This window comes from Pelecanus crispus, chromosome 14 (genome assembly GCF_030463565.1).
Source record: "Pelecanus crispus isolate bPelCri1 chromosome 14, bPelCri1.pri, whole genome shotgun sequence".
NCBI classification, from domain to species: domain Eukaryota; kingdom Metazoa; phylum Chordata; class Aves; order Pelecaniformes; family Pelecanidae; genus Pelecanus; species Pelecanus crispus.
Window position 1 is genome coordinate 18,036,970 of NC_134656.1, and position 121,896 is coordinate 18,158,865.

The following is a 121,896-nucleotide window of genomic DNA, read 5'->3' on the forward strand; positions in this document are numbered from 1 at the left end:
AGCCCCTTCCCCGGAGTCCTGGCAAGCCATGGGGTCCCCTCCATGCTCAGGGAGCTCTCCCCGTCACCTCCTCGCCCTGAGGACTCGCTCCAAGACACTTAACTAAGTGCCCCACTTGGCAGACAGCGAGGGTTTTTGCAGGCTAGCCCCAGAACAGAGCTCACACAGCACAAGCAACTTCCAGGCCCGCAGGCTGAGCCCTGGCACCCGGTGTTGCAGCACTAAGGTGTCTGTGCGTGTCCCCGGCAGCCTCCTGCCGACACAGCCACGGGGACAGCACCGGGACGGGATCCAGCAGCACCATCTCCCCCGGCAGGAGAGCAGGACGTTGGCAGCTTTCATCCGCACCCCTCCAGGAGCCACTGCATCTCACCAGGGCAGCTCTGGCCACCTCCAGAGCCCAGGGCAGGGCCAAGGCCCAGAAGGGACTACATGGGCATCTGTAGCCCCCTGCCCGTACCCCAGGGCAGGGCCAAGGCCCAGAAGGGACTACATGGGCATCTGTAGCCCCCTGCCCGTACCCCAGGGCAGGGCCAAAGCCCAGAAGGGACTACATGGGCATCTGTAGCCCCCTGCCCGTACCCCAGGGCAGGGCCAAAGCCCAGAAGAGACTACATGGGCATCTGTAGCCCCCTGCCCGTACCCCAGGGCAGGGCCAAAGCCCAGAAGAGACTACATGGGCATCTGTAGCCCCCTGCCCGTACCCCAGGGCAGGGCCAAAGCCCAGAAGAGACTACATGGGCATCTGTAGCCCCCTGCCCGTACCCCAGGGCAGGGCCAAAGCCCAGAAGAGACTACATGGGCATCTGTAGCCCCCTGCCCGTACCCCAGCAGAGCCAGGGCCCCACAGCAGAGCACACAGGCGGCATCACTGAGACCCAAGAGATGTCAGGAAAGGAGAAAGGCTCAGACGTTGTCTGCAAGGCAGCAGTTCAGCACCACTTCTGGCAAGCACAAGCCAAGATAAATACCTTGCTACAAGTTCCTCAGCACCGGGCTAGCCCAGGATGGATGTCTCTTACCACGTGGCCTATAAGAGCTTGCTCCTATCACTCTGCTCTGGGTTTTCAGGGCTTTTTTTTTTGTTAAAATGAAACAAACATCATACATTGTGGATCCCACACATTTAGTGGCCTAGGTCCCAGCATGCTCACTACCTTCCGTGCGGTGGTAACACAGGCAGCTGGTAACAAGAGGATGCCAGGAAGCTGGGTGCCGCAGCGAGCAGGGGCCCAACCCTGCCGCCTCTCCAGAGCCCAGGCAAGGGCTGCTGGACCCTGCTGCCATCAGCCTTGGCGGCTCGGTCCCGCAGCTCTGGCCTCCGCTGCCATCAGCTGCTGCTTTGGCACCATGCCGCCTGTTACTTCACAGGCACCGAGTACTCGGGCCAGGGTAGGATTCAGAGCAGGTGGCCCTGGGCCAGCAGGACAATGCCTGCAGGCAGGGAAGGGCGGCCGGTGCTACGAGCAAGCCGCACAAGGCAATGAGCTTTAGACCAGCCATGCCCTGCTTCACGAGCCTCATCTCTAGCAGCAGGAAGCCAGACGCAGGCTCTTCACCGGGACGGCGAGCAGGCAGCCGGTGCATGCCGCAGGGCCAGCGCTCCCGGGAGAGGCTGTACAGAGCAGGGATGTTCCTGGGCTCCCCATCAGAAAGGAGAGCCGGGATCCTGCTGCCAAAGCAGCCCTCTGCCTGCAGCCTGCTGTTCTCCTTCCCGGGGCACCTCTGGACCAGGCTGGGGCTGGGTAGGCTGCCCATTCCTAAGTAGCCATTTTTCCCAGGGAGCACACAAGGACTCACCTGCACGCTCATGGCTCACGAACAATTTTTACCAGGTTAAAGGTAGTATCAAGGAAGGACTTCTGCAGTTCCCCGAGTGTGGCAGGCTGCAGACCACCCCGGCTTTAGGGCTTTGCAAGAGGCACGGCAGAAGCCCAGCCGCTGGGCTGGCCAAGCCACGGCCGGCAGCACTGGCAGACGGCAATGGAGGAGCTCTGGGCCAGCCCTCTGGCACACTCTGAATGAGCACTGGGACGACAGGGGACAAGGGCACAGGTTCAAGAAAGGACATGGGAGAGCAGAGCAGGGAGGTTTCTCCATGGCCAAAGCAGAGCGGTCACTTCTCGGCACACACCTTTGTTTCTACTCAGTCACACCCACGGGTGACCTGTGGGAGACCACAGCCGAACCCAGGGAGGTGGCCTGCACGGCGCCCGCTCCGTTACGGGCAGGACGCAGCTAACAGGCCACGTCCCCCCTCCTCTAGGCAGCAAGGGCTGCCCACAGCCGCAAACGGAGCCGCGCTGGCCCTTGGCAGGGAAAGCACCCAGGAGTCCTCGCCGCAAGCCACAGCCCAGGACAGACTGTGCCCCAAAAGCGCTCGGCGCAGGCCACAGCCGGCAAGGGATAGGCAGGAACCGAGTGGGCAGACCTTCCTCTCACCCAGCTCCCTCCCAAAGAGCCAGGAGGAAACATCTACAGGTCTTCCTTCTGTCTGTCCCCACATAGAGCAGCTTGAACATGCCAATCATAGAACCACAGAATTGTTTAGGTTGGAAAAGACCTTTAAGATCATCCAGTCCAACCATTAACCTAACATGATTCTATGACTCTCTACGCTCTGTCCTCTTGTTCCAGCTGGCGACAGGCACACACCACTATCACCCTCACCGTACACCCGTGTACTTCCATAGCACTGAAGCCAGTGTGTGCATCTGTCTTGATAAAACAAGGCAGGGATACCAGTTAGACCCAGAGGAGACAGTTTAACAGAGATACCTACTCTGACCACGTCCAAGGTCCTTCAAGTGCAAGGAGAGGCCCAGCAAAGTCACTGCAGGTGCCAGGAGAGCGCGCTTGGTCTCCTGTCCGCACACAGAGCTGGCCGCAGCGAGAGGCCGCCCCGGCAGCGTGGCAGCAGCCCAGGTCCTGGCGGTGCCCTGCTGCAGCTCCCAGGATGACGTGCCTCCCTGGTTTGCGGAAGGCTGCGTTCGACTCTGTGCTGGCCAGGGACCAGAGTCACTGCGGCCAGTTGTGAATCCAGACACCAGCGAACCTGGGGCATTTAGCATATCATATTGTCCATGATCCTGTGGAGCGAGCATGTCCTGCCATCACCTCTTAGGGGACAAGCTGGAGAGGAGGAAAGGGACACGTTCATGTCTGGACGGTGCCGTGGTCTGCTTTTGCCTGCTGCATCCAGAGCATCTCACCTGGCCTCAGAGCCAGGAACTTGTCCAGAATCCTGAAGGGAAACACGCCGCCTGCTAGGGAGCACCACCACACTGGCATGCAGATATATACATTGAGAACCCCATTTAACTAGCCACTTCCATGCCAATTAAGTATTTGCAGATTAAAGAGAAACTCTAATCTCAAATGAGACAGCCCAATTTTCTAAATGAGCTTATGGTTTTCATATGGAGATCAACACGTTCTCACTAGCACATCATGGCAAGCGCTCCAGGCTGCTAGATTCAGCTTTATTGTCACTGTCACAAGCGGGGAGTTTTTATTCTCCGTGCTCAAGTGTTTATGCCTTTTTAACCCAAGACAATCGATGCACGTCCCACACCAGCGCTGCCAGCCTGCAACACCCCCAGCAGAAGGAGGACACCAGCGCTTTCAGCTGCCACAGCCAAAGGCAAGTCCTCCTTCATGAGGTCGTGGTACCACCTGCTCTGAAACGCCCCGGCGCCGGGCACTGCACACGAGCGGCGAGCACACCAACATGGCACACCGCGCTGGCAGGCTGACCACGCGCTCGGGAGCTGTCTTGTTGCATTTCAAGAGACAAGCAAAGCAGTGCTGAAAGCTGTGTTTTGTCCCTCTACACGAGCAGACCAACTCACTGTGGCCTCTACAAAGCATCTGCTGCCAGCAACGATGTTTTCAGTTACACAATTTGGGGCACATCAGGTTACTATCCTCCCCTCTTGGATTTATTTTTGTTGTTCTGAAAGCGCAAGACATCCCTACACCAGACCGAGTCCACATCATGCCAGTATTTCCCGTTGCTCCTGCCTGGGCTCCTCCAGGAGTTGCAGCATCTGTGCACAAGCCAAAAACATTATCAGAAATTCCACATCTGTGCCAACACTAACCCAAGACCAAGCAGTGACCACATGCTCTTCCCCTTCTACCAGCTTCCCACAAGAGTGGCCAAGCTCTCCTCTGCAGCTGGAGGACTGATTTTCCCAGTCCAGAGGCTGAGGCTCGCTAACAGGCGGCTCTGTGCTCCCAGAATCCTGCGGACACGCACAGCGCTCCTGCCACGCAGCCCCGAACACCAGTCCTACAAGCACAAATACAGACAAGCGCTCTGAAAGCAACCACAGCTCACTGTGGGGAGCGCTCACCTGTCTCATTTGCACACACAGCTCTTCCAGCACACGTCCCCGCAGAGCGGTTCAACTCTGTTTTCCCTCAGAAATGGGAGAAGGTCTTCTCAAGATGATCTTCAGGTGGAGGTGAAAAAGGGGCATTGAAAATGAGCTGAGAGCAAAGGCAAGGAGAAGCCGCAGTGGCCCTGACTAGTCAACCTGTAAAGAGACAGATCTTCTCTGGGACTAGAGGAGAACTTTTACCATGCATTTCAGAAACATGCTAGCCAAGTTTGGGGGAGGAGGTCAACATCTGAAGGAAAAGGAATAAAGGTCTACAGCCGTAACAGGGATATACACAAAGGCATGTGTGAGCTCGTCCGTCTTGGCCTGGATTAGCCACAGTGCTTGCAGGGCAACCGAGCTGGAGCCTGTGAAGTGCAGAGCCTTGGCCGTGGTGTGCCGCCCAGTACCCAGTGCAGCACGTTAACTCACTCACGTTAACTCACTCACGTTAGCAGAGACAAAGGAAAACAACATTTTGAGACCACAGCACTCAGGAGAGGCTGTGTGCTAGGACTGCCTTTCAGCACTATCACGGGCAGCCCCGAGCAGCCCCAGGGACTGCCTAGGACAAAACCATCACAGATGGGCCGTCGCTGAGGACGCTCTTCAAGATCATACCTGATGAAAGACAGACTGCCGTTGCCTACATCCTGTTGCGTGTCAGAAGGAGAGGAGGGTCCTGGCACAAAAGCCAAAGCACCTTTCCAAACTTTCCACTATACAACACGTCTCCACACCAGAGCATCCAGTTTCTTGCTTGTTCAACACCACCTGCTGAAAATCTAGCTCTGAGCAAACAAAATGCACACTTGTGTGCTCACCCTCAAGTGCAATTCGTGACTGATGCATGAGCTGGGTAACATAAGCAGAGCACCAAGACTCCATTTGTACATGCAGCTGCTCCACCACCGCTAGACTAGGGAACACACGCTCCTGCACCCGGCCTGCAGAGAGCCACCGAGGAGAATGAGGACGAAGCAGAGCCAGGAGATGTCCTGGAGCAGCAGATACACCCTTCTGTACATGGTGGGAGCAGGTACCAAGTGTACAGCACCCAAGGAGTAGCTGGATTCATCCCTGAGCACAGCAGAAAAGGTACTAATGCGAACCCCAAGCGCAGGATCCTGACAAGCCGGACTCACAGCTGGCAGGACTAGCTTGCTTAAGAGAGCCAGCCCCACCAGCTCCTCAGCATCCCACTCTGCCCAGCTGCCTGCAGTGCCTTCCTACCACTGTTCTGGGCACCCCACAGGTCCCTCCCAGCTCCCCACGGTAGAGTGCACTTCTGCAAACACAGTGGCGAGCTGAGGGTGTTCAGGGCACCCTCTGCACGGTCTCCCACGTGCCAGGCAAGGACCTTACAGCTACACAGGCAACACATCCTTCCTGGCTCGTAAAAAGCTCTGAAGCACGGAAATGAAGCGGTAGGCGCTCAGACAATACCTTGACAGGATCAAACCACCGCGGAGAGGCAAGTTCACACGGCTGCAGTTCTCCCCACACCCTCCTCCACTGTTTTAAACCACCACGTTCCCTTGAAATTTGCTGCCCAGCTGATGCTCCAGCCCGGGCGCGCATTCCCTCTCCCCAGACATCTTCCAACAGCCAAGCTACGGCACCGTTCAACATCAAAGCTCCTGTCGGGACTGCCCATATGTCACACAGCATGACCCTGCTCCGCCATGCTTTGGAGAGCCTCCTCTTGCAGCTCTCCCCCGAGCTCCCGTGAGGGCCAGCGCTGGAACGGGAAGCTTGGCTTTCTGCACCTATCTCGCTTCTCTATTCCTATTATTTTATACTATATTTATATCCTGTACAGGGGGCTAAAAAAAGCGGGCAGGCAGCCCCACACTGCAAAACCAGGAGGAATGCCGCACGCGGCCGGACCCTGGCTCTCTGCCCCTGCTCTGCATGCTTGGGGCTGTGCGTTGAGGAAGGCCAGCCTGAAGTCAGAGAGGACTGAAGCTGAAAATAATACGGCACTCGCGCTTTCTGCACTCACCCCAGGAAAATCCAAGACAAAACTCTGCTTGGGGTGACCAGCAATTTCACAGCACATCCGACGCCTGCAAGAGCTGGCATGACTGAGAGCAAATGGGGCAAATTCAGGAGGCTGGGGAAAGCCTGGAGAAGTCTGTGCCAGACGGCCAGCAAGGAAGAGCTCCTCTCCAGATCTGTCTGTCCAGCACAGGGGACGCTGGGACCCTGCCCAGCGTGCCACCGCACCTCACTTCAGAGCGCGTTGCCCAGAGCAGGTCCCCAGGCAGTCCCCAGCAGCCAGGCCCACCAGGAACAGCTTCCAGCCTTTCTTCTCCAACCGTGCTGAGCTATCCCCCAGCAAGAAAGTATCCCCGGCTCTTTTGCAAAGCCCCCGGAAGCGCATCCCCGGCCACGCTGCCCGCCCAGAGCAGGGGCCAGCCCAGGAGAACATTTCACAGCCCCTCTGCGAGTCTGCCTTAACCGGAGGGGTTAGTGCAAGGTCGGGCTGACCCGGCAGACTTTGTTCTCAGGCCCACATCCACCCACAGAGCTGAACATGCCCTAAATATCACTGTTATCCTCCAATCTGAGATGTCCTTGGGCCAACAGCAGGGCTGGGCGACAGGCACCTGTGGCAGAACCCTCCGAGCGCGCCCCAGTGTCCCCACGGGCACCCGGCTGCAGCGTCTCCCGCACGGGCACTGCGATGGCACGTGCGGCCCGCGGAGAAACTCTGCAGCACCGCCGCGACCAAGTCACAAGTCACAGTGTGCAAGTCACAGTGCTGGAAGCAGGAAATCTAGAAGACAAACTGCCACAGGACACCAAAGAATTCCTAGTATGTGGTTTGCAAAAATAGTTACAATGCTAGCCTGCCCGCAACTGGTAAACAGCGTTAAAACAAGCAGCTCTTCAGGGTCCCCCTTTACCCACCAAACGGATCTCAGATAACCTCAGATATATCCCACAGCGGTCTCAAAGTCACCACTCAAACAAGTCCCCCAATTTAACGGGATAAGCGTATTTTTGGTCAGGTTTTGAAACTTTACAGACAACAAAGTCTAACACAATGTTCTCTAATATTAATTTCATTTACATACTGCATAGCTAGCGGTCTGTAACCACAGCAAGCAGCATTGTTCTCCTGCCTCAGTCCGTCTGGGAAGCCGCACGCTGCAACACACACCTCCCCAGCCCTCAGGCTGGGAGCAACCGGGAGGGAAATCCTGAAGCAGCGGCTAGGGGTGCACGAAGCTCCCAGACAGACACTAACCATGCGTCAGCCCCCATAACCTTGCTTCCAAAACTGATAGCATTTAATATTACCGCAGAAGAATAAATAATTTCTAATACGCATCTCATCACCTTGTGTGAGGGCGACGGCAAGCTCCGTGTGAAGTTCGCTCATGCATCCAGCTCATTTTGGGAGCTGCAGGTCTTCGGGCGAGCCTGCGCACGTGGGAACATGCGCCGCAGGAGCGGGCCCCGCCATGGGAAGCCCAGCACCCAGGGCTGCTAACGGGGCACCGCTGGAGCGGGCGGCTCTCAGTCCGGGCTACTGCGTGCTCCATCCAGAAGCCAGCCCGGGTTCCGGGGGTGCGCAGCCCCCAACCCAGGACCCTGCCCGGGCCAGCTGTTCGCTCCGAGAATAGCTCGGATCAGCTGCAGAGGATCAAGTAATTGCCCCAGGGATGGGAAGCACCAACTATTTTCAGCTTTCTGGGAGCACTGCTGGGCTAGGGGAGAGCAATGGCGGGGGAGGCAGAGTGCTAGCCACCCAGCCCGGCAGGAGGGAGAGCCTGCAGCTTGTTAACGCTCTTTCGAGGTCTTGTTTCTCCCAAGAAAAGGAGAGGGTTTCAAAGAGGGTTTAAACCTCAGACTTGCTTTTTTGAAACAATTTTCCAGACTTGGACGCTGCATTTTCACATTAGGAAAATATAAAATACGCAGATTTTCCACCAGAGACACAATCCTGACATCTCCCACCCGCCCTCCCAGAGCAGCGGGGAGCGGCTCCTCCACAGGCCGAGGGCACGCAGCACCACTGCCCGCGCTCCGAGGGGACAGCCCGGGTCCGAGCTGGCCTCAGCGCTCGTGCCCCTCCTCACAGGCACTCAGCAACCTGTTGTTGGCTCCTTTTCCATGAAATCTTTGCAGGTCACCTTTAAAAGCCACACGAGAGCTCTAAAACTACTTTACAGGCTGCAAAAGTAGTTGTGCCCGTAAAGACGTTCTTTACGGCAGCGTGCGATGCCAGCTCTGGAGCACTACTGCTTCCTCGCCTGGGCAGCAGCAGCAGCATCTGCTCCCCACCCCACAGGCCAGCACCTCTCCAGGAGCCCGGGGTCTGGGATGCTCACGGGCCTTGGTGCGTTTCAACCACACCACCTCGCGTTATTTAAAGGACACCGATGGAAGCACGCAAAAGCCTGAAAATGCTACAGTGAAGGTGGTACAAGCACTATTAATTGACCTTCTGTGGGCAGCTGTTCCACGGGAAAAGCCTTGCCCACCAATGTTGCATGCTACCAGCAACGCCAGAATCCAAATCCAAAGCTTGGATCCAAAACTGGGAAGGAGCAGCCTGTCTGTGCGAGCATCTGCATCCTTCATCAGCCCTGCAGACAGGAGAAGGCACAGCTGCTGTCCCATCCCCTGAGAGCAAACGAGAAGGAAGGGGAAAAAGGGAAGCGAGTTAATGTTGCACAATCCCCGTCCGACCGCTCGACTTTGAAATAGCAGTTTTCTGACTTTTAAACAAAAAAAATCCAGAAATTTGCATGTAAAATTTTAAGGTACCAGGAAAGGAACCCCAGCTAATCTCAGCTCTGCTCTGCATTACCGGCAAGCCTGGGGAACAGGACCTCCGGGTGCACAGGCCAGACAGGGGGAGAGGGGCTGTAAAAGCACTGCCAAAGCCAAGTGGGAGCTGCCAAAACACCTGGCCTGGGAGAAGACTCATCTGGCAACCCTTGTCTGGGGTTCAGATGTAAAATTAAGGTTAAGGTTGAGAGAAAGACAAAAGCTGCAGTTCGAGAGGGGCTGGAAAGGGCTCACTAGGAGAAAGTGGGGGCTGCTAAAAGACCTGGGCTTGCAGAAACCTTCCACAAGGATGACCTTGACGCATGTTCAGCCACAAGATCAGGGTTGGGATAATGCTGAGACAAATGAAGTCCAGAGCTGCAGCTGGAGTGGGGCTGGGAAGGGGCTGCAAAAGTACCTGGCAGCTGCCAAGACACCTGGGCTGGGAGAAATCACTGGTCCAGGTAATCAGTAGGAGACTCCTCTACGGCTTCCCAGGAAAATCAGGGTTATGGCTAAGAAAACCCAGAGGGGCAGCGGGGCGAGGGAGGGCTCGCCCAAGCAAAGCGGGGGCTGCCAGAGGCCTCACCTGGGAGAAAGCCTTCATTGGGGAAATGGCTGGGGGGCTTGACTAAGGCCTAGCTGGAAAACTAGGGTTAGGGTTCAGAGAAAGTCTAGAGCTCACATGGGGCTGGAAAGGGACTGCCAAAAGGAAGAGGGGCTGCCAAGAGGTCTGGGCTGGGAAATGGCTCAGAGGCCTTCCCTACAGCTCAGCTGGAAAATAGCTCCTGGAGTCGGGGTCTGGACTGAAAGGAAAGGTTACGCTCACATCTGGGGTGGAGCTGGAAAGGGGCTGCCAAGAGACCTGGGGTGGGAGACACCTTTCGCCAGGAAATGGCTGGGGGCCCTTCCTTACGGCCCAGCAGGCAAACGAGGGTTCGGGTTGAGAAGCAGAAAGCCTGGTGTTACTGCTGGAGTGAAGCTGGAAAGGTGCTGTCAAGAGTCCCGGGCTGAGGGAAAGCTTTGGTGCGAGCAGTGGGTTAGGGGCCCTCCCTACAGTTCTTCACAAAAAATAAGAGTTAGGGTTGAGTGAAAGAGAGAGCTTACAGCTGAGCTTGGGCTGGGGCTTCAAAAGCCAAGCAGGGGCTACCAAGACAGCTGGGCTGGGTCAACGTTTTCATCTGGACAACGGCTGTGGAGCCTTTTCTGTTGAGCTACAAAGGGGCTGCCAAAGCCAAGTGGGGGCTGCCAAGAGACCTGGGCTTGGAGAATTCTTTCACCTGGGTTTCCGCATCTAAGGCTCAGATGGAAAGTGAGAACTAGGGTTAAGGCTGACAGAAAGCGAAAGCCTGGGGTTTCAGTTGGAACAGGGTTAGAAATAGGCTGCCAAAGATTATTGTAGGTTGCCAAGAGACCTTGGCTGGGAATCATCTTTTCTACAGCAGGTCTTGTCAAAAGGTTCAGCTATAAAATTAGGGTTAGGGTAACAACGATGGAAAGAGAAAGCCTAGAGATGCAATTGGAGCAGAGATGGAAATGGGCTGCCAAAGCAAAGCGGGGGCCTGCAAAGAGACTGGGACTTAGAGAAACCTTTGGTCTGGAAAATGGCTCAGCAGCCTTCTCTACAGCTTCCCCCAAAAAGGGAGAGTTAGGGTTGAGAGGAAGCCTGGAGCTGCAGACAGAGCAGGGCTGGAAAGGGGCTACCAAATGGAAGCAGTCAGGAGACCTGCACTAGGAGAAGTCTCTGGTCTGCAACACGGCTTCAGGGCCACGTCTACCCATTCTCAAGAAAATGAAGGCTAGGGATAGGACTGAAGGATGAGAGCTGCCACTGGAGTGGGGCTGGAAAGCAGCTGCCAAGACACTTGGGATGGGAGAAATTTTTACCTGTGCAATGCCTGGGGGTCCTTGTCTAAGGCTCAGCAGGAGAATGAAGACTAGGTTTGAGAGAAAGACAACTTCTCCATTTAAGGCAACACAAAGACAGACACGGTAACAGGCTTCTGCCCTCCTTCATTCAGGTGCAAAAGGAATAGAGCACAGTGACAAACAGCATCTTTTAAAATCAAATGTTTGTTTTCAGAGGCTGGTGCTTTGCTGAGGCTGGCTGAATTTTTACAAGGACAGGAAAAAGATCAAATTTTGCCTTTTTCTGTAACCTCTTCCTCAAAAACAACATCCGTTCTTGTTGAAACCTTACAAAAAAGCCAGCCTGAGGCACTGCAAAGATTTGCACTGCAAAACAGTGAGAGCTAGACCAGGATTATTCCAACTGCACAGAGGAGCTTCATCACAGAGAGTATCAACACCACCTAAGATTGAATTACATTAAAACGTATCTTGCGGGAACGAGCTGTAATTAGACTGGCCCACAAGTCTGACAGTCTCCACAGCCAATGAGCTGAAAACGGAGCATGTGTTAACAAGCAGAAGAGGACTGTGCCCACAGGTTACGTATTTCAAGAGCAGGCAATGGGATGAGTCTGCACCATCCAAGTTGCTCTCAGTTGACGTTCTACTTGCGTTTTAGGGGAGACTGCCGGTGAGCTCTCCCATCTGAAACTCCGCTTGATTTTGCAGTGCATCCCCCAAAAAAGGCTGGGCTAATACAAGTTCATTGATCACCAAGATACTTGGCAAAAAGGTGTCCTCCACATAATATAACACATATACAGGTGAGGTGCTGGAGCGTGTCCAGAGAAGAACAAGGAGCTGGTGAAGGGTCTGGAGCACAAGTCCAGCGAGGAGCGGCTGAGGGAGCTGGGGGTGTTCAGCCTGGAGAAGAAGAGGCTGAGGGGAAACCTTATCGTTCTCTACAACTCCCTGAGAGGAGGCTGTAGCGAGGTGGGTGTTGGTCTCTTTTCCTAAGTAACAGGACAAGAGGAAATAGCCTCAAGTTGCACCAGGGAAGGTTTAGATTGGATATTAGGAAAAATTTCTTCATGGAAAGGGTTATCAAGTATTGGAACAGGCTGCCCAGGGAAGTGGCTGAGTCCCCATCCCTGGAGGTACTCAAAAGACACGTAGATGTGGCACCTAGGGACATGGCTTAGCAGTAGTATTAGGTTTACAGTTGCACTCTGATCTTAAGGGTCTTTTCCAACCTAGTATGATTCTATGGTTCACAAAAACTGGGAACAGTCTCCAAAACCAGTGAGGCAGATGGCACGGTCAAGGGCTGCCCCTGTGTCTCCCCTGGGGACACATCCAGCCTTGCCTCAGCCCTTCCCTCTCCCCAACTCCTGCATGTGCTCCCAAGATACCCACACAACCACCAACAAGGACGGGCCCCACAGACGACTTTAGACATGCAAAGTACAATCTCGGTGCAGGCTGGCATTCCCCCACTGCAGACTTTCATCGATATCCCTTCAAGCGTTCTACATCCCAACAGGAACAGATGCTCCAACAGCCCTTCAGTCACGGACACACCAAGGCACTTTGAAAAGAAAGTTTTATTCACAGCCTTTATCCAAAGAGCAACTTTCATTTCCTGCAGGGAAATCACAGCTGCAGCGTGGCAAGGAAGGTGGGAGTCGGCAGCTCTGAACACAGTCCTGCTTTGGCTTTGCCTTCACTTCTGGCTCCGTTCCCCTGGCTACTATCTTCAAGCCCTGCCCTCCCCTCTTCTCTGGCCGCCCTGGTGCGCCCAGGCCCGCCGCCCCATCGCACGCCCCATCACACAGCCCTACCGTACCTGCCGCAGCTGCGGCTCAGAAGCTCCCCGGAGGCCAGCTCAGTCCCAGCCTGCGAGCAGCAGCGAGGCACCGGAGCTGCCCCGGGGCAGGCATGAGCACAGCCCTGCCTGTTCCCCCCAGGTCCTGTCCTCAGGCTTGTCGCCAGCAGTCAGAAGGGCTATAAACTCAGACAAAGCAGAGGCCTCGGCATCTGCAGAAACTGATGGCATTTGCCCAAGAAAGCTCCTTATTCAGCACGGCAGCACGGGTGGGAATTTGTTTTACTTTATTAGAGCACATCCCTGTAGTACAGTGCCATGTTCAGCTGCCTGCAAGAGGCAGGTGGCTTCCTTCTTCAAAGGAGAAAAAGAACAGATTTTATCTGTAGAAATAAGCTGCAACCAGGAAACAACATGTGCAGTTAAAACAAAACCCAACACCCAACCATCACGTCCTTAGAGACTGTCAATCCTCTTCAGAAGGATGAACAAAAGGGGCATGTGGCTTTCTCCAAGGGAAAAACGAAGCACAACAGGAGCTGGGATTCAAAGAGCAAGCAGTGCTCACAAGCCACCCCTTGAAGGACAAGGGGCACCCACAGGTGCATGTGGGCATGTCCACCTATGTGCCAGAAACACTGGTGATAATACACTCAGAAAAACCTGCACTCTTTCTTCTCACTTTTAAAGTAGGAATTCTGCACCGAAGCCCCTCCAAAGCTGCCGCAGCAAAGAGCGGAAGCAGGCAGCAGCCTTGGGTTACAGCCACAAGCACCACAAACAGTCACTTGTAAGTTGACATGTGCCACTACACAATACATTTCCATTCCGATTTTCAGACCACAGCCATGGCAAATATTCACTGACATAACTGAGCCACTCAGCACCCTGCACATGCATGCTACATCTCAATGAAGTGATAAAAATCCAGCAAAGAGATTGCATTTGCTTCTCAGCAGGTCTCTGGGATACTCGCGTCCCAGGCCAGAAGTGAGAGCCCCTGACACCTGCTCTGGAAGCAAAGCAAGCTGGCTCCAGCAGGAGCACAGTCTGCCTTGCACCGCGGCTGAGGTGAGGAGCTCCTCCAGCAGCTACTTTCATAGAATCATAGAATCGTTTAGGTTGGAAAAGACCTTTAAGATCATCCAGTCCAACCATTAACCTAACATTACCAAGTCCACACTAAACCAGTTAAGGATAGACTAGACTAAACCATGTCCCAGAGTGCCACGTCTACCCATTTTTTGAATGCTTCCTTTCGGTCCAAGGTAACAGCACCCTGCTAACCAGGAGCTCACAGTGACACTGCAGGCTCACAACACTATCTTAAATCACTCTGAAAACATCAGTTGGGGTCCATGCCTCAGCTGCCCACCCTCAACCAGGAGCTAAAAGCCAGCATTTAGAGATTAGCAGTTTTCCCAGCCACTTTACCTACATGGCAGACTGGAAGATGAACTCATTGTGTGATTCATCAAAGACATTCAAGAGGAACAGGAGTCCCACACTTCAGGCTGGAGGCCCCTCTGCTTGTTACAAACCAGAGAAGTACTCCGGAACAGCAAACCTGGCTCCACGCATTCTCGCTCATCCCCAGCCTAGCTGGCGCTGGCGCTGCTGGAGACGCACCCTGTCCGGGCTGAGCCTGTCTGCCAGCCGCGCTCCCCGCAGCCCGAGGGTCCCCTTCCCAGGCGCAGGAGCAGCACCAGGCACAGCACAGCAGGCTCAGGCTCCGGGGAGGTGCCACGGGCAAGGCCTCACTGCAGGCAGCTCCTTCAAGATAGAGGCATCAAGAAGTGTCCAACCTCCCCACCTGTCAGCAGACTTCTGGTGACGCTTCTTTCCAGATGAGGGGTGCAAGCCTTGCTCACTTCCTTAACACCATGTGGCCTTTCTCTCTCTTCCCTCCTATAGTTTTGATTACAGAAAGGATCCCTTGAAAATACAGATCCCAAACAGGCACAGCACTTCGCACGCTGCCCCAAAGGACAAGCAGGAAGGCAGGGAGATGGAGTAGAGAGGAGAATTGCATAGCCACACCATGAAATTACTGATTTTCAGACAAGCAGGTCTGCTCTGCTGAAGCGCCTCAGGAAGTGCTGCATCTCCTCAGTGTTTGGGCACAGCTTGAAGGAAAAGAGATTAGTCAGGGCGCCAGGTCCAAACCCGCTGCCCAGGCCTGCTGGCCAGTAGGTCGCAGACTGCAGCTAGCCCAGGTGGAGCCGAGGGGGCTCAGCACACCCTTGCTGCCCTGGTACCAGAAGATGTGCTAACCTGCCCTGAGAAAGGCTGGCAGAGGTCAAAGCACAGTCTGAGGAGAAGGTTCAGACCTCTCTAGAGCAGGAGCCAGCACGCCCAGAGCACAGAGCTGCAGGCAGCTCCCACAGCCACAGCACAAGGGCCCTGCTCAGCCCTTCCAAACACAAGGCAGCAACAACAGGCATGAAGCAATGGGGCAACCAAGAGCTTTCAGAAGACCGTCTTGTTTGCCCCACACCACCAACCCCTATGCCAGCGTCAGCAGCTGCCCTTGTGTGTAGGCACTATTTTGAGGTGACAGGCACATCCCCACTGCCTCACACAAGCTGCAGAAGCAGCTCTTTGGGGGGGGAGAGGTGCTGCTCCGGCCCTGGCAGCCTGAGAGCTGCTCTGCTCCCCACCACCTGCTGCCATCATGGCGGCAGCCCTTGGCTCAAACACGGAGGAGCAGTGCCTCACGCCTGACAGCAAACCTTGAGGAAAGGAGGGAGTAGTCAGTGGCCATTCCCTGCCATGCAGGGATGGCATCGAGCCACATCATTTTTGTATCATGTGAAACCTTTCAGGTCTTTGCAGAGCCAAGGCATTAATACTGCTGCTCCAGGAGGAACTCCCAGAGTCCTGGTACTTGGCACTGCTCAGAGGCACAGGAACAGCATCAGCATCTCCTGGCGTGCCCCATCCCACAGCCTGGGGAGCCCCTGGCATCAGCATACTGACCAGAAGCGTGTCAGGCCAAGCTGGATCAGTGTGCTGGGGGTAAGGGACCAGCCTTGGCAAGCAAACACAAGTCATTCCCAAAGGAGCAAGGGTGCCTGCATCTGCCTGAAGACGGCTGGGGGGAAATAAGTACTGGCCATTGCGTGCCAAGAGGTTTGCTGCATTGCCCTGCTACTCCTGCCCTAATCACTAGGAGCACTACGGAGTAGCAGACGACAGGCCAGGACGGATAGGCTCTGGCAGGCTCTCCCAGGCACGCTGGAGCAGAGGTCCCCAGGGCCTGGCAGCACGTGCCCGTCAGAGGGGCTCCAGAGCACTCCACCCTCAGCAGCTTCGCTGTCGGCAAGGCAGACAGCAAGCCCGAGGACAGCCAAGCATGGCCCAGGCATCAGCCACCCTCCCTGCCCGAGGCATCTACACCGCAGGTGAGCAGCAGGAGAGGACCCACAGGTCCGGCTGGGACAGACCGAGAGCAGAGCTCGGAGCCTGCACTGTCCTTCATCCGCTTGGCCCGACCAACACCCCTCTCCAAGGCACCAAAAAGCAGAAAGAGAGACATCTGCAGTCCCTTGGTGCTGTTCGGTTCTTGCTAACTTATCAATTTCTGTTTCCAGGCAGGGCTGCACAGACACATCTCAGCCGGCAGAGCTACCGGAGCTTGAAGCCTGAGTATCTGTGGTGCAATCCGGAGGGACTCGGGCAACTACATTCCTGTGGGCTGCATGGAGACAGGGCTCTGCAGAGACATTGCCCTGCCACCAGATTTAAAGAGGTGCTCCTGCTCACTCAGGGAGATCCAGGCAGGGGAGACGAGCACTGACAAGACAACTACCTGCAAAACACTGAAGAGGCAGAGCTAGGGGAGGGGGAAAGAGAAATATGGCACAAGAGTGACACTTCTCTCCCTGGCTCCTCCCAACCAGCTCTCAGCAAGCTCAGTTAGGGAGGGCTGCGCGGCCCAGCAAAGCCTCCTCCGCTGGGCAAAGCAGCAACCCGGCCGGCTGCTCCTCCACAACACGCTCAATCGCCCGAGAGCTTCTCTGTGGGATACTCTTTGAAGGAGGTACCCAGCCCCTGTCAGAAGCCACCCGTCTGCAGGCTGTCACGCAAGCAGCCTGGCAGCCCAGAGCCCGGCACTCTCCCCACAGCCTGCTGCAGCAGGATTTGTTTATGTGTCTGCAGCTGCTCCGTGCATTCACCATGGGAATCCAGGCTGAAACTCCAGCCGCGTCGAGCGGAGAAGCGGCCTCCCCGCCTCCCCTCTGCGCAGCCTCGCAGCTCGGCGAGCATGCGGAGCCCGGCAGGCAGAGTGCTGCAGGGGGCACGAGCCCCTGGAAACAGGCCTGCCGGAGCGGTGAGCCGCATTCCCAGCCCTCCGCAGTGCCTCCCCCACATCCTGCCTCCAGCCCTCCGCTGGGGGTAGAGAATGCAAATCTCGGGTTGTAATTTTTCCAAGTTAAAAATAACCCAGTAGTTTAGTAAGAGAGAAGCAGCAGCAGCGAGGCAGGGGGCTGGGGAGCCTGCGAGCTTGCTGCGAGGCAGCTATGGCATACATTTTTCCTTCCCAAGCAGAGGCTATGGAGAGGCAGCCTCCCAGCTCTGCGCACACAGCTACGGAAAGCAAGACCCCTTCAGCATCCCAGCTGCAGAGGCTTCACTGAGCAGCCAAATGCTCGTCGTCGTTTCAGAGCTGCCCTAACACTCCCTCCCTGCTCCCTGGCCCCAATGGGAAGGGGGCACAGGCCCCACTCCCCCAAGCCGGACGAAGGAAGAGAAAGGAGTGTACAAAGAGGTCTGGATAATCCAAAGTCAGGGAGCAAAGGCCCCTCAGGCAGGGGCACATGTCCAGGGCAGGCCGGGCAGAGCATCACACCAACAGCCAGCCCCAGGGCAGTGACAGCTGTGCTCCAAGCAATTTTGTTTTTAAAATAGTTTAATCTTTAAAAAAAAGAAGGGGGGGAGGGACTGTGTTCTCTGTGGGACCAGGGGAGCCGACAGATCTGCTGATAAGGACACCCAGTGCATGTGGCAATCCTGCCAGCCAAGCCATGCAGCCCCTTCCCAGGACACCCAACTCCACCACCCAGAGGAACAGGCAACGAGACTTTGATGCGCAGGCAAGAAATAGCCACAACCTCCCTGCCACTTGCTCCATGGGACAAGGAACACAGCAATGCTGCACAGCGTTCCCCCTCCAAAAAGCCTGCTCAGCACCAACGCTTCTGCTCCCGAGCCCTCCCAGGCAAGCTCTCAGCCCTACAGCGACAGCCATGGCAGAGGCCCCCGGGAGGCACCCGGACGGTGCCGCTCACCGCGCGCAGAGGATGCTCTGCTGGCACCCAGCAAGAGAGCAGACACAGGCTGGATGCAGCCCCCGGTAACGCAGCTTCAGTCAGCTGTGCTTCATGACTCTCATGACAAGCTCACGTGGCAAAAACGGCAATAGCTCCTTTTCAGAGAGTTTTCAAATGCAGCTCCTAACCCAAGACGGTAACCACAATGACCTTCAGTAGTTATTTCAAAGCTGCACAGTGCCACAGGGCTCAGAACCGAGGGCTCGCTTAGACTCCAGTGAGCACAGCAGCAGGCAAGGACCAACAGCAGAAAGCCACAGAATGGCTGGAAACACCTTTGGTTTTGTTCAGCAAAGGCACATCACGAAACGCAAAGCCATGCCCGGCCAGCCAGCGTGCACATGAAGACACAGCACTCCAGCTTGTTGCTAGAGATGGGGAAACCAGGTCTGAGCTCACCCTAAAATGTATTTCTCTGATCACCTTCATGGACAGTTCAAAATGAGGGGACACATCGCTCCCAAGCGGCCCTGGGGGTTGAGAACTGGCCGTCTGCAGAGCGGGGATGCACCCAGCGTTAGCTGCACCCCCTTTCCCACACCATCACCCTGCTGCCCTGGTGTGCAGGAGCTGCCAGGAGCGAGACAGGTTTCTCAAGCCTACGTCTGTTGTCTTCTGATCAGCAGGCCAAGAGTCTCACTCCAAACAGTTGTTCATAAGCTGTGGATTTTAATCCTGAGCATCAGCAAGGCAAAAAGCAGAGGAAAAATAAAACAAACGTCTACAGCGCAGTACCTATGCAGACAAGGAAGAGAGGAGGGAGGGAAGCCAAGCCTGCCCAGCCTCATCGCGGGCACCCAGCAGGCTGGGCTCCCGTGGGAGGCAGGCCCGTGACCACCCTCAGCGGTGCCGAGGGCCAGGATTTCATGGGTGAGGGTGGGCTGGCGCGTGGGTGAACACGTGCAGCACTCCCACGCGCGCAGGGGGCCCGCAGCGCTCGCTGCGGGGCGGCACCCCACCAGCACGATTCGCGTGCCCTATCACGAGCATCACGAGCTCAAGCTCCTGCCACAGCAAAGCCCATCACACCGATGTGGCGTTTTCCAGACCTCTGCTCCCCATTAAACACAAACATGCTCCAACGTGGCATTCAACCCAGGCCACCACACAGGCCAAATTAACTGCCCTGTCTGCCACATCTTAACAAGCCATTTCTCCATCACCAGCGCCAAGCTCTCCTTCCACTTATTCACCAGCCCTGGCATGTTGGCCAGCAAGCCAACAAGGAAGGACGTGAATGGGGTGTCCAGGGAACAGACTGTGCCAACGGCCATAAAGCCTTCCCGCTTCTCCCATCACGCTCCCAGCGCTTAAGTTCCTACTTCAAAATAAGGGAAAACGCAGTATCCGTATCCGTGTGCTGCAGCAGAGGCCCGAGTTGCGCCGGCCAATAAAGCCTATGGCAGACTGCCACTTCCAGCTTCCCGCACAGCTCTCCCACCCGCTGGTACCCCGCTGTGGGCAGGAGGCAGACAGCTCGCAGCCTCTCTCCTTGCCTGCCGGGAGCCAGAAGCATGCTCCTCATAACAGCAGTTCAACACAGCTGCAGGACCAGCTTGTTGGCAACCAAAAAGATGCCCGGTGGACAACTCTTCCTTAGCCTGGGACCATACACCCGCTCTGCTGCGCAAGGCAGGGAGCCTCGCGTACCAAGGGGAGTACGTGCTCGGGCTGCCAAGGAGACTGTGCAAAGCCTCGGGTCAGACTGATGACACAACCCTAGCAACATTTTAGATGGAAGCGGGCGAAGTAGCTCTGAGGACACGCTCTCGGTGCTAGAAGCGGGCTCTCTTCTCTGAAGTGCCTGGCTATTACCCCTGGGCAGAGATGGGATTGTGGGCTCAGCTCCTACTGGCTTCCTGGACCAGTGGTCATGAGGAGCCAGACTTCCCAGTAGCATAAGAAAAGCCTCTTCCCAATTACTGGGCCCGTGGGAGCACAGGGTTTATTGCCAGCTGCTTCAGAGGCTTCTTGCAACAGGGCAAACCACCCAGCTGCTCTCCAGCTATCAGGAGGGATATGGAGGTTTCAGCAGAAGCCAGCGCCCTGCGCACTCTGCACATTTTCCTGATGCCTTTTATTTCTCACACACAAGCACTCAGAATTTCTCTTAGCTGCCCAAGTCCATCCTCAAGGTCACTGGCCCTGTAAAGATGCCACCAGGCACATAATTTAGCCCACAGCACCTTTATTAGCACGAAAGGTGTACAAAAGCCAGCTCAACTGGTAGACCTTGACAGCTAGCCAATTCAAAGAACCTTTTATAAGGTTACTGCTTGAGAGCTACACACTGAAGAGCACCAAACTCAAGCTATCCCAAGGCAGACAGACAAAAAAATGAGATGGCATTCCTGAAGGCCTGAAGATCTTCCCCTCTTGCTGTTGTTAATATCCTGCACAGCAAACTCAAGCTGTCAGAAAACAGCTTTGCCACACTGCAGACAGCTCCTCAAAGGCAATCAGAGCCCTTTGTGCCTCTATTTTCCAACTGTAGAATGGGGATAAAAATCAGCCTTCACAGAGGGCTACCAAGAGGATGAACAAGCACTTGCAACGCACCTCAAGATTTGGCTGTAGACACATATGAAGAGTCTACCTGACACCAGAGCAGATTTCCTGCTGGGATGGCACAGCAACACCAGCCACAGCTCCCAATGGGGATGGAGACCCCACTGCGGAGTCCAGTCCTGCCAAAAATCATTCCTCCAGGCATTTCTGTCAGTCTTCTCCAGTTGAAACTCCCTGCTGTAGACCTGCACCGTGGATCACTTTTACCCCTGCCAACCACTGAGCTGGTGTCCCCACACCCGTTTGCTGCTGTTACCTGCTGGCTTTAAGTGATTCCCTGTTGCCCTCTTGCTGTAACCACAGTAAAATAAAAGGGTGAACCAGGCTTTGCTCCCTCCTGCCAACCTGCCCCTGCTTCATCTAGTGAACAGCCCATGGGAACGTGCCCTAAGAAACACATCCAAGCCAGGAGCTGAATGAAACATGGCCAAGCCACCAGCAGCTGGGCCACAAGAGCACAGTCAGCATTTTAAGCACTTCCAGGGCCTCGCAAGCAGGATGGACACCACTGCTTTGCCAAGTGCCTTCTCTGTGTACGGACGGAGCCGGGGCGGGGGGGGGGGGGGGGTGTAGTACATGAAGGGAGCTCAGGGCCAGCCTTGCTTTGCCCGCCATGGCCACATCTCATGCCACAGTTCTTGAGTGCAGGCACCGAAGGCTAATCCCAAGCTATGTCTTAGTGTGTGATGAGCGAGCAGCTCTCGTCCGGGCTAGGCAGCACTGCCGTCCTGGTCATAGGGGTCTCAAAACCCAGGTGACAAAGGAAGCTCAGCTCGGTCTGTGCTCTCTCACACCAAGTGAAGGTTGGAGGGGGAGTAGAAGGGACCTCCAGGAGCAAGAAGACATTTTGCTACACTGCTCACCCCCCACGTACAGGACATGTCCACCACCAGCTTACAGAGGTCACCTACCTGACGCTGCCCTGTTGGAGAGGGGCTCCTGCACAGGCGAAGGCTGCACCCGCCCTGTGAGTGCTGCAAACCCAGGCCTCCCCACCCCAGGAGAAGGCAGAAAGGTTGGCTGGCAGGACCCCTGCCTGTGGCACTGCCAGGCACTGGGGGGGCCAAGCTGTTCCTCAGCACCCAGGAAGGCGACATCCCAAACAACCACAGCCTGAGAGTTTACTGTATGCTGTGGTGAGGTCCCACAGCTCATGGCATCTGTTCTGCCCGTACACCCTAAGAGAAACTAGCAAACCTCAGCCCAAAATAGCAAGACAGAAATCTGCTGTTCTCCAGACCTGAGAACTTGCATATTATGGCAGCAGACCTGCTTCCCAAGCATCTAAAGAACAGGGAGAGAAAGCAAAACGTAGCAAACTCTCCTGGTGCAACACAAAGCAAGAGCACCCCTCACAAGTGGCACCGCTACCCCACAGCCCTCAGGTCCACATCCTTCCACGCACCTCCACCTCAACTGCTCTGCCCTGCAAGGACTGTAACTCCCTGATGTTTACCTCCAAGGGCTTCCAGTTTATTTTCAATTTAGCTCTCTGGGATACAAGTTCTCCACAATCTCAGCTGAAGCTACTTTGAAGAACAGTCTCCAGAGTGCAGATGCCATCTGTAAGGAGACATTCCTCTCAATCATCTCAATGCTTCCTTGCGTTTGTGTCTTTTACACCATCCCAAGAAACACTCCAGCATGGGAGGGGAGAGAAGTGCCAAAAAGAAATTCATTGATTCCTCATGTGCAAATGCTTGGAGTTCAGTAACACCAGGTTCAGCTTCCTCCTCAGCCACAGGCAATTCCTTAACACACTTGAGCAGCCTTTTTGAACAGCAAGCACCCAAAGTCCTGCCCGGACATGCTGCAAGTAAAATGCAACTGAAAGCATATTGAGAGGTAGCCCCTTCTTGTCCCAGCTCACAAAGCCCTTCAGCCAGAGGCCAGCTCAGGGAGCAGTGGGGAGAGCATCAGCCTCACCAGGCTGGAGGTCCACCCTTGCACAGGGAGGAAGCCCACCCCTCCTGTCAGAGCACGCCCAAGCTGCAACCACTAACGCTGACTGCGGAGCACCGTCTTTGCAGAGCCCCTTTTTCTAAGCAGAGCTAGGACCCCAGAGCACACCAAGCCCCTTCAAACAGCGCACAGGCAGAGCTGCTACGGGTGTCTCCCGGAGTCAAGCTGCGTTCATTCAGGGCACAGACACAGAAGACACCAACCATGTCCAGGACCCTCCTGGCCAACCAGCACCATCTTCATGGGGTCAGCTAGCCAGCAGGCAAGCATGTGGCATCAGCTGCACCAAACTACCAAGAGACTCTTGTCCCAGCCTGCCTGGCAGGCCTACAGACATTGGTCTCCTTTGACGTGTAGCAACACGAAGGCCAGGCAAGCAAACTCTGGACACAACAGCAGAGCACAGCTCCCGCAAACCCACGTCCTAGCCCACTCTTACTGCACGCACCTGTCAGAAGTCCATGCCAACATAGTTTCCACATCTCCTCTCCCTCTGTACCTGGATGAGCCACTCATTTGCTGACCCCTTCCTTCAGCAGATGTCTCTGGAGGAACCAGCATGCAACAAGGTCCAGAAATCCACTTCTGCTCCGTGTCAGACACCTCCATCTCCCAGCTCAGGGCAGCAGAAAGAGCAAGATGTAGAGCTGGATCCAGGGAAGGGTTTAGGAACACTGTCCAGAGCTCCTCAGCCCTAATGTCACTCTCCACTCAACAGAGCAGCCAGCAGAGCGCCTGTCCAGAAACCAAAGAGCAGCATCTACATATAACCACCTCTCCGCGCGCAGCGCTCCATGCCCTGTTAGGCATGGGCGCAGCTGTACCTATTCAAACGCACACAGCCTGCAGTCACACCTTGCCACAAGGCCCCTGGAGAGGCCACTCGCACTGAAATTACAACTACTAAAGCTTCAAAGAGCCTGTGCCCATAGTGAACCACTCCTTCCTTTGCCTTCTGGATTCAGGACCCTGGTCCTCACTCTCAAAGCACAATGTGGGACTGGCCCGACTCCAAAACAGCAATGTTATTCTCAGACAGAAATTCTCACCCTCTGGAGCAAGGAGGTGGAGCAGTCACTGTGACTGGCCCACAAATCTGTAACCACTTCTCTGAAGAAATCAGGGTAACCACAAACCTCAGCACCTTCACAGCAAGCGCAAGCCTTGCTTCAGTCAGCTTCCCCACAACATCACCGCACAGCGAACAAACAGAGCACAGTCTCTGCTGTCTGCGGTGGAGGAGAGAAACCTGCCTTTATGTATGCACAAAAGTGCATGCTGGGAAAAGCTCAGATACCCTGGTGAGGGGCACCCTACGGGGACTGAGAAAGATCACTGAGAAACAGGGCTCTGCTTGCCCTAAAGCAACTAGCAGAGAAGCATACAAATAAGAGCGGTACGCTGTGCATTCCCACAGCCCACTGCTCTCCCTCCCAGGCTAAGCGAGCGCAGGGTACAGCAAGGATGCACCACGCACATATAGAGAAGTCACCAAGAGAGAATGGCATGCTCTTCTCTGATCCTCAATTAACAGACACCTTAAGCTTCATTTTATCTGAAGCATGTTTTAAGTTCAACCAGAGCGGTTGAACTTAAATGAAACATTTAGGGTGTTAAAGGTGCTCGGTGCACAAGATCTAGAGAACTCGAGGCAGCAGCTCACACAAAAATAGCAGCTTTCACAGCACGTCTATAGCAAAGCACTGTTTATTCTTGTATCTAGAACTAACCTTAATTCTGCCTCAACGCACATATATAACAAGGCATTAATGTTTCTTAAAGAACCTATACTTGACCTACCTATATGTCAAAAAAGTGAAAGTCCCCCATAACTTTGCGTCACCCTTGTTCCTGCGTGCAGCACACTAGCACGTTGCTAAGACAGGAATTCACCCTCAAACGTAGCCATTGAGCATAAGTTACAGCGCAAAATGAAAACCAGAAGCACACAAGACAACTTGGTTATCTAATTACCTTCATGACTTCCGAAGAGAGGTTTAACAACTGGAAGTTTTTTGAAGGAAACTCAACTACGTCCCCATAACAAATGTCTATTTCTAGTGCAATACAGAGGGACCAGAATTCTCAGCAGTGGCTGCTAACGTGGAGGGCCTGGTAGCTGAAGTCCTTCAATTAGCTGAAGTCCTGCCTCTGCCTTCAAAGGAATGCGAAGGAGACACCTCCTGGGGGAAGGGGTGGGGGGGTCTTATATCCTAGGGAGTTTTAGCAGCCCTCAGGGCAGTAAGCGCTGCAGCCCCTACCCCGCCAGGCCCGCCGTGGCAGCCCAGGCACAGGGGCACCAGGCTGCATCCCCCAGCAAGCGTCTGCACAGGCTTTTGGCCAGGGGTCCCTCGCAGCACGCCTGTGCCCTTCCCACCTACGTTCCCGTGCAAGAGCTCCCGCGCTGCAGTTTAAACACATGCTTTAGGTCGACTTAAGATACTGAATGAAATAACCTTGCCCCTCCACCGCCTACCTGTCCTCCCTTGCAATAACATGCACATTAGCAGGGACGTGGAGCCAGTTCACGGGGCTGGGTTAACACCAGCCTGACCCCAGATATTGCCTCCATTTACTCTAATGCAAAGCAGGGTTTCATAGATCCCACACTTTATGGAAACATTTAGGAAACACAAATACTCTGCAACTTGACACTGACAAGCATAACATCCCCCTGCTTTCAGCACAATCACCCCAAAAGGAAGCAATGAGTTACCTGCATTCCAACCCAGACTTCCCATAACAACCGAGCCAAACAAGTGTCAGAAAGCTTCACCAGAGAGATCTAAACTTAATCTCACCAGTTAAAACACAATTTAAAAAAAAAAAAATCCCCAAAACAGCCAACCAGATATCACTACCTATACTAGTGCAACATTAGGGCTGCATAAAGTTAGGGCAAAGGCAGGACTGCAGAAGGCATGCTGTACCTCCTAGGACAGACGTTAATAATATCACCGTCAGACTGCTACTGAGCAGCATCCCTCACAGGGAAACCAGGGCTGGAAAATGTGATGTGCACCCCGTGGCCAAGCCAACATCCCATCGTCATGATAACACCCGCACTCCTTGATCCACACCCAACACACCTCTGCAGCTCATTTCCAGCGCCCACATGAAAAACAAAGAGGGACCGGGACTCGATTCCCACACTTCTCACTTTCCTTTCTGGACTGAAAAAGAGTGTTTCGCTCCTGTTAGAGCAGGATTTATACTCACTACAGGCTAGGAATCCCCCAGAGGCAACAGGCTGCAGCAGGGAAGCAGCGTGCATCCCAGCACCTCCTCGGCAGGGGGAAGGTCCTCGCGCAAAGGATGGGTCAAGTGCTCCGCTGACCTCCTCGGTGCCACCACCACCAAGGCCCCCAGCTCCTCTCTGTGCACTGAGCCCAAGGGCCGCGTAGGACAGGAGCCCTACACCCAGGCACCAAACTCTCCCAGCTTTTCGCTGGCTTCCCAAGGGAGGAGCCGAGTGTGCTTGGGCATTCCCCAGAGCACGGCGACAACCTTTCCCCAGATATCTGTCAGGGACCTGCCTCAAACATTAAAGCCTGGCCACAGCGTCCCAGGTATTTCCTACTTTTTAGGCTGACTGGACACATCTAACATAACAATGCTAAAAATTAATAGCCACATATTGGCAGATTGCTAGGCTGCATACCAGATTTTCCCATATAAGGGAAAGTTGAAGGCATTGTCCTATCACACAGAAAACATATTGCACCAGCCTGAGATATTAGAAAGCAAAATCAGAGTCTCCTCGTGTCACAAGCTGACACCCACAGCACCACGTTTTTCCCCTTTTGCCGACGGTTTGGTCAGCTTTCCCCAGCTCTGCCGTTTCCCCCGGGGCTCGTGCCTGAGGATCACTGAGGCTGGCTGGGACAGGCACGGCCCAGCACGGCATTTGCAGCACGCTGCTGCCCGGGGGCCCTGCGCTTCCTTAGAGGATTTTGGTGCCACCACCACCACGCTGGCAATGCAGGCACTGGCACTGCCACCGTTCCCAGGGTGAAGGGTAACTCTGTTTTCATGGTTTTTTAGGGTGCTGAGAACCCACCATACAAACCCTGCGCGCTGTCACCAACACTCTGCCCGCAGCAAACATTGCTACGCGACTACATACAGACCGTTCACCCTGACCACCTTCTCCCTCCTTTACACAGCTCTTTGGGTCCCAACAACAGCTCTGCCGCTGCTTTCGCAGACCAGGGTGAAGTCACCAACACCAGAGGCTGGCTCCACTGTCCCAAGCAGGAAACTGGGGATGAGAGAGGAGAAATGCCTTCACTGCTACTTACGGGAGCAATGACAACAAGCCCTTTCGGCTCCCCTGAAGCCCAGTAAGATATCCAACCACCGTGCTTGCCAGTGTCTCTTTAAGACAGTTTCAGAGAAACCTCCCTACGCATGCCTGCTTTTCAGACCCAACACACCGAGCCCACATTCCCGCACCAAGGGCTCACTCGCAGCGCAAGGCTGACCAACCCTCTCCCCTCCTTCGCAAGGGCAAGCTTCTCCTGCGCGCTGATGTGCGCGACACCAGCTCTTATCTCTGCAAACCCGAGACAGGCCAGGACACCGCAGCTTCGTGCAAAAAACAAAGGCCCGCTCTGGCGGCCGAGCTCTCAGCCTTGCCATCTCGCAAAAACAAGTTCACTTGCTTGTGCAAACCCCTCTTGAAATAACACAAACCATTAAAGTGAAACACTTTATATTACCACCTGTAAAAGTTTATGTCTTTGGAGGAGCTCTTGAGAAAATATTAAAGATCTCTCAAGGAAGACTAAGTCTTAAAAATTATTGAGATTAAACTTCGGGGGGGGGGTTGGGAGGAAGGCAGAGATTTGCTTCCTGTTAAAGAAATATGGTAAAAAGCAGTCAGGAAAACAAGACGTTCCTCTGAGAGCCGCCTCCACCAAGCCACTGGAAATCAACAGACCCCGACCATACCCACAGCACCGACCATACCCACAGCACCGACCATCGTGGCCAACACCGGCACATCCCGGGCCAGCTGCTCGAAGACCGGCAGCTCAGACAGAGCTGCTCTCCCCTAACACCAACGCACAGGACAACGGAGGCAGAGGTACGCTCAAGCCATTAAAAAGGCATATGCTACCAAAACAGACAGCAGTGCTCAGAACTAGGCGATGAGGGACCCTGACAGCACCTTCCGCAAGAGATGCACATTGTTTGCACGCCACTAGCTTTGAGAAACAGCCCAAGAGCTGCCTCAGTTTCACAGATTCACACAGGCTCGTTTTTAACACATCCATACTGGCCCGCAGCAAGGGGCTGCGACTGCCTTCTCAGCAACAGGACAATCAACATTTCTGCTTGGAGGAATGAGACAGTAGGCAGAAATAAACAGCCAGGGCTGCGGGATGGGCTTCAAACTTCGCAAAAGTGAACCAAGATCAGTCTTTCTCCAAGTTCTCTCATTGACTTTGGCTTTTATTTGAAGAAGAATAATACATACTTTCAGTTCTGCTGCACAAGGTACACGCAGACATTTTGATAGGATGCAACTCTACTAATTATCATGCTTGACAGCTTGAAGCACTCGAGGGGCAACATTCAATCAGCTTCACCCCACCACTGCTGCGCACTTCCCATCTTTGCAGCAAAAAAACTCAGCAGTATGTCCAACGCTCCTGAAGGACCTGCAAGTTTAGGCAGCTGTACCAATTCAGAGATGATGGGCAGAATTAGATTTCCAAAAGCAAACAGACAACAACATTAAGCTTTGTAGTGGAAGAGGAATCAATTTTCCACTAAACAAGTGGGAAAGGAACCCAGTGGCAGCCCTGAACAAAACCAACCCAGCTGGAGGCCAGAGGCCTCGAGAGAAACAACCTATTTACTCCAGGAAGAATTTACTCCCAGAGCAAAAATATGCAGTTATTGCTTCATACTTCAACAGCCGGACCAAAACAACAATTTCTCTGCAAAGCAGCAGAGCAGAGCTCCTGCGTGAATGAGGTAAACAAAGGGCGAGGAGAGGTAAGGCAGCACCTATTCCTGTGCCGTCACCTGAACGGGGCCCAACAGCAACACTTCACGGCGGGGAAAAGACTCGGAGAGCTCGCTGTTCCCTCTCCTCTGGCAGCACCCTAACCCAACCGACCCCACATCAGTTAAAAAGATATAAGCAGCACCAGCTGCGGAGTATCGGCAGCCCTGCAAGCGAAGGGGTCAGGGATAAACACCTAACGACGACAACCACATCTGTCTGCCCGCGAGGAGCCCTCTGCCAGGGAGGCCGCTGACTGCAGAGGGGTGCCGGAGACTCCTGCACAGACCTACAGGACACTTTGCACAACCACAGCGAACCATCTCCACCCCTCTCCCCTCATCCTCCAACCCCAAAAGCATTTGCTGCATTTCCCAAGCAGGAGGTAAACAACGAAAAAGCCTGAGCTTTTGGCTAAAAGCATCCCAACTCGCTGAAGAAATAAACCAAGCACTTTTCATAGCAGAATTACTGGAAAGCTCTACCACATCAAAGGCCGGCAGCAGACCAAGCAGAACCAGCTCCCCGTGCGCCCAGGCAGCCTGCCTGGCCTCCGCGGTCCCCGACTTTACTGCGAGTTATCGATAAACAGAGAAAACATTAGCTGCTCCAAGACGGGCGCGCACACGAGGCAGCAACGCAAGCAGATGATTTCTCTTCATCTTTCCGTATTCCGTCTGCGCGCGTTGCTCTCACAGCTTTTACCCCGCAGACCTCACCGATCGAGACTAAAATCCACCTCAATCGCCAGCAAAAGTCACTGGCGAGAAGAGGGAGAACCCCGCGACGCAGCCACCGAAACACAAGGGACGCGAGGCTGCGCGGGGCGAGATGACTGCAGCGCGGGCGAGACGCGACTCCAACGTGACCGCGATGCCTCTCTGTTGTGACATGGCTGCAATGTCACAACAGACCCAGGGCTGCTCGGCGCGCAGCGGGGCCGATCCGATCCGCCGCTGACAGGGACGCGCCGGCGCCCGCCGCCGAGGGAAGGCCCCGAACCCAGCGCCCCCCTCCCCGCCCCGGGTGCCCTTGCTCGGCAGGGGCCGGGCTGCAGGAAACCCGCGCCCCCGGGGCCCCCAGCCTGCGAGGGGGCCCGCTTCTCCCCCGCCCGCGAAGTTTAAAGACCGAATTAGGGATTTTCTCGGGCACTGCGGCCGGCAGGCCGGCGGGCAGCTGCGCCCCGCGGGCGGGCTGCCGGCACCCCGCGTCCCACCCGCCGCTGCGGGGCCGGGGGCCTCGCTCCCCCCCTTCCCGGCCGGGAGGAGCCTCGGCGCAGCGCCGGGGGCAGCCCGCCCCGCCTCCGCCCCCGGCCCCCCGCACGCCCCGGGGCCGCCGGGCCCCGACCGCCGGCTAGGCCCGGCCTTCCCCGCCGCCCGGGGGCGAGCGGCAGGCGGGGCCGGCGAGCGGGGCCGCGGCCCCCCGCCTCGGCGGCCGGCAGGGAGGGGGCCGGCAGGGACCCCCGGGGGCGCCGCGCCCGTCCCCCCCCCGGGCCCGCGGCCGGAGCCATGACAGGGCCGGCGGCCGCCCCGGCCCCTCCGCCCGCCCCGCGGCCCGCGCCGCCGCCGCCGCCGCCGAGTTCATTCATAGCGCCGCCCCGGCGCGGCCCCGCCGCCGCCCCCCGCCCCGCCGCCGCCCCCGGCCGCGCCGGGCGGGCGAACCCAAAAGTTCGGGGCAGAACTTACCCAAAATGGCTCCTCGGCCGCCCAAATACAAACAGCTATTATTTGGTGAAGTTTAGCCCAGCACCCTGCAAGGACACCCTAACCTCGCCCGGGCACGCCCCCGCCCCGCGCCCATTGGCTGCCCGCCGCCGCGCGCCGGCGCCCATTGGCCGGCCGGCCCGTCAGCCGCGCGGCGCCCGCGCCAAGCTTGGCTGCAGCGCGCCCGCCGCTCGCTCCATTGTGCTCCTGTTTGCACCGATGAGAGCGCGGCGGCGATTGGCCGCGCCGCCGCCCCCGCGCGCCGCCCCCCGCCCCCCGCCAACCCCGCCCGCGCCCTCCACGTCCGCGCCCGCCGCTCGGTTCCCCGGATGTGAACCGGCCCCGCCCCGCCCCGCCCCGCCCCGCCCGCCGCCGGGCCCGCCCGAGGGGCAGCCCCTGACCCGGCCCCGTACCGGCCCTCCCCGAGGGGCAGCGCCTGAGCCGGCCCCGTTCCGGGCCCGCCCGAGGGGCAGCGCCTGAGCCGGCCCCGTACCGGCCCCCCCCGAGGGGCAGCGCCTGACCCGGCCCCGTACCGGCCCCCCCGAGGGGCAGCGCCTGACCCGGCCCCGTACCGGGCCCGCCGGAGGCCTGGGGAGGTGCGAAGGCGCCCGGGGGCGGCCCCGCTCGGGAAGGGCCGGGAGAGCACTGGGGCTCTCGGCAGGCCGCGGGCCCGGGGATGGCGCTCCCCGGCGGGGTGCTGCGGGAGACCCGCCGGGCCGGGGCCGGGCACGGGCTGCGTTGGCCCGCTGTGGCAACCTCGGCCGGGAGCAACCCGGCAAGGGCCGCGTCCGGCACCGGCTGCCGCTGGGACGAGCCTGCCTGGGTTTTCTGGTGGAATTCTCACCACCAGGCCCCTCGGGGTGCTTGCTCCGGGTCACGCAGCGCCCGGGAGCTTTGCGCAGCCTCCTGCGGCGCAGCACCCCTGCAGCCAGGCCAGCAGCACCCTTGCCTTCGCCACGGCGTCGGTGCCCGCCTCGTCCGCCCAAGAAGGCGCGAGCGGCTCGCCTGCTTGGGCAGGGGACCAGGGCTGGCGGCGTGGGCTCGCTCCGTGCTCCCAGCTGATGCAGAGATGCGAGCAAGCTAGCTCCGGCACCAAAAGGAAACTCCGCTAGAGCTAATTAGCTCTGCTGAGACTCAGGGCTGATTAACCGAGTTCTTGCACTCCTCGTGCAGCCGTCCCTCTTGCCGGGCCGCAGCGGGACGCTGGCGCAGCCTTGCCCTGACCCTCTGAACCCTCAGCTGGCGCTGATGCCCGGTGCTGTCCGGCTGGCATGTTCCCTTTACGCTTCCCAGCTGCGCCCGCATGCTGTCCTCTTGGCTGTACGGCTCTTCCGCTGGTCGCGGAGGGCTCCTGGGCAGAGAGCAGGCGGCACCGCGGGGCAGTGCTGGTGTGCTCTGGAGGTACCCGTCGCTGCGCACGTGTAGGTCAAACACAGGGGACGCATCTGTCGCAGAGCTACACCCACCCCGGTCCACGCCTCCGCCAGGTCCCCTGCACAGACCTGTACACCACCGTGCTCTTCGCCGCGAGGCAGCGAAGCCTTCTCTGCAGCATTCTCCTTTATCCTTTCTCACCTGCTCCAACCCGCATCTTCAGCCTCCACCCTTTTTCCTCCCTCGGTCTGGCTCTTTGCCCACGGATGGCACTGCTGGACGCTGCTGAGATCTCACATGTATGTTTTTGTCTCTCCTGTCCCCCAGGTTCAGATTCTTTTTCTGCTTACAGAAGGGCAACATGTGAAGTATTCTCCAGTGCCTTCCCCTTTCCCTAGTCCTGCCTACTCCTTCTCTAGCCACCAGGCATGCCTGTACCCGCTCTTTTCGTTTTCATCCTGCACTGGTCAACGTTTGGCCACCCAACACCACCCTTTGCTATATCTCCCTCTGTGTCCAGAGCAGCACCTTGGCCTCTGTGTGAAGAACGCCTGTAAAGGTGGCATTAATTGCTACTTTAAGACCAGAAAACCAAAGCAGCTTCTTTCCAGGTTAACCACTTTTTGATCAGTTGCTCTCAAAAGAACGCCTAGGGGCGGTTAAGCGACTCGTTGCTGTACATGGAAAATGGGAGGGACAGTTGTTAGGAAACGGTAAAGCAAGACACAAACAAATCCCCTCCCATGTGAGAACTCATCTGGCAAATATCATTTGGGAAGACATTTTATAACACCTTTGTTACAGAATTGCAGAAGTGTTGGTGGGAAGGGACCACAGGAAGCTGTTAGCGATTTCCAGAGCCCCCTTCCCAGCACAGCACTGGTGCCCAGCACAAGGTGAGATTAGCCATGGCTCTGCCTGCCCCAGCCTTAGCAGCCTCCACGGCCAGCGATTCTCCCACCTTTCTGGTGACCTGTGCCAAGGCTGCACCACCCTCCCAAGGAAGGGGGTTTCCTAACATCCCACCTGAACCTTTCGGGAGTCACTTTGTGGTTATTGCTCCTTAATGCATCACCAGGCACTGCCAAGAAGGATTTGACTCCATCGCCCTTGTATCTGCCCTTCCAGTGCTTGTAGGCTGCTGCTCGATCGGCTCCCAGGTACCTCCGCACCAGAAGAAACCGGCCCAGCTCCTCCGCCTGTGTTCAAGGGCCCTGTGCCCACCGTGGTCACCCATCACTGATGCCTCTCTGGCTTCTCAATTTTACTGTGTCCGGTTTTGGGGCCCACAAAGACAGAATGTATGATTTTATAATGGAAACTCATCTACCATCCAGTCCGTGTCTGCTTTATTATTTACGGAGTGGGGTTGCTGTGTTTTGGACAAGGTGATTTAGAGAACTCTCCCAGTGTCGATATTTCACTCTTAGGAACACCCAAACGACTGAGTGGTGCACCCAAACTGGGACCATTCCCACCCGGTCCCCTCACAATGGCAGGGTGAGCTCTGTTGTTGGGTGGCCCCGGCACCCTTTGATGCCAGTACTGGACTCAGCCCCTCCAGAAAGCAGGATTGAGTCCCGAGCTCGGCTATTCCCAAATCCTCCTGGATGCAGGATGTAACCCCCGTGAGTGCAGGATGCTCAGCTGGACAGAGCTGGGGTCAAGCATCACCTGGAACACAATCTTGCTGCCAGCAGCCATCGTTGTGCATAATCTTTAGGATCACCACCTTCTGATCCGATTTGAAAAAAATAATAATTATTATTTAAAAAAAAAAAAGTTTTGGCCTCTATAAAGAGGGATTGTGACAGTCTCCCTGGGTAAAGTCCTCTGGGCTCAGGACCCCCCCATAACCCCCTGCCCATGGGGGACCTCCCTCCTCCCGGGGAGCACGGCCAGCTCTGCACCAGGATGCATGGAGGGGCCTTCGTCATCTGCATCGTCACCTGCGATGTGCTGGCTGGAGGCTACTGTGCTGTCCACCGCATGCATGAACAGCCACCGTGGCCCTGATTTACCGCTGTGCCCCACCCTGAAGGGAAAATGTGTTACTGTTCTGTACTTACCGTGAAACCAATGTTAACGAATCAGGAAAAGCAAAATGCAAATGAAGGTGGTTACTCACAGCATCTCAGGTAGGCAACAGCAACAAATGCAAAAGAAAGCAATGAGGAAATCAAAGAAATAATCTGCTTCATTGGTTTTCACAGAACATCAGTGGGAAAGGCAGAGGCTGATCTGCAGCTGAGTCCTGCCGGGACATCGGCTCTCTGGGTGCCTGTGCCTGTCTCCTGGCCAGTGTCCCTGAAGCGGGAGAAGCAGCATCATTTGGGGCCTGGTGGTGCCCAGGTGTGCTCCTGCTTACAGAGAGGTCCCGAGGACTGCAGGGAGTTGGGCACAGGCTCCTGGGCTGTGTCCCAGGCTCGGTGGTTGTGACCTGAATTGTGTCCCCTGTGCGACGGGGGCAGTGACTTTGCTCTAGCAGCTGCTGCACACCAGCACCCACCGCTGCACAACTGCCTGCAAGCCACTGCATGCAGCTCTGCGCCTGGGTGTGTGAAGAGCAGCGAGGTCTCAGCTTGCCACCGGGGACGGAGACCTCCAACGTCGCGTGCCACTCCTGCAAATGTCACTGATTTATCCAAGGTGCAGATTTTGCAGCAGAAGGTGCAGCCTCCCCACCCAGGAGTGCCCGGGCTGAGCAGCAGCGCAGTGCTGTGCCATGCCTGCAGGCTGGTACCGACCACGCTGCTTCTCCTGGACAGAAGCCCCGGAGATTTCCAACACCTGCTTAACATTCAGCGGCAGTACAGCTTACCCAGGCACACCTCAGTGCTGCAGCGTGCTCAGCTGGGTAGGTGTGCATGCCCAGACCAGTGCACCACAGGTCCGTGCAGCCCTGGGCACGCTGCTGCCCCAGGGACCGCTTTGGCAGCGGGAAGGAAGGAGTCCCTTGAGGCTGAGGAAATGTCAGTTGTTTCCAGGCTAAACTTGCCCTCTTGCAGAAAGGGATGCTCCGGTGCTGCCTGCAAGAAGCGTGCCTGCCCGGGCGCTGCTGAGCCCGGGGTGCTGGGTTTGTGCCCATCTCGCGGGCAGGGGCAGGCAGAGCGTGTGTGGTTTCCCTCTAGTGCGGTGCTGCCCCGCGACACAAGCCCGGGCTTTTCCCCGTGGTGGCTGCCCTCACCCAGGAACAGGGCAGCCACTCCACAGGTTTTGGAAGCAGTCTGAAGAGGCCATTAAAGGAACAATGAACTGCTGTTGGCCATGGGGTTTTTTGGGTACAGGGACGCAGGGCTTCGTCCACCTCAATAAATTAGTCTCAACTGCTGATGTAGCAGCCCTTTGCTTGTTGTGGCCATCTGTACATTCACATGTCTCAGAGGGGTCCTTCGCTTGCTGGTTCTGGGGAGGCTGGTGTGTCTCCGAGGGTTGTCTGCGGCCTCCTTACAAGCTGGAGGCTTTGATGGGGCTCTGGAGCTTTTATGCACGAAATAGTCTTCGTGAGCTGTCGTGGACGCTCGTCGCAGCACAAGGCGAGTGAAGGATCCCTCGTCTCCTTTCTACCATGCATCCTCCCGTGCCAAGGGCTTGGCCACAGAGCGCCGGGACCAGGCTGGAGGGGAAGCTTGGCTCTCGTCATCACCAAGTCACTCTGACCCCATCCAGGCCCTTCGGATGGAGGTCGGCAGGAACTGAGGACCAGGAGCCTCAGTTCTCCCATCGCACTTTGATGATCCGCTTGTAAAGCAAGGCAGAGGGGTACATTTGCCTAGAAGCTGTCCTACAAATTTTATAGTGGACGCACAAGATTGTTTTGCAGCCTGGACCTTTGAGATACGGAAACCCCTGCCAGATGCACATCAGCAGAGAGTTCTGGTTTTACTGCATCCTTTTTGTCTATAAGCAAATTTCAAGACAGATTGCTCATGCTGATACCAACCTGGGCAAAACCACCGGGGTTATTGCACTGGAGTCGCTGGCGTGCACGGACCGCGTTCTGGCCATGGCGAGGGGTTGCAGCCAGGCCGTGCGTGCTGCAGCCGGCAGTCAGGGTGGCTCGAGCAGCCTCAAGCGTTCTCTCGCCATACACGCCACAAGCGCAACCGGGGAGTGCCAATCCATCACTTCAGACCGGAGTTTGAGTGTGGCAGGGCTGTTGGGCTGCTCAGCTTCTGTGCTTCTTCTACCTCCAATGGTTCAGGTGTTGACAGAAGGCTCAATGCGAGCCGTGGGGTTTGTACATGCGTCTGTGAAGCAGGTACCGTGCAGAACCATCTCAGGGGGCTGGAGACCCACTTGGTCTCTGGCCTGGGGTTCGGAGGGGGGGTTGAGGAGCAATTGCCAGAGGTCATATAAAATCACATCTTTTAGAGCAAAACTTAACGTGTCTGTCTCTCCCTAGAGCCAACCCCCTTAACTCGATTCAGGAATGTCACAAAAGTTATTCTGATTTTGCAAAGATTTGCGCTGCCTGAAGCAAAGCTCAATTGCTTTGGGAAACGCTTTGGCTAAACCCATCTCCGCCTGCATCAACCATCTCATGCCCTAGAAGGGGATATTCTCTAACGCTGAGCATCCGAGGGCTGGAGCTGTGGGAAGGGCGTTCCAAAATCGTGCTCTGGCACCAGAGACAGGGGGTGACATCCGCGGGACCATGGCCCAGTGCAAGGCGCAGGGAGAACTGCCTGGGACCTGCCACCCAGCAAGGCTTGACCAGGGCTCTGCAGACAGGTCGCAGGAAGATTTACCAGCCCTCCTTGCCGCTACTGTCACATCCCCAGAGCAGACGCATACTTGCTGCTCGTGCTGGTGGCCCTCTCTGTGCACAAGTCCATCGGCTGCAGCCACGGGTCCTCTTCAGCAGCTGGGGAGCGGGGGCCATGTCAGAGACAGGAGCTGGGAAGCAGAGATGGAGGCTGTAGGGTCACACCGCCAGCAAAAGCATCAGTTATGCTTACAAAGGTCTTTTGGGAGGATTTTGCTTGGGAGCACTTGGGGGAGGGCAGTGATACCCAAGCAACCTGGGCAAGGGGACACGCAGGTCCTGCCTCCAGGTGCTGCTGGGGACGGGGGTGTGAGCCCAGCCCCTGCCGTGCTGCAGAGCGGGTGAGAAGCAGAGCTCAACAGCCGAGTGCCTCTGCTGAGGCAGCAAAGCAGAAAGGGGCTGGAGTTATCCCAGCAAGCTGCTGCCTGGGTGCAGGGCAAGCGGGCAGGGAACCCCCTTTCCGACGGCTGCGGCTGTGGTCAGGTCCCAGCTGGATCCGGCGCAGCAGGAAGGAGAGGGAGCTGCTCCGATGCAGCAGCAGACATCCTTCCCTTCCTGGCTGTCGAAGCACACCTATGCCCCTGTGAAACAGAGCCTGCAGGCAGCTGGAGGGGGAAGGAACAGACTTGTGAAGACCCTGCGCAGCCCGTAAGCACGCATGAGTAATCGACCAGCGCTAGCACCAAGGCAGAATTCAGCATCTTAAAGACCAGTGTGGCAGGTCGGGTTAAAGCAGGCTGGCTTTCCAGTGCAAGGTCTGAAGAGCGGCTCTGAGCCCAGGTGAGATGCTCGGATGCCCCCGCTCAGGCCCCTGGGCACCGCAGGACCCCCCCGCCTCCAGGCATCACCCTGGGCTGACCCTTTTGTACTCCCCCACATCAGGCACCTTTCGCTGGAGCCGGCAGCAAGGAGGTGGTGGGCTCCTCCGCGGGCAGCTGAAGCAGTGGCCAAACTGCGTGGGATCGGAGACGCCCCAGCCCCGCTGCCTCTCAGCCCTGGCTTTGCTTGTTGCCGGCAGGGCTGTCCTGCCCGCGCTCCCCACTGCCGGGCTGCAGCAGGAGCAGTCACCCTCCAGCCTGCAGAGCGGACCCCAGGGACTCCACGGACCGGTGTTTCCTCAGCTTCGGTCCAGGGAGTCTGCAAGGCAGGCGTCAGCTGGAAACTCCCCGTTCAAGGACGCAGGTTTCCTTGGATGTGGTTATTTGAGGAAATTCCCCTGCCCTCAGGAGCTTCTATCAGATAAATTACAATTGCTGTTGTAAATTTTCCTGTGGGATTATTAAGTGGTTTCCTGGGCTTTGCTGACGCAGATGATTGATAGCAGAGGAGACGGGGTGCTCCCAGGAATTGGGAATTTCCTGGCCAGTCGCCCACGCCACCACGGTTCCCTGGTGCTGAGCTGCTGTGCATGGGCTGTCGCCCGCCCTGGCCCTGCGGTGAGCCCTCCGCTTTGTCGTTGCTGTAAGCCTGGGGACCGTCCAACACTACACCCTGCTCGTGGTGCGGGTGTACGTTTGTGACGGATCACGCGGCGAGGACCCAGGAGCCTCCTTCCCCACCGTCCCCCACGTGCCCTGGGGAGGCTGTCCCATGAGGCACGAGGCTGTTCCCGGGACACAGTACCACAGCCCACCTTGTCCCACAGACACGTACGGGGCACGAATCACACACAGAACTTCACGTCTACAGGGAACTCAGCTTTAATCTTCTTTTACTGCTGCTCTTCTGCGGCTCCAGTCCTGGGCTAGGAAGAAAAGGCGTGAGCAGGCAGCCGTGGCGTGCTGCGTCCTTCTGCCCCGCACCGCGTCGGCACCCGCGACCCTCACCACGCAGACCCCACGCAGCACCGCCGCAGCAAGCGATGGTGGCAGGGGCCGTCGTCTTCGTCGGCTCAAACCTAGCCCCAGGGCCACCCTGTGGGCAGCAGCCTTAGCTGGGAGGAGAAACATTTACCAACAGCAGTGTCCCAGTGCTCTTGGTGAAATCCCCAGGACTTACTTTCTGCTCAAGTTTTGTGGCTCCTGTTGCTTCAGAGCTTCCAGCTCCCAGGTGCTTTTAATCTCTCCTCCAATTAACGGGAGTGAAAGGTGCTTAACATGCTGCTCATCATTAGCCAGGTCGCTCAACATCCATCACCTGCCTTCTGTGTGAGCTCTGCTCATCCTGGGCATGCAACTAAAGCAGAGCCACCGGCCATGACCGACCCTGGACGGAGACAACAGAAATAATTTCACAAATTCAAATCGCACAGCCCTCAGCTCTTTAAACACTGTTTCTCTCCCGGCATGTCTTCTTCTCGCTGACTCCAACTGATTTTGCTTCCAAGCAGGTTTCCTCGCTAGGCTCTTCTTTCCCCAGGTTCCTGTTGAGCACCCAGCATGATGTGGGGTCTGCTGCCCACATAAGCTTCGTCTGCTTTGCTTTAGTAAAATCCTAGAAACGAGGGGACCCTTGGGACCAGTGCATGGAAATGCCAGCTAATGCCACGCTGCCTGGGACCCGGCCCCCCCAGAAACCTCAGCAATGGAGACTCCAGCCCCTCCTGCCTCATGACTGGGAAGGTTTTTCCAAGTGCCTACATTGAATTTCCCTGTGCTAATTTAAGCCTGCTTCTCTTTGCGTTATCCGGCATGGCCAGATTAATCCTTTCCTCATTGCAGGAATCATTTACATTTCTGCAGACTGCTGCCGCAGCCCCCTCCACTCTCTCCTACCAATTAAGCAATCCCACATCTTGCTGGTTTTTCCTTGGCGGTCATGTTTTCCAGATCTGACATCCTTCCCTGGATCCTCTCCAACCGACCCAAAGGGCAATGTCCAGACGTAGCTGCCTTCTCCAGCCGCCACTTCCCAGTGCTGTGGAGAAAGGTGGAGCCGTCCCCAGCATCCCCAAAGCCCTCCTGGTTATGCATCCCAGCATCGTGTTTGCCCCTTTTTTTGCTGCTAGCCCCCTGCTCTGCTGTGATTTATTAGAATGCCAGGTCCTTCCCCCAAAATTACTCACTTGCTTCTTTCTCTCCATTTCTTCTTTATACAATGGCCTGGGTGTGCTGGGATGCTGTTGGTGTTGGGCTGTGCGGCGTGGTGTCCTGCTCCCCAAGCCTGTTTATCTAATCTGTCAGTGAGGGTGGCGTGGAGGGAGAGTTTGGGGATAGGGATCTGCCTTCCAACACAATTCCCACTCTCCCTATCGTCCTATTTTGTCTGCAAGTCCTGTATCCCATTATCTCACCTGCTGGCAGCTGTGGCCCGGAGGCGGTTATCCGAGCTGGGGCCAGCGCTCATTTTGCAGCAGGGTTAGGCTGAATATGATCCGCAACTTGCTTCTGAGCTTCTTTTATGAACCTGTGTCAAAAGCCTTACAAACATCGAGATATACAGACTGCGTTTCCTGTTCTTCTGTCAAAGGAGAAAATCAGATTCAGTTTGCCCATGAGAAGCCGGCGTCGGGGCTGCTGCCCTGCGGGGCCCTGGGGCTGCTCCGCTGCTTGTCCCCGTGCTTCCCAGGGGACCGAAGCTGCACTGAGCACTCTGTGGTTTTCTCTTCTTTTCAAAGAGCCGCACAGCATTGCCCTTGTGCTGTCCCAGCCCCCCAGTTTTGGGTACACCCCTCCTGCTTCAGGCTCTCCAGCTGCCAGCTCTGCCTGCATCCGCAGAGGGCTGCCAGGCCTGGGCTGCCAGCACTGCTCGGTCTCCCCAAGCTCCCCAGCCCTGTTCCCGCAGAGCCGTTGCCCTTTTGCGGTGCTAATTGCACACCCCAGCTGATCCAGGCTGGTGCACCGAGGCAGTGAATGCCCCCAGCACCGCAGGGTCCCCATTAAGGGCTTCCCCTTCCCACCCAGCAGCACCAGCCCCAGCTTTGCCTATCCCCATCCTCCCCACACACTCACATTGCTTTGCTGTCTGAATCCTTTTTATTCTCCCTTTGGCAGCCTTGATTTTGCATTCCAAGCTGATGCATTTACATTCAAACCTGCCCACCTGCTTCCCAGCCACTCCCCAGCCACCTGGTACAAGGCTCGTAGTTTGGAGCAGGCACAGGATGCTCCGGCAGCGTCCCTGCAGCCAGGCTGGGAGATGCGGGCGGCAGAAATGGCCAACAACAGGGGGGTGGGAGGGGGCTGGAGGTGGGATGCTTGGGGTGCACAGGGGCAGGACGAGACCCAGCGGGCTCGGGGAACTTGATGTAAATGCAAGACCTTCCCCGTGAGGGTGGTCAGCCCAGGCCCAGGGCTCAGAGGTTTGGGTTCTCCATTTGTGAAGATATCTGAACTGTTCCTGAACAAAGCCCCAGGCACCCTGGTCTAACTGGCCCTGCTCGTGCTGGACCAGGCATCCCCAGAGGTCCCTTTTCTCGGTGCCGAGCTCTGGCTTTTTCCCTCTACAAGATAAGGAGCCCCTTCATGCCTTGGCTGCATTCATCCCACTTATTTCCCCCCGCCCTCTGCATCCATGCCCTGGAGGTTAGAAGCAAAGCCAGAGCCTTTCGCCCACTCGCTTCTTCCTGAAAAAAGCCACTTCTAATACCTTGGGAGTGTTTGCTGGACAGTCTGTTCCTGCTGTCCTGATTCCACAGCGGCCACTCAGGTAGGGACACTCTCCATCACCACCATGTCCTGAGCTTTGGGTGAGCGTGATAATTGCTCACGGAAAGCCCCTCGGTGTGCAGCGTGGCCGCCGCGGCAGGATGGCAGCCAGGTTCTCCCTGCAAACCAAATGTATCCAGCCTTACTATACAAAGCAACACATTCCTCCTTAATCCCCTGCCTGTCTTTCCAGAACAAGCTGCATCCTTCCATATTAATATTCCAATCATGTGGCTGAGCCCACCAAGCCTTTGTTATGCCAATTAAATAATAATCTTGATCGTGCGTTACGACTTCCAGCTCCTTTTGTTTGTCCCTCCCGAGCGCCTCGACGGGGCAGGCGTGCGGTGGGCTGACCTCCTCTGTGCCCACTTGGGTCTGCAGTGGAAATGCCACCTCCCGGGTCACCTGCGGCTCCCTCGAGCTGCAGACGAGGGGCTGCAAACCCACCCGTGTGCCGGAGGCACTGCCGGGGAGATGGGCAGCGCGGGGGCTGGCGGGGCTGGCACCCCGTCTCCTTCCAGCACTGGTGCCAGGAGGTGGAGTGAGGGCGGCTGGGGAGGAAGGCAGGAGGTGAGCAGCGAGCACCCAAGCTGGGCTCTGAACATCACCCAGCTCCATGAAGCAGCCCCCAGCGCTGCTGGAGGCAGCTGGCGGGCAGGGGTGACGCTGCCTGGGGACTGCCTGTCCCCGCACAGGCAAGGGGACAGCGGGAGGGATGGGACCCCCCGGGCCCTTTGTGCCGGCTGCAGTCAGCAACGGTGCAAGAAAGGGCTCTGTGTGTGTGTGCGTGCGTGTGTGTGTGTGTGCATGCGTGTGTGTGCATGTGCATATATGCGTGCGTGGCGGGAGCATCCATGGTGGCCTGCAGCAGACTCCCAGCACAGCATCGGAGCCAGGAAAAGCCAGGTTTGGGTTATTCCAGCTGCAAGGCAATACTTGGACACTTTAAGTATCTGGTGTAAATCCAGGCTCTGGACACGCTTTCCCAGGGCCTGAGCCCTCTTCCAGAGCTCTGTCCTTTGTTGTCAACACCAGCTTGGAAAACCGAGCCCCCCAGCCCTGCCCCGAGCAGTGGGGTGCTCCCTGCTCGCGCCGCGCCGGCACGTCCCGTGGATTTAAGGCAGGGCCCTGCTCCGGGCGGCCGAGTCCCCATTACCCAGAGGCAAGCCATCTCACAGCAGAGCCCAGGGAAATCAATAGCGTGGAGGAAAATTAGCTCATTAAACAGCCATCAATGCAAATGCATGGAGCATTCCTATCCTCCCGCTGCATCATCCGTACGACTGTTTGCTGGACCCGGCCAGGGGCAAACCCAGCTGCCGGGCAGGCAGCAGCAGGGGACACATTTGCTGGGCTCCCCGGTGTGCCCGGCACCCACGCGGGTGCTGGACGTCCCCGGGCTGGCAGCGGTTGAGCGGAGCAGCTTTTGGGAGCCGCTGGGCTGGAGCAGCCCAGGGCGAGGGTCGGGGCTCGGCTGCGTGCGCAGCGGGGCCGGGCAGCAGGCGCGGGATGTGGCAACCGGCCCTGCCAGCCCCCCGGCACGGGCAGCGCCTTCCCACCGTGGGGACCCCCCCCCAGCACCTCCCTTTTGCCGCAGCGCCTTGCAGAGAAGCAAAAAGCCATTGGGACGCGCTGGCCCTCCAGGAGAGGAGCTGGGTCCCCCGAGCACCGCCCTGGGCCTGGCTCTTTCCACAGCTTTCCAGGGAGTTTTTTTCCCTGTGGTCCCAGGGGACATGAGCCGGGTGTGAGCCGGGGGGCGGCCTGGCCGCAGGGGACCAACAGCGTCCAGGGCTGCAGGAGCAGAGCCAGAGCCGGGCTCTGTGCTGTGCGGTGTGGGGACAAGGGACACCGGCTGGACGCTGGGACCGGAGAGGCTCAGGCTGGGGCTGTAGAACTCCAGCGGTCCCGTGAGCCGCCCCGCGATCCTCTGAGCCGGGGTCTCTGCTGAAGACGAGCGGGGAAGAAAATAATAAGGGAATTTTTTTTTAAGGTCCCATATTTTAGGGCAGCAATGCTGTGCTGGAGCTGAATGCCGTGTGATGGGGAAGTTTCCTCTCTGAAAGCAAAACTCATTCTCATTTTCCTTGTTGCAATGGAATAATTTACTCCTTTTGGAGATGTCGTACCAATTCTTAGGGAATTAAAGCAATTTGATTCCTTATCGTTTTGTTACAAAAGCGGACCAGCACAGTTATTTAGCGGAAATTAATGGCGCTGAATATTTCCAGTTCTCCACATGGGCAGAGCTGCAAATCCCCCGCTGCGTGCCCCTTGCCTGCCTAAACGCTGCCTTCCAAGCCGCTGCCTGTCCCTGCCCGGGCACGGAGCAGGTCTGGTGCCTGCGGTCACCGATGCCCGGTGTGGGACCTCGTGGGTGCCTGGCAGGGACCTGGGGCATCAGTAGTGCGTTACTGGGGGGGAAACTGAGTCAGGGAGCGGCCGGGCCGTCACCTCCTGCCCAACGTGCCTGTCAAGGTGCCGAGGCTGCCGGCAGCATCTCCCTCCCCCGGCAGACAGGGGTCTGCAGTGGGAGGCTTGGAAAAATGAACCCCCCCCAGCCCCATCCCGACGCTCCGTGCCGGCAGCGCATGGGCATGGCCACGCCGAGGGCGCGCTGAGCACCAGCCACCAAAGAGAACCAAACCCAGAGCCACGAGGGTGTCACTTAGCACCGGTTCGTTACTGAGCCCACTGCTGGCACGCAGGAAGGGCCTCCTTCGCCCCGTTTTTGTCCCTGTCGGGGGGGGCTTCGCACAGGGGAAAGGCGATGCGGTGTTGTCACTGGCGGCACCGTCCCGGAGGAGGGAGGGTGGGAGGACGGGATTTACTCAGGCCCAAAGCAGATAAGTTGCGGGGGAGGAGGAAAACAGGGATGGGGCAAGGCAAAAGCAAACAAGAAAAACTTCAGACACGTATTTTTGGGGCAGAAGTGCAGGTTTCTGGCAGGACCGGTCAGGCAGGTGGGAAGGAATAGGGGCGTGAGGAGCAGCCAACTCCAGCAAGTTTCAGGCAAGGGCAAACTCCAGGGGAGCACGAGAGGGGATCTGGGGGTGTGAGTGAGCTTTGGGGAGCCCCTGGTGCCCTTTCAGGCTGACACCCTGAAGGAGGACCCAAGCCTCAGGCCAAGGGCGCAGCACATGCAGGAGAACACCATGCAGCACCGTGCAGGGAGGTGGCTGTGCTCTGCTGCGTCTCCGCAGTGTCCCCAGCCGTCACCCTGCCCCACCGCTCGCTGGAGCTCACCCCATGTTCCCTGTCCCCCTGATCCTGGCAGACCCTGGCTCCTGCGGCTGCGCAGGAGGGGGCTGGCATGTGGCACCCAGTGAGCCAAAATTAGTTCATCAGCTGCTGCCCCCCCCCAAACACTGATGGCTTTTTTAGCCAGTGTCTGGCTGCGGGCTGGGGCTCGTGCTGTCATGAGCGCAGTCGTGCTGGAGCATCGCAGCAGCTTGCAGCCACTGCTGCCCCTGCACCATCCCCGTGTGCACCATCCCTGTGTGCACCATCCCTGCGTGCACCATCCCCGCATGCACCATCCCCGTGTGCACCATCCCCGTGTGCACCATCCCGGTCAGCACCATCCCCGTGTGCACCATCCCCGTGTGCACCATCCCTGTCAGCACCATCCCCGTGTGCACCATCCCCGTGTGGACCATCCCTGTCAGCACCATCCCCGTGTGCACCATCCCTGTGTGCACCATCCTCGCGTGCACCATCCCCGCGTGCACCATCCCCGTGTGGACCATCCCTGTCAGCACCATCCCTGTGTGCACCATCCCCGTGTGCACCATCCCTGCGTGCACCATCCCTGTCAGCACCATCCCCGTGTGCACCATCTCTGTGTGCACCATCCCTGTCAGCACCATCCGCTGTGCACACCATCCTTGTGTGATCGCGGTTGATGGCAGCTCAGAGGTGGCCACGTGCCATGGCAGTTTTATGGCCACCTGAGCTGCCAGGAGGAGCCCCGTGCGGGAGGAGGCGCGAGGCTGGACTGGCAGCACCTCTGCTCTCCCGCTCCGGGGCTCCAGGAAGCCCTTGGTTTGTAACACAAAGGGCCGGGCCGGGCCATCGGCACGACAGTCTCCTCGCCACCCATGGCCTCTGCCTGTCACCCTGGAGAGGAGATACTCATAGAGAAAGACCTAAGTCAGGAGCAGAGATGCCTGCGTCGGGCAGCGAGTCGATCTCTGCTAAGCTTGGGGTGACTTTCTGCACCTCTGGCTGCACCCTGCCCCCCAGGGAGACCTTCAGGCTGCCCAAGGTTCAGCCTGGACCAACCCCTCCGAGATGTCCTCTGCTCCGACACCGGTGCCGTGCTCTCCTTCCCACTGCCACAAAACGCCACTCAGGCCAATGCTGCCTCCCCACATTCATAAAGCTGCAGTCTGGGGTTCATAGCTGGAAAGCTTGAAGCCAAACTTCCTAAAAATGCTTCAGCAAAGATGAATCTGTGTCTGGGGTGCCCGACAGCAGCAGCGTGTCCCCTGGCACGGGGCCTCGTCCTGCGGCGGGGCCGTGCCGGGTGTCCCCGCTCCCCTGGCCTCGCTGGCCCCGTGGAGGTCGGCGCGGGGTGGAGGTGGCTGCACAGCCCTCACGGAGTCACTCACTCTCATAATTAGAGGCAGTAATTAGGGTGCTCCTCTCTGCCCCGTGCCCTGGGAGACCGGAGATGGGGCTGCTGCTTGTAGGCAGCGCGGGCAGCGCGGGCAGCTCATGGCCTCTCGTGTTGCCTCCCCATTCCACTGCCCCATCCCCAGGCATTCTGCGGGCGCAGGAGGAGGACGGGATCGCGGTGCTGCCGGCGGTGCCCAGCACGGCACAGATCCTGGTGCTGAGCTGCCTGGGCTGCCTGCCCCGCTGCCCGCCCTGCTGCCCGCCTCTGCCTGACCCCGGCGTTTCCAGGGGAGGTTTTGCTCCAGCTGAAAGGCCATGGGTAAAGTAAAATACAAACCCAGTGCATCCTTCCCCTGCCTGCCTGCCAGCGGGGCTGGGGCTCCCCGTCCTCCCCCGGCCTTGGCACTGGCTGCCCGTGGCAGAGCTGGGCTGGGGACGTGCAGGTTCATCGAGCCCTGGCTGCAGAGGGGGTGCAGCATGGAGCTGCTCCAGGAGACCCAGCGCCCGCCGGTTATCCTCCCCGGGGTCCTGGGGCAGCCTGGCGCCAGCCACCCCCGCGTCCCCGCGGGTCCCCCGCCGCCGTCCCCTCCGCAGGAGAGCCCCGAGCGTGGCAGCGCAGCTGGGCTCCGCTCCGGCCTCCCCTCTCACGGCAATCAACAGCCATAAATATTGCTTAGCGTCTGAACGGCTAAGCAACTGCTTAGGAAGTGAATTACTACTTAATTACACAAAATTACGAAGAAATCTATTTTCAGAGTGATAGCGGGTCTGGTCTGACGTGAATTCCTAACAATGTGCCATTATTCTCCCTGGGAAAGGGAGCTGCTGCCGTGCCGGGGTTTGTGCCACCACCGGCACACAGTTCAGCACAGGGTTGCTGCAACAGGTTTCTGCAGAATAAAGACGGGGCCGTGGGTTGCGAACGGCCACACCAGGGTGTCCCCGTGTCCCCAGCCTCGCCAGGAGCATGCAGGGGACGGCTGTGCGTGATGGCTCTGGATCAAATAACTAATCCCATCCCCAGGGCAAACCAGCTTGTAATGATCGCCCGTCTTTCAGAAACAGCAGCACCAGCTATCGCTGCGGTGGATGTGAAATTTAAGGCAGAAAAGCTCTAGTATTCCCATGGGAAAAAGGCTGCTTGCAGCCCGGAAAGCCGAGCGTATCCTGGACGGCATCACAGGCAGCGCGGCCAGCGGGGTGAGGGGGGGGTTCTGCCCCTCTGTTCCGCTCTGGCGAGACCCCCCCGGAGCCCTGCGCCCAGCTCGGGGGTCCCAGCACAGGACAGACCCCTGGACCTGTTGGAGTGGGTCTGGAGGAGCCCATGGAAACGGCCCGAGGGCTGGAGCACCCCTGCTACGGAGAGAGGCTGGGGGCTGGGGTGGTTCAGCCTGGAGAAGGCTCCGGGGAGACCTCATGGGGCCATCGGTGCTGAAAGGGGGCCTGTAGGAAAGATGGGGACAGACTTTTAACGGGGCCTGCAGAGACAGGACCAAGGGCAAAGGCTTTACACTGAAAGAGGGGAGATTTAGACTGGATATAGGGAAGACACTGTTGACAGTGAGGGTGGCGAGGCCCTGGCACAGGTTGCCCAGAGGCGGTGGAGGCCCCGTCCCTGGAACCATCCCAGGCCAGGGTGGACGGGGCTCGGAGCCCCCGCTCTGGCTGAAGCTGCCCGTGGCGGGGGAGTGGGACTAGGTGACCCTCGAAGGTCTCCTCTGAGCCAAGCCGGTCTGTCATGCCGCGATCCTCTAAGCAGCGTCCGTAGGCAGGGACGGAGCAGGGGCTGTGCGGGGAGGGCTGCACCCTCCCTGTCCCTCACGGAGAGCGAAGCCACGGGGTGAAAGCCAGCCCGTCCTGCCTGGGACCAGTAGCCCCGCACTCGTGATGGCCACTTGCAAGCCGTGGCGAGAAGGCTTTGCTCCGTGTCCCTGACTTCCCCCTCCCAGCAAGATGCTCGGCTTCCGCCCGCAGTTTTTTTGGTTAAACCGCCCTGGCCGCTATTCCAGCTCATTCCTTTTGCTCTCTGCCCAGGGAGGTGTCCCATGGCGGTGGCACCGGGCAGGCTCCATCCCCGCAGGGGCGACGCCGCGGTCGGGGGGCTCTGGGAAGCTGGAGGAAGGGGTGTCGGGGGGGCAGCACCCCTGCCCTGCCCGCTCCCCCCCGGGAGCCCCCGACCTTCGGCAGGAGCCCTCGGTGCTCCCAGCTCTCCTGCCGTCTCCAACACCCTCCCGCCTGCTGGCCATTAAAATAAATCGACAAAATAAACCTAATTTGGACCTTAACTATATTTTCTTAATCTGCAAGGAAGAGTCCTGCAGTCAATAAGCAGCAGAGTCCCCAAGGGCTCTTGCTGCCGAGGAAGAATCGAGCCATCGCTATGCTAACAAGTGTATTAGCTAATGAAAACAGTGTTTAAAATAATCACAATATTTCTTTATTTGCATGTAAAGATGACATAATAAAAGATAATTAGCAGCATGTGAAGCAGTTCTACTACTCAATTTTCCCGGTTTAGCTAATTAATTATCTTAGTAAAATGCATCATTATGGCTAATTTTAGAAAATCTAGCAGCTGCAAGGTCATAGTGGGAACAATTTCAATTTGTAATTGGAAGAAACATGAAAGTGAGTCAGATAATCTTTTATTAGATAATAATAATAATGAATCACACGGGCACATATATTAAGTACTTTAAGAGGCAGAAAATGCACTGAATCATTTAATAATGTCATCGAGTGCGCTTCCATCACGGGCTGTTGGGGGAGCGTGGGGGCACTGGGCCCTTGTCCCTGCCTTGAAGGGACACGGGGACGCCGCTGTGGGGGCTGCAGCCGCGGCGGGGCTGCTCTGGGCCCCCCGGGCCCCCAGCCCGTGGGTGGCCGGGCGGGGCTGTGCCGGCGGCGGGGGCTGCCCCGGGCCCCTCGCCTCGCGCGCCGGAGCACCCCGGGGCTCGCGGGGCCGGGGCGGTGGGACGCCCCGGCACGAGGGGAGGGAGAGCGCTGACGGCTAAGGGCTCCTGGCGGGGCTGCTGCTGGGGGTGCTGGAGGGGGGCACGGTGGCGGGGGGGCCTGCGCTGGGGGGTCAAAGCCCAGCACGGGGCCGGGGCCGAGACAAGGTGGGGAGGGAGCACAGGAGCCCTGCGCCAGCGCCCCTCAGGCCCACGTGCTGGGCCCATTCCCCGGCCCCCCGGGACCCCCCTGCTGCTGCGGGGGCTCCGTCCTGCGGCGGTGGAGCGGTTTTGCCACCCAAAAGCAGCAGCCTGTTCCCCCGAGCTGGCAAAGGTGGTGCTGCCGACGCACCGCGGGTCCTCCCGTCCCGGCCGCGGCCCTGCTGCCAGGATGAACTGGCCCATCTCCGCTCTTCCCAGCAAAACCTGGTGTGAGCCCCAGCGCCATGGTGCATCGCCTCTTCCCCTCCCGTCTGGGTTAAGGCAGAGCTGGGCCCCGTGTGCGGGGCAGGTGCGTTTGACGCAGCGCGTATAATAAAGCAGAAAATGTCACTGCTCTCACAGGAAGCAGAAAGCAGGATTAAACCTCGTGTGTGCCCAGGTGAGTCTCCACCCAGCTCCCCTCGGCCACTGCCATGCCTCAGGCGCTGCCCGCGGCCTCTGGAGCAGCGCTGGGAATGAGGGGTTTCCGCCAAAGCCACATGCAAAGCCACACCGTCGCCCCAGCCGAAAGCCAGGGCTGAGCCCCCCGGGATGCTCCCGGTTGCCACGGCAACACACTGCCCTCCCCCACGCTGCTGGTGATGGGGCCCGTTGTCACGGCGATGACCCAGCCCACAGCGTGGCCCGCGGACACCCCGGTGTCGCTGGCACAGCCCCGGCACATCCCGGCAGCACCCGTGCGGCCCAGGGACGCCCACGGCACCTGCGCTGCCGGGGACGCCCCGTCGGCACCCAGCGCCAGAGCGGGAGCGCTGCCGCGGCTCAGCCCCGCTCCACCTTCAGTCCCTTACCCCCTCCTGACAGACGCATGTTCACTGCCAGCAGACAAGTAATATTTTCTCAGCTTAAAGCAGTAACTAAATTGCATTTTACCCTGGAAAATTATTTGTAATGCAATTTGGCTCCATTCGTGGTCAGAACTAGCCATGCTGCAGCGAGAAAAACGGGTGTATTGGGTGTCAGCGTGCAGCGTTTCTCCTGCTTTCACTCGGCAAGTTTATAGGAATTGCACTGATGAAGAGGATGGCGGAGGGCGATGGGGACAAGATGTCTCCTCTGCATCTCCCATGGCAAAGCTCCCGAGCCCCTCCACTTGCCCGGGCTGGACAGGACACGGGGTGCAGGAGGGCTGCAGGGTGCTGCCGGCTGCTGCGCACCCCAGGGAGCAGCTCCCCTCAATTAACAGCGAACTGGAAATTAATTCTGATTTCTGGCTGTGGTGGGCGGCCAGACTGGCTGTCCCTGGGCTGCTCCGCGCCGCGGCCGCTCCTGCCTCCATCCCTGCATTCGTTGCTCCTGTTTTTACAGCAACCGCCTGCGTGGTGCCTCCAAAATGACGCCCTGGCACGCTACAGCAGTTTCACGACCATGTTTACTGCCTCGGCATCAAATACCTTTGGTGCATGGGAGGAGCTTTAATAAAAAAATGGCCACCCAGAGAGCTGCTTGGTGCTGCTCCCAGCCCGGCTCTCGCGCCCTGAGGAAGCCGGGCGGCAGCGGGGCTGCTGGAGTTGCCTTTGAGCTCCTGGGCTTGCTTGAAGCCGGAATCTGGTCACCATCACACCCACACAGCCCCCCCGCACACAAACCCCCTCCCTCTTCCACGGCTCTGCTGCTGAAAAGGCACTTTCGACCCCAGGCCCTCAAGCGAGCTTTCCAAGCCGCTCCGCAGCGGCCGACCCCACCCCGACGCCTCGCCCCCGAAGGGCCCTGGGCTGGGCGGGTGCCCTCAGCCCCCCAGCCCCTGCCGGGAGCTCCCCTGGGCGCCCCGAGCCGTCCCTCGGCCGAGGAGCCGGGGCTGCCATCCCACTGCCGCCAGCAGCGCGGGGCCGGCCGCGGGCAGAGCTGCCGGCAGCTCCCAGCGGGAGGTTGGGAAGCTGCTGCACCTCGGGGTCACTGCAGCCTGCTGGAGGTTCCCGCAATGGTCGGTGCAGCGGTTTTGTTCCAGCCCTCAGGTACGTCGACGTGCGGACAGCTCGCACCAGGCCGGCGTCCCGACGGCGGCAGCATCTCCTCTTGAGAGCTGCCGTGAAGGTGAAGGTCCATGGTCAAGGCAGGGCGACCGCCGCCTGCGGCCTCAGCAGCGAAGCACCAGGACACACGGACAGGGTCCCGCCGGACCAAACACCGCGGCCCTGACGCAGGGAACCCGCAGCGAGGGCTTGTCACCTCCCTGGGGAGCGGGGAGATGGGCTGTGGGTGGTCTGGCCCGTTGCTCCGAGGCCGGGGGGCACCGACAAACCCCACCCTCTGCCGCGGCTTTCCTGAAGCTTTCCCAATTGCCCAGAGCTCTCCGGGTGCGTCGCCTCTGCAGGACACAGGACCCTCCCGCACCGCCGCCCAGCTCTTCTCCTCATCCAAACAACCGAGAAGTCAAATTCTTTATCCTCAACCCGCACAGAAATAAGAGCCGTCTCTAACGCCCGCAGGGCTCTGCGCCGCATTTTAACCACGCGGCGACTCGCAGGGAGTCAGCAGAGCCGGCTGCGCGGCAAGGGGACCTACGCCTGAGATCGGAAGCAGCGCATTGAGCAACCGGAGAACGTTTGCATTGCAGGAGCATCGGGTCTCCCTTGAAAAGCTGTGTTTCCATGTTTTCATTCCCCACACCGTCGAGATGCAACGTGATTTCCTTAAATACAAGCTGGTGCACTGTTACCATAGCTGCTGCGTAGCAGAGGGTGCACAATTTTACTACATCCATCTGCTATTTCCTTGAGAAACATCTCCATTGGCTGATAATTTCAAGCAAAAGCATTGGAAAATATTTAAAAAAAAAAAAAACCCAACAACTGCAAAGTTACTAGATAAGAATCTTTAAAATTTATTGGACTAATTGTGTTACATTCAGTATTTGATGTGTTTCTCCTGGACAAAGAATTGGCATAAATACAAACAAGCCTTTGTGTGCCTTCCCGAAACAAATAAGAGATAAAGTACTAGAGACAAGAGAACATAGTTCACATCTTCATATTTACATTTTGCCTTTACTTTACAACTTAGCGCCAGGAATATTTACAGAAAAATACAATAAGAACAAAAAGATCGTGTCTTGGCAACATACAGAAGTTCATACAAATTGTATATGATTTGAAGCACATGATATCTGGCATTCTCATTTCTAATTGCTCCTGCTAAAATCCATGTGGAAAAGGTCTGTGTTTGCCTTCAAAGACATCGCTCAATTACGCAACCATTAAATCACATCAAATTTGACTGTTAGGTTGAAATTTAGTTCTCTCCATCTTTCTGGGCATGCAGAACCTCACAGAAAAGAAACGCGGTCACCTATGGAGAGCCCAGCACATACAGCGCGTCGCGCAGCGAGGGGCTGCTCTTCCCTACGGCCGCGCGCACACGCTGCTACCCCCAGAGACACCTTAACTTCCACAGGCACCGGCCTTCCCCGCTCCTGTTTGCTGTAGGGTTGTAACGCCTTTTTTAAAAGTACCTCTAAGAAAAATGCTTTTCTTTTAAAAGAGAGTCAGTATTAAGGTACTAAAATTGCTGTAATTTCGACACTGCGTTTAACAAGGTGACAATGGTCCCCCCTCTTTCTACAGTTAAAAGGATGCCGTCATTTAAAGCAGAATTATGAACCCAAACAGAAAGGTCTTATGAAAAGAGAAAGTCTCAGTTTAGTTGTTCTGCAACATTTGCAACTCAGCTTTTGCAGCGCTACGTTACCTGCACGTCCAGACTAACGTCACGCTACGCGCAAAGCAAGCGGTCAATACTTCTCACCTCCGATGAACAGGAACGCAAACCCAAGCCACGCAAGTTGTCAAGTTGAAAACTCAATACAGCAGTTTGCTGATGAAAAAAACAAGTTGGGATTCTTGACTAACACGTTCTTGCAATCACCACTGAAATAAATCCCATTTTTTCTAACCCTTTTGGGGAAAAAAGCTCAAGGCTGCACCCTGAGCTAGCTGCAGCCATTGGAGTTTGGCCACCGACTTCAACAGGACAAGGATTTCATTCTGAAATTAGTGTTTTACATTTTATTATGAGGTCGGAGACCTCTCGGTGCTCAGGAGAGGGAGGGATGCTCTTGCAGACACCTTCCACTGGCGCAGGTCTGCTGCTGCGACTGGCATCCAAACCAAGTGGGATAGCAACACATTTCTGCAATCGCAACATTTTTATACTAAACTGTGACTTTCTTGAAGGTTCACCTTTCCAGGCAGCAAAACCCACCACTTATGGCCAGGCCATACCACTAGTGTGTGAGACGTTAACCAGCTGGCTTTACAAATCAAATGAAGCACGTTATAAAAGCCTACTCCCCCGGCGACGGGATCAGCAGCAACGATGTGCGCAAAAGTTATCTTCTTTCAAGACTTCGGAAAAGTTGCATTGCTTTCAGGGTTGTTACTGCTCAAGCGGGTGCCATACCCATGTTGTAAGTGAACGTGGAAACAGACCCAAGGCTATTCTCCAGCCAAGCACAGGCCTTTGAAAAAGTACATCTTCAGGCAGCCCATTTGGCTACCTTGGACTTTGCGGAAAATATCCGGGGTTTCCCCAAATGCACGGATCTTTACATTACTGACTGTACCCGAATGCCTGAAAGAAGTATCTTTTGCAGCTCATTACTATATAAACCAATGACTTTGCATACTAACATACTTAGCTATGGTACGTGGGTTTTGTTGTTACGTTACTGAAGATGTGCAGACATTTGATTGCTCAGTATGTTTATTTGTTACACATGCATTGGTCATGCCTTTTAAATCAGTGGACTAAAGTGTGTTTGGCCATTAATTAGATCCAATAGGTACATACAGAATGTGGGTAAATTTAGTGTCCGTGCATTAAATTGATACTGGCAAGAGTTTGGCAGAGGAATGAAGCTGCCCAAGTTCCCCTTGGCAGCTTTGCCCATACGCCCAAACGCTGCCTTGCAGCTCCTCCTGCCATTTGCAACCTGGGCATCACGCAAGCGTGGGCCAGCCATCATGCTTACTTCCACAGTAGTTTTCTTTGTGTGGTTCCATTTTTCCACTTGTGATTCATCTGGATCAAAATCCAGAGCTCCTGAGTTGAGGCTGGGGTGCTTGACCCCTGCAACAAGCACGTCACCTAAAACCCCCCTGGCTGACATCCTGAAAATCCTTTCACATGTATTTTTAGGGGCCTGTGTTTCCATTTACTCTCTGTGAAAAACCACATGAAAAGACAGGAGCAGGGTGTGTCCTTGGCAGGTAAGTTGTAATGAAACAAGACTGTTTCAGGTCAGAACTGTTGCAAAAAGTAACTCTGAAATACCAAAATTAAATGACTGACAGGTATTACTGCAATGCATATTAAAAAGCTAATAAAACCACTTTTGGAATAAGGTGAGGAGCTCCCCAAATTCCTGCTCACGCTCATGCTCTTACATTACCTGCTTACTGGAAGGAAAAGGGCACGCGCTGCTGCTGGTGATCACAAACTGCATCTGCCCGGGAGCGCCAGCGATGATTCATTACTGCAACACAAGTTAAGATTGCGCTGGGAGCCCGAACGCGCTCCCAAGGCTGCCAGCACCCACTGCAGCTTTTATATTCCCAATATTAAATTTGCAGTTGTAAACATCTTTTCCCAGCACATCCTTCGAGTCCTGAACACTTGAAATCCACGGTCTGAAAGCAAAAACTTCTGACCTAGGTGAAAGGGAACCACCGCTGCTGAGCATGAGAGAGCACAGTAGATTCAAAACAATTTTAAGTTATAACTCCAAAGGAGCTTTCATGGAATGGCAAGTTAATGGGGAAAAAGAAGAATTCTTGAATTTTCTTTTCGAGTTGTTTTAGTCTGTTTAACAGGAGCTTCTGAAAAGTGTTGTAGAAGCTGCGAAAACTGCTTATGCTATAAATATCAGGCAGGAGGCAGCCCCAGAATCTCAGATTTCAATCCAATGGAAGGAAAGCAAGTGATGTTTATGCTTTTTATGGAAACAGTGAGTAGGTGATACAGACACTTCAAAATAAATTAAGTAAGAAAAAAATTTAAAAAAAAAAAGATCAAGCTACTAAAATTAAATGTGACATTTTGCAACAGACCTGAAAGTCATAACCTTGTTTTTATATAACCAAGAGCTCTTATCTAGTAACAACTTATGTTGGAAAGTCAGGTAATTTCAGGTGGTGTTTGCTGTCAGCATGACAGAAATCTGGTATGTAGATGGACTCACTCCCAGCCACGGAGGGAACTGTAAAATACAGCATCTTGGCTATGAATTTCATGACCTGATGTTTCCAAGCAATGTTCCTCCTCTTGCTTTTGGTACACAAATTGGTTACGAGCAGTGAAGGATCTTCCGTTGAGCTCTGAAGGGGGGCTGAAAACGTCTTGTAAGTTCTTTCAGGGACAGTTAATGCTCTGAAACAGATTCCCTCCTCAAAGGAGAGATCCTGCTCCCTTCTCTAACACATGGGTGTAGCGAGATGTCTGAAGGCAGGTTTGTTTGTATTTGTTTTCCATCCTTATATGCAGACATGGCTTTGTTTTGATTGTTTTCCTCTCACAGAATGAGAAACTTACAGTTCCTAATTAGTCTGGAATAGATGATTGGGTGAAGAGATTAAGTTGCTAGCATCCAGGAAGACTGGAATTAAGTAATCTTTTGAGGGTAGGTGAATTAAGTCAATACCCTAACTGCAATGTTTTGGATTCATTTCTCATTCCTCCCACATGGTATCTGCTGACTTGTGCTCGAATACGATTTCCTGAATTCCGGAGGGCTGAGGAAATTTGTTGTTGTTATTTAACTGTTTTCATTACTGTAGCCACCAAGCTCTGATCTAATTGTCCTGGAAGGATAACGGTCTAGGGGTTGCAGTTCTTGAGCCCAACCTCCTGGAAAAGCGAGGTATAAAATTCTGGCTCCAGCTGCCTGTTCCGGTATTTATTGACAATGTCTGCTATTTTCTGTTTTCGGCGGACATGTGGGGGGTTGTATGAATCACTTTCCAGCCTCTTTCTCCGACAAATATTTATTACCGTCTGCCTCACTAAAAAACCTGGAAAAGAAACAACATTTGAATAAAGTTTAAACAAATTCAAGTCTGTGCCCCTTCGCTGGCTTCGCAACTGAAGACAACTTTGGGTTCTGTCCTGTCTAGAAACCCAGGGGAGATGTTCAGCACCACCAAGTCAAGAACTTTTCTCAATGAGTAGTTGATAACAGATAACCATGGTCCCCAGCCTGTAAGGACATTTTACGGTGAAAAATGATTAAGAAAGGGACTAAGTCAGTGGTACCCTAAACTGGCTGGAGGGGGAAGAAGATTTCTCTGCTTTGCTGGATCCAAGCAACTGCCCACAACAGCAGCCTCAGGACCAAAAGGAGAAAGAATCCAGGGCACGAGGACGTGCGGAGCCCAGGCGGGGCTGAGGTCGCAGCGGGTAATGCCAGGGCATTCTTCAGGATGCAAAAAGCACCCATCAGTACTTGGCTGCAGAGCCTCCCCCTCGGAACAGGGCATGAGGAAAGACTTGATGGGCTGTGGCTGGAAACAGGTTTCTCTACCCCTCGCTGCTTTGCCACCGTTGTTACCTCTCTAACTCATACTGCTGTACACGGCAGGGACGGGAAGCCTGGGAACCAAAGCAGTAACATTTGGTCAAAGCTGGCGGTGGACTTTATCCTATTTTATTCTGAAATGAAATTCATGTGGCTCTAATAAAGTAAGTGTCCCTTAACCCCCCCGCTGTTTCACAAGCGCTTTCTTACAGGCAGGAACAGTGTCTTCCTTACTTAGAGGACTCAATTCCTGACTGCACGCAAGCCACATCTGCTAAACTTAGAACTGATACAAATTTCATTATATTAATAGTCCTGATGCGGCTGAAAAACCAGCCCAACTCTAGGAAAACAAACCTGTATCTTTTTCAGTAGAAGCCATTGTCATCAGCTGACTTCGAGTGTCATTTAAAGGCCCAGCCTGGCTTCAATTTCTCTATCCCTGAATTAAGCATGCAAAAAACAGAACCTGGAAGTCACCCCCAACAGACCCCTACAATGCTAGTTTTATGGTTATGTACAAGTATCCTAATGTTTGTTTATTCATTTCACTCCGTCCTGTGAATTGCTCCCACTGGAGTGAGATTTCCAGTTACTGAAGCTACAGTAGCAGAGATGCCGAGACAGATCCACTAATCCATCCAGGAAAAGGCAGACAGCACGCATGGACCCCCTGTTAACGCATGCCTGCGTAGTAGGTTAAGTATTTTTACACACATTAGAAGATCCTGAATTGCTGTGGCTTTTAATTGCTATCCGGCTTCTAAAACAGAAGGAACAAACGCAGCATGCCAGCACAGTCCAAAAATGCAGCAGTACCCTCTGGCAGTCAACTAACACCAGCACCTTGGCTCTCATTGCTAAACGTTAGGGTCGCATTTCTGATGTCTCTTACCTAAATAAGAGGCATTTACCTTTTCCTTCCACCATTACTAGCTCCAACCCTTCTCTTCTCTCCCACCACAATTGCAGGGGAGCCCTGGATGCCGTCAGCCAAGTGCTGACCAGCTGCTCCCTCTGCTGTTCCTGCTACCACTGCTGCTGCAAAAAGCCTGGGGGTTTTTGGTTCTGCCATGCCCGATACTTTTTCCAGTGAAAGATTCCAGACCATGTATTTTGCAGATATATTATTAAAAACAAACAAACAAAAAAATCAAAACACGAGTGCTCCTAAGAATCTTTAGCTTACCAAGAGCTCTCCTACTGACTATCATTCCATCCACCAATGGGATAACCATATTGAATTTCCCAGTTGCTCCTTGTAGTTTTATCCTGAATAAGCCAGTGTTTAAAGGATGGATGAATATCACAGGAACTTCCTTCTCAGGAATGCTAGATCTTAAGGGAAAAACCACAACTGTTAAATCAGTTTAATAGCACTGTTTCAATTAATCTGTAAGTGAAAAATGACCACTTTAAGTGTTAAAAAAAAAGTTAAAAAATGTCCTGTGGCTAAACCAGCGAGACTCCTGTGTGCATCCTCTGGACTTCAGAAGGGTTATATCAACTGTACTGTTTCTATGATCTTCTGTCACCACAGAATTTGAAAGTCCTCCAGACAGGGCTTTAAGCCTCACAACATGTATGCAGCATTAACCGCCTCACAAGGGAGTAAATCAGGAGGAAGGCTAATCACAGACTCAAGATGAAAAACTACATATGTTCTGTTCCTTAATTTATGTTTAAACTGCAGTCATATGAAAAACTCTTGCATTTTTTCAACCAAAAAAAAATCCACTGAGGAAACTCATCTGTCCTTTTTAATGTGACTACCTAGAGTTTTCCAGGTTGCCTTTGAAAGATGAAGAATGCAAATAATCTGTCATGACTTCTTCTAAAGTGCAGCCTAAACTGTTGTCTGCAAGAATCAAGAAAAATAATTAAAATAAAAGCAGTCTTACCTTAGGGAAGTGCTACTGTTGGCTGTAGTTTCCACACCAGTGCTAGTCTCAGATACCAGATCAGGGAGGGGAAAGTTTTCTGTAAGAAGAGGATGCACTGAATAAAGTTTATCTACTCCAGTTTTTGGGTTTGTTGTTGTTGTTGTTTTTTGTGCAAAGATAGATTATTTATCATCAGTCAAAACCATGCAGTCCTCAAGCACTTATACCATGGATACACTTGTACTGCTAGTGATGCAAAGTCTTTGTTTTTAAGCTTAAGAATTCATGGAGTATACAGATAGACCTCAGCCATCCTGCGCTCAACGGATTAGGTAACACATGTCCCAGACCCTCAACTGTCTCGGTCCCAAAGGTCAAAATCTCTAGAGGAACAGTGAAAGCAGGAAGGAGGTGAGGTACTTCAATCACAAAAAGAGCTTTCAAATTGTCATTCAGCAGCATCTCCATCTATCCACAAGTAATCACCCTCAAGAACAGTGCTGGGAATTCCCAGTGATACCTGCGCTCACATCTACAGTTCCCTTGAGCCCTGCTCCAACAAACATGGTATCATTCCTCAAATCCAAGCTCCGTAGATCCTCACCATAACCTACAACTCTGCTGCCATGTACTTGGTAACAAGTGACTGGGTAAGGAAGGTGCAGGAGGAGGAAGTAAGAACTCGGATCCCTGGAAGGGGATGTGGCACTTCCCATTACCTTTTTTAGGAGCAGGAACCGAGAGAGACGTTGTGAGTCACTCAGAAAAGTACAGTTCAGACAGCAGGACAGTGCCGAGGCCTCTTCCAGCAGAAAGAGTACAAGGCCCAAAAACGCCTTTTGCCACCAGAGCTGGGATGCTAAGAGCACACGAAAGCTGAAGCTAGCAGAGGGAGAGCACGGAGGACCATGGAAGTACTTTGAGATGGAGCAAGGGGGAGGGCAGGCAGTTGGCACAGCGGCGATAGCCTAGACTACAAAGTGACAGCTTTTCCACTGTCCAGACTCAAAGATGTACCAGAAGCATAAGGAAAAAACCAAGAACATAAGGAGCATAAGGCAGAGCCTCTGGGCCAGGAGCCACTTTCAAGAGCCGCCGCAGCCCCCCCCCCCCCCAATCCAACTGCCACGTTACTGAGGCTCACAAACTCATTACTTCAGCTTCAGGCCCAGAGCTTTGGGAGATTCCTACGGCTGCTGAAAGAAGCAGCCAAGCAGAAACATGCATGTATAGCACAGTTGCCGCCTCTGCAGTGAGCTGGCTTTAGCTGCAACCCAAGAAAGAAGAGGGTCAGGGACACCAGTTTGGGAACCGAAGTGGCTGAGGGACTCTTGGAGCTAGGGGAACACCCTCTGGGCCAAAGTCTGGATAAGGAAATGATGCTGCAGAACTTGATGTCTGCCTCCTGATCCCAGTAAAGCTCTGAGGGATGTGCTATGGACAAGGTGATCTCCTTGAGAATTTACCCCTACACTTTACAGGAAGCTTCCTCTTGATCACTCCCATCCTCTTGGTTGCTTTCCTCTGTGAGGAGCTAAGGGATTAATTAAGGTTCACCCTTACTGCCAGACTGGGAACCAGGATTAGAAATCAAAGACAGAATAAAGTATCGGTTACTGGCCAGCGTTACAGACTGCTGGGCTAGGCGAGTACAGAGAGGCTCTTGCACAGCGCTGAAGCCAGGCCACGGCTTAGAACCAGAACACAAGAAGCTCTTGGGGACAAAGGACTCCTCAAGCCTAGCATCCAGCTGCCCACCATTGTCCACGCCATGGCTGTAACAGGATGGGCAAAGCTGGGTCTCTCCCAGGTCAGCCAGTACCCAGAGTCAGAGAGGAAACACCAAACTAAGAAACATTAAGTTGTATGAGGAGCAGGACCCTGCCTGAACAAAGGTGCAGAAAGAAAACGGGACTGCATAGCATGAAACGGGCACCCCGAGCACAGGATAAATGAGCCTTCCTGCAAGAGAGAACACAGCAGAAAGTTTCAAAGGTACTATCAAACCAAGAAGGATGATGATGCTTTCAGCACAGAAGCAGCAGCTGTCAGAAGTCATTTTTTTTAAAGGAAGAACAACAGATCCACTCTGAGGAGACAGCAGCTGAGAGGAATTCAAAAAACAGGGGTGCACACTTGCCTTGTGTGTTAAGCTTAAGAATGGCATGATGGCATTTCACATGTACTGCCAGAGCTAAAATAATCTCCAGACCTACATGCCACTGATTCGTGTACACCCCATGGACCACCACTCAAATATCAAAGAACTGTTTTAGAATCTTGAAAGTGTTGGCTATGGACATTAATAAGGATTTAGCATTTTATAGAGGAATGCAACAGAGTTGTTCCTCTCATTCCTGCCCTGTTGTTACTTTAGCAAACAATAAAAACGTCTACGCACCTATATCATCATAACGTTCCACCCAGACCACGTACACTTTGGTTTCAGGTCCCATCGGTGGAATGGTCCGGCCCTGAGGCACCCTCTTGGATCTAGAAGTAGGACTGAGCTGTTTTGAACACATGGGAAGAGTAGCATTTGCAAACATCATGAGTCTAGTAATGCATCCAACAAGCATTTCCAAAGTTGCTCCTTAGTCTTCTCAGGTACGACCTCTGCCAACTATTGAGATGGGGCAGCTGTGGTCATCAAACTACCCACTGAGAAACAGTAATCTAGGTCTCCACAATATCTATATTCAACGTACATGAATATATTCTATCTTAAAAAACTCGTTCAAATTTTTCTTCATGTTCTCAAAGACCTTAAATCAGTAACTACATATACATTTGGAAGTGAATTCTATACAAGAAATAAGCAGTTGTAAATCCTTTGCTAACTGTTACAGCAGTTCATGGTTTTCTGCTTTGCTACCATACAAAAGCAACTTCACATCTGATACTTCAGACACAACTGACACATACTATTTTAAACTGGGTAGGTATGAGAAGTGTTCATGTCTATCCATCCTAAGTTTCCAAGCATGGATTCGAGTCTGAATTACTTTGTAAATACTGCATATACTTTTTCCTGCATGCATTTCAAGATTTCAGTATGCAGAGTATTACCACTTAGAATGTTTAAGCTTTATATTTAATGTAATCTGGCAATCTCCTACTGCAGGTGCAAATTCTGGCAGGACCAAAGCAGATATTAAAGATTAATAGCTAGGAGCGAGTACCTCCAAATGCTAGGAAACCAAACTATACACTATCAAAAAATGCTGTAGCAATGCCAGTGTGCTTCTTGCAAGGGGGGGGGGGGGGGAAGCAGCGCCATTTTTCAATGCAATTTTGCCTTACCCGCTGGGAGGGATTAAGATTGTCTGTATGATTGGGGAAGAGTTCAAGTGTCAGAGATTGCTGCTTCAATATTCCTGGCAGCAGATCCATGTTGGAGTCACTTTCTTGGTCAGAGACATTGCTTTCCAGTGAATCAGCTGTAAGCCAGAAGAAGAAAGGTGGGGTTTGTCTTGTCTTCTGTCAAAAAACTTAAGCTGTCATCATATGTAAGGTTTCGAAACTAAAACAGGTTGTAAAGTTTTTGAAACTAAACATACACAGATTTATGGTCAAGTCAATATAGCACTCAAAAGCAGGAAGAGGATTCAGCAGTGGACAACTGCCAGTTATTCCAGAAACAGGCTGCAATTAAAACACTCCCTATGGATTTAGAATCCCCCCGTTTGTTTCCTATGGAATACAGTCTCCTCCTTCCTATGGCTATCATTCCCTCACAGCCCTTTTATTCCAGGGAACTTTTGCACACTGGTTTTAGCATGCAAAAGATGTCGTGAAAGCTGTTGCTCACCTACACAGCAGTTGTGCACATGCTCCTCCATGTGCTGCAGGAGCACATCATCACGATGGGAGAGAAAAAAACCCGCATCACCAGCTGATGGTGAACCATACGTTCAACCTAATGCACACAGGGTACCAGCAATACTGCTGTGCAAACCTGGATGTATATTGTGGCTTAAACTGAGAAAAAGGGGCACAGAAGAGATACCACCTTAGGAAGAAGTCTAAGGATTAGGATGTTGTAATTTAAACGTCAGTAGCTTTCTGACAAGGATCTTGCTAGACACACTACTAGTTAGCTTAGTTAGGTCCTGCTTCTGAAAAAGCTCTCCAACAAAAAAAATGTTGTTTTGGTTTTTGTAAACAGCATATACAAAGTGATCTTACTTAGGGACTCCACTGGTGATGGGACAACAAAAGCTATTTCTGTCAGGGCATCCGCATAATACAGCACCTTCTTCTGCCCATTGAAGATACTTGCCCCAACATCTTCTGAAATAATTAGATCATCTGAAATGGACATAAAAGCAAAGTTTAGTCACAAGGAAGCTCCACCTCTTTATACATTGCCTCAGGAGAAGACCTTCAAACACAAGGTGCAATCGATGAGAAGAAATCATGCACAGTCAAATCTCGTGGCTAACCACCATTCTCAGATAAACTTTTTTGTTCTCTTGAAGGAAATGGCATTTTGGGTTGGGAGAGGATTTATTTTGAACATATTTCCACTGTACTGCCCCCATTTCCCTAAGCACGTTTGCCATAAGAGTTCATCTAGTAGCTATTTCTAACCATTCCCTCTAACAGACATCATTCAGTTAGTCATTAAATTTCCAAAGGATTCTAACATTTATAACTTCAGTCTGACACTATTCTAAAATTTAAGCCAGTTTCTTCAGACTCTCCTCTATGTCTTTTCTTCTGCCAAGGAGTTAGAAAAAGGCTCTCGAATCAAACCGAATGCAAGGAAGCTCCGCATCCTCAGCCCCCATTTATTCCCTCGTACATCAGGCCTTCGCAGCACGGCGAGGAAACAGTTCTTTGTTGGAGCCATGCTGCAAGTAAATTACACCCCACCCCGCCTTCCTTCCCCATACCGCCTCCAGACAGAAGCAAGGACTTTAAGCTGAATTATTTCTCTGATTCAGTTTACAGAAGGGTTCCTGGGATAGCTGCCTCAGCAAAGCCAACGGAGCAGAGAAATTCAGCACGCTGACAGAGAGGCGGCCAGAGGCACGCAGGAGCCTCCGAGCCATGCTTCACCTGAGAAGCGTTCCTGCATCTCCAGCCCATGGCTCTCAGGGAGCAGCACCACAACCCGAACCCAATTGTTTAAAAACTTCTTTACTTTTGGGGCTGTGCAGGGAAATAAAACCAAAGCATATGCCTGAGAATTTATTTTAATCGCATCTCACCGGAAGCTATTCTAGAATCATAGAACCATTTAGATTGGAAAAGACCCTTAAGATCATTGAGTCCAACTGTAAACCTAACACTGCCAACTCCACCACTAAACCATGTCCCTAAGTGCCACCTCCACACCTCTGTTAAATATCTCCAGGGATGGCGACTCAACCGCTTCCCTGGGCTGCCTGCTCCAATGCTTGACAACCCTTTCAGTGAAGAAATTTTTCCTAATACCCAATCCAAACCTCCCCTGGCACAACTTGAGGCTGTTTCTTCTTGTTCTATCACGTGTTACTCAGCAGAAGAGACCAACACTGACCTCACTACAACCCTCAACCTACAACCCTCAACCTACAACCCTCAACCTACAACCCTCAACCTACAACCCTCAACCTACAACCCTCAACCTACAACCCTCAACCTACAACCCTCAACCTACAACCCTCAACCTACAAGCAATCTTCACAAGTTGGTCCAAGTCTACTTTAAATCTACCATTTTATTTTTTTAGCCATTGCTTGCTAAAGGTACGACTCTACTCATGGATTTTTCCAACAGCAGAACCAGATTAGAAGTAGCCCTCCCTCCCTCCTATCCCTGAATGCTTTTTCTGTTTGTTCTTCCCCCAATCTGTTGAATTAATTCAACTACTTGGTGGTCTGTGATCTAATCCAAATGGCTGGGAAAAAAAAAAAAAAATCCAAGTTAAAAAGCCGACATTAAAACAGGTTACCTCACTAATTCAGAGCACTGCCTTCCACACAGCCATACCGACAAAGCCATTCGCAAAGGGAAGAGAGAGGGCTCTGCCTCCAAGTGAAGCACAGTCTGACCCTGTCCTCAACAGAAAATTAAACAAAGCCCTGGCCATTTTGTAACCTCTCCTGACTTGTTCAGAGAAAGCCATGCCTCTGTTCTCCTAACCTCTCCCCAAGATTTCAAACCTTCCATCATTTGTAGTTTTATTCTACAAATGAGTAGAGAAGCCTTTAGCTGGCCACAGTTACAGGCAAAGAGCATTTCCAAGGCACAGCGAAGGGAAAGCAGAGCAAGAGCACTGCTTCAGCAGCTGCAGCAGTAACGGTGTTGCACCTGATTCAAATGCGCGGTCAAAGACTTTGAACAAGCTGGACCAGCCTGTTCAGTGCCTTTGTGCAGCCCGCAGCAGAAGGCTGAGGCTCTGAAGATCACCAAGAAAAGGTCTGGCCCTTGGAGTAGTGACCGTGAACCATACCAAATCCAACCCAGACGCTATGGGAATCCCAGGTAATCAGATTAAGTTGTTCAAGGCAGAAACTAACCCAACCTCCAGTTCACCACCCTGGGATAGCAATCCACCGCCCTGAGGATCATTTTGGTTGACAGAATGGGGAGAGGGTGGTATATGACAAGCCCGGAGGAGGAGTTGCTCTAGCGTAAAAAAGCAGAGTAAATTAAGCAGGACAGAAGAGCTGTGTGTGGGCTCCAACCACCAGGACCTGCAAACAGCAGCCTGTTTTCATTACTTCCTACCAAACATGATTACAAGGCTAACTTATTAGCCACACCTCATTTTAATCTACTTAACAGAACACTAAAAATCGCACGGTATTTCAAGTCTATTTGCCAATATGCAGCACAATCTGTATCCTATTTCACCTGAATACTGGTTTTGGATAATATATTAAAGACTCATCAAGTCTGCTAAAGATATAGGCACAGAGGTATTTCTTGCTGAGGCTACTTCCTCCCAACAACATACAGACTTCAGTTTTGCTCACTTTGACTTGAAGCTTAATCTAATATTTACACATTCCTTTCTAGTAAACATCGGCATTTATCTGGAAAAAAAATGTTCAAGTGCTCAGATAGGTATCCAGGAGCAAGAAATTTTAAATTAATTGTCTCCTGAAGGAGCCCAAACGTTTTAATTTAATATTAAACTATTGACTATGATTTACCTTGTTCAGGTCCCTCTTCATCACTGTAGCTGTTGATTGACCAGCTTGTTGAGACATGGCCAGTCCACCCAGGGTGCTTCCCCACGTCAACAGACCAGCCAAGAGACAGCAAGAACTCCAGGAAGTGTGGCTGAACAGTTCTGGAAGACTCCATGTTCTTCAGGATCTGAAACAAGCAGCAGCACCATGGTAGGTACAGGAAACTCCAGGAAGCAGCTCTCTCCTCCTCACTTTTTTAATTAAAATTTTATCTCACCAACATGGTTTTGCCCAAATACAGCTATTCAGCAAGCCTAGAACCCCAGACTTTCTACACGGACACTACTCCCTGCATCCTCCCATCCTGCCTGGCAATGTCCTATTTGATCAACTTGTCTTTCTGCCATCGTTGCCAGAGCCTGTAACATAGTTAATCAAACTGCTAGAAATGGCAATTTTGGGATTTATCCACTCATCAGGGATAAACCACAGAACTGTTCAGTGCAGAATCTGCATTAGCACCAAATGTAACATGAGAATTTTCTGGACAATTTTCCCTACTAAATTGTGGTGAAATTTTAGGAGGAAAGTATTTTATCACTACTCACTTGTACATGACATACAGCGATTTAGAAGGCAGGCCTCACCGCACATTAAATTAAATTGCAAAACAATTTTCAGCAGAATTGAGCATGCACTTTAATCAAACATCGCAATGTAGTGTTCACTTTAAACCTTAACCCTATTTCTTATGAAGATCTGGGATGCTTCCCCATCCAATGGCAATTTTTATCCCATTGTGACCAAGTGAAAGTTGAGACCTTCACCAAACGGCACGCAGGGAGACATGGATGATTTGTGATTTGGTCTACCAGAACCATTGGGATTTGTGGAACAGACAATGCTGTGCAATGCATCCATGTCTTTGATTTTGGTTTGTGCGGGGGCAATACACTGGGACACAGGCTCCAGCAGAGCAGAAACTGCAAGGACACGGACAGACGCTGGAAGGAAAGCTTCTAGACAGCAGGCTCGTCGTATCCACACGGTCCTGGCACCCCATCCTAATGCCTCGTACAATATTCAGCAGTGACGAGACACACTGCATTGAATTATTACTATTATTCTCATACTGAGCACACTGCAGTCATAGCTATGCATCAGAATGAATCGAGGTAAGTGCAGTTTAGAAGACAATTTCAGAAAATAGGCAAACTCATCCTTTATATAACTATATGGTTTTATATTTGAGCCCATTCAAAGAATTTACAGTAAAGCAAGGACAGTTTCACTACCCTGTATAAATAAATGCCACAAGACCCTTCTCAACTGTAAAAGTCTACCACCACAGAAAAACATTTGGGCCTAATGCAATAACCAGCAGGCTAGATGCCATACTCTGGGCTGTGCAGCGTCAGATAAAACATAGCTGACACCACCCCTTACGAAAGGACAGCGGGTCACCTCTCGGAATAGGATGGGGTCCTGAGCTGCAGTGGCATGAACGCACACACACGGAGCTGGACAAGACCAGGCAGCCAGCCCTGCTCAAAGCAGAAACTGTGTCGCAGTTCGGCTTTGACCACCGTCTCTCTTGCCTGTTAATATTGAAAAGGCAACAGGACAGAAATACGTCACAGGCCTTTTCAGGGATGGGAGCAGTATCAGTATCTCACTCGGCTCAGGTCCATAGAGACGAGTATGCTTTTAACTTGACTGCCACTGCACCTTTGCACAACCTGAAAGGCTTAGGAATCACAGCAAGATGTCCAGGGATTTTGAGGCAGGAGTGCCATCTTTATACTGTGTCTAAATACATCCAGAATCTCCCAAATACAAGATTTTCTTAAATCTACATGGCAAAATCCATGTTAATTGGGTTTCCAAAGGCTGGCAAGTTCTGCAGGACTAAGTAATCTCATCTGTCTAAATCCATAACAGCATATAAACATCATATGGGAAAAAAAGGCATTCTGCTAGGTCAGCAAGAGCACGTTTCAGCTGGAAGGTAAACCTTGTGTATCTTGTTTCATAGCTGACTTCAGAGATGGGAAGACTGTGTACTGGCTACTCTGAACTTCAACTTGAAAACTCAGGAACAGCATGATCCTGCTTTCAAGAATTAGCGTATTCCACGCAGAAGTAGAAGGTGCTACTGTGTTCTGCCAACTGCACATTCACAGTAACACAAGGAGATGGCACAGTAATTTATTACGGAAGCTATGCTTCTGCTCTTTACTATGAGAATTATGAATGGAACGAGAAGAAGGTATGATAGAAACAACCTTTTCTAATGAGCCCATAAGCCGTCTTACTGACTTTCTAGGTCAGTCTAAAGAAGTCATGATTTAGATTTGCACAAATTACCCTGATTAACCTAATCACATTTGAATTTAAATAGTATCATGTAAAGACTTACAAAGCATTAATACTTTCTTACTTGCAGAAAGTTTTTCATTCCTTTAACATGTGTTTAACATTAGAATCAAACCGAACTACCTGGACATTGCACATTGCTGCAACCTTCCCTGCAAGCTGAGCCAACAAATCTGAAATGCTTTTCTGATACAAATCTTTGAACTCTACAGTAAGGACAGAACAGATAGCAAAAATACTACTAATATTTTATATATTTTTTATATATGTTATAAATATATACATATATAAAAAAAGATGTTACAACAATCCTAAATGTGGGTAATATACTTCAACCTACAGGTGAAAAGGTTATGCAGTGACTTCTTGTAGCTCACACTGTAAATAAACACAAAGCCCAGAGGCCCTGGTTCTGATACTCCACTCTAGTCATTAGCAGTGATGCTTTACTCACTTGAGGATTACTAGAAACAAGACAATGTAGGCTAGTTGGCACCCTACACTTTTCACTTACCTCCTGGCTTGTTTTCTGGCCCGCCTTCATGTAGAAAATGAAAACAGTATCAAAAGGACGACATGGTAGTAAATCCAAGTAGCCAAGGTCGTCAAAAAACCCAGGAAGAGCAGAGTCAAGTGCAATCAGGTGAGGAGGTAGACGACTGTTAGCAGGTTCCTATCCAACAGACAGAGTTCAACAGCTTAAAAAAAAAAATCTTTCCTAACTGAAAAGGTCTTTATGGCTTCAATGATCCATTAAAATATAAAAAGACAATTTCCCTTTTTTCCTAATAGCAAAGTCATACACAAATTTTTGATGCAATATAATCCTGTTACTGTAAATGAGTAACAGCAAGCATAAGTTTGACTATTTGTTGCTTTCTACTCTCCTCATTAAATAAAAATGATATTTTGCCAGCAAAACAGACATACCATTTTGCTCAGAGTGCTAGCTACCACAACAAAAGCAGCAGATACTTTTAAAATATCACAACTACACACAGTCACACATGTAGTTTCATAATTATTAACTTATATACCAATAATACGTAAAATATTAAGCACTTTTAGACATCATTTTTGCAAAAGCTCCATTGTCTACTTTTGTTGATGGTTTTCTGGAAGGAAATGCAACAAGTAAGAGGGAGAATCCACAGGTAAGAGGCAGAATTTCAAATTAAGAATATGGATCACCTCTACGAACTGTTGTTGTTTTAACTTTAGAAAGCAAGCTCCACAACCTATATATACTCCCAAGTGTTCATATATGATTAAACCACTTCCATGCTATCATCTCTGGAGCAGAGCTTCTAAGGCAGTCATATTTCAGAAACTCTTAAAGTAGCACCCCAAAACCTAATTCAAGCTGAGGGAATGATTTCAAGTATGAACAGGTGAATGTGATAGCTTACGTACCACTGCAAAAATAAAGATACAGCCACCTATTCAGAGCCTGTTCAACTTGGGGCATGGCATTTCACAACCCTGCTCTCAATCCTGTAAGACTGGAATCCATCATTTTATTTGATCAGACTACGGCTTAACAGTAGTTGGAATTACACAGAACATCTTCCACTAACAAAACATAGTTCCTCTTTTGCCAAGCCAGACCATATGGGTACTGAGAGCATTTGCACAACACTAAGAAGTATCAGGTCACCTTCAATGCCTCTAGTGAGAGAAATCCGAAGTGAGAGAGGAACAGGCGTGCTGTCTGGAACTCCTGTGCCGGTGGTGGGGGCTTACACTCCGTGATCGGATCAGGAAAGCTCTTCTTCTGCCACTCCTCTTCACTTTTCTGATCTATGGAAGTCTCAAAAATAATCTGCTGGGCCATGCCATTCCTCAGCTTCTCGTGTCGCTCTTCGAGCTGAAACACATTGCATGAAATGCTGATTCCACCAAGATCACTGAGATCCCCCAAGAAAACAGCTCCATCATTTGGGAAAGCTGTAAGTCATAGGTACAGCAGCAGCTGCAACTCCACCATGAGGATGTTTACTAAAGCACTATCAACAAGATCTTGTGGTGTTACAAAGTGAGTATCTAAACACCCTGTTGGCATGGGAGAGCGATTGCAAATTTATGTATCCAGTATCAGCTACAGATTCTCCCTTTTAAGTGAACAGAAACTAAACACAGTAAAACTTTAAAATATTTTTGAGACATGCGACCCCCTCCTCCCCCAGGAGGTCTCAGAAAAGCCCCTTCCATTTCCCCAGAAGCAACAAAATGCAAGTCATTGCTTCCTAGCAATACCAGAATATTAGGATCTGTAATAAAATGTGTTGGGCAGTGCCTCCCAAGAAACACATCCAAGGCATTGTCATCTTCCTGGAGAAGTGCACAGACTTCATTAGTTTGCAGAGGTTATTATTCCATTAATACAAAATTAGTCAAGCTAAAGAGTAAGACTATTGACAGTAAGACATTAGTGTATGATTCATGAACAGACAAAAAACCCAAGAACAAAATCAAGTCAGAGACTAAGAGTTACTTACTTCCTCATTCACAATTTCATGTAAATCAGGAATGCTCAGGTCAGCTTTCACAAATGGGATCTTGTCTACTTCTTCAGGAAAAGGGCGGTGCTTCACACTGTATTTCAATCCAACATCATTTTTAGGAGCTGGTCGAGGTTCCGGTACAAAAGTCTGACAAAAAAGGGGGATAGTTTTTACGTTCAAGACATCATACCACCAGACAATACTTTATTAAAATAGATGGCAAATGTCCCCTCCCCCCTCACTGCCAGAAGTACACTAACCCATTAGTGAGAGGTATAATTAAAAAACATTCAGTAAGTACTTTAAACTAATAGACTTGTATTAAAAATGTGGCTGTAAATTTTGAGAGACACAGTTCTGCCCTTTTTGGTGGCTGCACTCCTGGAACCTCTGAACGCTGCTTACCATCCAACCTCTAAGAAGTTGCAAATCCCTATAAAAAAGGCAAGCTTACACAGCAACATCTTATTTTCAGCCCATTCTAACTGTATTGAGCAAAAGCTACCAACTGTTTGAGAAGCCTCCATTTTAACCCTGCTGACTATGATGATCGCACCAAGTCAAGCTGAGAAGTCCTGGAAGAGAAGAGCAGCAATGCTGCGGGTCAGGAATGAGACGCACTGCCAGAATATCAAAAGGGCTTCCATAATGTACATAATGCAGTTCTGACATGGTTACTACATTATGTTTTAAACTGCTAGTATGTAAATCAAAAGTGAAGTTACCAAGGAAAGCAACAGATCTAGGTGCAGGTTTGCAGGTGCGTAAGGTCCAAGCAAGCAAGACCTTTAATTACATCAAGTGCTGCTTTATAAATTTATTTACTACCAATTACACTTCAAAAGGAGCAAAAGTGTTAGCATTAAAGTTACAGAATGCCTTTACACTGGAAAAGTTTCCTTAGAACTGGCAAGGGGGTCAGCAGCCAGGACATGACTTGCCCTTTGGTGCGGGAGGTGGCACACCTGGACTGACGCTACGTAGTGAGATGGCTCAGCTTCGGGGACAGCGCAGCTCCGAAGGCGCCGCGCCGACGGTCTTCCCGAAGGCTGCTTTGCAGAGACCACATTCACCTAAATATGAACATGACAGCCGAGGCTGACAGGCCCTCATTTCAGCTACATTATTATTTTGTTTGTTTTACTGAGGGGCGTGTGAAGAGTTCAAAGATTTGGAGAAGTTCACAAACAGACCAAAATTTTGTTAACTTAAGGACATGCTCCGCTAGACAACTGCAATAACAGATTTTACTGTAAAATGAGATCGGGGCATTTCTCCTTCGCTATTTCTTGCCAGACCCATTCCAGAGCTCATCTAGACAACTTTTGTTCCACAGCAGGTCTACAGCCACCTTTGCAACACTGGACTTTGTAGCTGGAGTAGCTGTCCTCTCTGCAGTATCTCATTCTACGCCTCCTGACTTCACTCCCTCTGCTGCACAGGCTTTGCCTGACATCCTAAAATCAGCACCAACACTCATGCCTCTCACTAAATACACTGTCCATTGCCCCATCAACTCAGAAGATGCTTTCAGGAAAAAAAAAAAAGGAAAAAAAAAGAAGGAAAAAAGGGAGAATGCCCCTTCCCCTTAAACAAGTCTAGAAGGCAACAGCACTTTCACAGCCTGTATTTAATATTAATCACAAGTCGTAAAGAGTCACCAGAGATGTGTCACATTACCTACAGCTAAAGGCCCCGTGGCTCAGCCTTAATGTATAATCACCAGCTCTGTGGGGCTGTCTCACATTAGTGGAATTTCTGCTGAACATCTCTAAGTTAAAGATTTCTTTATGGGCTTTGATAGAGACCTTTTGATTTGCTTTAGCTCCTCTTGGTAAAAGACAGAGTTGCTGGGCCCATGCAAATCTTCCAGATGTCCCACGGATCAAAACCGTGACAGAGGGGAAAGAGTCATCTGCAAAGCACATGGGTTAAGAGAATAACAAATCATCATAAGTTGCAAACAGTTCACTGTGCAATAATTTAACCAGAAAAAAAATGCAGGCATGATGACAGAGGTTTTGTTTTCAAGGTTAACTCCTCCCTGACCCTGAAGACAATTCCTTGTGAAGAGCAAGCAATCCTCCTCTCTGCAGCAGGGAAGTCCTCATCTACTTTGAGGTCTGTTCAGTAGTTGCCAGCTCAGTTTCATCATTAAAAGTAACTTTCATCCCAATTCATGTGGATCACTGTTGCTCTCCAAATTATCTCCAGGAAATGAAAAACTACTGTCCAGCCACTGCCTGTTTAGGTAAGACAAATGACCATAGGGAGACACAGTTTCCCGATAATACTTCCATGACTTTCTTTAAAGGTCCCACACAAACAGCAGCAATAAGAACAGCAGAAGGACAAGAGATAACGGTCAAACTAAGACGAGAAGATTCTGATTTCACATTGTGGGAAATTTTTCAGCACAAGGAATAGGGACACGGGGAAGCTGTCCTCATAGCTTTTCAAGACCTACTTGGACAGTGTCCGGTTGCATCGTCCTGGTCTGAATGCAGCACTGACCTTGTTCAGAGCAGGAGGTTAGACTGCAGAAGCCCGAGGTGCCTTTCAACTTGCACAATGATGGTTTTAACATCGCAGGGATTTCAGTCTTCCTTCGAGACTTAAAAGGCCACTGATAATAGCCACCTTAGAAGAGGGATCATCATACCTCTGCAGCTTTTCTTTTCAAAATTACTTATATTTACCTTTTGTGGACATAAACCACAAATTGACACCATCGGGTAACTAGCAGATATATATTCCTTCCCGAGTATTTCACGGGAAGTACAGGGCGCAGCATAGCTACATAAGCACACATACAGACAAACCCAGCCAGCTCCCCACAGTCATCCACATCAGCAATCTGCCTCAAAAGTGATCTGACATACTTGCGCATTACTGCAATTAATCTTGTAATTCAAAGGGGATTTGTAAGCAAGTTATGCACAGCAAGAAAAGATAATCTAATTTGAGACTCTAATAGTTTTACAGGATTCCTTAGTACTGCATTTAGCAGAGGCAGAGCAAGGATGAGAATTGCTCAGCCGTTCTAGCGTGCTCTAATCCATTCCAGTCAGGACCACGCTCGCTCAAACGCAGACTGTGGGTGGACGTGCGGCAATGGCTCCCAGCATCAGCACTTTCTGCAAGATCTATTTCGTGATTCTCAGTGAGGCTGGGAGCACTCTGGACCACAACTCAAAATAACAACTTCTCTTTGCCAGTTCATAAGTTCTGCACAATCTCTATTTTCAAGGCTAGTAACTAGACTCTATCCTGTCTATAGGTGTGGAAAATATATCTGTGGCAGATCAGCAGATCTAACATAGTCTTAAACTGAGGTAGCATAAAAGAATTTTCATCTATTCTGTTAGGTAATGCCATGATACATAAAGACTTACAGGGGGAATCAGTTATTCAGTTCAAAGCATTATACCTCAATTTTTTAATATAAATTCTTGTTGGTCAAAGCACCTGAGGCTGAAACGAGTTAGATTCAGCTGTGAAAGCCAATACCTTGTGATAGATCTCCTTTACAGTAGGTGTCATTGACAGAACAGGATGGTACATGGGAAAGTTATAACAGCTCCTAAGCAACTAAAACCAGTTTGAGCTGAAAGCACCCACAAACATTTAGTGACAGGAGACCTAAAGCAAGAAAAAGCAACCATGCAAGTGTAAAGGTGTCACATCAACCATTTGTTGAGCACTCAGCCCTATCAAGCCTCCTATACTCTTTGTATTTTCTTTCTTTTGTGAACAAGGCTGTTTTCAAAATGTAATGCTATTGCTTTTGTCCATCAGCAGTAATTTAGATGGCAGTCAGCTGCAAGTATCTGATCTAACTGGGCGAAAGTCAGAGACAACTGCACGAACAATTTGGATGGGCTTGTACATGTTTGACTACCAGTGGCACTGAAGTTATTCCCACCACTTCATCCCAGAACACCACGCTGCTCAATCTCGCACCCACAGGACAGGTAAGCCCCTGAAATACGAGAGGCACTTGATGAAGCATCTTTACTTTGCAGCTCCATACAGAGAATTTTAACCAGAGGAAGAAGGAAATGGGAAGTATGAACTTACTCTGTTCATTCCCTAGAGGCTGCTCCAACATCGCCAGGATGACACTATTATCCAAAACGAAGTAACGGAAGCTATGCTTATTTATGGTAGGTAGACGAGAGTATTTAATTAATGTGGTTTCATTCACCAAGCTGCAAGGAGAAGCAGGGCCACTGGGAGAAGGAAATGCTCCAAGTAACTGCATAATGCTGCAAGTGAGCAAAAAAGTTAAGAGTTATGACATATGAAGAAAATGAACTGTTCCACCCAAGCACAGACCTTCATTCACATTCTTCATTTGTATTTTGAGATAGCAGTTACCCTGTCAGGGCAAGCCTGCCCTCTCCCATCAGCTTGTTTCAAAACAGAACCAGTAACTTCAGGAAAACATACATGAAAACCTACAAAGAAGGGTACTCTGTCCGCAGAACGAGTTTCTTTATCACCTAGGTTACAAAGATATTAAGGTATACTTTAAAGCGTGAAAATCTGTACCCTTCCACAGCTTTTTTCATGTTCATTCTTATAAGATGATTATGGATGATTGGAGATAATCATCCATACTTTAGCCCACTCTTATATCAACAAGCAAGGCAGACATGGTAGATGCGCTAGTTACGATTGTCTTTGCTTTCTTCAAGTACAGATTACATTCACTTAAAACCCTTTAAGAAAGGCCCAGGATCGCATAAGCGTGACTACCATAGATGGTAACCTTCTCTGGGAGAAAGCCTCCTGCTGTGGTCCAACAGTGCCTACCTCCTTGGAGCCACAGCCTTGGGAGGCTCCCAGAAGTACCAATTTAAATCATCTGAAGTTGTACAGGATCCACCTAATACCATGAGAAACTGAAAATTTCTATGGCAGGAACCAATAATGAGAGTTGTCCAGTGTCAGACTGAAGATCATATGATCTAACTCAGGGCTTTACTCTTAACACCGCCACCCAGACCAAAAGTGAGTTTACTGAAGTCCTCCCCGCACACTTTTCCACTTTACTCTGGGAACAGACAGTTTCACCTCTCTAAATGAAAAGAGACTTCTAGGCAACAATAAAGGTTTGTCCACAAGTCCCAGTGAGTAGTTGTTTTTACCTTGGAAATTACACAGTTGTTTTTACTAACAATAAAGTTTACAACAGTTTTATTGCAAAGCAGAGAAAAAGAAAGCAGCTGTTGCCTTTTGCAAAACATATTCATCCTACCCATCGTCAATCTGTCCTGTCTGCCATCATGCTGTTCATCCAGTAAAACAGTGCTTTTCAACTTCTCTGGAGCAAATCTCAACTTTCCTCTCTGTGCTTCCCCTTCCAACCCACACATTATCTGTTACTGAGAGGTTCTGCTGGAAATGCAAACATACTAAGCAAGCCCAGTGCTGTGGGCAGAATGACATCCCGTCCTGCACCAGCTCATATCTGCCGTACGTGCCGTCCCTGCTGCGTTGCACATAACGGTGTCTATCAGTTTCCCAATCATTGTGGGGATGGCGTATCTTGTCAGGCTGAGGATAAGGAGAAGGGGGAATGGGAAGACAGGATCACTGGGTCAGCTGGGAGATAGAGGGAACTGCTGTCTGCAGGGAGGACTGGCTGAGAACAGAATACCAGGGGCTGCAGGAGGGCTTGGGTTTTGCTCTCAAACAAGAGAGCAGGCAGGAGGGGAAGACAGCAATCACAGGGATCTTTTTTTCTGTTGAGCACCTGAGGAGGGGTAAGACAGCTAGGGCAGAACACAGAACAACCCTGCCCAAAGGGCAAAACAGCGGGAGCTTCTGGCTGACTTTTCAAATGCTCTTGCTACATCAAAGATCTCACCAGCTGCGAACTCCTAATTAAAACACTCTCAGATGAGGCAGTGCTAAACAGTAAACATGCTCTGACAAACTACATACCACGTTAGCGTAGCTTCAGCAGCATCCTTCACTCTCATGGATGCGGGGTTTGGCTCCTTATCTCCTTTGTACTTGACCTCTTGTTCACTGTTTTTGGATTTACTTCCTGAAATGCCCAGCTCCACAATCTCCAGTACCTCTTTTAAACAGTCCTAAAACACAAGACGATCACCTTAAAGCAGAAGCACTCTGATAAATGTCTCCAAGACCTCAGTGAAACAGTGATATACCATCAATTAAAATAAAAAACTGTTGGTAATATGGGCTCAGAAATAAAGGCAGAAGATTATTCTAACAGACAGTCTTGGAATAAGATAACATTTGCTATACGAATGATATTTTCTCCATCTATAGATGTCTACTTATGTTTGTATTCTAATGGTAGAAAGTGCTCCAAATTAATATATACACACAATATATTCCATTATGTATGTACAAAATTGCCAAGAGGGCTACTAAGAGTGCAATAGAAAAATGTAAACATATTTAAAGAGATAATAAATGCATTTCTGAGACTTCTCTGCAGAACTTTTAATTAAGTTCTAAGCACATTAAGAATGAACTCATCTAGAAAATTGCAAGAAATCCTTTTCCAAATCTTTCAATTACCAACAGCTTTCATAAGTAAAATATATCACAGCATCTAATTCATCAAGAGAACAATAACAATATTCTAAAAGTACACAGCAAACCTTCATCAGATCTATTACAGGAGAGGCCAAAGCTGAATAGAACCGCAGGTATGACTCACAAGTGTTGCTCATTACAAAATCATTTCCTGATAATATTTGGATTGCTACAAAGGTCCAGATCTCATGGTCTGAGCTATAGAATAACAAGGAAAGTGTTCTCATAAATAAATAAATGGCTAAAATCTGAACGCAAGTAAGTGTTCAGTTTTTACCATCAGAGACCAGGCAGGTTCTATGCCTTAGCCCGTGTCCTTCCTTATATTCATAATATCCATGAAGAGGTGAAGAGGAAGATTAAAGTTTTCTGACAGAGCAAAACTAATCAGCGTCAAGATTCAAAGACTGACCATGAAGAATTACAGAAGGAGTTTACAGTGTTGGAGAGTAAAATAGCAGGCGAAATTCAAAGCAAATACAAGGTAAGGCACCTGGAAAATTGCAATTCTAATACTTGCAAATGCAATGAAAGGTTCCCATCTGACTATGACGACCCAGGAGTGAGCTAAGTGTCCAGTATATACTACACACAGTATGTAACACTACCTCCATATGCAGAGATAATTAAAAAAGAACCTAATGAAAGGAAATAAAGCATTATGCAACTGAATAAACCCATGCTGTGCCACATCCAGGGAATCCATCCTGTCCCAGTCACCTACTGCCATGCCAGTATCCCACAGTGCATGCAGAAAACATCTTTATCTGAAGTCCTGCTTGTGGGTTTTCAATTTTCATCTTTTTATATACATATTTTTATATTTGATATAGACTATATGAATAAAATATAAAGATATATATGTTCTATATAGAGCTACATGAAAATATTATATAATACATATTAATATACATTATATATAAAATATAGAAAGATCACCAAGCTGTCTCTGCAAGGAGACCAACAATGAAAATATGCACTCTTTTTTTTAAAAAAAAAAAAAAAAAAAAAAAAGCAGGACAGAAGGCTGTTGGAAACACGCGTCTTTCATTTCCTGCTCTTTTCAAGCTTCCCAAGCAAATTCCATCTCGGATTGAGTCTTGCTCAGTTTCTAGAAAACTGGTTTCTTGGTGAAACAAACTATGGTTATCAAAATATTAGCATCAAAGGAATTTTGTTAAGTCTAGAAGATGCTTTAGGTAGAAATGAGAAGAGACATGGCTTTTAGTGAAGTTCACCTGCAGCAGATAGCTATGCTGTATGTACACCATAAATTCCCATATTGCTCTTTTCAGTTTCTGTTTTTCAGGTTTTCTTTTCTTTTCTCTTTTTCCAGTTTCAAAGCGAGAAGAAAGATCAAGACATTCTTAGAAATATGACAGGTAGTTTTAAAGCCAAAACCATTCTTGGTGAATAAAGAGCAGAAATCAAAAGTCAAAACTATTTTGCATGGAAACTAGTTCTGAAATTCCCAGTATACTTTTGAAAACTAAGAAAACCACATTATTTTAATTATTTTAAAGTATCAAGAACAGATAGGTCAGGCACGAAAGGCATTATAATTTGGAGTACTCAAAATATGTACACCAGAGACTCTCACCTTCTCATCCAGCATGTCAGGGTGCTCAGTGAGCCAAACACAGAGGCACTGGAAAGCTGCAACTATCATGGAGTGAAGGTCGCGGGAGTGGAGCGGGGCTGGGCGGCTGCACTGGTACACTATGTAGCTGCACACTGAACTAATAGCTCTCTTCCGATCCGAGGAATCAACTACCACTTTCACCTGTGTAAAGCAAGCAGGAGAGGATGAGAATTCCTCCACAAAAAGCTCCTGGAGAAGAAGTAGTTTTTAAAAGCATTTTTTAAATGCAGTTTTAAGAAATAGGAATAAGCAGTTGAGCTCTTTTGTGATTACAGCTTAAAAGTTGTGGATAAAAATATTTAAGTGATGGATATTGAAACATAAAGGAAAGAAATGCTGCACTGAGGTGTCACCACACTGCATGGCTTGGTTTCCAAGAGCAAAAGCGGTACCAATATGGTTTGATAAGAAACTAATTGCAAGCTGAATAAATTAGCATTTGAAACTTATTTTTAGCAAATACCTCTCCCCTTCAGCTATAGTAACCCATTCTGTATCTCCGAGAACTCACTCACTGCCAAGTCTCCCTATCTCCGAGAACTCACTCACTGCCAAGTCTCCCTTCCGCAGGGCTTCATTCTGCTCACATAACTTTCCACTAGGCATATTTTGTCAGCACAGTAACTTTCACCAGTGAAAAAGGAACAGAAAACTCACCCTCAGACAAGCAGATTTACAAAAAAAACCCATAACCCTCTCCCAAAACTCATTTCAAACCCCTTCAGCTTCTCTCCCAACTCCAGACTGGAGGGCTAGCCAAGAGGCATGTACACCGAGTACGCCGAAGCATGAAGATCTACATTATAAAACTAAAGAACTGAATTTCTCTTCTCTTTTCTTCCCAACCTGTGACCTGGCCCAGGAACAACCAGTTCAAGCTGGGATTTTCCTACTCTGTAGCATCTGACCGCGCCATATAAAGCTTTACTCATTGAGGTGCATGCTTATCCAAGTGGGGAAGTGGACGGTCTCGCTGATGACAACACCGGAGCCAGGCAGCTGTACTCCACGCAGCGAGGGGTGACAATTCAGAGCCCTAGGATGAAGGCAGCATCTCCTTCAGAAGCTTAAGATCTACAGCAAATAGAGTCCCCTTAAGACGCGCTTATGAAAAGCATATTGGTGAACCAGCACTCTTGCAGGAAACAGGATTTTTGAGTTTACTAAGTCCCACTAATAACCTGGTGCTGAACAGACACAAGACAGGGCAGCCTCTGACCTGAGAAGGGCTTTGGGAATTGTCACCTCCAAAGGCACAAGCAGAACTGGCTCTCCACTCTCAAGTTCTGCAGTAAGAGGTGATCTCTTTCTACCCTCTTTGTTACGAAGGGGAAAGATATCCAAGGTACCAGAGAGGAAGAATTACTTCAGTCGCATGAGAATATTTAATATTTAATATTAACCTGGGTAGGCATTTGAAAAGATAGTATATTTTCACATTCCCATCTCATTGCAAGCCAAGAAAAAAAAAACCAAACTGGCTTAACTACACAAGCTGCAGGAACCCCTGGTTCTGTATGATGCTCTATAAGACCCAATAACCACACATTAATTCACTGCAGAACATTTTCAAATGCATCCTTCAGCTCATGCTGCTGCAGTAATAAAATCAGCATCCCGTCCAACATGGCTCAGTGCTGACTCCACGCTCTAAAAAAATGCCAGAGACATGCGTATTTCAAAGAGATCTGTTGAGTTCCTGGGGGAATATGATAGGAAATGCTGAACTGTCGCGCCAGGTCATGGTGGCTGCTGTAGATACACTGGCCTATTTCTTAAAAAATGTCATGAAGTCCAGCGTGGGGACAAGAGCCCTCAAGCAGAAAAGGGCATTTTACTTCTCAAGAAAAAAAGCCCCCCCAGAAGCTTTAGTTCAGTTATTTGCTGTTGAATCAAGGAACTGTGTGTAGATAAATCTCTGAAGAAGGTGACACCTTCGTATTAGAAATACATTATCATTTTCTAAGCTCAGAAAACTACTTCCAAGGTGAGATGTAAGGGGAAAATCGGGTGCAACACTTACAAAAAGGACAATTAAGTTGTTTAATACTCTGGCATATTTGCAATCTGCCAACTAACAGCAACAAACCCCCTTGTTTCTAAGTCTGGTTACGCAGTGAACAGGCAGACTGGCCGCCCAACCAAGCAAAGCAATGATAAATGGGTCACAGCGGGGTTGAAAACTGAGGGTGCAAGCCCCTACACTTCCACTGGAAGCTTAGTGGCAAGTTTTTCCTCGACTGTGAAACCTAATATGGCAGGTGCATCCCCCGTAGTGTAAAAAAAAAAAACAAACCAACAAACCAACACACACCCCCCGCCCCAAAACACCTAAAACCAAAACCAGACACACACAGGAATCCATGAGAAAGGTCAGGCATCCAGCTAGCTCAAAGCCAGCCAGAATCGTAAGCAGAGCCACGTGTACCTGAACAAGGCACCGCGAGCTTCGTGTACCCCAACAACCGCCCCGAGCTTGGTGTACCCCAACAAGCCGCCCCGAGCTTCACCTCCAGCCAGCAGGCATTTACAGGGCACGCATCATTTGCGCCACAGAACATTTACGTTTGGAGAAGATGAAGTACAAAAGGAGCGCTGTTTTTTCTCCTGTCCAAATGCAACATTTGCTGACAAACTCGGACATCTGTTTGGCGGCATGACTTTCACCTGAGGAAGACTACAGTCACCCTTTGAGGAGAGGCCAGGGCACAGGGAACTTCACCTCTCACCTTTGCCAGCCCAGACAGAAGCTCCAGCGCAGCCAGAGAGATACTCATGTCCTGCCGCCACTGCGAGTTGAGCCTTTGGGTTACCAGGTGAATGCTGCGTATCAGTAGTCCAGCAGCGGTATCTGTGTTAAGAGCTAGGATATAACCCCAATACCACATACCACAGGGAGGGAAAATAACTAAGCGTTAGTGACAATAAGCAAAGCACAGGCACAAGCCAAAGCAGCCACAATACACACATAAAATACACGCAACCCAGAATCTAGAAATTGGGTTGGTCACTTTTGCACAGGCTAACTCCCTTATATATACACCACCAGACATTATAGAAATACATTCAGACTAGCTTATCTCAATTTTTTTTTTAAAAATATTTTAAAAAAGACATTTTGGATAATCCCAGTAAAAACAGACCATATTGTTTTCCATTTTCTCTTGTTTGAAGCAATCAGCATCAAATTCTTTTTATATATTTCATACACCCTTACCTTCTGTGCATAGGAAATTAAAAAAATCCAATAAAATGAATATATTACAAAAATATCTTTCAAGTTATGTCACAGATTTAAGACTCAATGAGTCAAATATTTTAAAGATTTTTTTTTAACCTTACAAAGGGATATTTTTACAAGGACTTGTCCATGAAAACCCATATGAATTAAACGCAAGATTCAAATGGTGTGCTGAAAACTAGCACTTCAATAATTTCAAAGACACAAATCTTGTAGGGAAAGCACCATGTTTATATGAATCCCTAGAATATACTAAAGTCTTTCCTGCTAATCTTCTTCCTCTCCCTAATTATAGGACTAGAGGAAAAGAACACTTTTGGTTGGTGAGAACAGAGTTGTCAACCTAGGCTACAATATAATAAAGGTGATCTGCTCTCACATTTATTTGGTCAACATCAGCTAAACTGAAGACGACCAAAGGACCCAGTTAAATTTCAGGATCTCGACATTCACCCAGCTTACTACACACAGATTCAGTAGAACATGGACTTTATTACAAAGATTCAAAAATGCATGGTACAAGACACAGCAAATTAATGTTAATTAAGAAATTCTCTTGTTATAACAAATGACACATTGCAAGCATTCTGCTTACTTGCTCTATAAAAACAGGAGTTCCCCCAAACACTCTTTAAATACAGTTTAAGAAAAGGTGCTGCAAAAGTCAGGAAAGCATTTGGAATGCTACCAAGATGAATGAAGCAACGAATTTACACTTGGTGTACATTTATCCCATTACTGTTCATGAAAACTAAGCGTCTTGAAAACACATGCTGAAGTAAAACAGTTTGCAAACACCTTTTTCATAAGCTTTTACATTCTTATGTTTAAAATGTTCAGAGTGCCTTAGTAGGATTAAAAACCAACCAACTAAAGGGCACATATGAGCACAAACGCACAATGAACAGTCGGGCTATCCACCCTGGGTTCAAAACACCCATGCACATTAATGTATTAGCCAGAATTAGGAACAGAAAAACCACACAAAAACCATCACCCTGCCATATAATGACAGAGGTTTTTTTTCCCAAAGAGCTATCCTTACCATAATCCCTCAGAAGGGCTTGTGCTGGTCGCTCACTATCTGGTGTGGTGGGCTCCGTACTGCCTCCACTTGCAGTGCTAATGCCACTGTTAGTACGACTGTGGCTTTTGAAGAGGTTATTTTCACCACCATTCTGCAAATTGAAAGTCAGTTTTGAGCAATGAGAAGACTTTTCTGAGTAGAGTTCCCTATATCACAGGATGCTCTCGGATACAATGGAGAGAAAAGATGATCAAACCTCAAGACGCTAACTGAGCACCTTGCGACAGCAGATAAAATGAGTAAAGCATTCTTTCTGAAGTGGTAACTTCATAAACAAAAAACACTTACCGTTTCCATCTGACAGCCAATGGCTTCTAACAGTGCTGAATCTTGAACAATATTTAACATTGCACCTGAAGAATCAGATATAAGAAGGTAACTAAAGACCGCAGTAGAATATTCACTGCTAAAATTTACAAAGAAGCACTGAAGGTCTAACATAGAGGATCACCATCCTGTTTTATAAAAATTCTTATACAGAGTTTTATAAAACACAGGATTTGCTTCAGGCTTAGCCATCTGAAGCAGATGAGAGCTGAGATAGAGCGCTCTCAGCTATTTTAAAAATGCTTTGAACGTAGGTTTTTCAAATTCCTCAGTTCAGTTTTGGTTTCACAGAAGGGCTGGAATCGTTCCTCGTCTCCCATCAGATTGTGCTCATTTTAAAACTCAGGTTACATTTAAGGATATCTACTGATTCTGTGAATAAAATAACAATATTTGTTAGATAACAGAGCACGCTAAAATGAGCTGTGTAGTCCAAAGCCACCTCAAGGGTTACACAGTGCTGGCCTTGGCCATGTTCTTGCCTGGCACAAAGAGGCCCCCATCCCCAGTTTGGCCATTGGGAGCCAAAAGGCAGCTGGTGACTGGCAAACAAAAACATGTTTTCAAGTCTTAATGAGCTAGCAGCACAGACAGCAACCTGCTGGAAGATAGAGTGAATAATGCCCGGTCCATTCAGCAACCCTTAAGACATGAGCGCAAGGGACCACGCTGGTTCTCATACTGACCTGCGACCAGTGAAATGAACCCCCAAACCACCATAACACAAGGAGTTTTATTTTTATAAAGACATTTCTGCCCCTGCCCCACAAAACAATCTGAGGTGGGATACATCCCCAGCCTCTCACCTTCTCTGCTTTGTTTTCCATCAGTGCACAAAATATTGTATTGAAAAAGCTGAAGCTCTTAAGTGCAGGGGCAGCCAACCCTACTGCATCCAAACTAGCCAGCAGGTAGTTACCTCTTCTGTCTTGGGAGAGAGAACTACATACAAGTCTAATACTTTTAAAATTAAAATTGCTGATGCATTCAGGGTGCCTTAGGTCAACTAGTGTGAACAGCCTCTATCTGCTTGGCAGCATCACCCCCAGGCGACGAGGCAAGGAGCAGTAAGGACACAGACCTGTCACAGGCTGACACTGACACACTCAGTGGCATCAATTTTAATTTTCTGCCCCGCCCCCAGCAATAAGTGTTTAGGGAAACACCGTTTGCTATATGAAGGGAAATGCACCGCTCACTGTCAAAAATCTAGTGAGCAGCTGGAAACAAACACCAGTTTTGTTGAGAAGCTGTGGCACGTGCGAGAATGCCTGGCTAAACTAGAGATTCACGAATCCTCTCCAACCAAAGCCATCAGGAAATAACTTTGCATACAGAAACACGAGTTTAACAACAGGAATACAGGGGAGATGGACTGGTACGGACTATCACGGAAACAGTAATGGAAACCATTGGAGGCAGAGCATCTATCCAGCGGGATGCAAGCACCAACTCGCAGCAGAGGCGTACAGGAGCACGTGGGTGGGATTTAACAGGGCATCACCCCACGGTTCCCAAGGTGGTGCAGCCCCTGTGCACCGATGCTCTGTGGCTCTCAGCTGGAAATCGCTTTGAAACCATAAATATCCTCATCCCTTCACCAGCAGTGGTTGCAAATCATTCTTTCAAATCATTCTCCTCTAGTCTTCCAACAGTAAAGAACTATCTCAACCACTGCAAGAAAACTTTCTGGAAGTCTTTGCAGACTGGATTCGTTTCCCTTCACTTCACTGCTCATGCCATTTTCTTTCCCTCCCCTATTCATCAGGTAGGCAGATGCCTCCCACCGCAGCACAAGTCTGTTCCCTTTTTAAACAGCCAAAAGAAAGTGGTACTGTAATTACTGAAGGACAAGAGCACCATAATGTGGGAAAAGGCACTTCTAAATAAAGAGAGAAAAATAAGGGAGGAGAGAACAAAAGGCAAGTACATTTTTTACTGGTCTGAAAACGTATTTAGCTTGATGGATTATGCACTATTCAAGTTTTCAGCTTCTACTTACTTTCTGAGCACTCAGAATAATGTTAATACGCTCATTACTGTTAGCTTGTTGCCAAACTACGATGCACCTCCAGACTCTATTCCAAAGCTTTTGCCTGAGAATTTACACAGTGCTAAACAAATCTCATCTGTATTCTGCCAGTGCCGGACCACCAGTCACCTAGCACTTCAATTTGTTTCTAGGCTCAATCATGCCAAAAACTAAAGTGTTCCCTGTAACCCGTTACTCAAGAATCCTTCCCAAAATTAAAACAACATTTTTTCCTATTTCCATTCCTAGTTATGACTGACTTTTCCTGCTACAATGTGCTTTAATTCTGCCTCTATTTTTCAAGTACTATTACACATTTGTAAAAAGAGAGAGATTAACAAAAATGTGAGGCTTTGCAAGAAGTTTTCATCATATGAGGGAGATTATACAGATGACAACCTGCCAGGAATTTCATCTTTTTTCTTGCAAAGCAACACATAACTAATAAACCATATAATTCCGGGACAGATTAAGACAGACACTTCTATAACACAGTTAATAAATAAAAAAGTTGAAATAACCTAGTATCATTTGAGTGTTGTTGGGATCTGTTTCTGTTTGCAAAGCTCCTATAAGGATATTCACAAGCCTCAGCTTCAAGGAAAGGAAGGTCACTGGCTTATCATATGTTGAGCTGTCATCATTGCTGAATTTCCCTTCCAGGACAACCTGAAGGAAAAATACATTTATTTCAGTATCAATTAGAGATCAGACCAGCATGGTATTGGTTTCAAAGGTCAATATCCACAGCACACATTGCTACTGACAACTTTTAATACAGTCTTACCGTTACACACTTGCTATAAGAGTTTCAGTGCTAAATATAGAACACCAAATAAAACCCGCAAGTCATCCAAATCCCACTCCAAAACAACCAGGAAAACAAAAATGGAAATGCAAAACAAAGTGCTAAGTTTACTACCTCAGACTTTATGGTTCCAAAGTGATGAGGGAGAGGCAACAGAGACAGCAAGATGTTAATTGAAGCTCTTCTTAGCTCTGTGGGGTTTACATAGATTTTAAACTTTGAGAGTTCTCTGCAAATCAAAGCATCATACAGTTAATCAACTTTTCACAGGAATTTGGAGCCAAATTTAATTAAGTTAAAATTAAACATACAGCCACCCAGTGGTCTTAAATAATTTGCAGTATACAACGTAGCTGTTTCTTTCTAGGCTTAGAATTTTTTTTTTTTTTTAAAGCAGCAGCAATAACACAATGGATTCACGCAGGAACCATCACTTGCTAAGGATTCCGTACCCCACATAAAAGCAATGAGCTGGTGAAAGATTATTCATATACTGCATCTTCAAAGCAGGCAGTTTCAGTCACGAGCCTCTGCTGGCTTATTACAACTCAAACCCACCCGGGATTATCAGAGACCCGCAGAATATGCTCATGCGCATATTGCGCAAAACACAAGCTGCTTAGCAAATAGATCAACTTCTGTCAGTAGCCATCAGCAAATTCTTCTACTTATAAAACCTATCCAAAAGGAGCTGTGGCCCAGTTAAGCCCAGAAGATAAATAATATTTTATGCATAACTTCAAAATGAAATGCAGTACCAAGACATAAGCTACATGTTGAAGAAGACATGCACAAAGTAGTATTAAGTGCCTTAAATTACTTCGCAAAACATCCAGAAATCTATAAAGCTCTGACAAGTGAGGTTATGTCCTCTGGTTTAAGAACCTACTCCAATTTCACCAGCCTAAATTATCAATTTTTCTATTTAATGATGTGTAAGGTTACTCTCTTAATGAATTCTCTGCAGCAACAGCCACTAATAAATATCCTGTGAAATTTTACTTAAGAATCAGTGGGCTTTCAATATATTTGAGCTAAATCACTCTTTTTCCCTATTCTTACAGATACCGCTTTCCAGTGAATATGTAGATAACACAACTCGCGTATTTCATTTAAAGTAAGCATTACCATTGCTTTAAAGAAAATTGCATTAAATAAAATTAAAAATTAGAGCTTATGAAGTGCTGCTGTTATCACTATCAAATACATACACAGCATGGTGCCCACATTACAGGATTCCTTCAGTGAAAACTACTCAGGAATGATAGAAGCCCCAGAAGATAAACACCTCCCCACATTTCTGATTCTATTTTTATGGAAATAGCAATTTACCTGTCAGGTAAAATAGTTTCAAGAGCCGAAATGAAATAAGGAACCACGACATCAATCCCTTTCAGGTCACAGCAGAACAAAGGAGGGGAGTTTAAAATAACACTGGCAAGAACGGGGTGGCAAACGAAATCCGCTATCTGCAAACCCTGAATTAAAAGCATGTAAAATCTGACAAAGAAAGATAAGATTAAATTATTTGCACATAAAAAGCATCAGCATCCCACATGAACAAGAATGTGCAGCCACTACTTGATCTTTTCTGTATAAAACAGAGTAAGCTGGAAAACCAGAGCTAGGAAATGTTTCCGTGAGCATTCCCCCAAGTTACTTTAGCACGGGCAAACACACCCAACCAGCTTAACAAAACCCCCTCAGAAATCACATGTATTCCATGTGAAAAGCCAGTGCAGCGGAGTTATTGCAGAGTCGGAGGTTTCAACACATGGACTGGGAACTGCAAGCAGCCCAACATCTACCAAAGCGCTTGGGTCACGCGCCCTCCCACGTAAGGATGGGGCGAGACCTTGATTTTAACTCCTCAACACAAGAAAAACACTGCAAAATCTTTTTTTGGGGGGAAAAGGACAGGACACACTGATCAGCACTTTGGAAAAATGAGACCAAACGTATCCATCGTAACCAGTTCAAATGACAAAGCAGGGGGGCAGGAACCTGGCTGGCCATCATCCTAAAGCACTTAGTTTCTTTTGCAGTTTCTTGTTAGAGAATACTTATATCTTCCCCCCTGCCCAATTTTTTTTTTTTTTTTTTTTAAAGGCTTGCAAACAGAGGAATCTCACTGACTGTGTAAAAGAAACACGGACTATCTATACGCAAAACACTGCAACATGCAAGAAATAAAATGGTTCAGTCTTCCAGGAAGTTTTGATGCCATGTGGGACAAATGTGCCTGAACAGTTTGGGAGAGTCATGATTTAAAGTTGATTCTCTGCCTCTAGCCTTTGCTATTTCACTTTTTAACAAAAATTTGGAAAAAAGGTACACTATGATAGGCAAGATTGCCTTATTTTATTAGAAACAAAACTAAAACAGAGGTAGTTCAGAACACAACTGTTTTAAATAATGGAATATTAGAGCATTTCTATATTTAAAGGAAAATAAACCACAAACACATTCCATCCCAGTGTTGTGGTGTTTGACAATGTACGACCCTTCACGGTCTAATAAAGTGTACAAGGTCTCATGTTTGCACACTTTTTTTTTTTTAATTTGTCAATGAACATGCTCAGATAGAAAAACCAAGAATACAAAGGGCAAGCGAGTATCAAAAAGACAGTGTCCCTGCCAGCTGGGAGGCACTTCAAGGGACTGGAAGTTGAAGAAAATCCAATGAAAACCAGCATCACGACAAGACAAAAGGAAATCACCATTGGGTTTAGCCAGGGATCCCCACCTACAGCATCTGAAGGCTAACCAGGTTTTTTGATCTGGCAACACAGGATTCAGACAGTAACTGAATGCTATTCACTACGAATTAATTTGCAGCATAAAGTTATACCAATAAAGCAACTGGAAGATAGGTTAGTACCGGGATAGGTAAGCTGGTAATATTTCCTCCCCAGTCTTCTTGCTACAAAATATCCTACACAGTGTCCCGCATGCCTCTGCCCTTCCTGCTTCATAGTTGTCTGGGAATTCACTCGCATCGAACATGGGGTTGGAAGCCATTGTGTCTGTGGACATTTGCGATCCCTTCCGGCGAAACTCCATGCTAGCTTGAGTTGCTATAGCTGGGAAGAGAAAAAACAGAGTTTCACCGCTTTTGTTAACGTATGTAACAGGCTCATGGGATCCTGGACACAAAGATCAAGTCAAATTTAGTAGTCATCATGAAGCTGTTAGTTCACTATGTTTGAGTCAGTGCCTCTGTTTAGAAAGTATTTGTGGGTGGAACTAACTTTTTTCCTTTATAAGGATGACAACAACTGACCTTCATACTCTAGAGCCTGTCTCAACTTCCTGCTGGGAAGAGTCTGCTTATATCCGATATTAGCTTCCTACCCTCTCCGGAGGACAAGGATCTTCCCTCACTTAGTTCCCATCTCCAGAAAAATGAAGTACCACCTTGCCTCGCTGCCTTAAAATACCAAAATACGTTTAGACGGTGCCATTACTGTGACTTCCAAGCAAGCGCTTAATTTTCAACTGGCCAACTAATCTCTTACGCTGCTCTGAACACCAAGCTGCTTTGATCCAATTCTGTTGTATAAACATACTTATTAAAAATAATCCAAAAATTCTAAGGACCCATATCAGAAAGAGAAATTTGCTGAAACCCGCTCTCCTGAGTTGGTCCCTCTCTCCTCACACGAATACTGAAATTGCCAAACAAATCTGGGGACAGCCAGCCTCCACAGCAGCTACCACGGCGGCTGGCCCTCGGCTACTGCCCCGTCCCCAGCACGCTCCGAGAGTCTCTCGGGAGCCTGCTGCCACCCAAAGGGGACGCGGTGCTGCCGAGCTCTCTGCTCCCTCTGCGGGACGGCTCGGCCAGCTGAACCCACGTCTTCCTAGAGAGATTCCTGGCCCCCCTTTCACACATCAGTATCACGCGCATACGATGCAGGAGGCTGCTCGCCTTGCTGCCTTCATCCTTCCTTCCAGGGTGGCAACCAAAAAAAGATATATTGCTCTCAGTGCAATTCCCCCCCCCACCATTTTTCCTTTTTTTTGTTTTTTTTCTTGGACAACTTCACTCTGATTACTAACAGCAGAAAGAGCACGTTCCTTCTTATTTTTAGCTAAGACTATATTGATTTTCAAAACTTTTATAAGCTAAAAAACCAAGCGGCAGATAACGTGTGCTCCTAACAGAATCATGCCAATGTAGTTCCACCAGTAGCAGAGAACTTCCTCTATCTCAAGCCTGGGACGCTGGGGAACATCAGGTTCACAATCAATCTTGCAAACGAAGGTTCATTAACACTTCGACAGTTGGAATACTTGTTAATTTACAGATAGGGTTGGGTTTTTTTTTTAAATTTTATTTTTTAAAGGAAACATCCTAATGACAAATATCTACTTTTAATTTTTTGTCTTTAAATTTGTGGTTTAACCTACTGTTACCTTACAAATTTTCATGACATAAGTAGCAAATAAGCACAAATCTTTATGCATCTTCCCATGAGCCATTTTTTGTCCTAAATAAGCTATCCAGCAATATATTGTAGTTGGAAAAAAACACTACATGCACAATGCATACAAATCAAACACTAGGTCTGTAAAATAAGCTTTAAGTAAAAAAAACATGGTTAGTGCAAAGTCCTGAAACTCATGACATGATCACAGACTAAAGTACAGAAAAGATGGGACTGATTCAGGCAGATTAATTTGCTTTTGCCAACAATCCTCCCCATTCAAAAACACACACAAAAAAATTACTTGTCTTTTTCAAGTAAAAGTGCAAAAGCTACAAGAGACAATGAGAATGAATTTACAAATAAAATATGGGGTTATGGAAAAAGAAAAGCATGACCGCAATTAAGGAAAAGCTACTGGTTCCTACTTACAAGATTTATAAGAAAGAAGAATTTGGATAAAAGATGCTGCAAGATAATAGAAATAAAATGGAAACAAATCAAAGGACAGCAGTAGTTATAAAATACTTTTAAGATGGTGAAATCGTAATATAAGTTAAGAAGCTTTTAGCTTTTTTAAAAAATAGATTAAAAGCTTTATGATATAGCAAGCTCGTTAAACACACAGAAAATTGGCATTCAGGTCCAAAATTATGGTTTTGAAAGTACCATGCAAAACAATGAACAAAAAGTTACAAAATACTAATAAGATTTAGAGCTGTTCATATCAACGTACATCAGTTCTTTAAGTGGATGTATTAACCCTTCCCAGCTCACGTACATTCCCTACGTTGCGCTGCGTAAGGAGCCTACGCCAGGCTGTCCTACGGCTTCTGTGACTTGGGGCGCGTCTTGTAGGGAGCGGGTAACTTACCTGCAGGCTCCTCGCAGCGATACCCCTGCTTCCGAGCCGGGAGCTCCCGACCGTATCACAGCTCCGTCCTCCCTAACCCAAGCTGCTAACAACCCTTAACAGCAGCCAGCACACCTGGGCATGCCTCCCCTGGCCACCAGCCCAATCAATAATTTCCAAAGCAAAACCAAAAGGCAGAACGCTACCAGAAACATCAACATCTCAGAAACAATCTCCAGAGAAGGAGGAGAAGACAGACACCAGTAGCGGGGCACCGGGAGAGAACGCCACCACCTCGTAAGAGCTGCTGCTTTGAACGTGCAGGGTCAGATCAAGACCTGTGGCCAAGCCAGCAACGCCCAAGATGTCCCTAATCAGGGCTTCTTACGGTTTGCTCCTAGACCCCCAGAGCCATTCTGTGGGGCATTACTATTAATGACAGTAGGGCCAGAAGAGATGAGGGTGAAACGATACCTCAAGACTCCCCCGCTGCCAACAGCACCTGGGCGATAGCTTCCAACCCAAAGCGTTCTGTGATTCTACGATGGCAGCAACCCTCCGGAGTGAGGCTCCTTCAGCTGCTATAAACCACACGGCTGGCAGGCTTGTGGCTGACTTCTTCAGGTGCAAGGATTAAGAATGAGCCCAGATTGGAAGATTCAGTTGCTGAAATGCCGGCACAAGTTATTCGTGAGTTTCTCCCAGTTCTCACAAGTTGCTGATGACAGCGACCAGCAGCAGCGCGCACCGTATGGCCAAGCCTCTCTAACTGGAACTCATCCTGCCAAGGGAATTACGCTCGGCACACGTACACACGCCCCAGGGCTGTCATATTCAGGGTTAACTTCATAAAGGCTTCACAGCGAATTTCTTATGAAGGAGTTCTCAAGTACCAATCACAGGAGCTATTTATGCCACACTAACAGCTAAATAAATACCATGCAGCCATCTAATTCCAAAGACTACACCAGCAGGATCCAGCTCCTTCCAAACCAACTACGCGTTTTCAAACAGATCATTTTTCTTCTCTTGCCACAATACAGAGTAACGTTCATTAGTTGCCTGCTACAAAGCCATAAAGCTTCACCATCACGGTCTCCGTGCGGAAACTAAAACCCAATACAGGACACCTAAGGCAAAAAAGCATTACACCAACAATGGCAAAAATTGCCGTTTTGCTTCAGAATCCAAACTCCACCACAAGGCTATCTTGAAGGACGGGGCTCAAAGAGCAAACTGGAAGACTGCTTTCCAGGTGACAAACTCCACCAGTACTCAGCCGTATACAGATGGCCTCCAGCTAATCTTGTGGGAGGGAACAATTCTCTCTTCCCAAAGAGAGAGAGACAAAGCCACAGTAACCACAAACATGAAATACATACAATTATCCTGAATCGTGCAAGGGTTGGTACAAAAAGTTTACCGATTAAGATGACAGAAAATTGAACAACAGTGGTGCAGCAGTTCTATTCACAGAACCAGAGAAGAGCGGAGGCTGGAGGGGACCTCTGGAGATGATATAGTCAGCACTTCCCCCCCACCCCCACAAAGCAGGGTCAAGCAGAGCAAGCTCAGTTACCCTTCCACCCATCCAGATATTTTTTCAGCTCAGAACCTACAAAAAGCTGCACATTTTTTTCCACCACAGTCATTTTTCTTGACTGCCTTTCTGGAGGTTAAAGAGTTCAAGAAGAAAGATATGTGAGGCTCCAGGACAAGGAGAAAAGCAAGGGTAGACAGGTACTCATTCACATCGGCCTTGATCAACTGCTCTTTACTTCCTCGAGCTCATCAGAAAGACCTGTGTTGTAAGATGGGAGAAGGATGACGTGCTATGCCAGTCCATGTGAATCAGCAGGGTTTGCTTAAAAGAACCAGACTAAATTCTGAACTAGAACTTGAGACTGCAGCTCATCCACAGGGTTACTTGTTAGGCACTCGCACCTAGCGCACGAATGTATCTTTAGAAATCATGTCATACGGGTTCTCCTTGAGAATGTGTCACATGACAGAAGAGGAATAAGAAAATGCAGTGTTCCAGAAAGGTGCCCCAGGGCAGGGGATCTCTCTGCAGGACCAAGGACCAATCTGTATCAAGCTATTTCACCTCTTTCTTTTTCAAAGTGGACCTCAGTCCTCCAGCCAGCAATGAAGCGGAGAATCATATCAGAGAGCTACGAGAGAAGAAATTCTTAACTGCATGGCATTGAAACAAACTGAACAGTAGAAGGGTTTAAAGCTGTTGAGATCTTACACAGCTGCAGCCCCAGACCTAAAAGGAAAGTAGTGCATGTGGGCCACTGGAAGACAATACGACACAGCAAAGCTGATTTTAAGTGCAGACACTTACCAATCATAAAATATTTAAAGCATCCATAAAAATAGCAGTGCTTCCTGAAGCTAATGCAAGATTATCAACAGGAGTGTCAAACATGGAAAGGATGTTCAAGCCAGTGTCAAAAGCGTTAACTGTACCAGGCTATGGAGGATAGCAGATGGACCACGATATACAGGTATATAGCCAACCTGCAGCCAAAAAGAAGTCTTGTGACCAGCAGACTTATTTTTGTCCTCTTTCCTAAGGGGAGAGATTGTGGCAGCTCACTGTCCCTTCTCTGCTGCCCTCTTTCTCCGAGCCACATCCGCACCGGGCAGCACGAGCAGAGGCCGGTGGCGGGGCACAAGGTGCAGGTCTGATAATTGCTGATGGGCCCCACTCGTGCCACGGAGGGGGAGCACAGCACCCAACCCTCCCGGCCCACCTCATCAGTCCAGCACAGCACCTCCTGCCTCACACTGTTCGAGGAGGAAAAGACTTCACCTGGAGATTAGACTCACAGAACAGAAGCTTTTCAATTTGGACTTAAACCTGATTTAAATGACACTGATGCTTCAAGTCAAGACACTGCAGGAGCCTAGCCCTTTACAAGTCTTGCTACATTTTCCCACCTAAAGCAGAGGCTGAGCAAAAGGATTTATCCAAAAGGATAAATCAGGCAATCCGGCTTTGGTGCCTCTCTACAAAGCTTCAGCAGTATGGGTCCATCTTCAGTTGGCTCTTGTCCGACAGCCTGGCACAGCATTGCTGTGACCAGCACCCTACACAGCGGTACCAACACTCAAGGCATTCCAGAAGGGCAGCAAACACTTGACTAAATTCCCTAAGTTAATCCTGTCTTCCAAATCACTAGAAAAGCAGGACATAACACAGCCAGTTTTCTAGGTCTGCACCAACGTAATTCTCTCAGATCCACTGCTGCTAACAAACAGCAGAGCACGTGACACGCAAAGAGGTCTCACTACGGACAGCTCTGAAGAGGAACAGAATCGAGCAATTTCCCAGTAGTTGTTTCTAGTTTTCAGGAAGGTAGTAAGTCCCTCTGTAAGGCTAGCAATATGACAATTTTCTGACTGCTGTTAGGTGACTTAAGACAATGCATATATGAATAGAAGGCCCTGGAACCCCTTCAAGGGAGTCAATCATTTTGATTTTGGATGACTGTGTACTTCTGCTAGAACCACACCACCTCTGTTTACAGCTGACACTGTTGCATAAGCAGCATCTCAGCTGACATCCTTTTCCATGTTAACCACTTGATTAAAATTGCTCAAGATACAGGTTACGTCAAAATTAAAATGATCCAATCAATCTGAAAAGCATTAAATACTGAAACACATTAGCTGCATATGCAACCAAACACAACCTCAAATTATGCCTTACTCCTTCCTAAGCTCAGCTATTTCCCTAGCAATGTCTCGTGGACCTTTTACAGAGGGACTTGAACCTCCTACCACAGAAATCCATGACTGAACACTTTCAAAAACCTTGTGCTGCATACCCAAAAATACCTTTAAGAGATCCTAAATCCTAAACCCGTCGCCTCCACGCAGGCATTTGTGACACAAACAAGGAAGCTCATCGGTTTATCTGCTGCTGTCAAGTCCCTCTATAAACCCAACTTGCTACAACAAACCTCTTCCTCCTATTTTTCTTACTTCGGCCAGCGAGCTCGTGATAGATAGATCTCTTGGAAGACTTTAGCAGACATTCAAAATACTACATGAAGAACAGGAAAAATGCAAGGAGTGAGAAAGTTTATTTTTTTCTGAATATTACCACCAAAAGGAGTAAGACTGCTAAAAAGCCTCTCTGAGCAGAGCACCAATTCTGCTATCATGTGTCAAAACATCCAACCTCTAAAGCTGAGCAAAGCATAGGAGACAAAATAAATCTACCAGTTAAGTACTGAAGACAACCAAGGTATCAAGCCATATATGGAAACACATAGCAACCGTCACCGAAAGGCAGCAACTTCACTTGCTATTTTAAGGACTTCTGTTTTCATAACACTCCAAAAACAAGGAGAAGTACCACTTTGCGCAGTATCTGGAGTGATGTTTGACAATTTTTCAAACATTACAGAGTGACTATAAAAAGTTGCTATTACTCAGAGAGATACTCAAGCAGATTTCAAATTAGGAAGTGGGCTCTTACCACATTATTTCCTTCACTTAATAAAATTTTCCCCACTAGCATAATTGGGAGTGCCATGCTTGTTAGAGCAAGGGAGTGTTTAATAGTAAAACAAATTTTTTTTTTTTTTAAATTTTTAAGCCCCCAAACACCTGCTCAGCTAATAACAGGTGCTGGCTCAGCTGGGAGGGGTTAACCACAACACAGCACTTCAGATTTATTTTTTTTTTTGATTATGCATATGTTAATCTTGCAGGTAGGAAATGTCAATAAAACAAGGAAAAAAGTGTACATGTATTTTTCAGTAATATTTACCAGTCATGCTGCTGTCCCTGTTTATTCCGTTGTGAAGTTTACAGTGAACAAACGCTGCATCAAATAACCACGATCCAAAGAGGTTCAAGATGCTGTTAACCTTTGGCCTGCGAGGAGCTGGTAGTGGCCGTGGCTCAGAACTTGTCTGGTTTGGGCTAGAGAGTGGAGAAGTAGAGGAGGGTTGGTGCTGCACTTTTGAAGTATGTGCAGTAGTTACCTATTTGAACAGAAGAACACATCAGCTCCTAGAAGCAAGGAAATTACTTCCTCCAGCTGAGGAAACTGCCAAAAGGGTCAGCTACTTAAATACAGAATATGAAATCTTACAGTGCTGGTTTTCATTGTTGCTTTATTCACAGTCACTGCCCGATGCCTTCGGTTATGGGGCGGAGTGGTGTTGATCGCGGTGTTCTGCGGCATGCTCAGCCTATTTACTGGCGTGGGTGGTGCGCTATCTGACCGGGGTCGTGAAATGCCTGTAGATCAAGAAATAAAGCAAGCTTTCAGCAAGAATTCCACAGGCCCATACACAGCAGCCCAGTTAGTAAGCATTTGGGCCTTCTGTAAACACACTAGCTTTCCTCCCTGCCCCAAAAAACAGCAGCAGTAAGAAAAACATCTTTCCCCTATTACTATTAGCAGAAAAAAAACGCACAAGCAACTGAAACCCCTGCTTGCATTAGATAAGCAAATGATTAAAAAGCACTGAAGAACCCCATCCCTTAAGAACACGGAAAATGGCACGCAGGAGGACCAGTTCTAGGAGCAGGCAGAGGGAGAGGGGCAAGGTTCATTTGCCAAAGCCCATTTAACAGCTCACTGCTGCCAAATTCAGATGCCTCTCACCTTTGCCTTTCTTTCCCAGCCATACCTCCCACACTCCATTCTGAGACGGCTCTAAAACGTCTCACCCTTCAAAGCCAACTTTGCTCACTAAATGAAGATGAAACCCGTCTACCATGCAGTTTTCTGCTGGTTTTGTGAGCTGAATCAGCTTGCTGAACAGTCAAATACTACGCCAGTACAAGAGATGGGGTAAGAAAGCAGAGCAAGCTATAATTTTTCTGGCAGCAGCAGGACTTTAGATCAGTCTTTAGTCAGCTTCAGGGAAACATTTGCGGTGTATAAAATTACTCTTCCCAGTCAGAATCAGAAGTAACCAGCCCTCTGCAAAACCTGAAGTGAGAAACCCCACTTCTTCCCATTTTAATGAATACCACCATCCTCACACCCCATTTGAAAAGTTAGTGTGGAATTGCAGTGTGCTTGAAGATTTGACACGGATTTTTTTTGACCATGTTAATTAAAGCACACAAGTACTCTTCATAACACGAAGTCCTGCTAAACCATTAGTGTTACACCCCATGCAGAGGGCAGAGCATGCACTATGAAATGTATTGTTTTGGTACACTGTTTTGGAAGAGAGGATGCAGGATTTTGCCAAGTGTACACATCATGTAAGTAGATATTGGGGAGGGCGAGATAAAAGCCATGTGCTTTAGCACTTGGGGCAGAAAGCGATGAGATCTCCCATTAGCCTTAGCTGAAGAGGCCCATACTGCAGCTCTAAAGTCTGCCTGACTTGTTTGACAGAGCAACAAGGTTGTTTTCATAAGGTTAGGCCATATATTGCCTATATACAATCCTCCTTTAACAAATTATGGTGTCATTTGACAGACTACTGAATATTTTAAATCTCACATCTGGTGTTAATAAAAAGCAATGATTAAAATTCCTTAAAATTGGTGGCAAGACATCTGAAAGAACACAGTAGACACAACAGGTTTCAAGATTCAATATCACAGCTTAAGAAAGATGACCACTTGCTCTTACATCACTTAACTTTTTAGACAAAACTATTTCTACAAAAGTGAAATCTACAGTGACAAAAACTTGCTTACAGTGGAGAATACAGTACCAATAAACCTTTTCCTTGCAATATTTTCACAGAAACACAGAATATATTTCTAGTAAAAAGGATCTTATAATTCAGTGAGATGGGAGGATCTTGAGGTGCTTTGCTTAAAAGAACTAAACCATTGAGGTTTTTCTAAAGACAAACAACATGTAAAAGCTGACAGTCTAATTCCACAGCCAATTTTTTTTTTTTCTGAACACAGTTTACATATCTGCTTAAGTCTTCTGCAGTCTCACATCAGCTCACGCTTCTGGCAGATGACAACATTTGTTTGCATAAGTTCAAGGAAAAAGGTAGTAGGAGACAGGCAGCTCTTCAGAGTTTACAATAGCACATTATCTCTGAAGAATTCTTAATAAGCCTGAAGCACACTAAGAATAATGCCTTACATTAAAGGTGCTATATAGCATTACTCAAAACTTACCAGCCAGCACTTACATCTGCTTTACCTTTCAGTCAAATTTGAGCTACTCAGTTACCAGTAGACACAAAGAAACACAGCTTTTCTTCTCAGCAGTACTAGTTGCCCACTAATAGTAAACTGAAATTGGCATTTGTAGTAGAAAGATCTGAAGATGACAGTCAAAATTCAGTACCTTACAAAAACAGGCACTGCACACAGCTGTTGCCACAAGGTTTATAAACAAAGTGGTCAGTGCTCACAACATGCTAAAAGCGTAACACTTGCATTGCTGATTAGACAGAAAGAGAAAGTACCTTTGTTTGGGGAAGATATGGCTGGTTTTATTTTAGACTTCAGATTTATGTATTTGTTTTGCATTTGAAACTAAGGCCATCTACAACTTCATGCATTGAAGTATCATTATTGTGTATAGAGATGGTCATTTAAAAGTGACCTGACGTCCCTTCCCTATCAATTCCAGGATATACTTGCAAATGGTTAAGAGTTATGGCTGTATTTATGGAGAAGACAGATTTAAAGAGAATAAAACAATGATTTAGTTACTATTCCTAGATATCCACAGGCAAGACAAAAGCATTACCTAGGAAGGCATCCACTAAACAGCTGATCCCACGCATGGCACGAAAGAATATTTGAGGCAGATGTTTAAGGCAGGGGTACTGATTCAGTTCTTGAGTCATCCCACTCACATTCAGAAACTGCTCCTGAAATTTGGGGGTAGAGCTAATAATGGCTGGGTTACTCAAATCCACAGGATTACTGCACACAAAGAGAGCAAAATATATTATAGTCAGTTTAAGAACAGCTGTTAGGATTTTAAAAATACTGACAGATGCAGTAGTTTAAGGCATTTAAATAACACCACCACAAAACAGAATCCAATATTGGTATATTTTTAGCTGTTACTCCATCACAGGAAGACAATTTTAACTTCCTGGTTGTCTTCATTTCAAACATTACCCAAGCACACTGAATAATTTTATTAAGAGCCAATGAACCAGAGCATACACTTGATAGAATAATCCCACCTTTACAGTAATATTAATTACTTATGAGGTCTTCTGAACTCAGTTTAAGAGGTCCTTACATTGTTAGAATTATTCTCAAAACGTAAGCAATGAATTAAATATTGCCAGCAACCAGTGACAAGAAAAGGAGGGGGTTGTAAAAGTTTGAGCAATTTTTCCTGATATAAATCCTGTAACAGCAATTCCAGATTTGAAGAGTACAGTACTTGTGACATTACCATCACAAATGAAGAAAAAGAACAGATTTATTTTTTTAGTTAGTTAAGAACTTTTCTTAAGTTCTTTAAGAAAATTTCTTAAGAAATTTTCAACAGCCTGACATTTATTTAGCTTTAATTACTACATAACATTTATAGAAAAAGGTTATTGTTCTGGCCATTCAGAATATTGCCATGCCATTCCCAAGAATCTTTAAAACCAAGCGCGCTGCTTGGTTCCATTGTGTGTTTAAGGGAGAGTGACATGGATGTTAAAATTAGCTGTATAGCTTTCTTCATAGAAAAAAAGAAAGAGATACACCCATTTTAAAAATAATCTTTTGTAGGTTAAATTTAACACCCTGGAGAATAAATGGAAGCAGTATACATCTCTCAAAGCTATTGTTCTGCTTTTCCTGTTTGTTATCTCAGAGAAACAAAATTGTATTGAAGTCTTGTTTTTCAGATCCTGCAAAACACCAAATAGCTAAAAACTTTTTAATAAAATGAACCAGTTTACATTCTGAAAGAGTCAAAGAGTTCAGAGTTGAAGAACCCACTCGCAACCTTGCCCTGCACTGCTGCAGGGCACTGATACAACAAGTCTTGCATTTTATTCTATTTAGGTGCTTAATCTTAGCAATCTCCAAAGAAATTTTTCACTTGTCATGCAAATTTCTAGAAATGATGCAAGAATATGAACAATGGGATGGCTGTAATTACAATACCTCAGCATATGTAAAAAGCGAAACCAAGTTTGTGCAACGCACTCATTATCCATTTCAGGAGGAATCAGACCAGCATCTTCATCGGGAATTTTAAATGGAGGAAATGAAGGTCCATACGTAAAACGCAGCAATCTAGAAAGCAAGTCAGACAGATCTGTCACTCAGTTAATACTCAAAAATTTACCAGTGCCTTTGAGCCTCAAAGGTATCAGCAGTCCACAGGTGAGCCCACAAGCAACAACACAAGACCCAAGTTTTCCTAGAGACACCTATTTTATACCATCACTTAGCCCTCTGAAAGCTCTGAAGGGTACACGCCTTGGAGCGTGCCCACAGGTCCAACCAAATCAAAGAGCTGTTAAGGCGTAACGCCGCGCAGCAGCTCTCCCGTCTGTTTAGCCAGGGGGGTTACCAATTTACACAGATAACTGGCAAGGTGTTACATAAGAAGGGAGAGGGAAGGGAAAAAAAAGAAAAGAAAAGAAAAAAGGAATTTAAGCCCTTTATCCTCAAGGCTCTGTAGCTGAAGCGTCCAATGACACCAGCAAGTCACATTAGGTTACAGGTCTAAACTCCAAGTTGCTGATGACTTACAATTTACACCAGCACACTGAGCAACGCTCAATGCCATCCTACAAGCAGCCCAGGATTTGCAATCCACGGAGCAGCAAGCCCTTCAAAAAAGATGCACTACGTTTTGCAGAAGCTGGGAGTTGCAGAACAGTTATCAGTTATCGTGCCCTTATTTCTAAGCTAAGAGTTTCTTGTAATGGGCAAGAAATGTCCCATTCATCATTGCCCGCTTAAAGACATATAGTTTTACAGAGATAAACTCATTACAACTAGGACAAATGGGAGAGCAGAAGCCTAGGGCTGACTCCTAAACCAAGAGGTAAATAGGCTCAATCACCATCTCCGCTTCCCCCAGCACTGGGCACTGCAGTGACTTGCAGCCAGCTGATGCCAAAGACACTTGGAGCGCGTTTGGAATCGCAGGCTGTTGCAGTAACTGGCTTGGACAGAAAGGCAAGGGAGCTTCAGGACACGGGGCCTTCTTCAATCCAAACCAGAACACACACCCGTACCAGGCAGTAACTGGTTTCCAGTATGCCACGCCGATGCCCAGCACCCGCTCGCATTAGCGCCCCAGAGGCACCACCCCACAGCAGGATTTTGCTGAGGAGTTACCCAGCTCTGACTAACCAGGTGTCGTGGCTCAGCGCCACGCAGCCGCTCGCCCACTGCCCCTGCCCCGATGGGATGGGGGAGAGAATCGGAGGAGTAAGAGTGAGAAACACTCCTGGGCTGAGATAAGAGCAGTTTAATAATTGGAAGAAAGTAAAATAGCAATGATAATAGTAATAATAATAATTAAAAAAATAATAATAATATCCAAAGCAAGTGATGCCCAATGCAATTGCTCACCACCCGCCGACCGATGCCCAGCCAGTTCCCAGCAGCGATCGCTGCTCCCCGGCCAACCCCCCCAGTTTCTATACTGCCCATGACGCCGTATGGTATGGAATGGCCCTTGGGGCAGTTGGGATCAACTCTCCTGGCTGTGCCCCCTCCCAGCTCCTTGTGCCCCTGGCAGAGCATGGGAAGCTGAAAAGTCCTTGACTGGCATAAGCAGTGCTGAGCAACAACTAAACCATCGGCGTGTTATCAGCATTCTTCTCCTACTAAATCCAAACCACAGCACTGTGCCTGCTACTAGGAAGAAAATTAACTCTATCCCAGCCGAAACCAGGACACCCGAGGAGGCTGGGCACACCCCACGCAGGCACGCCCCACAGCTGCTCTGCGGCAGACCACTACTTCACAATTCTCCCCTTATGAGCGGCGAGAAATCAGTTTTTCAAGGAGCACGGCTGAATCTTAACTGAAATTTGGGACAATTTCAAGAATGACTGAAGACAGAAATAAATTGCAATCCACACATCCAGGACAGTTAAAACAGACTTAAAACACCCTAGATAGGCAAAAGAAGCATCTATTGGTACGGCAGCACAAGGCAGACCCTAGTTTCATCCTGCTACGAAGTCATAGCCATGGATACAGATTAACACTGCAAATGTGTACAGATTTCCAAATATAATTTTCCATATGGTTTTAAGTTGAGACATTTACTCTCAGCTTATTGCTAATAACCTGATTCAGAAAACTGTTTACTGAAACAACACTTTACCTGTTTGAAGCTGGAGCTTCACTGAAGTATTAAAAGTGCAGCTTAAAATACCACTGAAGTTAAAGTTAGCCTCAGCAGAGTTCAGCTTTCTATGTATTAGGCGCAAACCAACGTTACTGAACAGCAGACTAAAGATTACAGAAAACCTGCAGATTACTATGCATCAACAGAACTAGGACTGTTAGTCAACAGTGGAAGATAAAGCGTGGGCATAGTGCATGGAGCAGAACACCAACGCATGTTTTGAGACAGAGCTGTTCTTTTCAGATCAGTGAATCATAAAATATTTTGTTATGCAACGCTATATCTAATGAGCTAAAAATAGCTAAAGAAATAGCGTGGGAAATACACAGAACTTGTATTGCAGCTTTATTTCCCACAGGTTTAACAAGTAGCTGCGTAACTTGCAGGGGGAAAAAAAAAATGAATCTATCAACACTTGGAATTTTGACAGGTAATTCAAAAGCAAAAGTTTGAGTTAAAATAAACCCTTGCAGAAAAGCATACTATTGAATTTTTCACAGTACAGCAATTTTAATACATCTTTGAACTTTCACAGAAATGGTTGTTGATGTCTCGGGAGAGCTGGGAGGAGACTCAGACCCCTGCTCCTCACCAATTAATCTAGTTCTTTCCTCCAAGAGGCTGAGATTTGTCACGCAATGACTTCATACGACAAAGACCCCAGTATTAAGGGCCCTGAGACTCCCCTCACTGTTCAAGGCTGCCTACTACAGCCTAACCTCGCCCACAGCCCACAGCCCCTCACTGCTCCCATGCCCAGCAAGGCTCCAAACAGCTCTCGTCCCAGCCCCTCGCTGCTCCCACGCCCAGCAAGGCTCCGAACAGCTCTCGTCCCAGCCCCTCGCTGCTCCCACGCCCAGCAAGGCTCCGAACAGCTCTCGTCCCAGCCCCTCGCTGCTCCCACGCCCAGCAAGGCTCCGAACAGCTCTCGTCCCAGCCCCTCGCTCTTCCCATGCCCAGCAAGGCTCCGAACAGCTCTCGTCCCAGCCCCTCGCTCTTCCCATGCCCAGCAAGGCTCCGAACAGCTCTCGTCCCAGCCCCTCGCTCTTCCCATGCCCAGCAAGGCTCCGAACAGCTCTCGTCCCAGCCCCTCGCTCTTCCCATGCCCAGCAAGGCTCCGAACAGCTCTCGTCCCAGCCCCTCGCTGCTCCCATGCCCAGCAAGGCTCCGAACAGCTCTCGTCCCAGCCCCTCGCTCTTCCCATGCCCAGCAAGGCTCCGAACAGCTCTCATCCCAGCCCCTCGCTCTTCCCATGCCCAGCAAGGCTCCGAACAGCTCTCGTCCCAGCCTCTCTGGAGGAGCGTGCCACTGCTCAGGAGAGCCTGCAGCCTGCCTCCGGCCCACCGCATCCCCGCTGCCAGGGCACCAGCGCCAGGCAGCTACAGCACGCGACAGGTCCGCAGGGCAGGAGAGGCAGAGTCCTAGAGCCACCTCAAACACAGCAACACACAGTAGTAGCAAGCACCTAGTAATTTTGGTGGTGACTGCCATTAAAGATACAGACTATAATGCTACACTAATACTCATGACTCATTCTTCACAGGACACGATGAAGAGTCTCAGTGATGGAGACTAATATACAAACACTGTAAAGTGCTAAATATCGGAGAGACGCCGAGATTACACAACAGAGACGATCCCATACAGACCTTCACTTGCAGAACAGACACACACAAAACCAGTAAAAGCCAAGGATAGTAGCAAGATCTCTCTTTTTTGCTCATTCACTTTTGGATTGCTGTGTATTCCACAAATAAGCAACTCCAGATAAAGATACATATAACCATGATCATCCCCACACATGTGGGTTTATTTCCGCATACACGTGTGTTTATTTCCATGGGATTTCTCCTACCTGGAAGTAAGGGCACAGATGACCTTGCTCCACTGCTCAACTACTGCAGGGTGATGCCGCCAGTTGGCCACCATCTCTTTGGCAGTCTTCCAGTAAGGTGGTGTCGGAAAGCACCGTGTACAAGCTAGTAACCACACCTCAAACAGCACGCCAATTAATTTTTCAGCCAGATTCTCAGCAATGCCACCTTATAAAGAAACAAAGCATTCCTTAAGTGAGTATTCAAGCTAAATAGCTTCAAATATCTCCCCAAGGAGACTGCAGTTTAAGTGCATAAAGATTCTTAAGTTCATTTTTTCATCATTTTTCATTTAAGAGTGGTTCCTGATTGCTTCCTACAGCCAATTAGTCTTTTTACAAGACCAAACATAATATAAAAAGCCCAGTCACATGCATGTGTCACTAAGGGACACTGGGAATTCAGTGATCTTAGGCTGTCTTCTATTGCACTCTACCTATATTGATGCCTTTTTTTAAAAAACAGGTATAAACTGACAACATCATTTTCCAGTAGGCAGGCTAAACAGCAAGACACATAGGGGTTTCAGTGAAACAAACAGGGAACAAACACCATTATCTGAAACCCTTCACCATGAACTGTTCCTGTACAGAGTCACTGTTCTGCAAAAATATGTTTAGGAGAACTCAGCTCCAAATCATTCAGGCTTTTCTGACAATGCTTTATTTCAGGGTAGTGTAGCAGAATTAGGAGCGAGCTATTGCGCTTTGGTGGCTACTAAGAGCTTTTAACAGGTTTCCTCCCCATGCCCCTGGCAGCTCAACATCAAGCAGAGCCAAAGGTTTTTCCAGTAATTGAACAAAATGGAAGTTGAACATGAACCTTGCACAGTTGGAGCTGCTAGAAGAGTGTCATTGATCTGAAGAAGAAATAACAACAAAACCTCCCAGGTTTCTCTTGCCATAATTGTTGATTCACGAGCCAGTTTCTGGACAGCTTTCAAAACCTGCAAGCACAATCTAATCTGACTAGATCCTGGGTCTGGCCTGCAAGAGAAGAAAACAATACTTGAGTGTCTAAACAAGAGCTATAGAGTGATGCATACAATAATCTGAACTTTGAGCAATTACAAGAGGAAACATCAATATTATTGAACGAGAGCCAAGAACATGAGCCAATATGCTTCTATGCACCCTAACTCTGTCTCTAAACATCCTAACTCTGCCTTAATTAGTACGAGATGTACTGTAACATTCTTCTTTACATGACACACAACTCACCACCGTAGAGCGAACACTAACTGGAGCAAGCACAACCCATTATCCCAAAGGAATTTATCTTAGAGCAAACAATGAGAATGTAGTTAAGACATCACTAATTGTTACATGCATAGTTCAGACGGAAAATGTCGAAATTAGGAGAAAATACGGTTAGCAAACTAATTTAAGTTCTTCCTAGTTCTCCTCTTGCTTCCAAATGTAGATCCAACTGTTACCCCCAAATCCTTGAACTTGGGTGGGGGGCGATGGAATCTAGAAGACGGTCATTAAATAGGAAAAACAGGCTACAGGGAAGAGGGGATAAGTAAGGAAGACAGGGAACAAGTTGATATTCTCAAGGTTTTCCCTATAATAACAACCAGTTCCACACTGTCACTGCTGAGTCACTCAAGATGAAGTGTTGCAGAAGCAGCACAAAGCAGCACGCTCCCTTCCCATCAGTTAGTTTGGACAAGGCAGAACGGGTACAAAAGAGTAACATGAAACGTTCTGTATCTGAGGACACTGGTAAACAAACCTGAGGAAGCCTACAAGTTTAAAGGGTGAAAGAGGAGATGAGAAATTAGAGTGTGCAACATATGGAAGCCATATTTCAACTTGTAAGCAGTTTCCTCATCCTTCCTACCACTTACTGAAAGGATGACCAAAAAAATCGTAAAAATATTATCGTCCACTGGACTACTAAGCAGTATTACCAGATTCCTACCAAACATTTTCAATGTGGTATAACCCACAAATCATGTGGCATGGTAAGCATCTTAAGAACATGTCGATCCACTAGATAGAGATCTGCTTTTCTTAGAGAATAGTAGCTTGCATTGAGATCACTTATTGACAGACACGCTTTAAAAATACTATCAACTCTTATCTTCACAGAATAAATGTTGTATTACAGTACTGGAAACAAGATTACAAAGAGACAAGATAATATCTAATGCAAAATGGCAGACCACCAGTCACAGTTCAGGACTTCAGTAGGTCGCTCGATGCTAGTGCTAGATCTTAACAGATAGTCTCTGCAGAACAACAAAGCTTGGGACAAGTAAGCCCTGCCGTGGTTACAGCACTATTTTCTCCCTGAGCAAAAACAGAGCAGATACTTTAATCAAAAGATATCCTTAATCTTGAGAGGCTTGAAGTTTCAAAGCCTGTTTCAAGACTTGTTTCCCTGATGATTTAGGGAATGTATATGAAGGGGGCTTACACGTAGGAGCTCCACGCGCAAGATGAGTAATGGGACATTTCTGAGCTAATCTGGTAAAGGCAACTCTAAAATCCCTGTCCATCTATCAGTTCCTCAGTCAACTGAACGGCAAACTTTGGTTGCAGCATTTGCAGACTCATGTCTAGATTTCTACAGAACCTGGCCTTTTCATTCCCACACTCCTTTGCAACAAGAATTGTTCTCGTGATTGCATATGAGGAGCAGAAGTTATTACAAAAAAAGTGTCTATTACACTTGGACAGTCACATGTTCCATGGTCTCTCAAGCAATTCCAGACATTTTAGTTGCATAGAAGACCCTGGTACCTACACCTCAATCTCCTGGGGAGGGAAGACGGGGGAGAAAGTTCTCCTATTTTCTTTCTGTGCTTCCAACAAGAGTTTGCAGCACTGAAATTTTATCTGACAGTAGTAACTACCACTGCTGCTTAAGTAATCAGCAAGGCTTCCTGAATATTGTACAGTCGCTAGAGGCGGAAAGCCTGGGGGTTGCATGGGGACTGCTCAAATACACATCAGAAATGTGGTCAAGTCTTGAGTAAACAAAGCATGGGATTGCCATGATGTGCTCTTAGTTATCACCGTTTTACACAATACCAAGCATGTGGTCACACAGTGATCCTATTTAACATTTCCCCTCGCCCTCCACTCATCTCATACAGATGGTTCTTGAAGTTCTTAGAACAGTAAACATTCAAGCCTATGAACAATCTGTAATTCTAATTACCTAAACACAGCAGCAACAACCAACTCAATTTGCTACTGAAAATTACAAAACAGGTTTGGAGAGAGACCTTCCTCCTGACATTGCAACAATAGCAGTCTTATTTTAATTAAGAGCCTCCATGGCTCATCAGGCCTCTTTGACTGGTCACCTGCTGACTACAGCTTCGAATTCCCAAGCCTCCTGAGCATCCCAGCCCCAGCACTCACCTCGGTACAAATAGATTTTGGAGATGTTTGAGAATGCTTTGAACATAAAGGTTTGGTTCCTTAATAACTGGTAAAGGAATGGAGTCCTTAGGTAATACAAGAGCCATAATCCAATCCGTATATACATCGACACAGTATTTCACAGTATCGCCATCCAGAGGGAGGGTCAGTCCATAACAAACCACCTCCATAGTCCATTTTACCTAACCAAAGACAAAGCAAAAGTTATTAAACATTAGCAAGTAAACAACAGTCAGTGCACATTGGTTCTAACTCAATGAAATAACAGTAGTTATGTGGTACGGGCAACTCTATCTAACATATACTGCCAGAAAACACCAAGTCATTAATTTGTGTATCATGACATTATGAAGATTATGAATAAATAAATGGCAAGTCTCTTTAGTCTAACCTGTAAAAAGAACTCTTCAGAACACGCAAGAGCTGATGTAATGGAAGATTTTCAAATTCTAGTAAATATTTGTACCGTACAAAGACTTTTTTTAAAAAGCCGCATACTGTTGCTTTAAAAATGCAGGTAATTAGAAAGGCTTTATGTGTTAACTGCTAAAGTTGTTTTGGGGTTTTTTTTTGTCGTTGTTGGGTTGGTTTTTTTTTTTTTCTTCCCTTTAGCCTGAACTTCCTGGTACAGTAGCTCAGATAAACACTACTAGGTCATGAAGTACACTGTTGCTATGATCTAGCTGTTATTAGAAGCCTTATGTAGATTACTAACCTAAAAATATAGCACACTTCATAAAACTTCGACTATTAAAGAAAGAAAAATAAAAAAGGCTATAGAAAATCATTAAGTTGCCACTCTAGCATGAAGAAAACTGTGATCTCTAAGGAAATACACTTACTTCTTTGTCTGTTTTTAGCAAACTCTCACTTCCAACAGATGATGTAATTAAAGCTTGTCCAAGAGGACGCACCACTGCATTTGCCACTTCTCTCCCCACGTTTTCAGGATAGCTGTGAAGTACACTGGTATTACCCTGATCATTTTGAATGACAAGATGCAAGGATCTCCACTCCGAGTACATAGTGCCTCTATGCTCAAATCCAAATAAAACCTGAGGGCAAGGAAGAAAAAAGACATAATTAGTAGAAATGTTGATGACATGAGTTACCAAAACTGAGGCTGTTTGCCATGATAAAGACCCGTGGAAATTCAAGGTGTATATGTCCGTGTCATACATTTGAAGACCTAGAAGAGATTCCAAGTTGTTTTTCAACCTTTTTTTTTTTTTTAAAAAAATGTAGCTGTGAGCTTTGTGGTTTTTTTTTTAAAAAAAAAAAAAAAGATTACAGCAAGTTTCAGTTAGGAACTAGCAGCCCATTTGAGACACTTAAACTTAATTGGGTATGCCCTAATGCATTTCAAATCCCTGTACAGTCAATACACACACACACAGAGTCACGCCCTAATCTAGATTTGTCCCGAAGATTCCGGATAGAAAAGCCCCTAGAAAATTTCCCATAGCTTTCTCAGAACTAGAGTTCTCCTTTCAGCAATGCTCCCGGCACAACTGCAGTCGTGCATTTGCCCTTATTGCAGATTGAGCCACTGAGGGAGCCAAGCCGACAGTGAACTAAGCAGGTTTTTGCAGCGGTGGGTTTTGGGGCTTTTTTTGGCATTGTTGTGAAACCACAACCAAGAGAGGCAGATAAGCAGCAGCAAAAGTGAAGCTATGCTTCCACAGTCACTCTCAGCCAGCATTTGCCCGGGAGCACGGCAGGGAATGCCCTTCTGCCCCGAGAGCAGCGGATCGTGCCGCAGGGAATGCCCTTGGCAGGGAATGCCCTTCTGCCCCGAGAGCAGCGGATCGTGCCGCACCAGCAGCGCATTCGTACACCTACCTGCTGCGCAGGAACAAGCTTGGGAGCCTGGCCAGCGCACGCAGCCCCGGGCGGCAGGGAGGCACGGCGCGGCAGGGCCAGCAGCTCGTCACAGCGCTGCGCCCAGTCTCACCCGGCGGCTCACGATCTGCCACACACTGCCAGTTTTGATCTACACATCAAAACGTTCGGAAAGCTAAGCCAGCACAAACGTTTGGTCTGCTGAGACAGTTTCGAGCTGGATCAAGTTCTGAGCTAACGCGGGCGAGATGAACATCTGTGCCCGCACAAAGCAGCGGGGAGGCCGCACGGCCGGGAGCGTGGCAGGAGCATCCCGCCGGGCAGCAGCAGGCTTGCGTGCCCGCTCACCGCCACACTACAGCTGCTGCTTAGGCAGGTGGTGCCACGGCAGCCTGAGCCATCGGAGCTGGGACTGCGCCATCTCCCTCTTTCCTCCTCTCCCACCAACACCAGCAGTCTTCTATCAGTCATCTGAGCCAGCTGACCACGTGAACAATAAAACAAGGAAAAGAGGGTTGGCACGGGGAAAAAAGCAAGGAGCGTTCGCCAGCCACAGCTCAGATCAGCTCAAGCTGTCACAAACGGCACCCTGAGGGCCGTTCACCAACTACACTTAGCTGGCACATTTTGGAAGCCAGTTCGTTATACAGGGAATGTCTGAATGCCTCCCTTAGACATTCCTTGGCCCAAAACCAAACAAGAAGCCAGGCCTGGAAATACACCTTCCTAGGGACAAGCCACCATTTAAACAGGTCTGCCCATTTCTCTACCTCCCCGAGTGTTTATTTACACCCAAAACCTATGTAAAAAACCTGATGATTTCCTTCAAGGGAGGAGGGAAGGAGAGGCAGCAATATCTTGGTTTTCCAAACTACATCCTTCCCGGTTTGAGACAGCAATCACGTGTGCTCATCTGATAGCAAATTAATCAGAGCAGCCACAGTCTGCAGAAGTATATCCTCCCCACACTTCAGGCATTTTCTCTCCTCTGGGGGCTGTGGCACGGGGAACACACTGCGGTCAAAACCCTCAGGAAAACAACAATTCCCAGACAGTAGCTCAGAAGTCACAACAACAACAAAAAACCCCAAACAACAAACCCCAAATGAACATGACCCACTATCCCTAGTGATGGATCCAGTCACTGCTTAACTGATTATACAGGCCGCCCTACTGCTGTCTCTTCCCCTTCCTTCAAATCCTATACCCACCGGGCCTCTTCATCTTCCCCTTTCCGCCCCACCTGAACAGCGCCTTAGTCTCCAGTTTGTGTTTGGAGTGGAAGAAGGAGGGACAGAAGCGAAATATCATCCACTCTGCGAGATCTTCTCTTCCCCTCTCAGGCCCACAGCCCTGGCTCTACCCGCAGAGCAGCGTGCCCCTTCCCCGGGCTTTGCTCCCCCTGCAAGGGAGGGCGAAGCCCCCGTCCCTCCCATTTGACGCTCGCGTTCACTACAGAAGCACGTAACACCGTTTCAGGAGCTCTGGTTTAAGTAAACTGATTTCAACTGATAACGCAGCGTGTACTTTCCATTGCCACACTCCAGCTGAAGGACCGGCAGTTAACAGCTCATGGCAGGAACTTATCGGCGTGCTGATAACTGCGGGCACGCTTACTGTGGCTGCCTTATACCAGAACGGGGTTCTCGGAAGCATGGAAGCGTTGCACAGCACAAGCAAGTTGTAGGCAGTGCCTACGTAGGAGCTTTCTCATCTAGAAGACAAAAGTCATCAGAGAGGACAAGGATTCCCAAATCCTGCTGCATTTTGGAAAACCCTCATTGCACTAGGGCAAGGCAACGGGAGGACGCAACCACCTGCCTTCGTGCAGCTCCCTTCTGTGTGGAAGCAAAGACGCAAAGCTCTTTTGGGTGACCCTTCCACGCTTCTGAGAGGAGCAGCATTTGTAACAGATCCACGATAGATATAATACGCCATGTTTAAGGGAGGTTTCGCAGCAGGACACAGTAACCAAAACCTTTGGTGCCACATAGACCCAGCCTGCTGCCTGACCTTCATGCACAAATTTGATGATCAAATCTGTATCTTATTAATATTCAAGGCTTCCTTTGGTCTTGCTGTAATAGAAGTCTTCTGTTAGTCTTACCAATACACAAGGAATACTGAAAGAAGTAATTGCTGGAATTTCCTAGGGTATTGATTTATTCACCCACTACATTCATCAGTAAAAAGTTTTTATTTGCAAGGACTAGAAGTCACTTTTCATTTAAGACTTCACTTCCACCGCTATTTGAATTGGAAATTGCTGCCATCTGTTAGGATTGGGGTATAGCTAAACCCACCTACTACGCAGCTTCCTATAACTGGACATAAGTTAAAAAAGGCTGGTAAGCCTCCCTACGCAATTTTATCTGTTATGATGTTCTGTTTCGACAGATTCAACATACTGATAATTCTATACCTTGCTTTAAACAAAAGGCACCTAATGCTTCATATAAAAGCAGGACTCACTCCCTCAGAAGAGGCTGTATTTATCACAAATTACTTAAACAGCAACAGCAAACTGAAAAAAAAAAAAAAAAGCCACTGTCACATCACACAAACAGCATACCCTGATTTTTAGTTCTGTTTTTGCAATGCTTCTGCATTTCAGCTTCAAAAAAAGCACTCTCCCTGGCCCAAATAACATCTCCTAAGTTTCATGCAGCTGAATATTCATATTTCCCATAATCATATGTCTTATTGAGGTTCAAATCACTAAGGACTCTCAGAATGACAGGCAACCTAATTAAGAGGAGGGGTGGGAAGAAGAATAAACAAAACCCTGAAGTTTACCAAGCAGTTTTACACACACTCAAGTTTGGAAAGAGGTCGTGTTTATGTTCCTGGAGGCTGCACTAAATAAAACATCCCCAGATTCTCACAGACCAACAGATCTGGAAAGAAATTGTCAGCATTAACACTCACAGAACAACTGAGAGATGTGAAGTTAAAATATTTACCATCTACTATGAAACTGAGCATAATTCCAATATTCCTTAGTGTGATAAACAATTTGGGTTTCAGTATATTCCCTCCAGATCCATTTCAGCATACAAATTTTAGTAGCTATCACCATATAAACCACTGAAAATTGATGTTTCAGCATTTAAGACCAAAGATCCTCAGTTCATAAACACTGTAGAAGTTGGTGAGCGTGAAAGAACTTACTAATGGGCCCATATAACTCCAAAAATAAAGATATTTAAGTTCTATTTCCAGTCCCCAAAGACTTAATTTGAACAGCTGCAGCCAAAATATTTAAACTCCTGGATCAGTAAAGTTAGACAGCGAGAATTACCTAGCTAAGTAACAGACCTGCAAATTCTACAGTTACTTTGAAGGAATATGCAGGAGCTCAGAGCCTAAAGCAGAGGTGGGGTTTTTGCAGCGTGTGCAGGGGAGAGGTCAGAGAACCGGTACTGGTGTACAGACCAGCCCCTCCGAAAGCCTGTGCCGAGCGAGGGGGGTGTTGGGGGCAAACACGAACATTTAGCCCTTCGTGCTCAGCAGCTTCGTAGGTAAAATGAAATGTTTGCCTACAATGCAAAAGGATTTCAAGCACAAAGACAAGCTGTCCCCAAAATGGATGCTTCTTGGATTTTATCAGAACCAAAAAAGCAGAGCCTGAGCTGAAAATTCAATGGAGGCAACTGTTATTAATATAGTAGATGCAAAGACCATCAGCAGAGAGATGCCCAAGAAGACTGAAGACCGAATGAAGACTTAATAGCGCCTAAACCAGAGAAGCATCAACATAAAGGGTCTACACCATAAAGTATATCTAATATCCTAGAACTTTATAAGTATTTCACAGAAAACAAGTAATCCCTCTCTCTAACACAACCCTACTACACCAATAGTACCAACATCTGCTCTCCAGAGGTGACAGCTACTGTTGGAAAGCCATCTTGCTACAACCCATCTTCCCTGGATCATGTAGCAAAGAGCTTTATGAGCAATTTTTCAAGCCAGCTGAGGCCTACAATGTCCTGAGCACAGACAGCTGCCATGTGCCCGCTTGCCCCACCTTGATGCTGCTGCCCCTCTGCCCTCCAAGTTTCTCCTGGAGAGAGCGACTTAGATCTTGCCCAGACTCAGCACCTCTCACATTAAGCCCACCAGGACTGAAGAAGCACAGACTGCTCCAGGCAGCTCACCTGTGGAGCCCATCCAACGGGTAGGCTCTGCCCTAGGCACACACAATGCGTAAAGGGCAAGAGACAGAGCAGATAGCAGGCAAAAAATAAAAAACAGGCAAGAGCCAAACAGGACACTCATGAGATAAACACTAGCAGAAAGTCAGTATTTTGTTAAGTCAGTATTTTGTTAAAGAATAAATGGAGATGCATGTCAGGACTGCTATTAAATGAAGAAAAAAAAAGTCTAAATTCAAGTCAGGAAGAGATCAGGCACAGAAAAAAACCTGGAACTCATGTGGTCCTTTTCCAGGCCATTCAGCCACCGTGCTACTGAGTAGAAGAGAAGAGAATCACAGCTCCCCTTGCCCAGGGAAGACAAATTTCTCTGATTTTATCACCTAACTGTAGCAGAAGTTTAATGTATCAGTCTGACAGAGGGAAGGCTGGGTCTCAAACGTAAGGCGCCAGCTAAGCCACAGGGCTTGGCTCTCGCTCCCCCCCGCACTCCCTCCTCACTGGCTTGGAGACCCCACCACCATCCCGGTTCCCGAGGGCGCCGCAGGACACCAGCCTTCCCAAAGCAGGAGGCAGGGCACCTGCCACGGCGAAGAAAGCTGCCCCAAAATTGCATACTGTAACATCCAAAGATTAAGAGCCATAAGAAAGCAAAAACATCAGTCGATTTTGTACGTTTTGGCTATTACTCTGCTTTCAAGCTTCATTACTCAAACACCAGTGCTTCACTTCTCATTACCATTCTCATCCTTAAAAGCAGGGTTGAGGAAGTTATCTTCCAGGCAGGTCACCTGAGAATTTAAGGAGTTTTCACATCCCTCGCTTGTGCCAAAAACCACGTAATGAACTCCACCACAAAACAGTGCATTTCCCTGACCCAGACTGAGAATAATTCTTACTCAATGGTTTATTTTACATTCGCTCTTCTTCCTGAGCCCAGTTCCTCACGCAACTACAGACTGCACAGCCAGGACGGGATGCCCTGACGCCGATGGTCCCGGGGAGCCAGCCTTGCTGCTCTTCACCGCTTCCCAGAGGAGATCTGATCCACCGCCCGCAGGCCCCGACGACCGAACGAGACAAAAAACACGCACGGGAAAGCAGAATGACGGCAGAGCCCCGCAGGCCTGCAGCCAGGAACACAGGGCACCACCTGATTATTTGCAAGAAAGTCTGCAGGGAAGCGGCGGCGGCAACTTTTCCCCCCTGCCGACCGCGCTCCTGCCCGCGGGAGGCAGCAGGCGGGGGCAAGGGAGCTCAGCCGCCCCGGGGGACCCCGCACGCCCGTGTCGGGGACCGAAACGCGGCCCAAGGGCGGCCCCCAGGGCCGGGGCACCGGCCGAGAAGGACCGCAGGGCCGCGGGCCGGTGCGGGGGTCGCCGAGGCCCGCTCCCCGCCGGCCGGGCCCCCGGCGGCTGCCGAGGCCACCGCGGAAACCCCCCGGGGGGGAGCGCACCCCCGCCCGCTCCGGCCCCGGCCCCGCCGCGCCCGCAGGCCCGGCCCCGCGGCGGAGGCTCCCGGGCGGCGCCCCGCACCGCAGGCCCCGCCGGCGGCAGGAGCGGGCCGGGCGCGGGCAGCGCCGCCGCGGAAGGGCCCGGGCCGCCTTACCTGCGCCGAAGGGCCCGGCGGGCATGTCGGGGCAGGGCCGGCCGCTCCGCCCTCAGGCCGCCGGCTCCATGGTGCCCGCGGCGGCCGAGGCGACAGAGGGGAGACGCCGCTCCGCGCTGCCCCGCTCCGCTCGGCCCCGCGCCCGCTTCCGGCAGCGCCACAAAGCGCACGGCGGGCGGCCGGGCCCCGCGGCGCCCTGCGCATGCGCGGGACGCGCTGCAGCCTGGCGCCCCGCCCCGCGGCGCGGCCCCCTCCGCCGGCGGCGCGGAATAAGTCGCGGGGGAAGGCTGCGCGCATGCGCGGCTCGGCCGCCGCCGCGCTCTTCCTCTTAAAGGGGCCGCGGCCGCCTCGCCCGCCCCGTCCGGCCCCGCCCGCGGGCCGCAGCCCCGGGCCGCCCCGCGGCTCCGCGCTGCCCTCGGCCCCAGGGAGGCCTTCGCCGCCTCCCCCCCCGGGAGACAGAGCCGGGCCTCACCCAGCCTGCGCCCCCCGCCCATCGCCCCTCTCCCTGGGGCCGGCGGCGCGGGGCGCTCGGCGGGGAGCAGCCTTCCATGAGATGGCGGGGCGGGGTGTGAGGTGCGAGGGCACGGGGCCCTGGCAGCCGCTCCAGCGGGCCGGGGGCGGCAGCGGCAGCGCGGCCGCCTCGCTGCGCAGCCCCGTGGGGAGCCCCGTGCCTCCCCTCCGCCGAAAGGCCCCGGGAGCTCCGCAAGCTCCGGGTGCGGGGTCCCTCGCTGGCCGCTTCGCAGGGCCGGGTCTCCAGGCCCCTTCTGCAGCATTCGCCCGCGCTGCTCCCTCAGCGCTGCAGGAAAATGTCAGCCCAAACAAACAGCTGCCCGCAAAGGGATTTTTGACCCCTGACACGGCCATCCACTGAAGGAACGCCACGTATCCCAGCGTGAACTGTACCCCTGTCCTACAGCAAGGCCCCTGTCCTTCTGCGCGCCGTGCGCAGGAGGCTGCTGACGGCCAGGGGCGAGAGTTTTACGGGAAAGATTTGCTCAGTGCTTTTACTGTAAATCTGTTCTGTTTGTTCTGCCCCTGAGGGGAGAGGGGGGCCCTTGCAGGACACGACCCTGCATAGCACCGTGATTCTCTGGTGCCCAATGAACAAAAGAAGTGCTCTGGGGAGGTGTTAGTGAGGCTGCCGGGGGGGGTACGTGCAGCAAGGACGGAGAAGGCTGAGTGGAAAGGGAGTTTGGTGCACGGGCAGAGGCTCAGAGCGCCAACAACCACACGTGCAGAGATGTGCAGAGACGTGCTGCAGCTAAAGCCACGCAGGGCTGGCTCATGGATCCCCCGTCCCCCAAACCACAGTCTGCTTGCTGAGCCCATCTTCCTCCCGGCCCCTCGCCTGCCGTATCAGAGGTGCAAACTCTCCTTCCAGTCTCCTACGCTAAGCTTGACAGCGGCAGAGGAAGGGAACTCGGGGTTTATCTGCAGCAGGCTGCGGTGAGCTGCCTTTCTGCTCTCCTTCGCGCTCACTACGTGCGGTTTTCAAAACCGCTGAGAATGGCCTCAGGGCTGCCTGCTGCTGCCTGCACGCTGCCTGCCCAGCTCGGTGCAGTTTGCCCTGCTCGGATTCTCGGTGTCTTATCACAGGGTTCGTGCACCTTACCGTTGTCATGTTATCTGTATTTATGTATAAAAAAAGTTAAGATCGCTGTCTCTTCCTTCCCTGTCCCCGCAGGGTTCCCTCTCCAAAGCCAAGCCACAGCGGGGCTGCTCCTGGAGCACGCCGGAAGATCCCCGGCGCCGGCACTGATCCTGACGGGAGACTGCTGGGCGTCGAGGGGCTGGTCACCCACGCAAGCGCTGGCCGGGAGGCGCGGGCCTGGCCGGGCTGCGTGTGCCACGGGGGGAGCTCGGTGCGGAGGCCTGCGGTGGGCTGCACGCCCCCGGCCGCGGGGTGAGCTTCGCCAGCCGCTTGCACCGGAGGAGCCTGCAGGCAGCTCCCGCTCGGCACCTGGCGATGGCACCGCCGGCCCGTCCTTGCCTTGATCTTGAAGTGAAGCAGCGTGGTTTCATTAAACATCCTTTCGCTTAGCTGCAGAAGCGATGGAGTTGTTTGCTTTGGGGAAAACCCTATAAGACCCTAAAGACCACAATGGCAGGGGCATAAGGCTGTCTCTGCTGTCCTCTTTTTCCTTCTCGTGTTCCCTCCAGTAAAGGGTATTTTAATCAATTCCTCACAGCCGGAGCACCTTTCTTCAGGAGCTGTACCGAGCACTTGCCCCGGGGCAGCTGGCAGAGGACGACGGCCGTGCAGGCTACAGGGTGGCTGGCTCCATCGTGGCGGTTACATGACCTACTAAATATAGAGGTATTTATATATACAAACTTATCTCTACATATGCAAAGCTGTACAAATATGTATAAATATATTATACAGAATATACAGATGCACTTTTATGTGTTTTTTTATTTGCAGAACGTGGATATATACAAAAGCGTACGCATGAAAAGACTGTGTAATACAGGTGAACTTCGTAATTGAAATTTAAATGCAAACAGAAAGAAAATGAAACAAGAATCAGCAAGCTCAGGGACCGTGGTCTGGGGACCTGCTGGGCAGTCCCGACCCGGCCCGTGGGCTGACCGAGAGGCCCCCGCCGAGCCCCGCTGCCGGGGCAGCCGTCGGCGTTCGCGCTGTGCAAAACACGGGCACGCTGCCCACGGAAATGGGGAGACAGCTAAATGCCAAATTCCCAGGAGCGTGTGTGTGGGGACAATAACCCCGAAGGGGTGCCGGGAAAAGACCGCGTGTGCTGGGAGAAGAGAGGGCTGGGCCAGGGGATTAGAAACAGAAAACTGGGGTCGGTATCGGGTGGGGGTTCCCTTTGCCCGCAGCTGTCGCTTGAGCTTCAAATGGCTTGTAATCGCCGGTTTGCAGGACCAGCTCGTGCTAGCTGGGTTTCCTTACCCTTTGGCCAATGAAGATTTTGTGGTGTGCTTCCAAAACACAAGCCTGGCTGACCGGGTAGAGAAGACAGCAGCGCTCAGCAAACAGCCTTCCTCCACGCTTGGAACCACAGCTCTCAAAGAAAGGACAAGATCAGAGAAAGGCCACTGGCATTTAAAGAGCAAAAAGAAAAGGCTTGTTTTAAATTCAAGGCCTTTTTTCATGCTAGAGAATGCCATCCGCCCACTAATCGGGCTATCGGCTCTGGTCTGCTCGTCACATTCTGCGAGAGCCCTGTTGTGGTTTGCGTCGCATGCAGCAGTAGCTGGGATGAGATACTCTTAAACCCAGCCGGGAATGGGGAAGTAAAAATGCAGTTTTCAACTCTTTCTCGGGAAAGCCCCTTTCAAATTTCGTGGCTCATTTTCAGATCTCATCTGAGGCGGTTTGGTCTGCAGCCGCTGGTTTCTCGCCTGCAGCGGCTGGGCCCCAAGAGCTGCAGGCAGGGGGGCTTCGCCCCGGCCCCCGCTCTCCCCAGCAGCGCAGCCGGGGCGCCCGGGCTGCGGCCGCCCATCGCCCTCCCGACGCGGGAGGCCACCGCGGCTGCCGGGGAGCAGCGGCCCGGGCAGGGAGGGGGGCCGGGGCTCCGCCCTGGCCTCGCCGCTGCTCCGTCCCGGTGCTGCTCCGTCCCGGTGCTGCTCCGTCCCCTGGGACCCGGGCGCACCCTGCGCTCGCTCGCTGGGCACCGCCAGCCTCCCTGCTTCGCTGGCGAAGCACTTTCCCCTCTGTGAAATCACCGTGGCTCATCACTGGTTTACCCCATTTTTTCTGTATTTCTGTCAATTGCGTCCTTTGGTGTAGCTTCCATACATTTGCCCGATAGAGACGCTGAACTCAACGGTCTGCCGTTCCCCAGATCCCTTTTAAAAACTGGAATCGCATTTGCCGTGTCCCTTTCCTCTCGTATCAAGGGCGTTTCGTTTCATGGTTACACAAGCAGGTAGGTGACTAATTTCTTGTGTAGTCTACACACAGGAGCGAGTATGATCCAGTGCTAGCAATTTCTTCTTATGAGCAATTTGTCTTAAGCTTTCTTCTACTTACTTCAGTTTGAAACAGATTTTCTGGCTGACTCATTCCCCATAAAGAAAAATCTCAGCCAGGAATAGCCTGAAGCGGTTCTGTAGTAAACAGCAATGCAAAGGCTTCAGCTGGCTTCTTGAAAACCTTTCAGATTTTCTCTTGGCGTGAACCCTGTCCTGGTTTCGGCTGGGATAGAGTTAATTTTCTTCCCAGTAGCAGGCACAGTGCTGTGGTTTGGATTTAGTAGGAGAAGAATGCTGATAACACGCTGATGGTTTAGTTGTTGCTCAGTGCTGCTTATGCCAGTCAAGGACTTTTCAGCTTCCCCTGCTCTGCCAGGGGCACAAGGAGCTGGGAGGGGGCACAGCCAGAACAGTTGATCCCAACTGCCCCAAGGGCCATTCCATACCATACGGCGTCATGGGCAGTATAGAAACTGGGGGGGTTGGCCGGGGAGCAGCGATCGCTGCTGGGAACTGGCTGGGCATCGGTCGGCGGGTGGTGAGCAATTGCATTGGGCATCACTTGCTTTGGATATCATTATTATTATTATCATTATTATACTGTTACTATTAGCATTACTATTTTACTTTATTTCAATTATTAAACTGTTCTTATCTCACCCCAGGAGTGTTTCTCACTCTTACTCCTCTGATTCTCTCCCCCATCCCATCGGGGCAGGGGGAGTGAGCGATGGCTGCGTGGTGCTGAGCTGCTGCCTGGGGCTAAACCACGACAAACCCCCGTGCATTTGGAGAGTGAACAGAGAGAGATGGGGGTCGTCTTGACCTTGGGCCCCACGGAGAAGTTCATCATCGCACCAGTGCCCAGCTGCTCCTCCCAGGGCCCGCCGCTCCCCTGCCCGCCCCTGGGCAGAATCTGGGAGCATCATCCCGCCCTGCGTGCCCAGAACGCAACCGCTGCCCACAGCTGCCTGCCTCAGAGTCGGCTCCAAGCCCTCTGAGGAGCGGGACTGCTTCTGCCCAGCCCCATTAGACAGCAGGTTTGTCACGCAGGCGTCCTGTGGGCAAGCAAGTGTTGTGCTGTGGCTGAGCAGCACGCTGGTGGCTGAGCTTCAGGAGCTCAGATATAAGCTGGAGCTCTGTTTTATAAGCGTTTCATCCGTTCCTTATTACACTGCATCCTGCATTTTCTTATAGGCTGTCTCCTGTCATTCATGTTTTAATTCACTAATTATTTTACACACATTGAGCGTATTTCCAGTCCAAAGCTCCAGCCCAAACTACTCAGTCTCCAGGAACCTGCATTCAGTTAATTCTACATCCATATTACATCAGTTCACTACATATCATATATATAAGGTATCTAAGTAATATATCATTAATATATATCATATATAACATACCTCTAATCATAACCATTCATTTATGTACATGTACATATACATATATACGTATAGCTTTAATCTGGATATTTTGGCTGCTTCCTCAGCCTGCTCTTCTGCATCGAGACAATACCCCAGGTATCTTGTGAAGATTTTCTTCCATCCCTTATTGTAACCCTGGTGGTGTTGTCCCACCTAGAGCTTTTTCAGAAAAAAAAAACCCACGTAAAAAAATGCTGTCCATCAGTTAGATACTTGCATTTCCCGTTACTTCCACTGCACACCTCTTTCCACTGCACACTGTGCTTTCAGGCATGCTTAGCGTTCATTGCTTTAGTTTCCATTAGTACTTACTATGAAGTCAACACAGAGAAAGTAAATACTAAACAAGTAAACATTTACTGAAGAAAAGGCACTGGTTTATAAAAGAAAAAGGAATTTGATGCAGTCTATTTCCTAGGCTGGCAGATACGGAGCCAGCACTCCCAGCTGCTGTGCCCAGCGCAGGGCACAGCTTGGGCAGAAGCAGGGGTTTGTGCGGAAAATGAGCAGAAGAGTCTTTCACGCTCAGTGGAGCTGCCGAGCGGGTACATGCATGGTCCTTTCACTCTGGGCTGTGCCCCTCAGCCACGAGCCAGCTAGCCTGCACCAGGCAGCTTTCCGCCGTGAGAAACCAGAGCGGCCGACCTCAGCGTTGCCCCTTTGCACAGTAATCGGGGCTGCCCCGCTTACGCGTCCCAGTAATTGGTCAGTACAACGGCTGCGCAGTGATGATGTGGAAGTGCCGATGAAATAAGAAGAGTGCTCCTTGCAATGTGTCCGCTTCCACGAAAGCCCCAGAAAGACACAAGTGAATCGTTGGCTTTGATACCAGGAAATAAGGTTTGTGGAGAGCAGCTTTGCAGCCCTGCCCTCCGAGCACTGCGCTGCAGTGCTCTGTCTCAGAGGGAAGGAGCAGCCCTTTGCAGGGGTCCTTTGAGCAGCCGGCTTGAGCCAGGGGCTCCTTTTGGTGCCAGCACACCACGCAGCGAGCTCACCGGACTCGAGCA

The 121,896-nt window shown here is 50.0% G+C and overlaps 1 protein-coding gene across 3 annotated transcripts; it reads right to left on the reverse strand.

Annotated features, from left to right (window-relative positions):
* Nucleotides 1–53,371: 53,371 nt before the first annotated feature.
* On the reverse strand, nucleotides 53,372–115,553 carry RALGAPB (Ral GTPase activating protein non-catalytic subunit beta). Of its 3 annotated transcripts, none has more exons than XM_075720945.1 (30): nucleotides 115,524–115,553; nucleotides 108,759–108,971; nucleotides 107,896–108,098; nucleotides 105,341–105,504; nucleotides 104,500–104,686; nucleotides 100,433–100,564; nucleotides 99,060–99,238; nucleotides 96,465–96,613; nucleotides 96,138–96,354; nucleotides 88,947–89,148; nucleotides 87,398–87,565; nucleotides 86,180–86,294; nucleotides 85,779–85,926; nucleotides 83,187–83,251; nucleotides 82,857–82,989; nucleotides 81,300–81,433; nucleotides 78,529–78,711; nucleotides 76,302–76,453; nucleotides 74,430–74,617; nucleotides 72,158–72,264; nucleotides 70,344–70,496; nucleotides 69,503–69,712; nucleotides 68,360–68,518; nucleotides 65,491–65,656; nucleotides 62,531–62,653; nucleotides 61,646–61,782; nucleotides 60,744–60,852; nucleotides 58,361–58,439; nucleotides 57,649–57,797; nucleotides 53,372–55,956 (listed from the first exon to the last, which is right to left on the reverse strand). In XM_075720945.1, the coding sequence occupies exons 2-30, from the start codon at nucleotides 108,939–108,941 to the stop codon at nucleotides 55,763–55,765; spliced, it is 4,488 nt and encodes a 1,495-aa protein (XP_075577060.1). In that variant the 5' UTR covers nucleotides 108,942–108,971; nucleotides 115,524–115,553; the 3' UTR covers nucleotides 53,372–55,762. The 3 variants fall into 3 exon arrangements, with proteins under 3 accessions (XP_075577060.1, XP_075577062.1, XP_075577059.1); XM_075720947.1 differs by lacking the exon at nucleotides 115,524–115,553 and adding an exon at nucleotides 114,815–115,015 and having other exon boundaries at nucleotides 81,300–81,421; XM_075720944.1 differs by lacking the exon at nucleotides 115,524–115,553 and adding an exon at nucleotides 114,815–115,015.
* Nucleotides 115,554–121,896: the final 6,343 nt, after the last annotated feature.

Excerpts from the sequence above, each read along its gene's own strand:
- RALGAPB (XM_075720945.1), bottom strand. The coding sequence starts at position 108,941 with ATGTACTCGGAGTGGAGATCCTTGCATCTTGTCATTCAAAATGATCAG. Across the intron at positions 105,505-107,895 it reads CAAAATCTATTTGTACCGAG|GCCAGACCCAGGATCTAGTC; the intron begins GTGAGTGCTGGG and ends CTTCTCTTGCAG. Across the intron at positions 55,957-57,648 it reads AGTCAGTAGGAGAGCTCTTG|GTTTTTTAGTGAGGCAGACG; the intron begins GTAAGCTAAAGA and ends TTTCTTTTCCAG.